Raw genomic sequence first — 144,179 nt, 5'->3', positions numbered from 1 at the left:
TTCTTTGTTGTATACCAAATATATTTGACATTTTCCCTCTCTTTTTTTTGAAAATTTTTCTGCTTCTTCAACAGGGACGTCAGAAAGAAACAATCAATTAAACAATCTACTTCAATGGGTAATACCCATCCTCACACTTCTACCAGTGAGCGTATCTTTTGTTTGGCTGCATTTCTCCATGTGGACTGCTTCCAAAAAATAAAACCAGATAATCTCCAGAAAACTTCAGCATGACATCTCAAAGTCCCCTTCTACAGGCATAGGCAGGAAGCCTGTAGCGGTCGTAGATCACTAGCGAACATCTTTGCCGCCCGTCCTCGCGAGTCTGCGACGGAGGCCATCTCAACATCGATGACTGTCGTCCCGTTTGGAGGTAACCAGCTAATTAAAGGAAACGCCACAAACAGCAAAATTACTTAATAATACTTACATTGCCTACATTTCTTCAGGTCTTTCACTTTTTGCTGGTTTTCTGCCATCCTCGGTATAATTGGAAATAAAAGAAAGTCATTATTATTCAGAATCTACACAAATCACAACATTTTTTATACATCATTTTTTTAAACATTTTCTTATTGTTGAAGGACTTGTCTGTAAACTTGATTATGAAGAACAGCAATAAATAAAAAGGTTTCTTTGTTGTATACCAAATATATTTGACATTTTCCCTCTCTCTTTTTTTTGAAAATTTTTCTGCTTCTTCAACAGGGACGTCAGAAAGAAACAATCAATTAAACAATCTACTTCAATGGGTAATACCCATCCTCACACTTCTACCAGTGAGCGTATCTTTTGTTTGGCTGCATTTCTCCATGTGGACTGCTTCCAAAAAAATAAAACCAGATAATCTCCAGAAAACTTCAGCATGACATCTCAAAGTCCCCTTCTACAGGCATAGGCAGGAAGCCTGTAGCGGTCGTAGATCACTAGCGAACATCTTTGCCGCCCGTCTTAGCGAGTCTGCGACGGAGGCCATCTCAACATCGATGACTGTCGTCCCGTTTGGAGGTAACCAGCTAATTAAAGGAAACGCCACAAACAGCAAAATTACTTAATAATACTTACATTGCCTACATTTCTTCAGGTCTTTCACTTTTTGCTGGTTTTCTGCCATCCTCGGTATAATTGGAAATAAAAGAAAGTCATTATTATTCAGAATCTACACAAATCACAACATTTTTTATACATCATTTTTTTAAACATTTTCTTATTGTTGAAGGACTTGTCTGTAAACTTGATTATGAAGAACAGCAATAAATAAAAAGGTTTCTTTGTTGTATACCAAATATATTTGACATTTTCCCTCTCTCTTTTTTTTGAAAATTTTTCTGCTTCTTCAACAGGGACGTCAGAAAGAAACAATCAATTAAACAATCTACTTCAATGGGTAATACCCATCCTCACACTTCTACCAGTGAGCGTATCTTTTGTTTGGCTGCATTTCTCCATGTGGACTGCTTCCAAAAAAATAAAACCAGATAATCTCCAGAAAACTTCAGCATGACATCTCAAAGTCCCCTTCTACAGGCATAGGCAGGAAGCCTGTAGCGGTCGTAGATCACTAGCGAACATCTTTGCCGCCCGTCCTCGCGAGTCTGCGACGGAGGCCATCTCAACATCGATGACTGTCGTCCCGTTTGGAGGTAACCAGCTAATTAAAGGAAACGCCACAAACAGCAAAATTACTTAATAATACTTACATTGCCTACATTTCTTCAGGTCTTTCACTTTTTGCTGGTTTTCTGCCATCCTCGGTATAATTGGAAATAAAAGAAAGTCATTATTATTCAGAATCTACACAAATCACAACATTTTTTATACATCATTTTTTTAAACATTTTCTTATTGTTGAAGGACTTGTCTGTAAACTTGATTATGAAGAACAGCAATAAATAAAAAGGTTTCTTTGTTGTATACCAAATATATTTGACATTTTCCCTCTCTCTTTTTTTTGAAAATTTTTCTGCTTCTTCAACAGGGACGTCAGAAAGAAACAATCAATTAAACAATCTACTTCAATGGGTAATACCCATCCTCACACTTCTACCAGTGAGCGTATCTTTTGTTTGGCTGCATTTCTCCATGTGGACTGCTTCCAAAAAATAAAACCAGATAATCTCCAGAAAACTTCAGCATGACATCTCAAAGTCCCCTTCTACAGGCATAGGCAGGAAGCCTGTAGCGGTCGTAGATCACTAGCGAACATCTTTGCCGCCGGTCCTCGCGAGTCTGCGACGGAGGCCATCTCAACATCGATGACTGTCGTCCCGTTTGGAGGTAACCAGCTAATTAAAGGAAACGCCACAAACAGCAAAATTACTTAATAATACTTACATTGCCTACATTTCTTCAGGTCTTTCACTTTTTGCTGGTTTTCTGCCATCCTCGGTATAATTGGAAATAAAAGAAAGTCATTATTATTCAGAATCTACACAAATCACAACATTTTTTATACATCATTTTTTTAAACATTTTCTTATTGTTGAAGGACTTGTCTGTAAACTTGATTATGAAGAACAGCAATAAATAAAAAGGTTTCTTTGTTGTATACCAAATATATTTGACATTTTCCCTCTCTCTTTTTTTTAAAAATTTTTCTGCTTCTTCAACAGGGACGTCAGAAAGAAACAATCAATTAAACAATCTACTTCAATGGGTAATACCCATCCTCACACTTCTACCAGTGAGCGTATCTTTTGTTTGGCTGCATTTCTCCATGTGGACTGCTTCCAAAAAAATAAAACCAGATAATCTCCAGAAAACTTCAGCATGACATCTCAAAGTCCCCTTCTACAGGCATAGGCAGGAAGCCTGTAGCGGTCGTAGATCACTAGCGAACATCTTTGCCGCCCGTCCTCGCGAGTCTGCGACGGAGGCCATCTCAACATCGATGACTGTCGTCCCGTTTGGAGGTAACCAGCTAATTAAAGGAAACGCCACAAACAGCAAAATTACTTAATAATACTTACATTGCCTACATTTCTTCAGGTCTTTCACTTTTTGCTGGTTTTCTGCCATCCTCGGTATAATTGGAAATAAAAGAAAGTCATTATTATTCAGAATCTACACAAATCACAACATTTTTTATACATCATTTTTTTAAACATTTTCTTATTGTTGAAGGACTTGTCTGTAAACTTGATTATGAAGAACAGCAATAAATAAAAAGGTTTCTTTGTTGTATACCAAATATATTTGACATTTTCCCTCTCTCTTTTTTTTGAAAATTTTTCTGCTTCTTCAACAGGGACGTCAGAAAGAAACAATCAATTAAACAATCTACTTCAATGGGTAATACCCATCCTCACACTTCTACCAGTGAGCGTATCTTTTGTTTGGCTGCATTTCTCCATGTGGACTGCTTCCAAAAAAATAAAACCAGATAATCTCCAGAAAACTTCAGCATGACATCTCAAAGTCCCCTTCTACAGGCATAGGCAGGAAGCCTGTAGCGGTCGTAGATCACTAGCGAACATCTTTGCCGCCCGTCCTCGCGAGTCTGCGACGGAGGCCATCTCAACATCGATGACTGTCGTCCCGTTTGGAGGTAACCAGCTAATTAAAGGAAACGCCACAAACAGCAAAATTACTTAATAATACTTACATTGCCTACATTTCTTCAGGTCTTTCACTTTTTGCTGGTTTTCTGCCATCCTCGGTATAATTGGAAATAAAAGAAAGTCATTATTATTCAGAATCTACACAAATCACAACATTTTTTATACATCATTTTTTTAAACATTTTCTTATTGTTGAAGGACTTGTCTGTAAACTTGATTATGAAGAACAGCAATAAATAAAAAGGTTTCTTTGTTGTATACCAAATATATTTGACATTTTCCCTCTCTCTTTTTTTTGAAAATTTTTCTGCTTCTTCAACAGGGACGTCAGAAAGAAACAATCAATTAAACAATCTACTTCAATGGGTAATACCCATCCTCACACTTCTACCAGTGAGCGTATCTTTTGTTTGGCTGCATTTCTCCATGTGGACTGCTTCCAAAAAAATAAAACCAGATAATCTCCAGAAAACTTCAGCATGACATCTCAAAGTCCCCTTCTACAGGCATAGGCAGGAAGCCTGTAGCGGTCGTAGATCACTAGCGAACATCTTTGCCGCCCGTCCTCGCGAGTCTGCGACGGAGGCCATCTCAACATCGATGACTGTCGTCCCGTTTGGAGGTAACCAGCTAATTAAAGGAAACGCCACAAACAGCAAAATTACTTAATAATACTTACATTGCCTACATTTCTTCAGGTCTTTCACTTTTTGCTGGTTTTCTGCCATCCTCGGTATAATTGGAAATAAAAGAAAGTCATTATTATTCAGAATCTACACAAATCACAACATTTTTTATACATCATTTTTTTAAACATTTTCTTATTGTTGAAGGACTTGTCTGTAAACTTGATTATGAAGAACAGCAATAAATAAAAAGGTTTCTTTGTTGTATACCAAATATATTTGACATTTTCCCTCTCTCTTTTTTTTGAAAATTTTTCTGCTTCTTCAACAGGGACGTCAGAAAGAAACAATCAATTAAACAATCTACTTCAATGGGTAATACCCATCCTCACACTTCTACCAGTGAGCGTATCTTTTGTTTGGCTGCATTTCTCCATGTGGACTGCTTCCAAAAAATAAAACCAGATAATCTCCAGAAAACTTCAGCATGACATCTCAAAGTCCCCTTCTACAGGCATAGGCAGGAAGCCTGTAGCGGTCGTAGATCACTAGCGAACATCTTTGCCGCCGGTCCTCGCGAGTCTGCGACGGAGGCCATCTCAACATCGATGACTGTCGTCCCGTTTGGAGGTAACCAGCTAATTAAAGGAAACGCCACAAACAGCAAAATTACTTAATAATACTTACATTGCCTACATTTCTTCAGGTCTTTCACTTTTTGCTGGTTTTCTGCCATCCTCGGTATAATTGGAAATAAAAGAAAGTCATTATTATTCAGAATCTACACAAATCACAACATTTTTTATACATCATTTTTTTAAACATTTTCTTATTGTTGAAGGACTTGTCTGTAAACTTGATTATGAAGAACAGCAATAAATAAAAAGGTTTCTTTGTTGTATACCAAATATATTTGACATTTTCCCTCTCTCTTTTTTTTAAAAATTTTTCTGCTTCTTCAACAGGGACGTCAGAAAGAAACAATCAATTAAACAATCTACTTCAATGGGTAATACCCATCCTCACACTTCTACCAGTGAGCGTATCTTTTGTTTGGCTGCATTTCTCCATGTGGACTGCTTCCAAAAAAATAAAACCAGATAATCTCCAGAAAACTTCAGCATGACATCTCAAAGTCCCCTTCTACAGGCATAGGCAGGAAGCCTGTAGCGGTCGTAGATCACTAGCGAACATCTTTGCCGCCCGTCCTCGCGAGTCTGCGACGGAGGCCATCTCAACATCGATGACTGTCGTCCCGTTTGGAGGTAACCAGCTAATTAAAGGAAACGCCACAAACAGCAAAATTACTTAATAATACTTACATTGCCTACATTTCTTCAGGTCTTTCACTTTTTGCTGGTTTTCTGCCATCCTCGGTATAATTGGAAATAAAAGAAAGTCATTATTATTCAGAATCTACACAAATCACAACATTTTTTATACATCATTTTTTTAAACATTTTCTTATTGTTGAAGGACTTGTCTGTAAACTTGATTATGAAGAACAGCAATAAATAAAAAGGTTTCTTTGTTGTATACCAAATATATTTGACATTTTCCCTCTCTCTTTTTTTTGAAAATTTTTCTGCTTCTTCAACAGGGACGTCAGAAAGAAACAATCAATTAAACAATCTACTTCAATGGGTAATACCCATCCTCACACTTCTACCAGTGAGCGTATCTTTTGTTTGGCTGCATTTCTCCATGTGGACTGCTTCCAAAAAAATAAAACCAGATAATCTCCAGAAAACTTCAGCATGACATCTCAAAGTCCCCTTCTACAGGCATAGGCAGGAAGCCTGTAGCGGTCGTAGATCACTAGCGAACATCTTTGCCGCCCGTCCTCGCGAGTCTGCGACGGAGGCCATCTCAACATCGATGACTGTCGTCCCGTTTGGAGGTAACCAGCTAATTAAAGGAAACGCCACAAACAGCAAAATTACTTAATAATACTTACATTGCCTACATTTCTTCAGGTCTTTCACTTTTTGCTGGTTTTCTGCCATCCTCGGTATAATTGGAAATAAAAGAAAGTCATTATTATTCAGAATCTACACAAATCACAACATTTTTTATACATCATTTTTTTAAACATTTTCTTATTGTTGAAGGACTTGTCTGTAAACTTGATTATGAAGAACAGCAATAAATAAAAAGGTTTCTTTGTTGTATACCAAATATATTTGACATTTTCCCTCTCTCTTTTTTTTGAAAATTTTTCTGCTTCTTCAACAGGGACGTCAGAAAGAAACAATCAATTAAACAATCTACTTCAATGGGTAATACCCATCCTCACACTTCTACCAGTGAGCGTATCTTTTGTTTGGCTGCATTTCTCCATGTGGACTGCTTCCAAAAAAATAAAACCAGATAATCTCCAGAAAACTTCAGCATGACATCTCAAAGTCCCCTTCTACAGGCATAGGCAGGAGGCCTGTAGCGGTCGTAGATCACTAGCGAACATCTTTGCCGCCTGTCCTCGCGAGTCTGCGACGGAGGCCATCTCAACATCGATGACTGTCGTCCCGTTTGGAGGTAACCAGCTAATTAAAGGAAACGCCACAAACAGCAAAATTACTTAATAATACTTACATTGCCTACATTTCTTCAGGTCTTTCACTTTTTGCTGGTGTTCTGCCATCCTCGGTATAATTGGAAATAAAAGAAAGTCATTATTATTCAGAATCTACACAAATCACAACATTTTTTATACATCATTTTTTTAAACATTTTCTTATTGTTGAAGGACTTGTCTGTAAACTTGATTATGAAGAACAGCAATAAATAAAAAGGTTTCTTTGTTGTATACCAAATATATTTGACATTTTCCCTCTCTTTTTTTTGAAAATTTTTCTGCTTCTTCAACAGGGACGTCAGAAAGAAACAATCAATTAAACAATCTACTTCAATGGGTAATACCCATCCTCACACTTCTACCAGTGAGCGTATCTTTTGTTTGGCTGCATTTCTCCATGTGGACTGCTTCCAAAAAATAAAACCAGATAATCTCCAGAAAACTTCAGCATGACATCTCAAAGTCCCCTTCTACAGGCATAGGCAGGAAGCCTGTAGCGGTCGTAGATCACTAGCGAACATCTTTGCCGCCGGTCCTCGCGAGTCTGCGACGGAGGCCATCTCAACATCGATGACTGTCGTCCCGTTTGGAGGTAACCAGCTAATTAAAGGAAACGCCACAAACAGCAAAATTACTTAATAATACTTACATTGCCTACATTTCTTCAGGTCTTTCACTTTTTGCTGGTGTTCTGCCATCCTCGGTATAATTGGAAATAAAAGAAAGTCATTATTATTCAGAATCTACACAAATCACAACATTTTTTATACATCATTTTTTAAAACATTTTCTTATTGTTGAAGGACTTGTCTGTAAACTTGATTATGAAGAACAGCAATAAATAAAAAGGTTTCTTTGTTGTATACCAAATATATTTGACATTTTCCCTCTCTTTTTTTTGAAAATTTTTCTGCTTCTTCAACAGGGACGTCAGAAAGAAACAATCAATTTAACAATCTACTTCAATGGGTAATACCCATCCTCACACTTCTACCAGTGAGCGTATCTTTTGTTTGGCTGCATTTCTCCATGTGGACTGCTTCCAAAAAATAAAACCAGATAATCTCCAGAAAACTTCAGCATGACATCTCAAAGTCCCCTTCTACAGGCATAGGCAGGAAGCCTGTAGCGGTCGTAGATCACTAGCGAACATCTTTGCCGCCCGTCCTCGCGAGTCTGCGACGGAGGCCATCTCAACATCGATGACTGTCGTCCCGTTTGGAGGTAACCAGCTAATTACAGGAAACGCCACAAACAGCAAAATTACTTAATAATACTTACATTGCCTACATTTCTTCAGGTCTTTCACTTTTTGCTGGTGTTCTGCCATCCTCGGTATAATTGGAAATAAAAGAAAGTCATTATTATTCAGAATCTACACAAATCACAACATTTTTTATACATCATTTTTTAAAACATTTTCTTATTGTTGAAGGACTTGTCTGTAAACTTGATTATGAAGAACAGCAATAAATAAAAAGGTTTCTTTGTTGTATACCAAATATATTTGACATTTTCCCTCTCTTTTTTTTGAAAATTTTTCTGCTTCTTCAACAGGGACGTCAGAAAGAAACAATCAATTAAACAATCTACTTCAATGGGTAATACCAATCCTCACACTTCTACCAGTGAGCGTATCTTTTGTTTGGCTGCATTTCTCCATGTGGACTGCTTCCAAAAAAATAAAACCAGATAATCTCCAGAAAACTTCAGCATGACATCTCAAAGTCCCCTTCTACAGGCATAGGCAGGAAGCCTGTAGCGGTCGTAGATCACTAGCGAACATCTTTGCCGCCCGTCCTCGCGAGTCTGCGATGGAGGCCATCTCAACATCGATGACTGTCGTCCCGTTTGGAGGTAACCAGCTAATTAAAGGAAACGCCACAAACAGCAAAATTACTTAATAATACTTACATTGCCTACATTTCTTCAGGTCTTTCACTTTTTGCTGGTGTTCTGCCATCCTCGGTATAATTGGAAATAAAAGAAAGTCATTATTATTCAGAATCTACACAAATCACAACATTTTTTATACATCATTTTTTAAAACATTTTCTTATTGTTGAAGGACTTGTCTGTAAACTTGATTATGAAGAACAGCAATAAATAAAAAGGTTTCTTTGTTGTATACCAAATATATTTGACATTTTCCCTCTCTTTTTTTTGAAAATTTTTCTGCTTCTTCAACAGGGACGTCAGAAAGAAACAATCAATTTAACAATCTACTTCAATGGGTAATACCCATCCTCACACTTCTACCAGTGAGCGTATCTTTTGTTTGGCTGCATTTCTCCATGTGGACTGCTTCCAAAAAATAAAACCAGATAATCTCCAGAAAACTTCAGCATGACATCTCAAAGTCCCCTTCTACAGGCATAGGCAGGAAGCCTGTAGCGGTCGTAGATCACTAGCGAACATCTTTGCCGCCCGTCCTCGCGAGTCTGCGACGGAGGCCATCTCAACATCGATGACTGTCGTCCCGTTTGGAGGTAACCAGCTAATTACAGGAAACGCCACAAACAGCAAAATTACTTAATAATACTTACATTGCCTACATTTCTTCAGGTCTTTCACTTTTTGCTGGTGTTCTGCCATCCTCGGTATAATTGGAAATAAAAGAAAGTCATTATTATTCAGAATCTACACAAATCACAACATTTTTTATACATCATTTTTTAAAACATTTTCTTATTGTTGAAGGACTTGTCTGTAAACTTGATTATGAAGAACAGCAATAAATAAAAAGGTTTCTTTGTTGTATACCAAATATATTTGACATTTTCCCTCTCTTTTTTTTGAAAATTTTTCTGCTTCTTCAACAGGGACGTCAGAAAGAAACAATCAATTAAACAATCTACTTCAATGGGTAATACCAATCCTCACACTTCTACCAGTGAGCGTATCTTTTGTTTGGCTGCATTTCTCCATGTGGACTGCTTCCAAAAAAATAAAACCAGATAATCTCCAGAAAACTTCAGCATGACATCTCAAAGTCCCCTTCTACAGGCATAGGCAGGAAGCCTGTAGCGGTCGTAGATCACTAGCGAACATCTTTGCCGCCCGTCCTCGCGAGTCTGTGATGGAGGCCATCTCAACATCGATGACTGTCGTCCCGTTTGGAGGTAACCAGCTAATTAAAGGAAACGCCACAAACAGCAAAATTACTTAATAATACTTACATTGCCTACATTTCTTCAGGTCTTTCACTTTTTGCTGGTGTTCTGCCATCCTCGGTATAATTGGAAATAAAAGAAAGTCATTATTATTCAGAATCTACACAAATCACAACATTTTTTATACATCATTTTTTTAAACATTTTCTTATTGTTGAAGGACTTGTCTGTAAACTTGATTATGAAGAACAGCAATAAATAAAAAGGTTTCTTTGTTGTATACCAAATATATTTGACATTTTCCCTCTCTCTTTTTTTTGAAAATTTTTCTGCTTCTTCAACAGGGACGTCAGAAAGAAACAATCAATTAAACAATCTACTTCAATGGGTAATACCCATCCTCACACTTCTACCAGTGAGCGTATCTTTTGTTTGGCTGCATTTCTCCATGTGGACTGCTTCCAAAAAATAAAACCAGATAATCTCCAGAAAACTTCAGCATGACATCTCAAAGTCCCCTTCTACAGGCATAGGCAGGAAGCCTGTAGCGGTCGTAGATCACTAGCGAACATCTTTGCCGCCCGTCCTCGCGAGTCTGCGACGGAGGCCATCTCAACATCGATGACTGTCATCCCGTTTGGAGGTAACCAGCTAATTAAAGGAAACGCCACAAACAGCAAAATTACTTAATAATACTTACATTGCCTACATTTCTTCAGGTCTTTCACTTTTTGCTGGTGTTCTGCCATCCTCGGTATAATTGGAAATAAAAGAAAGTCATTATTATTCAGAATCTACACAAATCACAACATTTTTTATACATCATTTTTTTAAACATTTTCTTATTGTTGAAGGACTTGTCTGTAAACTTGATTATGAAGAACAGCAATAAATAAAAAGGTTTCTTTGTTGTATACCAAATATATTTGACATTTTCCCTCTCTTTTTTTTGAAAATTTTTCTGCTTCTTCAACAGGGACGTCAGAAAGAAACAATCAATTAAACAATCTACTTCAATGGGTAATACCCATCCTCACACTTCTACCAGTGAGCGTATCTTTTGTTTGGCTGCATTTCTCCATGTGGACTGCTTCCAAAAAATAAAACCAGATAATCTCCAGAAAACTTCAGCATGACATCTCAAAGTCCCCTTCTACAGGCATAGGCAGGAAGCCTGTAGCGGTCAAAGATCACTAGCGAACATCTTTGCCGCCCGTCCTCGCGAGTCTGCGACGGAGGCCATCTCAACATCGATGACTGTCGTCCCGTTTGGAGGTAACCAGCTAATTAAAGGAAACGCCACAAACAGCAAAATTACTTAATAATACTTACATTGCCTACATTTCTTCAGGTCTTTCACTTTTTGCTGGTGTTCTGCCATCCTCGGTATAATTGGAAATAAAAGAAAGTCATTATTATTCAGAATCTACACAAATCACAACATTTTTTATACATCATTTTTTTAAACATTTTCTTATTGTTGAAGGACTTGTCTGTAAACTTGATTATGAAGAACAGCAATAAATAAAAAGGTTTCTTTGTTGTATACCAAATATATTTGACATTTTCCCTCTCTTTTTTTTGAAAATTTTTCTGCTTCTTCAACAGGGACGTCAGAAAGAAACAATCAATTAAACAATCTACTTCAATGGGTAATACCCATCCTCACACTTCTACCAGTGAGCGTATCTTTTGTTTGGCTGCATTTCTCCATGTGGACTGCTTCCAAAAAATAAAACCAGATAATCTCCAGAAAACTTCAGCATGACATCTCAAAGTCCCCTTCTACAGGCATAGGCAGGAAGCCTGTAGCGGTCGTAGATCACTAGCGAACATCTTTGCCGCCCGTCCTCGCGAGTCTGCGACGGAGGCCATCTCAACATCGATGACTGTCATCCCGTTTGGAGGTAACCAGCTAATTAAAGGAAACGCCACAAACAGCAAAATTACTTAATAATACTTACATTGCCTACATTTCTTCAGGTCTTTCACTTTTTGCTGGTGTTCTGCCATCCTCGGTATAATTGGAAATAAAAGAAAGTCATTATTATTCAGAATCTACACAAATCACAACATTTTTTATACATCATTTCTTAAAACATTTTCTTATTGTTGAAGGACTTGTCTGTAAACTTGATTATGAAGAACAGCAATAAATAAAAAGGTTTCTTTGTTGTATACCAAATATATTTGACATTTTCCCTCTCTTTTTTTTGAAAATTTTTCTGCTTCTTCAACAGGGACGTCAGAAAGAAACAATCAATTAAACAATCTACTTCAATGGGTAATACCCATCCTCACACTTCTACCAGTGAGCGTATCTTTTGTTTGGCTGCATTTCTCCATGTGGACTGCTTCCAAAAAATAAAACCAGATAATCTCCAGAAAACTTCAGCATGACATCTCAAAGTCCCCTTCTACAGGCATAGGCAGGAAGCCTGTAGCGGTCGTAGATCACTAGCGAACATCTTTGCCGCCCGTCCTCGCGAGTCTGCGACGGAGGCCATCTCAACATCGATGACTGTCGTCCCGTTTGGAGGTAACCAGCTAATTAAAGGAAACGCCACAAACAGCAAAATTACTTAATAATACTTACATTGCCTACATTTCTTCAGGTCTTTCACTTTTTGCTGGTGTTATTCCATCCTCGGTATAATTGGAAATAAAAGAAAGTCATTATTATTCAGAATCTACACAAATCACATTTTTTATACATCATTTTTTTAAACATTTTCTTATTGTTGAAGGACTTGTTTGTAAACTTGATTATGAAGAACAGCAATAAATAAAAAGGTTTCTTTGTTGTATACCAAATATATTTGACATTTTCCCTCTCTCTTTTTTCTAAAAATTTTTCTGCTTCTTCAACAGGGAGGTCAGAAAGAAACAATCAATTAAACAATCTACTTCAATGGGTAATACCCATCCTCACACTTCTACCAGTGAGCGTATCTTTTGTTTGGCTGCATTTCTCCATGTGGACTGCTTCCAAAAAATAAAACCAGATAATCTCCAGAAAACTTCAGCATGACATCTCAAAGTCCCCTTCTACAGGCATAGGCAGGAAGCCTGTAGCGGTCGTAGATCACTAGCGAACATCTTTGCCGCCCGTCCTCGCGAGTCTGCGACGGAGGCCATCTCAACATCGATGACTGTCGTCCCGTTTGGAGGTAACCAGCTAATTAAAGGAAACGCCACAAACAGCAAAATTACTTAATAATACTTACATTGCCTACATTTCTTCAGGTCTTTCACTTTTTGCTGGTGTTCTGCCATCCTCGGTATAATTGGAAATAAAAGAAAGTCATTATTATTCAGAATCTACACAAATCACAACATTTTTTATACATCATTTTTTTAAACATTTTCTTATTGTTGAAGGACTTGTCTGTAAACTTGATTATGAAGAACAGCAATAAATAAAAAGGTTTCTTTGTTGTATACCAAATATATTTGACATTTTCCCTCTCTTTTTTTTGAAAATTTTTCTGCTTCTTCAACAGGGACGTCAGAAAGAAACAATCAATTAAACAATCTACTTCAATGGGTAATACCCATCCTCACACTTCTACCAGTGAGCGTATCTTTTGTTTGGCTGCATTTCTCCATGTGGACTGCTTCCAAAAAATAAAACCAGATAATCTCCAGAAAACTTCAGCATGACATCTCAAAGTCCCCTTCTACAGGCATAGGCAGGAAGCCTGTAGCGGTCGTAGATCACTAGCGAACATCTTTGCCGCCCGTCCTCGCGAGTCTGCGACGGAGGCCATCTCAACATCGATGACTGTCGTCCCGTTTGGAGGTAACCAGCTAATTACAGGAAACGCCACAAACAGCAAAATTACTTAATAATACTTACATTGCCTACATTTCTTCAGGTCTTTCACTTTTTGCTGGTGTTCTGCCATCCTCGGTATAATTGGAAATAAAAGAAAGTCATTATTATTCAGAATCTACACAAATCACAACATTTTTTATACATCATTTTTTAAAACATTTTCTTATTGTTGAAGGACTTGTCTGTAAACTTGATTATGAAGAACAGCAATGAATAAAAAGGTTTCTTTGTTGTATACCAAATATATTTGACATTTTCCCTCTCTTTTTTTGGAAAATTTTTCTGCTTCTTCAACAGGGACGTCAGAAAGAAACAATCAATTAAACAATCTACTTCAATGGGTAATACCCATCCTCACACTTCTACCAGTGAGCGTATCTTTTGTTTGGCTGCATTTCTCCATGTGGACTGCTTCCAAAAAATAAAACCAGATAATCTCCAGAAAACTTCAGCATGACATCTCAAAGTCCCCTTCTACAGGCATAGGCAGGAAGCCTGTAGCGTTCGTAGATCACTAGCGAACATCTTTGCCACCCGTCCTCGCGAGTCTGCGACGGAGGCCATCTCAACATCGATGACTGTCGTCCCGTTTGGAGGTAACCAGCTAATTACAGGAAACGCCACAAACAGCAAAATTACTTAATAATACTTACATTGCCTACATTTCTTCAGGTCTTTCACTTTTTGCTGGTGTTCTGCCATCCTCGGTATAATTGGAAATAAAAGAAAGTCATTATTATTCAGAATCTACACAAATCACAACATTTTTTATACATCATTTTTTAAAACATTTTCTTATTGTTGAAGGACTTGTCTGTAAACTTGATTATGAAGAACAGCAATAAATAAAAAGGTTTCTTTGTTGTATACCAAATATATTTGACATTTTCCCTCTCTTTTTTTTGAAAATTTTTCTGCTTCTTCAACAGGGACGTCAGAAAGAAACAATCGATTAAACAATCTACTTCAATGGGTAATACCCATCCTCACACTTCTACCAGTGAGCGTATCTTTTGTTTGGCTGCATTTCTCCATGTGGACTGCTTCCAAAAAATAAAACCAGATAATCTCCAGAAAACTTCAGCATGACATCTCAAAGTCCCCTTCTACAGGCATAGGCAGGAAGCCTGTAGCGGTCGTAGATCACTAGCGAACATCTTTGCCGCCCGTCCTCGCGAGTCTGCGACGGAGGCCATCTCAACATCGATGACTGTCGTCCCGTTTGGAGGTAACCAGCTAATTAAAGGAAACGCCACAAACAGCAAAATTACTTAATAATACTTACATTGCCTACATTTCTTCAGGTCTTTCACTTTTTGCTGGTGTTCTACCATCCTCGGTATAATTGGAAATAAAAGAAAGTCATTATTATTCAGAATCTACACAAATCACAACATTTTTTATACATCATTTTTTTAAACATTTTCTTATTGTTGAAGGACTTGTCTGTAAACTTGATTATGAAGAACAGCAATAAATAAAAAGGTTTCTTTGTTGTATACCAAATATATTTGACATTTTCCCTCTCTTTTTTTTGAAAATTTTTCTGCTTCTTCAACAGGGACGTCAGAAAGAAACAATCAATTAAACAATCTACTTCAATGGGTAATACCCATCCTCACACTTCTACCAGTGAGCGTATCTTTTGTTTGGCTGCATTTCTCCATGTGGACTGCTTCCAAAAAATAAAACCAGATAATCTCCAGAAAACTTCAGCATGACATCTCAAAGTCCCCTTCTACAGGCATAGGCAGGAAGCCTGTAGCGGTCGTAGATCACTAGCGAACATCTTTGCCGCCCGTCCTCGCGAGTCTGCGAAGGAGGCCATCTCAACATCGATGACTGTCGTCCCGTTTGGAGGTAACCAGCTAATTAAAGGAAACGCCACAAACAGCAAAATTACTTAATAATACTTACATTGCCTACATTTCTTCAGGTCTTTCACTTTTTGCTGGTGTTCTGCCATCCTCGGTATAATTGGAAATAAAAGAAAGTCATTATTATTCAGAATCTACACAAATCACAACATTTTTTATACATCATTTTTTTAAACATTTTCTTATTGTTGAAGGACTTGTCTGTAAACTTGATTATGAAGAACAGCAATAAATAAAAAGGTTTCTTTGTTGTATACCAAATATATTTGACATTTTCCCTCTCTTTTTTTTGAAAATTTTTCTGCTTCTTCAACAGGGACGTCAGAAAGAAACAATCAATTAAACAATCTACTTCAATGGGTAATACCCATCCTCACACTTCTACCAGTGAGCTTATCTTTTGTTTGGCTGCATTTCTCCATGTGGACTGCTTCCAAAAAATAAAACCAGATAATCTCCAGAAAACTTCAGCATGACATTAATGGTATTGACATTTCTTATACATCTTTCAAATTGCACATTTTTGAACAAATTTATTTTTTTCAACATTTTGACAATGATTGCATGGTTCTATTTCAGTTGCTCTGGTACTTTTCAAATGATTACCAGTGAACAAACAGATAACTGATTCAATAAAAAGTTTTACTGAAAAAAAAATGTACTCTGCTTGCCTTTTCAAAAATGAAAATTTTAAAGGGACTAATGTTTTCCAACTTTTAAACATGAATAGAAGCTCTTTAAAATAAGACTGAAATGTACTCAGTATATTTTAAGTACTTTTAGTAACATTCCAAATATCTGAATTAAAAAAATATATCTCTCCTAAGCAAGTCTAACATTATCATCCTAAAGTTTGGCTATAAAAATTGTGTGGTTCCTTAATTTATGCAATGAAAATCTCTGAAAAAAAATCTGTTTAGTTGCACAAACCCTTGAAGCCTTGCTATCAATATTAAAAAAATTAATGAAACCTTTAATATTGAACTAAAATCTTGTTAACACTTAAAGTATAGTTTTGAAACAAACTCATTTATACTCAGGATGTCTACAGTGAAAGTCAGTCAAATGTTTTATTGAACAAAACAGTTCAATGCAACAAACAAACATCAAGTGATTTCATCCTGCAACCTCATTTAAGAGGTGCTACCACTGGTGGGCATTCTTATTGTGGTCATTAGTGACATATCATTTATATATTTTGTCAGAAGTCTTCGTGTATCAGTCAAGGTGCAGTTTTTGGTGTAGTAGTCTTCAAGAGAAGAAATGAGTATTATAAAAACTTTTAAAATAAAAGTCCTCCTTTGAAAGTACATTACATTATAAGCAAGAAGTTATATGATGTAGGATACACTTTGGACATGTTAGTGCTCTAATAGGGGGTCTCCATGCTGTTACTCATAATGACATCCTACATCATATACTTCGTGTTTTAGAAAAAATGCAAACAAAATCTTTCATTGATGTAAGCATGGCTAAGGATAATGCAATAATTTCAATTTCTGATTTTGTTTTAGTAAAATATTGAGAAGGAAATTAATGCCAAGGACTCGACACGTAAAAGAAACAATCTGAGAAAGCGAATAATAATGTCATGTAGATTTTTGTTTAAAAAATAAAGAATTAAAAAAGGTATTCACATGACATATGTGAGCCGTGTCGGATAGAAATTGACCTGCAAGTGCATGACTGTATACATGTACATGTATAAGACTGACTGATTTTGGAACATTCAAATACGAAATAAAAGATCACTTTTGGTCTATTGAAATAAGATTGGGAGAGGCAACAATAATTTGCTTTACTATAAGACATGTAAGATAAGCATTACTGTAAATTCAGAAATCATTGAGAGGTTTTTATTAATGCAAATAATGCGACTGGGTGACTATCGCAATAATAAGAACTCACATTCTGATATCTGATACATAAATCTGTATGCGGTTTTTCAAGGAATAGCAATAATTAATCTTGCATTTCTGTCCATTTTTCAAAAATCACAACAATAAATGCACACAATAATTTCTGAATTTACAGTATCTGGCTATACCAAAACTATCAATTGAAATAAAAGTTTACTAATTAATCTGGAAGAATCAATCTGACTGTTCATCACACTTAAATAAAAATAAACATCATCAGTTATCTCCCATCAATTAAATGTCAACTTGTAAAAAATTTAAAGTACCTTAGGAACTGAAAAAGATACAATCTGAAATATTATAGGCCAATGAGAAAGTTTCTAATTAGATGCATATTATAATAATGAGCTGCGCCATGACTGCATGATACTTCCATCGGTTTTTCAACAAATAAAGTTCCATTATGCCTCAATGTCATATCAGACTTTATAAAAAACTAAAGAAAGCTTATTTTAATAGACATAAACCAGTCACCAAAGTTTCATGAGATCTGCTCAAAGCATTTTTGAGTAAATGTCTTAAAACTGGAAAATCCCCCCTTTTTTATAAATAAAATCCTATAACTAGGAAATGTAACATCTAAAATTTTTAAAAATGGAAAGGGAGCTTACTTCTATAGATATTAACAATTCACCAAAGTTTCATGAGAATTGGTTAAAGCAATTTTGAGCTATTGTCCAACATGTTGACAACGGACGGATGGACAACAGGATATAAGATCACTTTATTTCTTGATAAATATTTGCCATTTTTGTATTTACTTGTAGTATCAATAATGCCTCAAAAAATTACTTACCATGTTCAATCATAATCATCATTCTTACCATACCTCTCAGAAACTGCAAGAGCTGTGTAACTCATGTACAAACATTGCTTGCTCTTTATGTCTTGTTTTCTACCACGTTGTTAGATTTCTCTAAAATATTGGTTTTATAGTTAATGTTTAAAACCTTGACAATTTTATTTTTTTTTTCAACTTAATTATTTTTTTCTATAACAAGAGTGCACATGCTGAAATGTCTCGCCTGCTTTACTGATCATTGATTTCATGTTGATAGTCCTAAATATAAAGCTTTACTACAAGTACCACATAAACTTAACATGATCCAAGAAAATGAGGTCAAGGTCAGATAAACCAAACCAAAAATACATGTACTATTACGATCATAAATCCACACAAAATATAGTTGACCTATTGCTTATAGTTTCTATTGAGTCAGAAACAAACTTAACCAGGGTTCCGTTCAATATCGTAGCGGCTACGTAGTGCTACGTAGATTTATGACTATTGAACGAGTAGCTAGCCTAGCTGCTATCAATATCTATGTAGCAGCTAGACTAGCTACACGTTCAATAGTCATAAATCTACGTAGCCCTATGTAGCAGCTACAATTTGGAACGCAACCCTTGAAAACTTAACATTGACCAATGAACCATGAAAATGAGGTCAAGGTCAGATGATACCTGCCAGACAGACACATACACCTTACAATCATTCTATACACCAAATATAGTTGACTTTTTGCTTATAATTTAAGAAAAATAGACCAAAACACAAAAACTTAACACTGAGCAATGAACCATGAAAATGAGATCAAGGTCAAATAAAACCTGCCAGACTGTCATGTACATTGTAAAATATTTCCACACACCAAATATAGTTGACCTATTGCATATAATAAGTATCAGAAAAAAAGACCAAAACATAAAATCTTAATTTTAACCACTGAACCATGAAAATGAGGTCAAGGTCAGATGACACCTGCCAGTTGGACATGTACACCTTACAATCATTCCATACACTAAATATAGTAGACCTATTCCTTATAGTATCTGATATATGGACGACTACAAAAACTTAACCTTGTTCACTGATCCATAAGATGAGGTCGAGGTCAGATGAAAAGTGTCTGACAGGCATAAGGACCTTGCAAGGTACACGCATACTAAATATAGTTATCCTATTACTCATAATAAGAGAGAAATTAACATTACAAAAAAATCTTAACTTTTTTTTCAAGTAGTCACTGAACCATGAAAATGAGGTCAAGGACAATGGACAAATTACAGATGGAAACTTCATAATTATAATTTTCTGCGTTTCGAAGTATAGAAGAAAATTATTGTACTAACGGTTCTTTCATATATATGTATGGACACGTGATATTAATTGTAGTATCACGTGAGTGGTCATTTTTCGCGGGTTAATTTCCCAATTAGACCATTCTCTCGCCAACTTCGAACTGGTCAAGTTCAGATATAATGTTGGTTCATTATTGTTTGATTCTTTCTTATTTTGTACTATATATAGGTATATTGCTTAACAGTATACATTTTGTTGTATTTTGTTTATGTAAACATAAGCCAATTTTCAGTACTGTCCAATGTACACCTCTCGAGACGATCTTCCGAGCATTAGGGTTTGGACACAGGTTTCCATATCGACTAAGGTAACTTGGTTGTTGGTTTTTCCTGGCCGGCGGGTTCGTTTATGACAGAGTAATTTTTTTTTCAATTCGTATTGAAAGCTTGAATATTGTTTATATGTATATAGATATTATTTGCATAAAATTAGTATGTGTATTAATGATAGATTATAATAAAATCCGGTGTCCTTCTAGTCTTGTGGGCGATCGGCAATTGTAAAATTGTGTTTGAGATATTTTTGCCATATATAAGTATAGTGTGTACCATAAGGTATATATATATAAAGTATGAAGCATCCAGGTCTTCCACCTTCTAAAATATAAAAGCTTTTCAGTAGTTGATAGTTAATACCTTTGTTGCCGCCCAATCACTATCCCTTTGACAAAAATAATAAGTTTATATGTTTTATTCAACTTTTTTTATAAGAATGTTATCCAATTTAACTAAAACACCATCACCACATCTGCACACAGTGTGCAAGAGGTTGTGGGTTCAATTCCAAACAAGGTCAAACGAGAATGTCAGTGATAAAAAAGTAGTTGTTTGGTGACCGAGGTCTTCCTTCAGACTGTCGACTAATGAACTTATCATGCTAAAAGTAAATTGTGAGCCTAGTAAATGTAGGCTCACTTGCATGTTCTCGTCCTGAATATGTAATATTTTCCACTGGACACAAACACCAATCCATATATATTTCACCTAATTTCTAATGATTGATTGAACATTAATATTTAAAGCCACTTTCAGCACTCTTGGCTATATCTCTGGTCAGTTTTTAATGGTAGAGAAATCCCATGTAATGCAGCCCCTTCTTTCTGATATTTTTATATCTCAAGAAAAAAAAATGGCAGACTATAATATAAAAATAAGATGATGTGGTATGTAATGATTGCCAATGAGACAACTCTCCACAAGAGACCAAATGACACAGACATTAACAACTATAGATCACTATAAGGCCTTCAACAATGAGTAAAACCCATGCAGCATTATACCTGTATTAACTGGAGCTACCATTGGGCAAGTTTCTATACAGTTTCTCAGCTATCCTTTTCACTAGGGCTACCATGGGGGAAGTTGTTACACAGTCACTCAGCTCTCCTATTTGCCAGGCTTCCAGGAGTGGGGAATTGATATACCATCACTCCGTACTCCCTAGATACATAAAAAAAATAATCTATTTTATTATTGTGTCACATATTGATTGACATACATATTAATCAATAACATTAAAACATACATAGAACAGTCAAAACCCAGCCATATCAAATTGGCTTATGAGACACATTGCACAAAATATATATACATATTCTTAAAAATCCAATATACTTTGAAATTCTATTTTTCAAAATAATAACTATGATTTAAGAGTATTTTCAATATGAATAAAACAAAAAAACAAATAAATAAAAAGTATTTACTTTACATAAATTTATTTAAATATTCAAACATATGTGAAAATATTTACGTTATGATATCACGATAAACTAACATGCATAATGTAAATAAGCAAAATTAATTAAAATAATTTATTCATGGTTAAAAATTTATGTAAACAATTTACGTCCCATAAAAACTTATAAATACTTTTACATAAAAATTCGTAAGGGTTCCGCGGAACCCAGTGTCTCGCCTACTTTTTCTGTTAAACGCAGGCTCAACAAAAATGAGGAAGTAAATCAATAAAAATATTCCTCTTGATACTATCTTTTGATTGTAAGAAGCTTCTGTCCAAGTTTGGTAAAAATCCAGGATAGTTTATGAATCTAATAAATGTTTAAAAACTTTAACTGCAGACTGAATGTAATGTTAACTGGAAGAAAACAAAATTTCCTTCTAGATACTAGCTTTTGATCATAAACAAGCGTCTGTCCAAGTTTGGTACAAATCCAAAATAGTATAAGAAAGTTATTAAAATTTTAAAAACTTTAACCACAGAGTGAATGTGTTGTTTCCTGGCAGAAAATCTTAGTCCATTTAAAAGTAAAATAAGGAAAAAATGGATTTATTTTTTTACAAAATTTACTTCTGGATACTATCTTATGATCATAAACAAGCTTTTGTCCAAGTTTGGTACAAACCCAGGATAGTTTTAGAAAGTTATTAAAATTTTAAAAACTTTAACCACAGAGTGAATGTAATATTTCCCGGCAGAAAAACTAAGTCCATTTATAAGTAAAATACGGAAAAAATGGAATTTTATTTTTACAAAATTTACTTCTGGATACTATCTTATGATCATAAACAAGCTTCTGTCCAAGTTTGGTAGAAATCAAGGATTGTTTAAGAAAGTTATTAAAATTTCAAAAACTTTAACCACAGAGTGAATATTTGTGGACGCCGCCGACGACAACGACGACGACGCCGACGGAATGTAGGATCGCTATGTCTCGCTTTTTCGACTAAAGTCGAAGGCTCGACAAAACCAGCTAAATCTTGGAGCAGTACATGATTTGTAAAGATTTTAAATCATTCAAAGAAACTATTAATATGTTGTGATATTATTCTGATTAAAGGTCAAATCTTAGGTCATTATATAAAGAACAGTTAAAAAAAAGTGTTTTTCAGTTTTAACACTATTTAATGTCAGAACAATAAATGCACAATCTATCTTGAACAGGTATTGGCAGCCTGGTGCATCTGCCACTCTCGATGGCTAACGGGAGCAAGCCTGCACGAAACAGGGCCATTACACGTCGGTATGACCATGGAATAATTTTTGAAACATATGGTTCCACGGAACAGTTACTTTTGTATTGCCTGTATGTTCTAAGTTTATTTCCATTATCTTTTCCGTGATCATTATAAAGTTCTCTCTGCCATTCTGTGTTATTTAGGAGGTTAACTTGTTCAACGACATTTTTCATGGCTAGGTTTGTACTTATTGTCACATCACTAACAATGTCCCCAATTTCCAATAAGTTGACCATCTTGTTCACCTCTGTATTCCAACCTTTTCGTTGACATCCAACTCTAGATATTAAACACAGTTCTATCCTTATCCATTCGCGTAAATTACACAGAAGCTGTACATAAGAAATGCACTGCTTATTTAAACATGAAGTCCATCATAGGTCGTCCACTGTATCTATAAGAATCTGTTATTGTTAAATCACAATTACTACATGTAAAATTTATGCCTGAAATATCAAACGATTGCGGTCTAAAGTGAAAAACTTTTAGTCTTTTCTGGGTTTATGGACAACTTCCAAGATGAGCACCATTCTGTCCGGACATTACATTAAGCATACTCTGTAAACTCTGTTCATCCGTAGTGATTAATTATGCAATGTCATCAGTATAGTGTTTTTTTTCATTTAAAGACACGCCACAGTCAAGACTGTTACTATGGTCTGCTAGGTCATTTATATAATTATACAGAGAATACAAAAAAAAACATAATATAATTAAGATGACCGCAAGTCTCATAAACTTAGAATCCAAAAACTGAAATGAGATGTAAATCATAAAAGTCTGTGAAGTTGAAAATCAAGTTAGAATGATCTGTTTGAGGAGGGAATATATTACTCACCTCACTGCATTTCAATAAATTACATTTAGGGGTGAAGTTACATGAACCTATGTCACAAGGTTTTCAATTGATTTAAATTGGGTAAAAACAACAAATGGGACAAAAATCCTCAAACAGTAAATTATTTCCTCAAATGGAAGATACTTTGAAAGTATCAACCTACTGTCTTATTGCAAATGGTACACATTGAATTTCATGCCTCATATCTTTTTATTTATTTTTATATAAAAATTTGCAGCAGTCTTTAGTAGTTTATGATCTAGTAATTGCCATTTGTCTTGATCAGTTGATTATAAAAAAAATAATTCAACTATGGAGTGGAGTGGTTGTAATTTCTGTTCTTTAATGTTTTACACTAATCGATTTACACTTTAAAATTACATCATTCATACCGGTCTACTCGATTCGCATATTCTCTCATTTAAATATGTTAACTTTTATTGGCAGGACGATTTTGAACTTAAATGAATATCCTGGGCTGGTATTTAAACAATAAAAGACATCATCTAGCCATACACAGGAGGGATATGAATATTCTGCCGAACAAAACACAGGCTAGTAAACAAAAGGCCCAGCAACAGGCGAAAATGAAGATTCCTTCCGAGAAAAATTCCCTCACCATAAAACCAAATGGTCGTCCCCTAAATATATTTAAAAGTGGTCGTGACATATATAGTTTACATGTGTTTTTAACTCTTTCTCGACATTCAAGCTTAACATTCATAATGTGTAAAAAATTACAGGGCCATTTTTGTAGTGTCCGTAAAGAAAGAATATAAGACTGACCTGACTGATAATAATATAAGGAATTTCCAACCACAAAGTCAATATATTAAATCGGTGTTAATTTTCAAACACCCAGTTCAGCGTTGGGTATTCATTGTCTTAACTTAAAAATCATGACTTCTCTCGTATCAAAAATTAGAACAATAGAATTTACCCGCCAAATACATTAACCAATTGGATAGCGGCTTAATGAACCGTGAATAGGGAAATAAAGACGTACGGTGAAAAAAAGCTTGAAGCCTTCACTAAAACTTTTAAATTGGGACTTAATGATCACATTGAGCCCTAGACTAAAACAAAAGACCAAATCAGTCCGTCAATAGTCTAGGTCCACGTCAATTCATTAATTGAGGGGGGAAATTACAGAGCTTCCGCATAGACAGGTGCGGGTCCAGGATTTGGAAAACGGGGCCCCTGGCAATCCAATATTGGGAGTGGTACAGTTACTTGTAAATAGTATACATTTAAGTATACGTATTAAAAAAAAACAAATCTTGAGGAACGTAGCTTGACTGCTGAATGCATGAAATCATATAATCACAGATACTTCTTTCCTCATGTGGCGTGAAATGCCAAAATAAGACAACTATCCAACACAGTCGCTAAATGAGGCGGATAGGTCACTGAAGTTAGAACGGCCTTCAATAATGAGCAAAAACAATATCGTGTAGTCAGTTATAAAAGGTCCCGACATTTCAAAATGTGAAACATATCAAACGAGGAAAAACAAGCGTTACTTAATGACAAAAGGGAAAACAGATGTAACAATTAAACAGCAAACAACGACAACCATCCAGACTTGCGACGAGCACATGAAGATTTGGCATGGTTAAACATGTTTGTGAGCGCTCAACCTCCCTCTAACATGGAAAATGGTGTATCCACCAGAGCGCTATCATGATCCGTTTTTCTACAGATTTTTTTTATATTTTCGTGATCCGTGATCATGGAAATTTATTTTCTGTGAATCGTGATTGACAAAAAAATGAACTCGTGAATCGTGATGAGACCCCCCCCCCAATCAGGCCCCTCTTTTATGGGATAAATAATTGTAAGGTTACTATCAGTCAATGCACATTTGAGGCATGATAACAAATAAATAAGCCTCAACGTCGGAACAGTACAAAACGAATATTGCTCCTTATTCTTATCCTGTGGCCTTTAATAGCTTACCATATAGTATGGGATTTGCCCATTGTTAAAGGTTGTAAGGTGATCTGTAGTTGCAGAAAACGTAATAAAAAGATGCGCGCATAGGTCAGTAGCGAATACCATGATATTTTGACCCTGCTGTCTTAATTATAAGCCGTCTTTAATTTATATCTTTGTTCAAGTTAGGGGTCATCCTGGTGATTCTCCAAGCTAACTAACATTCAATTTTCGGGAAATTTCCCAAAATATATTAAAGTTTCAAAATATTTGTGGTAAAGATGTATGTGACAACTTTTTATTCGGGAAATGTCCCGAAATCATTTTCAACATTATTATTTATAACATATATGTTGGCAATGCATTTTGACAAATAGATCTGAAACAATTTCGGGACTAAATAATTGATTAAAATCTAAATCTTTATTTGTCATGATCCATGTGAGGAGATTTTTATTCATGTTTCTCAGGTTTGGAAACTTTTGAAATAAATTTTGTAAGAGTTATAATCTTGGTGAATTATAAAGATTGCAATCTAGAACAAATTCTGTTTAGTTATGCGAAAAATGTTGACATATAGACATTCACATGTGGACAGCACTAAGCTAAGTTTTCCCCCAGACTCTATTTAGATTGCGTTTTTGTCTCCCAGTTATATTCTGTCACGTGTGCCAGTGGTTACTAAACCTAAATTAAGTACAAATTCTTCGTTTGTAAAAATTGATAATTTTTAAGTGACTCTCAAAATTGAATAAATTTTGGTTGGTAGATTGCCCCATAAACATGTTTAAACAGGTAGTAAACACTCACTAGCTACACAGTAGGTATGGTTTCCGGTTGAGATTGTGTTTTTTTGGAGAGAATCGGTCCACATTTTCGAGAGCAGACCTTGTTTTTTTTCGAGTGAAATTACATATGATAAAATCAATTTACTTTTATTCCGCAGATATATCACTTTTATTCAATATTCTCCAACTTATTTTTAATAATATTCAGGTTTTGAACATTAACTACGCATAAATGTCTTCATTTAAAAATAACGAAAATACTATTAAAGTGGTAAGAAAATTAAATCCTTGTCAATTACAAACAGATAAGAAGACACTTAATTGCTGTAAATTGTTAATTTTTCAAATCATAGTGCTGTTCGATAGTCCGACCTTAGCAACTTTTGAATAACTGCCATAAAAGCACTGTCTCTTTAATATATTGGTAATTCTCTAGTATTTGATGGTATTTTTGTCTTGTGAACTTCCTCTTATAAATGAATGAGATATTTAGAAAGATATCCAATGGTTGTGCAACAAAAAAATTACCGCTGGATAGCTTTCCAGTGGATATAAATAAGAAGATGTGGTATGAGTGCCAATGAGACAACTCTGCATCCAAGTCACAATGTATAAAAAGTTAACAATTTATAGGTCAAAGTACGGCTTTCAACACGGAGCCTTGGCTCACATCGAACAGCAAGCAATGGGCTGTTTATCCATTTGATAGGCAATCTAGTGGATAACTTTATCCAACGTTTTTGGCAACTATGTTAAGTATCATGGCATCTGCGAAAAACAACAAATATATCAAATATCCATTTAAGTTAAAGTAATCACTAGTTCTATTATCATTCATACGTAGATCATTAGCAATGTCATTATAAAAAAATGTGAAAAGCAGAGGAGATAAGGGTTCGCCCTGTTTTACGCTAATATTGTTGGGAAAAACATCCGATATTAATCCATCGCCTTTAACACTAATATTAACACTTGCATATACTGATTGTACTATGGAAACAAACTTGCTACTAATTCCACTTTTAAAAAGCTTATACCGTCGGTCAACATTGTCAAAAGCTTTACAAAAGTCTACGAATGCTGAATATAGTTTTTCCTTTTGTGACAGCCCGGGGTTGTTGATATTATTCCTGCATCGACAGTTGATTTTTGGCGGCGGAATCCAAACTGGTTTGACAAATGAATCTCGTTATCCTCGGCCCAATTTAGTAGCCGGTTATTCAAAATTGAGGTAGAAATCTTCGATAGTACACTAATTAATATATTTGGTCTATAGTTATTAGGGTTTGAAAGATCTCCTTTCTTTGGTACAGGTATGACAATTACTTCTATCCAATTATCGCGGTATATACTTAATTCGAAACGTTTATTAAACCAGAGACATATATGTATTATCTCACAAATAAACGTATTTTACCATAATCATAAAAGAGTTTAATTACTACGTTAATTATTTTATACCGTTTTAGTATGGATTTATAAGTCTCTGCTTATAGTTTGTATACTTTAGCAATATATTCATATAGTGGAAAGTTAAAGTTTAAGAAGAGATTGATTTGATAAATAAAATGTCCATCAGTATAAATACTTGACGTTTGTGTTTATTGATATTATATTCTAAATTTTAGGAAAAGATTCATTAGCAAACAGGAATGTATGTTAATAATTAAATTTCGATTCTTTTTTGTTTGTTTGTAATAGTTCCTTATAGCATCTAAATCGTCCAAAATTGTCAGATGACTCCTCGTTGGAGTTGTTGACGTTTAATGACGATTTTTACCAATTTTTTGCGTTTTTGCCTCATATCTTGAAAACTGTCTTAGATATATAGAAACTTTAAATATCAAAAATGATCAGCAAGAAAAGATCTACAAATAAGTCAACATGAATGAAATTGTTAGTCGACTCCATATTGAAGTTATTACCCTTTAATGACGATGTTCCCATTTTTGCCTATTACCTTGAAAACTGTAATATATAGATAGAAACTTTAAAAGCACCTATGATCAGCAAGACATGATCCACAAATAAGCTATCATGGCCAAAATCTTCAGTCGACTCGTTATTGAAGTTACTGCTCTTTAATGATAATGTTTAACACTTTTTTTTTGCATTTTTTGCCCATTATCTTGAAAACTATAATAGATAAATAAAAAAATTAAGAAGGAATAATTATCATCAGGATAAGATCTACAAATATGTGAACATGACTGAAATTATCAGTAAACTCTTTATAGAGTTATTTCCCTTTAACGATGATTTTTACCAAAAAAGTGGCCATTGTTGAAGATGCAGGAGAGCGACACATGCTCCACAGGCTCTCTAGAGCCTCTGGTTACTATTTCTAAAGTTTTGGATTTTTGTCCATTGATCGTTCTACCCCCACTTCTCCTTTTAAACATATTTCAGTAACTTACTTTCAGTCTATTTGGATTCCAAATCAACACAACAAACAAATTAATCAATGAACTAGAGGCTCCCAAGAGCCTGTGTCGCTCACCTGATTCTACTTTGGTTTTGGAAATCATGTAAAAATAGATAAAAATCATAACAGATACCCTTATAATGATTGAAGCCAAATTAGGAACATTCATGCCATGTTTGGTTTCATTCCATTCAGTGGTTCTCTTAAAGAAGACATTTGTATGTATTTCCCATAGGGTCCTATGTTAAACGAAGTCCCCCGCTGGTGGCTATCTTGGATGATGGATCTGCTTCAAAGTAACAACACTTGGTCAGCACCTCATTAGGAACATTCATGCCATGTTTGGTTTCATTCCATTCAGTGGTTCTCTGGAAGAAGTTCAAAATGTAAAAAGTTAACGACGACGACGACGGACGCCAAGTGATGAGAAAAGCTCACCTGGCCCGAAGAGGGCCAGGTCAGCTAAAAATTAACAAGTTAGACTCTAAATTACATGTATGTTGCTTTTGATGAGTTTTTAATGACAGAAATGGTATCACTTTCCCGATAACTTGTTAGTCTACGGTGGTTTCGCCCCTCAACCCATACCAGAAGGTCCTCGATCTGTCCTGGATCTGGTACGAGGTCTGGGCGTACACATAAAATGGCATAGCTACGCCACTGGAAGATCTTCAGATCGAATGTTGTCTATTGAAGTTTTAACTTTTACCTTTAAATAACCACGCACCAAGAAAGTTTTTAAAATGTTCCGAAGGCCAAAATGTCATTTACATCGGCCGCGCATCTCGATTGCCGTTTTATTTTTAGCCTTTAGGGAGCTACCATTTGATTTTTAAGGGGGTGGGGGTGCTAGGATGAAATTTGAAAAAAAAGCAGGACAGGAGTTTTGAGTAAAAAAAAAGGCAGGATATGCAACTTTGCAAACAAAAAGGCAGGATGACAATCTATGTAAAAAAGTCAGGATAAACTAATAAAAAATAAAAAAAAGTCAGGACCGAATAGAATGAAAAAATAAAAAGGCAGGACAGAGACAAAAAAATAAAATGCAGGACAAAATTTTTCATCCTAGCCCCCCCCCCCCCCCCCCCCCCCTATAAAAGTCAAATGGTAGCTCCCTTAGGTCTAACATTTGACGTCTTTGACTAAAATTCTCCAGGGTTCACTTTAGCCAACCGACTCCTAAATATGGATATGATCTAGGGGACTGGTCATTTTCTTTCATTGGGGCCCTTGGAGGAACATTGGAATTTCTCATATTTTTTCAAGACCCCCTCCCCCCAAACAGTTCTCCATACTTTTATTCTTTATCAGTGGCGGATCCAGAAAAAATTCTGACCCTGATTTTTGCCTGAAACAAAAATTCTGGCCGTATCCGGATTGAAAACAATAATCTTGTCCACTTTTTTGCTATTAGAACCAAAATTTCCAACAGAATTATTTAGCACTAAATGAACATGATGAATAAAAAAACGGGCGTATTTTTTTTGGGGGCCGGGGGTTTGCATGTAAATCCCATATCTGACCGGAATGTCTGTTTCGTCGAACTGATAAAATGAATACTTTTTCAAGGCCCGACTGCAACCTGCCTGCTGGGTGTGGCCTTTATGTCTCCATTTGTCGACCGTCATTCATATATTCGTTGTCATTTCAGACTCATTCGTAGCCTTTGGTTGATTTGAAACCCCTCACTTCCCTTGTTGGGTGAAACTGAGACTACTATAACTGTGTTATAGTTGTCTCAGGGTGAAACATTTCAACCAAACATTTGGATAAAAATTGCTTGTTTGTCTTTCTTAACTCGTGTCGGTCGTATTGTAAATTTCATTGAATAGCCCGGCGTATATCTTGTTTACAACAAGAAATCCGTGACGTTATGCTAACTAAACATACAACAAACGAGAATTTTCCATGTCAATTTTTTACTGACAAGTCCCACATCAAATATATTAATACATAGCTTTGAATCCATCCAATCATTTTATAATAGACAATTAATGGGGAGAATACGGCATCAAAAATGTCCAACCCTTACACTTTAACTATAAAATATACATGCCTTACGTCAGGCACCGTTAAAAAGTGCATTTTACACTTATTTTATGTTTTTTAGCCAAAAAAATGTCCAAATTTTTTTTAAATACTTCGCCCCCCCCCCTTTCCAAAATCCTGGATCCGCCTCTGTTTATCACAAAAATACATGTATACAATTTCTATTTATAGAGCTTCAAGTGTGACTGAGATATACTTATCAACTGAAAGGACATCAGTATATGACGGTCGTAATGGGGGATACTTTCATGGCGAAAACGGTAAAAAAAAATCTTGCTTTATGACGTCAACGGTAAAGGGCATTCCTACGCTCGTACATCTTCAAGCGAAAATAAAGGATTTTCCTAGATATGTTTTCTTTTCATTAAGAAATTTTCGTTTACATTCTGTTTCATTTGAGTAAAAGAAAAAGTCAACTGACTGGGGTGTGCATCCACCAAACTCAACTAATATGTTGTTGCTAATAAAAGTACTGCATTTTAATCATTTCAGGCTACTTGAGTATATTGGCACGGTGTGCTGAAAGAAGTGTGTGACCTATAAATGTTGGTTTTATATACTTTGGTAAAGTTTTCTTTCCAAGTTCATATATCTCAGTTATAAATCATAGGTACTTGGGGCCAAGATAATATTTTTTTAGCCCTCCCCCTTTTTTCCAAAATCCGTTATTTTTTGGTTTTCTATCAATTTCAATTATTTTCACGTTTTTCTGTATTATATGAACATAAATATACTAGAAATAACTTGTATTTGCTATTTACTATCAATTCCAAGTTTACTAATCACAGCAATCACAGATATATCTCTCTCTATAATATAAATAAATGTGGATAGTGTCCACATGTGGACACAGATGATGCCCCGCTTGCATATCATATAGTTATAAAGGGACATAACTGAAAAACAATAAAAGTGGCACTACCCAAATTTGAACTTGATCCGAGTTTTGTGGTAATAAGCATTGTGTGTAAGTCTCATAACATTTGGTTGTGTATATATGTCTCTGGTTGAGGCTAACTTAAGCAGAGAACAGAAACTAAAAATTCAGCAATTTTTCTATTTGTAAACACGCATAACTCTAGAACAGTTGTGTATAAGTTTTATAACATTTGGTTGAGACAAACTAAAGTAAGAGAACGGAAACGAAAAATTCAGCAATTTTTATGTTTATAAAGGGACATAACTCAAGAATGGTAAAAGTGTCGCCACCAAATTTCGTACTTAATCTGTATTATGTAGTAATAAGCATTGTGTATAAGTTTCATAATATTTGGTTGAGGCAAACTAAAGTTAGAAAACGGAAACAAAATATTTGTACTTGATCTTAGTTTTGTGGTAATGAATATTGTGTATAGGTTTCATAATGTTTGGTTTGGCCAAACTTAAGTTACAGAAGTGAAACTAAAAATTTTGCAATCTTTCGATTTATAAAGGGGCATAACTCAATAATGGTTAAAGTGACACTACACAAATTCAACTTGATCTGTGTTTTATCAGTGGAAGTCAAAATTAAACATTGCATTGTATAAAGCATTGATTGTAGTTGATTCAACTATAATCATGGACAAAGGAAGATAACTCCAATTTTAAAAATTAATTGATATTTAGAAGAAAATAAAAATTTTGCAATTTTTCCATTTATAAAGGGGCATAACTCAAGAACGGTTAAAGTGACACCACCAAAATTCATACTTGATCTGTGTTTTGTGGTAATAAGCATTGTGTATAAGTTTCATAACATTTGTTTGAGGCAAACTTAAGTTAGAGAACGGAAACTAAAAAATTTGCAATTTTTCCATTTATATAGGGGCATAACTCTAGAACAGTTAAAGTGATACCACCAAAATTCAAACTTGATCTGTGTTTTGTGGTAATAAGCATTGTGTACAAGTTTCATAACATTTAGTTGAGGCAAACTCAAGTAAGAGAACGGAAACCAATTTTGGGACATACGTACATAGGTACAGATGGACAAGGGTAAAACTTAATGCCCCCACCGCTACGGCTGGGGCATAAAAAATAAATGGGGAAGAAGATGCCCCCTCTTGCATATAAAGTTATAAAGGGACATAACTCTAGAACTGTTAAAGTGACGCTACCCAAATTTGTACTTGATCTGAGTTTTGTGGTAATAAGCATTGTTTACAAGTTTCATAACATTTAGTTGAGGCAAACTTAAGTTAGAGAACGGAAACAGAAATTCAGCAATTTTTCCATTTCTAAAGGGGCATAACTCTAGAACGGTAAAAGTGACGCCACCAAAATTCGAACTTGATCTGTGTTTTGTGGTTATTAGCATTGTGCATAAGTTTCATAACATTTGGGTGAGGCAAACTAAAGTTAGAGAACAGAAACGAATATTTCAGCAATTTTTCCATTTGTAAAGGGGCATAACTCTAGAACAAAAAAAGTGACGCCACCAAATTTCAAACTTGATCTGTGTTTTGTGGTAATAAGTATTGTGTATAAGTTTCATAACATTTGGTTGAGGCAAACTAAAGTTAGAGGATGGAACAAATATTTCAGCTATTTTTCCATTTGTAAAGGGGCATAACTCTAGAATGGTAAAATTGACGCCACCAAAATTCGAACTTGATCTGCGTTTTGTGGTAATAAGCATTTAGTATAAGTTTCATAACATTTGGTTGAGGCAAACTAAAGTTAGAGAATGGAAATGAAAAATTCAGCAATTTTTCCATTTACGGCGGGGGCATAAAAATTGTCCTGTCCCCAAGTACCTATGTTACAAATGTATCAAACATAGTAGAAACATTAAAACTAATGTATGAATGCATCCTTGAGTGTAGGTTAGCATCCAGATAAAAGTTAATTGTAACATGTTTCTCTTTCATTGGCATTGGTTAGGTTTTTACATCCAAATTCATATTCGGAAAAGGTGTATGGAAGTAGATGGATCCTGAAGTATAGGTCAATATACAGACAAAAGTATGTCACTGTTACCTACATATTCTACTTCATTGACTTTGGCTATATTCTATTATGCAGTGTATTTATCTCAGATACTATGCAAGTATTCAGAGATCATGTAAACTAGTGAGTTTTTCATGTTTTTTTTACTGATTTTGCAGAATGAGGTAGCTTAGTAATCATGGTATGTCTATGTTTATAACTTTCCCTAACCTTTTTCCTGAAAAACAATTTTTTTAAATTTATGTCATATTTGAATCCTTCTCTGCAACTGCAGGATAAGATACCAGATTTTTTGGGTAAAATTGCATTCATGCAATCAAAACCCTGATGGGGCTGGCTTGATACATGTTGCTTTTTCCAGATTTTATCACTACTTTTGATATACACAAAACATTTAGCACATCCACCTTTGAGAATTTCAAGAAATTTATCAGTAAAATATATACTCAGATACTCAAGTTACAAAATGATGTGCATGTGTATAACCATACTTGTCCAGTAAATTACCTTAATTATGCATGTTGCATGAATCTAGTATCTGCTCTAAAAAATATCAATAATCATTATAGGGGTAAATTCAGTAAAAAATCTCCGATTGACTTTAATGCTAATCTATGTCTTGAATTAAATTTATACCTGATTTACCTTTAGAAATTGGAAGCTTTCATATATCATTCATGAAAGTACAAATGTAGCCCTATCTTTTGAAACAATAAAAACATAGGGTCATGCGGTATTTTTGGGCATTCACTTGGCCTTGTTTACAAACACTGTAGATTCGCACTTAATTCCTTTACTGACCCCCATTACTTTTCAACCCTATAGTAAAAAAATTTAGTACATTCAGCATTCATTTTTTATTTTTTTTTAACTCTTAGTTTTGATCCATCTATCAAAAAATATTTATTACAAACATTATCTACCAATCAGAAGAGCACAGGACTTCAGTTTTGTACAGAAAGCTCTCACCCAAATGGGTGGTCCCTGATGACATATATTTATTTACTGAATTTACCCCTATAATGTCATTGTAAAAGTAATATTTAAAATTGGAGTTGTCTTCCTTTATACATAATTGTAGTTGAAAAACTAAAATTTTATCTCCAGTTCATAGTCTCAATACATTGCAATATTTAATAATTTTTAGTTTCCACTGCAAATTGAATGCAATGGTTACCCCTCACAAGCACTTTGATTTTAACATGCTAGTGAAAAGTTTCCTGCAGAAAATCCTGTTACCTCAAACTGACTATGTCATCCGACTTTTAGCAGGTAAGTTTTCTCTCTTACTAGATAATTAGTGCTTAGGCGAGAATCTGCAAATACCAGTTTTTAAGTCTTGGTTTAACCCAGCATGAATTAAACCCACCACCTCATTCAGACCACATCGATTTGATATTAGACATTGTATGTATTTTCATGGTCTCTTTGAAACAATATCTGCTCATAATTTAGTGCCACTGGTACTGGCAACTAATGCTCTCCAAACTGCCCATTTATTTAGGGTTCAAAATACTGTACTGGTATGCTTGGAGGGACTAATAAACATATACTATAATTATTATTAATAACTACTAATTTTTTACCTGATATGGCTGTATAATAGAAAAGAAAGGCTATGGGGTATTCATACATGGCACAAAATCAATACATGCTAAGCAAAACACAGGAAAAGCAAAGGAACAGCGCTTTTATTGCTGTCCTTCATCTCAGTGACAGCTAGACCTTTAACATGGAGCAAAAACTCTCCGTAAAAATGTGTCTTCAATCATCATGCGATAGATTCCATACTGAAACCCAACTTTTTAAAAACAATCTATTCAAACCTTGACCTGTTGAAAAGCAATGGTTGTTCTCACTCTCTATATCTCCATCTGTACAAGTTTAATTCCAATTCATCAAATTACCATCCAAAAACCATTTTTTTATTTTTTTTTATTTTAAGTAACAGTGATATTGACCTTTGACTTATTGAACCACCTTAGTGATCTCTTGGTATCATGTTCACCTCAAGTGTGGGGAGGTCGAGGATTTGAACCCCAGCTGTGTCAAACCAATGACTTTCAGATTGGTATTTGCTGCTACTCTGTTAAGCACATGGCATTTAGGAGTAAGAGCAAAGACTGGTCGGCCTCGGAGTCAGAATAATGTGTCCAGGTATGGTGACATGTCTTCCTGCGAACTGTTACCTTGTGAAATAGCACATGGACGTTAAACCGCTATCCATTATCATCTTTAACCTATTGATTCGAAAAAATCAATAGACTTTTTCCCCTTCCCTATAATTTCCATCTATGAGTTTCATTCCAAACAAGCAACGGATAGTCAAATTATTATCTAGTAACCATTTATTTTGGACACATGAATGGACAGAAGGACTAACAAAGCAATTTCTATATACTCCCTTAATTTTTACAGGGAGCAAACAAATGTGTGAGTCTTCCAAGGAATAAAAAAATAAATGGAAAATGTGTCTATGGGACACAGATGATGTCCTCACTTGCATATAACGTTATAAAGGGACATAACTAGAGAACTGTAAAAGTGACGCCACCCAAATTCAATTTTGATCTGTGTTTTATAGTTATAAGCATTGTGTATTAGTTTCATAACATTTGATTGAGGCAAACGAAAGTAAGAGAACGGAAACAAAAAATTCAGCAATTTTTTTATTTATAAAGGGGCATAACTCCAGAACGGTAAAAGTGATGTAACCCAAATTCGAACTTGATTCTAGTTTTGTTGTAATAAGCATTGTGTATAAGTTTCATAACATTTGGTTGAGGCAAACTCAAGTTAGAGAATGGAAACTAATTTTGGGATGTACATACAGACATAGACAAGGGTAGCACTAAAAGTTCATGTTTTGGTTTGGGACCCCCAGGTAGTAGGTGCACAAACTTCCTGTCCTGTAGGAGAATCTGTGCAAGTGTTAATAGAATTCAGTCTGGCATTTTTCAATGAGTTGCAGATTAACTAGCTGATATAGATAGAAATGGTAATGTCTAGACTATATAATGGTACATGTATGTGAAACCCCAAAAATTGACTTGAATTAAAATATGAAATAGAAGGTGTGCAACTTGTCCTTTGGAAGAATTCAAGTTTTGTTTATACAACAAAAATGTGTTCATAAAGCTTCATATTGTCTTTCGAGGCCTCGGTGGCCGAGTGGTGTAAGTAGTCGAACTACTGTATCACTAACCAGTCAACACTGAGGTTGTGAGTGCGAATCCCACATGGGGCAGGTGCACTCGACTCCAATCTTAATTGACTAGGATTGTCAGTTTTCCTACCAAAGGTCGTGGTTCTCTCCGGGCACACCAGCTTCCTCCACCAATAAAAACTGACTGTCACGAAATAGCACAATTAATCAATCAATCAATCATATTGACTTTCAGTAGTGATAAAAGACTGGGCCTCTTAAAAAGGCCTGAAATTGACATATAATGACCTCCAGGTTTTAATATGAGCACGACATTTAGCAATCATCAATCAATTAATATGTGCATATTCCTTATAACACCTCTTCATTTTGTCTGATGCAATGTGGTAGCTTTGATCAATAACTACTCAGTCGATTAAATTAGGTCAACTCATTTATTGGTCACTCATTCTTCTTACAAAATAAATTCAAATATGATAAATAAGATGTTAATGTCTATTTCATATCTTTGAATACAGGATCGTCTTTGTACATTGGATCTTTTGGTTTAACTCCAGCACCAACTGCAAGTTCAACCATAGCAGCTGTAAAGAAAAATATATTTGAAAATTTAATCAAGTGCTATCTAAGATAATTTTGTTATGAATATTTTGAATTTATTTCCACATGACACTTCATTGAAATTGTGCCAGATTCATTGTAGTAAATGAGTTCAAGTATTCTCATTCCATATGTGATGTAATTATTCAAAATCTTACAGATATATATTATCTAACAATTAAAACATGTTTCATAATTCTAAAATACGAACACAATACTAGTACATGTATAACATGTATAATGAATTGACTTATATCCATATATAAAAAGGTTTCACTCAGACCTGTAAAGGAATAACCCAACTGTGCAAGTGCAGTATCAGTAAAGTAAAATATTCTACACATGTAGCTGAACAACAATAAATTGCTTCGCTGAGCGCAGCTGGATACGACCGCAGAGGTCCAACCCTGAACAGTTGGGGCAAAAATGGACGCAATATTCGCGCTTGATACAGGTCTGAATTTGTAATTAAATATTTGACACATAAAAGGTTTCTGACACAGAATAACTGTAGTCAAAGAACTAAGAATTGGTTATATGATTTGAAATTATATTCAATTTTTTGCTTTTGTGCAATACACTTTGCTGTAACAAATTGACCCCCCCCCCCTCCCCCCACAAAAAAAAATAAAAAATTTACCCCCCCCCCTTTTTTTTTGCTTTTGTGCAATACACTATACTGTTGCGTATTAACTCCCCCCCCCCCCCCCCCCACACACACTTTTTTTTTAATTTCTGAAATCTGAAATGAGAAAAAATTGACCCCCCCCCCCTCTCTACAATTTCTTTTTAATTTTTTTATGTACATGTATTTGAATTACCTCCCTTACACTGCTTTAAATTATGTTTTGTATTAAAGTATTTGTCCATGAACTAGGACACCCTTGTCTTTCCCCATTTTTTGCCCCTAATTCCAAAACGGTTTGAGCCATAACCCCCCAAAGCAAATCCTAACCATCCCTTTGTGGTATGGAAACTTGTGGTATAATTTCAGAGAGATCCATACACCGTTCCACAAGTTATTATCTGGAAACTAGAAAAATGTTTATTTTTGGCCCCTTATTCCTTAACTGTTGGTACCATAACCCCAAAATCAATCCCAACCTTCCTTTTGTGGTATAGAACCTTATGGTAAAATTTCATAGAGATCCATTCACTTAAACTAAAGTTATTGTGCGAAAACCAATGTGTCTTCGGACGACGCCGACAACGCCAACGTCATACCAATATACGACCGCAAAATTTTTTTGCGGTCGTATAAAAATAATTGTGCAAAGTCTGCATTGTAGTTTCATTGAAACTTTATTTACAAATGACAAATTTAATTCCTAAATTTAATTTTAATGAAAGACTAACTGTACAATGTATGTGTAACTACTGACCTTATATGTTTAACAAAGTTATTAGCAACAGTTTGACATCAAAAAATTATTTTTCTCATTTGTTGCAAAAAAACATAAAATCTCTCATTAACTCCTATAACTTATTTATTTTTCAAAAATTTAATAAATTGACATAAAGTGCAAACTCATAGCTGATGCATGAATTTAACCCTCAAGTGAAAAGTTTATGCATTGAAATCGCGAAAATATCCAAGTTGATCCACATTGTATGTGAACTCTTATGATGGATACAGCATATGAAAATTATGCAAGGCCTGGGCTAGTACTTGTACTTGTACCAATTAGTGAAATATGAGTATCTATACAAAAAATCATTGTGCAAGAGAAGTTTGTTATAAAATATCAACCTCTGAATGGTTCCTCTAAGAATTCTAAAATATAGTGACCATTCAGTACTTCTTAAACTTAATATTTAGCACTCCAGAGTAAAGGGCACAATGAAATTACATACAGTAAAAGTAAATAAATAGAAGCTATTTACTATATTGCTAAAGACTTCATTAAGATGAAGAACAGCAATAAAAGATTATTTCTAGGTTTTTCACAGGACTAATCTAACATGTATATCCTCCACACTTTCCCCTCTATTACAAATGTATTCTTACCGTAATCTGCTTGTTTCTTCAATTCTGCAGCTCTGAGTGCTTTCCTTTCTCTAATTTTGTCTTCACGTTCTAAAATTACTGCTTCTTTTCGTTCTAATCTACCTAAAATATAAATATGACAGTTTTAAGTACAAAATTATAATAAAATGCTTCACTGAGTGCAGATGGATACGACCGCAGAGGTCCAACCCTGAACAGTTGGGGCGAAAATGGACACAACATTCGCGCTTGATACAGGTCTGAATTTGGATTGTAATTAAATATTTGACACATAATAGGTTTCTGACACCAAATAACTGTAGTCAAAGAACTTAGAATTGGTTATATGATATGAATTTATATTCAATTTTTTGCTTTTGTGAAATACACTCTGCTGTTGCGTATTGACCCCCACCCCCAAAAGAATTGTTTTATCCCCCCTTTGCCCCCCACAATTTCTCCCCCCTCTTACCAAAAAAAAAAATCTTTCTCCATTGTACAATTTTGTTTTTGGATTATCTCCCTTTCACTGCTTTTAAATTGACCATTAACCAGGAAACCCTTGTTTTTCCCCTTTTTTGCCCCTAATTCCTAAATGGTTTGAGCCATAACCCCCGAAGCCAATCCTAACCATTCCTTTGTGGTATGGAAACTTGTGGTATAATTTCAGAGAGATCCATACACTTAAGGGCATATGATACAGTTACAGGGGAGGTAATGACGTTGATAATGTAAATTGTTATTTTCGCGACGTCAAACAGTGACTTATCGGGAAAAGATGCAGTTTTTGACTGATTTTTATCATTCAAAAAGATTTAACTTGAAAACGAGTTCATGGACCCCTCTTTTTTAAAATGACATTTGGTTTGATTACGTATGAAGATTATGTGTACCAATTTTCATGAAAAAGTCAATAGTGCATTTTTTTTAAATTGATAAATTATATAGCAAAAAATGACGTTTTTTTCTACATTCATGAACATTTGATAAATATGAGTTATTTGTGGAAATAAAATGTACAAATTTATAGAACATTTGTATAAAACAGAAATTACAAATAATTTAACAAAAAACAGCTTGTATTTATCTTTTAAAACAAAAAAGTTATGTATTTCTGTCAAAAGGAAAAATACGTCCACAAATCTGAATTTTGAGGAAATATCTGAAATTTCAACCTCAATTTACTCAAAAAGTAGCACATGATGGTATATTTTTTATTACATATTTGATTTAATCAGGTAAAAAATAGCCTTTATGCAAATTTTCATCAAAATTTCATTACGGGATCTAAACTGTATCGTATGCCCTTAAACACAAGTTATTGTCTGGAAGTTACAAAAATGCTTATTTTTGGCCCCTTTTAGGCTCTAATTTCTTAACTGTTGGTACCATAACCCCCAAAATCAATACCAACCTTCCTTTTGTGGTATTGAACCTTATGGTAAAATTTCATAGAGAAACAGATCCATTCACTGAAACTAAAGTTATTGTGTGAAAACCAATGTGTCTTCAGACGACGACGCTGACGCCATACCAAAAATGTTTGCGGTCGTATAAAAACAATTCTTATATGACTTTCTTCAAACGCTTTGAGTACACACCCGTGGTAAAATATGAATATATTGTTTGGGCTGTTCTGATTATACTCCCACGTCATATGCTTTTTTTGAATGACCTACCCAACGTCACTGAACGGTGACGTAAAACTATAAGCATTTTACGGGAAAATGCACGATTGTGAAACCGAAAATCATCACAACAAGGAAACGTAAACAAACAATGATAAAATGTGTAATAAGCCATTTTTTAACATATAAGTAAAATTATCCTTTAAATTCATCCAAACCTATTTAAACACGTTATTGTAAATAGTTTTAGCATGTCACTAGTTCAGTTTGCTCCGTCTTTAACGTCAATGTAATAGTGCGTTTATTTACGGGAACGGCAAATATTTGCCTTCACCTAGAGCGCTTCCATCCAAAAGAATTGCCGTATTTGTCCTATTAGAATAGAAATAATTCATGGGGGCTTAAATTTATACTGATTTTACCACAGGTTTGCCCTTTATGCTAGGGATGTCAACGAGTACTCGAGTACTCGAGTATCGCTCGGTAGTACCGAGTATCGATTACCAAAATGATACTCGACTAATCGGTCTCCTGTTAGAGTGTTGTTGCTTTCTTAAGCTTAAACAAAAAAAAAAACATGTTTTTTAGAGCGCCGATTGGGAAATCAAATATTAATCAAAATTAATAAAAGTTAAAATACGATTCGAATGTTTGCATTTAAAATTCCTCCAAACAGAGGTAGGATATATAACCAAAAGCACTTTTCCGAGGCTTACACATTTAGCTAATCTTAGTCATTGCCCCACCTCTGTATCGCCAGAGCATATATTTTCATCAGCAGGACTTTTAGTTACCTAAAAAAGTTGAGAAATCGCCTCGTCCCAGAAAAAGTTGACAAGATAATATTTTTTAAATAAGAACAAATTCGTTGACTCTGTGACAGCCCTCAGAAAATGATTAAAGGGATTAGTAAGTTCTAATCATCACCCCTTTGTTGGTGATTAAACATTATTTTTTACGGTTCCCAAATACTGTTGTTTGAGTAATCATTTTCTAAAGATATTAATTCATTATATATAATTACTTGATTAGATTATTGACAGTTTACATTATAAGTACATCTAGTACGTAAATGAGCTATTAATTATGGTATAAAATTCCTTGGACTATTATCTAGTCCTAGGTAATAATATTGAGTGTTTAACATTCATAAGACAACGACCCACAATACATACAATGAGTATAGTTTTGTGTTTCCATTTGGAAAATGTTTTACCAAGCGAGTACTCGAGTATCGCTCGGTAAATACAACGAGTAATTGATTAGTAAATCTTCACCGAGTTGATATCCCTACTTTATGCTGATAATTTACCCCTCTCTGTCGCTTGTGGTAAAATATTTAGCATAAAGGGCCAACCCGTGGTAAAATCAGTATAAATTCAAGCCCCATTAATTATTTTTTAAATACAACTCATTATCATCAGTTGATGTATTCCTGATTTAATTTTCTGATAAATTTATGTTTTTAATTCAGAAATTTTTGAATGCATTCATTATTGCTATTGTTAAACAATGGACACAAATTGAAATGCATGTATATTAATTACGATTTCAGAAAAGGCTGCACAGAAATAATGCCATCAAAGTTAAAATGTGAGTTTTTATTTTTGTGAAACAAATGTGTGTCAAAATTTTCACAAAATTTTGTTGTCATGCCACCCCTATTATAGCTTACTCTACTGTATGGATTCCTCATTGTTGTAGGCATATACAGTGCGCTTTAGTTGTTTAGATCCTCACTCTTTGGTATCTAATGGATTGTTGTCTCATTGGCAATCATACTATATATATTTTCTAATTTCATAAATGGTCTCCAACATTAGACAAGCGTCTATACAGGTTTGTTGTCAGTTCACCATTACTTTAAGAAATGCAGTGAATTATTAATAGTTTTGAAAACCCACCTGTTTTTTGTCTCAGGATGGTATCTTCTGATAAAACTATATACAGATATATATATATCCAACGCAATCATAGGTTTGAACGTTGTTTTCAATTTAGACTTGTTTACAGATATATACATATATATTTCTACCACAAGCATGACAAGAATTCCAAGTTTGATAAAAGGGCATCATCAAAGTAGATATCAAAAAAAAAGTTATAAAATATTCCTTATACATAAAATTGAGAATGGAAATGGGGAATGTGTCAAAGAGACAACAACCCGACCATAGAACAGACAACAGTCAAAGGCCACCAATGGGTCTTCAATGCAGCGAGAAATTCCCACACCCAGAGGCGTCCTTCAGCTTGCCCCTAAACAAATATGTATACTAGTTCAGTGATAATGGACGTCATACTAAACTCCAAATTATACACAAGAAAGTAAAATTAAAAATGATACAAGACTAACAAAGGCCAGAGGCTCCTGACATGGGACAGGCGCAAAAATGTGGCTGGGTTAAACATGTTTTTTGAGATCTCAACCCTCCCCCTATACCTCTAGCCAATGTAGAAAAAACAAACGTACAACAGTACGCACAGTAAAACTCAGTTTAAGAGAAGTCCGAGTCCTATGTCAGAATAGGAAACAAAAGAAAATAAACAAAATGACAATAATACATAAATAACAACAGACTACTAGCAGTTACTGACATGCCAGCTCCAGACCTCAATTAAACTGATTGAAAGATTATGTCTTCATCATATGAATATCAGGCACAATCCATACAATATGTACATATGCTACACCATTTGTTCTTCAACAAAAAATTCTAAAAGAATTAATTACATTTGAACTTGACATATAGTAAAGAAAACCAGTATTGAAAATTAATTACATTTGAACTTGACATATAGTAAAGAAAACCAGTATTGAAGACTATGTTGACATCTAGACATTTTTCCTATCTCAATGTCCGTAAAGTTGTAAACCCCACATTTCATGTCATGTCTGTTATTTATATCTTCTTTTTTTCTTGACAAGACCAATAAAATACAATGTGTTTAAACAAATAAGATATAAAATTATATAAAATGTACCATTGGAAGATCATTATCTAATTCAAGATCAAAAGAAAATCTGCAAAAACCTGATTCCAAACTCTGAAAGAAGGTGCTAATAAGTGCATTTTCTATCTATACTTCTCCTTTGTTGATCATAAATAATTAAAAAGAGAAACACTTCAATTCATGCTATATTTATGTGGAAAACAAATATATATCTCAAATTTGAGTGGAAAACACATTTCTCTAATTTTTGTGCTATTTTCACATTTCTTGATTGGTGTGAGAAAAATATTTCTCCTCACTAGTGAAATATTTGTTCTCGGCAAATGATTGGTCGAAATTTAATTATGACGTCAGATTTTCTTGGGTTTCTTCTGAATTTCCTATTGTGACGTTATGAAAAAAGGCGACCATACATGATGACGTCACATATAAAGAACACTAATTTCTGCAAATCTTTGAAAAGGAAGGATAAAAACATTAGAGAAACAGATTCCACCACTATAACTAGTGTATTACGATATTTCTCCACTCTCAACAGTTAAATTTTAATTATTTAAAAAGCTCGGCAAGCCTCGCGCTTTAAATATTAAAATTTAACTGTCTCAAGTGGGGAAATATCGTAACACACTTGTTGCAGTAGTGAAATCTATATATCTCTTTGTGTACAGGACAGCCCCTTTATTTGATTATACATGTACTTACCTAATCTCCAACCTCCATAGACAAACCCACTAATTACAGCTGTGTATCTGGCCAACTAAAAAGAAAAGATCATAAAACTGTATTGTCTATGTCTGCATTACACTCGATTTTGTCTTATATTTGTCTCAAAGCAAAATAACTTTAGTTTAGAGGCAAAGGTCAACAATCAAGACCATATATAATACTTTAATACTCTTTGGCTTTAATTATTCAACAGACAAAGTCATATAGAACTATACATGAACAAAATCCATTCATGCACTTAACAAAACCCATATAAAAGAAACAGCCATTCCTCATCTTTAAGTCACAGTAAAGTAAACATTGAATCTACAAAATCAAGAATTTGTTTATATAATAAATCTGCCAAACTAGAAATATTCAAGGGGCAATATCTGAACATTCCTGTTATTCCTTTATACAATGTTATATGTATAATTGAAAGGAAAATTGGATTAATTTTAAAATGCAATTACACGACCTTATCTGTTGACAATGATGAGTTTTCCACTAATTTTCACCCACGAATCTTTAACGTAGTCAAAATGTTGTACATGTATCATAAAGACAATTTATTACTTAATGAATTAATGATTTTAATGTCAGAACATCAATTCATCAAAAAAATTGAATTTCTCGACTAGAAGCTTGCTGTTGAGTTTTTAAAAGTATAACATTAAATGTAATATTGACATAATGCAACTTGGAGCTCTGTATTTTCTTAGACAATTAGGAGTGAATTCTTTGCTTTCATTTATTAATAAATTTTACCATTTAGGAATATATTTAATTATACTTTATAAAATTGACATCTGCATAATTATCCTTCAGGGGAAATATTTCAAAAAACGATTTTGAAATCGCTTGTTTTAAGTACAGTTTTATCCAGAATTATTATAAATAGCTGTTAACAAATTTATGTACATGTATCTACCTTATTTCAAGTCTCAGATCATGATCACTTAAATGAGTATTAAATTAAGAAGTGATTTTGTTTTGTGTTACCTTTTCTCCAATTTTCTAAAGATTTTTCGTGGATTGAATATTTATTTTCACCTATTGCTATGCATGCTTATTTCTTGTTCTGCAGCTGTGCCGCTTGGAAATTTATCTTCACTTTGCAAAACATTTGTATCTTGCATGTCAAGCTCAATATACAATTTAAACCTGAATTGTGCAATATAATATATTTTCAGTTCTTACCAGGTCAGGTTATTATTTCAAAATTTTCCTCAAGAAAATCTAATAGTTGTTCCCTGATATTAAAAGTAAAATGGAAAACTTTAAAAGATATGGTTACTGTATACTTGGGCTAAACAGGTCATTGTTGTCCTGGGTACTATAAGAAAGAACTTTTACTTGATCAAATGGTACCCAGACTTAATTGTTTTTGTTTATAAAGTAGTACCTATGGCATGTTTGAATGTAAGACAAGTAGAATTGGTTTTGTACATGTATATATATGTATGGTTAGAGATAGAAAATGAACATCAGTTAACTACTGTTGCATATATTTTGCATCAACAACATTCCAAAAGATTCTGAATACAATGGGAGATATTTAATCTAGGTAGGCTCAGGGCCTAACCTAGGATTTTGGAGAGGGAGAAGTGATTCCTCCTTCCATGAGAGCGTAGGGAGAAGTGAAATTCCATTACTGTTTTCGTTGCATAGTGTTTTTGTGCTTATCATAAAGGAAATTGTTTTATATATGTATTAATAAATATACTTGCAGTGTTTTTAAATGATATTGTATATATTGAAAATTCTAAATAAAAAATGTTTAGACAATATAGTTGTTACTTATTTAGTCGTATCATTTGTAATGTCAACTTGATTAAATTTCAATAAAATTTGTTGCTAGTATATCATGTACATGTATTAATCTCATGTGCATCTGCCTCAATTTATTTTAAACAAGAATATGTCAATAGTACACGGATGCCCGACTCGCACTATCATTTTCTATTTTCAGTGGACCGTGAAATTGGTGTCAAAACTCTTAATTTGGCATTAAAATTAGAAAGATCATATCATAGGGAACATGTGTACTAAGTTTCAAGTTGATTGGACTTCAACTTCATCAAAAACTACCTTGACCAAAGTCTTGAACCTGAAAAACTTTAACCTGAAGCGGGACAGACGAACAACGCACAGACCGAAAAACATAATGCCCATAAATGGGGCATAAAAATCCAGAAAATATGACTCACAGTTTATCTGATGACTTGGCATCACCACTTCTTGTCATAGTTTTGTAAAACATTATTGAATGTCTAGTTGTAATTTGAGATTCTCATGAATAGTTTTAGACCTTTCAATGAAAATATCTGTTAATCACATATAAATTCACTGATAAAGAGCTAATTTAATATTCCTGCTATAAAAGATATCTCTCATATTAACGAGTTGGTCATGAAAAAAACACACTCTGATCACAAGCTGACCATGCATCGTACGTTTGCAATCAACTTATTCATTAGCTGTTTTTTTTTTACTTTTACCTTTCAATTTTTATCAATGAATAGCAAAAATTCACAGATTAATTCCCACCGCTTAACCTACCAAATAGTACAAATGGTCAACTTGTATTAAATAAAAAAAAACTGAAAACAAATCAGCTGAGTGATTATGCAACATCGTCATGATGAAAATCATAGTAAAATGATAACGTAAACGGTCGCCCCATTTCCCGTTTTTAATAGATTTGAATGTTAAATCCATGGATGTTCAAAGTCGCTGTTGTATTAATTTCATTTAATCGTCGACAGTATTAGTCTCGGTCGTTTTGAAAATCTTGATTTTCCATTTGACGGTGTCAGTCACCATTTTTGTTTACCTGTGCAACATGTAAATCACAAGTTGTCTCCCTTAAACCTATTTTGATAGCGACTTATCTTCGCTATGAAGTCAGTCGGCTGGTGAGTTTTAGGGATTTTAAAAAATTTTTGGCAACTTAAATCGTCATTGTTCCAGCAAGATTACGGCATGGGTAAGCTTTAAGATCTGGAGTTGACCTGTGTACCCTTAACTATTTTAATTTCAACATGGGAATTTTTCCTAACATAAAACATACGAATTCTAGTCACTTCAGCACCTGGTCAAATCCGCACCTAGTCATGCTAGTCAAATCAGTACCAGGTGAATTAGGCACCCATGGTGAACATGATGTTGAAAGTAAAATACTCAGTTTTTATCCATATCTTTTTTAAATACTTTCACTTGATGATAGTGCCATCAAGTCAGTTAAGCATTTTAAAACTTCTAATTTTCATATGATTAAACCCCAGGGACTCAGTGTAAGTAGCTTTTCTTTCATTTCTTATCTATTTGTATTAAATAATTTAAGTTGCCACCAATATTTTTATGTTTACTGGCAGAAAGCAGTATACTATTCATGTCGGAATCCGTATTCTGGGATTGTTCACTATACGGACCTGGATAGTTTATACTGCACATTGCTAGTAAACATACAAAGGTTTGTGCCAAAGTTATTCATTTTTGCAGAAACAAATGTACTGTACATGTCTCTGATTTATACAAGTGGTAAGGAAATGCAGACAACCAATTAATTTAAATTGCAATGATTAAATTTGTTGTTATTCTCATCTGTGGATTAAACAACAGCTTGGCAATTTGGGTACATTTCGTATACACTAACAAAAAAGTTAACATAAAATTAAGCGTTGAAATGACTTTAATTAAAATAGGTGCAGATTTGACCAGGTGTCAATATGACTTTTTCTATAGGTGCTGAATAGACCAGATGCCGATCTGACTTGTACCAAAACATACCCAGGGAATGTTTTTATAGGTATCGGGTCCCTTCGCTCCCTATAGATGTTCGCACCCTACACGTTCTCACCCCACACGTTTGCCCCCTGGGTCCGTTCGCACCCTATTTTTATTCAAATACTGATTGAATTATTAAATAATTTTTTAGACGTATAAATCAAAATATTTATATTTTTTATTAATAAAAATTCAGGATGAAATGAAATATTTTTTTTTTTGGGGAGGGGGGGGGGGATTTGATGAAGACTGTATATTGACCATCAGACAAACCAGTTGACGATTTCCACCACAGTAGACTTTGAACTTTGATTACTGTTACATGTTATTTGAATTTAATACATTGATTCTTAAATAAACTGTTTCTATTAGTGCATGTTATATAGGTGTGTTAATGGTGTATAATGTGGTGTTTCAGGGTTTTTTAAAAATATTTAAGTGCTCTGTTAAATTTTATAAAGTAGATACTCCAGGGACAGTCTATACTAACGGGAATAGACGGTCGACTGTCCCTGGGTACTCTAAACATTTTAGTGCTGTTTTTTAAATGATCGAAATATTTCATGATTTGAATGATTGTGTACGGTTAAAGTGGGGTCTCACTAATTAGCGACAAGAAGCGTCAAGAAGAATAATTTAGCGACAAGAAGACTATTTAGCAACAAGAAAACATTTTTTTTATTAAGATTACTTATTCCAAATAAATATTAAAAAATATGCATTTACTTTTTTTTAATATATGGGCAGAAATAAATTGATAATTTTTTTTTATTATATTGACAGAGACATATATACACATATATGTGTATATATGTCTCTGATATTGATAGATGAAGAAATTAAACATTTGTAAGGAAGAAAGGGATCGTGTAGCTTTTATTAAATATAAAGAATATGTTTAAGATAATGTATGTACTGTTTTCATCCTAGTCAGAGTATGAATAATCTTCAATCAACATTAAACTATGCATAAACATGATAAATATCGTTAAATGAGGCAATATACAAAAGAAAATGATGAAAAATATTCACATTTTAATTATGTTTTCCTCTTGTTTGATTTCAGTTCTTTGTATTTCACAATTTGTGTCTGTATTTTCTGGACAATGATGTACAAATAATGCATTTTGCAAGTTTATTATATATTGCACAAAGAGAGTTTTAAAATCAAATTATAAGATAAATATATTATTGTTCTAAAACACAAGTAAAATTAATATCATAATACGACAGGGTAAACGTAATACTTGCTGTAATACATAATAAATAATAAAATATCACAAATAAATGTAGCAATTAGATCTATGTTTAAAAAAATTTGTTATGCTTTATTACTATAAAAATGACTTTTTCTATCTATGTATTGATAGAATATTGACTTTCTTGTCGCTAAAATTGTTTTCTTTTGCATATTCTTTTAATATTTATTTGGAATAAGTAATCTTAATAAAAAAAAAATGTTTTCTTGTCGCAAAATAGTCTTCTTGTCGCTTCTTGACGCTAAATATATTCTTCTTGTCGCTTCTTGACGCTTCTTGTCGCTAATTAGTGAGACCGTTAAAGTGCATGTTTAATGTTTATGTTTTTAGAATGTCGCTTTATTTTAAAACAAACTTACCAAAACACGATTAAAAAAATATTCAACACAAAGCCAATAAAAAGGGTGCGAATGTGTGGGGTGCGAACTTGAAAGGGGTGAACGTGAATGGAGCGAACGTGATTTTGGGCGCACAGACCTGGATTCGTTTTTATATTGTACCTAAGACGACAATGACACATTCGGCTATACTTAGCGATAATCTGTGTTTTTTTTTTAATTATTTGGGTCCAGGAAAGGACGTATTTGTATTTGTCATTTTACTGTATTTCATTTGTATAGTTTGGGACTAATAATTTATCTTTTGGTCCTAGCAAGGACATATATTAAATAGTGTTAGTAATTAAACGTCCTTGGTCCCAGGTTTAGTCCTCTCATAATTTTCACAGAACCTTGAATGGCTTGACCCTATAATGCTATCTTACATTTCCTTAAGATTATAGATATAACTGCTCAAGTATTCAAATTTTACCCGTATTAACGGAGATATATTTCTAGCTGCAACTGGTGTGGCCAACATCGTGAAACAGCAATGTAGTGCTTGTGTGCAGTGCCGAGCCGGAGGTGACCTTCACTCTTTCTCAAAACGTTTGACCGTATCTGAATAATCATCATCACTGACAAGCTTGAAAAATGGAACAACTGCTGATAACAACGATCACTATTTTATTTTTTCCTGTTGCTTGTCTGTTATTATTGGTTGTACTTTTAGCATCTATTGGAAAATCTCTAGGTCTAAGAAGAAAATATGTGCAATTCTTATTGAAAGTGTTTGAGGTAAGTTACGCTGGGATTCTCAACAAGTAAACAAAAAATTTAGACTATTGCGTTTAAACTTTAAGTTTAACCCTATATATATATGCAGATATATGGAACTTCAAAAATCAATGACCATAAAATTTCAGAACTAAGTTTAATTAATTCGGAGGGGGGGCAATAAACTTACTCTGACCCATATCTTATCCTAACAGTAACACCAATCAAACTCCTAACCCAAGCAAATTAATGCCCGAGGGTAATCCCTTTTGGGAAATTTCTGAGTCAGGAACGATTTTTGATTTGGCCGCCCACAGAATCCTTTATCAAGCCCTTTCAAGTCTATTCCCGAAAATATTTGTTAACTACATATAGCTACCTCACCTCCAACCAGCGCCTTTTACACCTAAAGCACTATTCTATACGCCCGAAGCAGGTTAGAATCAATATAAGAAAACAGATCAGACTTTCAAAATCCGTTAAAATTTTGAAAATTTCAAAAGGGATTGGCCTGAGGAAAGCTATTAAAACAAACATACCTGCCAACTTTCACGATTCAGACATGAACTGACGGGCACTTTTTTCCATCCATGGGAAGGTCGACTATCTATATCTTATATAATATAAGAACTTCTATTATATATTTATAGTCAACCTTCCCATTGAAGCTTCTACTACATGTATATATGGATAGTCTACTTCCCATGGATAGAAACAAGTGCCTGTGCATGAACTACATGTACATGATTTTGACCCCTTGTCTCAATTGTGCGATCATGATCTTGAAAACAACACTAAAACTTTTCTTAAGGAGACAATTGTGATCATCGAGTATTAGTTAATCAAAATCTGTATTTTCTGGATTGTTTTTTACATCTCCTGATTAATGGGGCATTTTAATCAAACAAAAATACAAACTTGTATAGAACTTTTTAGTTGTATTCCTCAGTCTGTATGTCAGAATTTTAGAAATCATGATAATGGTGGACAAATTATCATTTGAAAGAAGGTTTTTACACAGTTGTCCCGAGTCAGGAGCCTGTAATTCAGTGGTTGTTGTTTGTTGCTGTATATCATATTTGTTTTTCAATCATTGTTTTGTACATGTACATAAATCAGGCCATTAGTTTTCTCATTTGATTTGTTTTACATGTGTCATTTCGGTCCCAGTGTTCTCCCCAGGATTTTTGGATAGCACCAGGGTAAAGCGTGTGAACAGCTTGGTGAAATGATTCATACAATCAGTTGTGTTGCGTTGCGTCGCTATATTTCTAGTTACTGCAGTTTTTTTTGTCTCTTGTTTAGTTTTAATTCTGTGGTACTGTGTTATAACAGAATATTATTGGTTAAAAAGATCAATAAACAGTTTGTATACTTTTAATATTTTTAAAAATAAATAAAACATGATTCATTACACAATATTCATCTAAATTTAAAGTAATTAAATTTTTTATAAAATCCATGATCAATAAAAATAAAATATCATTCAAACAGGAACATATAAATTGTTAGATATACTGTTCCCAGATTCAAAAGAGAACAAAAATGTTCAATTTAAAAAACTTTCTAGTTTCTAGAAAGAAAGTTGTTGTACATGTATGTGAAAGGATTCCTGTCATAAAGAGATTTAAAATTAACAAGAACAAAATTGTGTAATAATTTGAACCAGTTTCTATCTTAAATTTTAATAAAAAGAAATTTTTCATAAATTTTAAAACATTTTGCCATAGATTTCATGAACATGTAAATATTAACCTTTCTTGTCTTTGGTGATAATCAAACCTAGAAACAGACTTAATACTGCACTGAAATCTAAATCTTGATTTGTCATGATCCATTTAAAAAGAATTCCTAAATCTATAAATTTATCTTAGGTCTATAGATCTATAAGTAGCATATTCAATGTCAACAACAAAGTCTCCCTATTTTCCCGCCTAAATGACAGGAAGTAGATATAAATAGATTTAACATGTGCTTATGGATTAAAATTGCAAGATCACTTCTGTTATTCATTAATGATCATATGGATATATATATCCAGTTTGAAGGTACAGTCATGCATTTTATTTATAAAATAGAATAGATTGCAGTTAATTGTAAATAAACTTGAATATTCTAGGTGAACTAACTGGGTCATAAGATCCTTCCCCTTTGAACTACTTGTTGACAGTTTGAACCCGGAATATCATGCAATAACTATGTCATAATTAAAGATAATTTTGGCCATGGTTTAATCAGAGACATATAAAACTATAATATAAGTATTGAGCTAACTTTATAATTTACAAAATATGTACCGTCGTGTGTACAATTATCAGGTCAACACCGTTTGTTTACAAAGTATTTGCCGACTTGTCAGGTGGTGAGTGAAGCCTTAAAATAGTTATCTTTGATCATAAAGTTATGATCTCTAAATTAAAACACAAAAGAATCATGTAAAAAGTGTTAATTACATCGATTAAATCCAATCAACAAAGGTTAACCTCATAAAGGTAAATCGATCACGTGGTGTAAACAATCCGTGTTGAACTGGTTTGGACTGGTCAAATTTCACCTGGAATTTTTTTACCGCTCGGAAAAGATTTAACAAGTCGTTTAAAACTTTACCGATTTACGATTTTTTAACTGAAAATTTTAGCACCACGGAGAAAAATTATACATCGCGGTAAGAACGATACCACCACGGTGAAAAATTATACATCGCGGGCCCGCGGTTCTTTAAGGGCCTGGGGAGAACACTGGGTCCCTTTTATAGCGTACTATGCAGTATGAGTTTTGTTCATTGTTGAAGGAATACACAATTTATTTATTACAAAATGTAGTTGAAATTTACTTTGAACTAGCTTTCAGTGACTGAGAATACACTTAAATCAGTACTCAGTGCTTTTTTTACTTGGTGTTTGTGATCTGATGAGTCAAGTCATTTCAAACTGAATTCTAGTTTGTTAATATGTAATTGTTGTGCTGTTACACTACTGTCCCATGTTAGGTGGGGGGTTCACCGGGTTGACATCTCAAAATTTCACAAACATGCATTTGTTTTACCCTGACACATGTACCTGACCCAAGTCATGAGTCTGTAATTTAGTGGTTGTCTTTTGTTGCTCATGCTGTCTGTCATATTTGCTTCTCATTAATTGTTTTTAGCATAAATCTGGCTACTGTTTTTCCTTTGAATTATTTCAAATATTGTCTTGACGGGCCCTTTTATAGCTTTCTACTGTAAATTCAGAAATTATTGCTGGGTTTTTATTAATGTTAATATTACGACTGGGTGAGTATCGCAATAATAAGAACTCGCAATCTGATACATCCATGTATTTCTTAATTCAGATTTTCCTGAAATCGCAATAATTAATCTCGCATTATTGTCCATTATTCAAAAATCACAATAATAAGTGCATGAATTGATTTTTGAATTTTCAGTATATGGTATGCATAGTGACCTATAGCTGTTCACATCTTCGTCTTTTTTCAATGGTGGAATTGTGTCATTGACAGCTTCTTATCACACTTATTATTATGATGATCCACATTAGTCAATTATCAATGAATGGATGAGACTAGTTATTTAATGTGCACAGTAGTATTCCTTGCAACAATAAACAGTAGAAAGTGAAGACAGTCTGAATATCTTTAATCATAGGTGGTTAACAGATAAAACAACACTGAGGACTACCAGTTTAAATAGTCAACAGTACAACTGCTTAATAAAAATGGTAAATGGTAAAACACCAGACAAAAGCTAAAATGGTGTCTCAAAGTTTTGACCTAAAAGGTCTTTGTCAAAGCTTGCCTAAAAAAGGAAAAACAACCATCCAGATCATATAAGGGCAAAGTATCCACTATAATTTGTAATACGTGTACATGTAGGTAATATATATTCTTATTATAGTTTGGCCAACATAAGATAGAGAAAGCTCAACAGAGACAAGAAAATCCTGACGATGAAGAAGAAGAGGAAGGAGAAGAAATTGATGATGAAGGTAAAAATCTAATTGGGAGAAAATATACATGTATGTCTCAATCATATTTTTAATTCCAACAAACATAAGGTATGCATGCTTGATAAGACTGTTGAAAATGCAACATCGGTCTTATTTTGAAGAAAAATGTGGCACTCAGGGTAAAACATGTTTTGTAAGATCTCAACCCTCCCTTTTACATTTTGTACCTCTAGCTAATGTAGAATAAACAAACACACAGCAATATGCACAGTAAAACTCAGTTTAAAAGAAGTCTAAGTCTGATGTTAGAATAGGTAACAGAAGAAACTAAGCAAAATGACAATGATCAACATGAATTAACAAAGGAATACTTGCAGTTACTGTCATGCCAGCTCCAGACCTCAGTTAAACTGACCAAAAGATTATATCTTCATCATATGAAAATCAATCACAATTACTCCTGTCGTGCCATCATAAATTATAGAGAAGAATGTATGAATTCTTTAAATTCTTGAACACTTGTTTTTCTGTGTCTTTAGATGATTAAATTGTGATTATGTTTTTCTGTAGGGAAGAGAGTAATTAGAAGAGATATCTCTGTGTCTTTAGATGGTTTGAAATTTCATTCTGCAAGACAAGATTTAATGTTGGGAGAACTGAAAAAAGATTTTCATATTTCTGATGTTATGTATTTTGCAAAGTGTGGTATGGAGGTAAGAAATATTTAAACATTATGCATATCATTATTTAGTACAATTTGTCTTTATACGCCTGTTTATGGGACGTATTATGGTATACCGTTGTCCGTCCGTCATCAACATGTCCGACGATAACTCAAAAACTCTTTAATCAATTTGCATGAAACTTTGGTGAATTGTTTATATCTATTGACGTGAGCTCCCTTTTGATTTTTATAAATTTAAGTTATTATGTTGACGAGTTATGGGGTTTTATTCATTAAAAAAGGGGGATTTTCCAGTTTTCAGACAATAACTCAAAAATGCTTTGAGCAGTTTTCTTGAAACTTTTGTGAATTGTTTATATCTATTGACGTGATCTCCCATTCTATCTTTGTAAATTTTAGATTTTACATTTCCGAGTAATGGGGTTTTATTCATTAAAAAAGGGGGATTTTCCAGTTTTCAGACAATAACTCAAAAATGCTTTAAGCAGTTTTCTTGAAACTTTGGTGAATTGTTTATATCTATTGACGTGAGCTCCCTTTCGATTTTTATAAATTTTAGATTTTACATTGACGAGTTATAGGGTTTTATTCATTATAAAAGTGGGATTTTCCAGATTTCAGACAATAACTCAAAAATGCTTTGAGCAGTTTTCATGAAACTTTGATGAATTGTTTATATCTATTGACGTGAGCTCCCTTTTGATTTTTATAAATTTTAGATATTATGTTGACGAGTTATGGGGTTTTATTCATTAAAAAAGGGGGATTTTCCAGTTTTCAGACAATAACTCAAAAATGCTTTGAGCAGTTTTCTTGAAACTTTGGTGAATTGTTTATATCTATTGACGTGAGCTCCCTTTCGATTTTTATAAATTTTAGATTTTATGTTGATGAGTTATGGGGTTTTATTCATTATAAAAGTGGGATTTTCCAGATTTCAGACAATAACTCAAAAATGCTTTGAGCAGTTTTCATGAAACTTTGATGAATTGTTTATATCAATTGACGTGAGCTCCCATTTTATCTTTGTAAATTTTAGATTTTACATTTCCGAGTAATGGGGTTTTATTCATTAAAAAAGGGGGATTTTCCAGTTTTCAGACAATAACTCAAAAATGCTTTGAGTAGTTTTCATGAAACTTTGATGAATTGTGTATATCTATTGACGTGAGCTTCCTTTCGATTTTTATAAATTTTAGATTTTACATTGACGAGTTATGGGGTTTTATTCATTATAAAAGTGGGATTTTCCAGATTTCAGACAATAACTCAAAAATGCTTTGAGCAGTTTTCATGAAACTTTGATGAATTGTTTATATCTATTGACGTGAGCTCCCTTTTGATTTTTATAAATGTTAGATATTATGTTGACGAGTTATGGGGTTTTATTCATTAAAAAAGGGGGATTTTCCAGTTTTCAGACAATAACCCAAAAATGCTTTGAGCAGTTTTCTTGAAACTTTTGTGAATTGTTTATATCTATTGACGTGATCTCCCATTCTATCTTTGTAAATTTTAGATTTTACATTTCCGAGTAATGGGGTTTTATTCATTAAAAAAGGGGGATTTTCCAGTTTTCAGACAATAACTCAAAAATGCTTTGAGCAGTTTTCTTGAAACTTTGGTGAATTGTTTATATCTATTGACGTGAGCTCCCTTTCGATTTTTATAAATTTTAGATTTTAGGTTGATGAGTTATGGGGTTTTATTCATTATAAAAGTGGGATTTTCTAGATTTCAGACAATAACTCAAAAATGCTTTGAGCAGTTTTCATGAAACTTTGATGAATTGTTTATATCAATTGACGTGAGCTCCCATTCTATCTTTGTAAATTTTAGATTTTACATTTCCGAGTAATGGGGTTTTATTCATTAAAAAAGGGGGATTTTCCAGTTTTCAGACAATAACTCAAAAATGCTTTGAGTAGTTTTCATGAAACTTTGATGAATTGTGTATATCTATTGACGTGAGCTTCCTTTCGATTTTTATAAATTTTAGATTTTACATTGACGAGTTATGGGGTTTTATTCATTATAAAAGTGGGATTTTCCAGATTTCAGACAATAACTCAAAAATGCTTTGAGCAGTTTTCATGAAACTTTGATGAATTGTTTATATCTATTGACGTGAGCTCCCTTTTGATTTTTATAAATTTTAGATATTATGTTGACGAGTTATGGGGTTTTATTCATTAAAAAAGGGGGATTTTCCAGATTTCAGACAATAACTCAAAAATGCTTTGAGCAGTTTTCATGAAACTTTGATGAATTGTTTATATCTATTGACGTGAGCTCCCTTTCAATTTTATAAATTTTAGATTTTATGTCTACGAGTTATGGGGTTTTATTCATTAAAAAAGTGGGATTTTCCAGTTTTCGGACAATAACTCAAAAGTGCTTTGAGCAGTTTTCATGAAACTTTGGTGACTAGTTTATATCTATTAAAATAACCTCCCTTTAGTTTTTTTATAAATTTCAGATATGACATTGAGTAGTTATGGAACAAATTCTTTGAAAAAGCGGCGGGCGTATCATGCGCTCATGGTGCAGCTCTTTATTATAGGACCGCAAAAAATTTTGAGGTCATCTATTGGTATCACGTCATCGTCTTCCGAAGACTTTTGGTTTCCGGACAATAACTTTAGTATATGTAAATAGAATATGAAATTTAGACACAAGGTTTATAACCACAAAAGGAAGGTTGGGATTGGTTTTGGGGGTTATGGTCCTAACAGTTTAGGAATTAGGGGCCAAAAAGGGGCCCAAATAAGCATTTTTCTAGTTTCCAGACAATAACTTGTGGAAAGGTGTATGGATCTCTCGGAAATTAGACAACAAGTTTCCATACCACAAAGGGATGGTTAGGATTGGCTTTGGGGGGTTATGGCTCAAACCGTTTAGAAATAAGGGGCAAAAAAGGGGGAAAAACAAGGGTTTCCTGGTTAATGGACAATTACAAGTACAATGTTATGTTTGGATTACCTCCCTTACACTGCTCTTAAATTATGTATAAAGAAATGTTGTATTGTCTTGAGGTGATTAGCTGTCAATTTATTTTTAGAAGTTACTATTAAAAATGCTGATTAAGGAATATTAATTTTAGCCATGATTATGCATGTCATTTTCTATTTTAAGACTTTTATGATGTATTTAAATGGGTAATTATGGTTGCAAACTCCATTGGAAATTTGAATTGAGATTATGACCATATCTTGAGGGAAATATTTTTTTTTAAAAAGGGGGGGGGGGGGGGGGGGGGTAAAAATATATATCTATCTCTTAATTCAGATTTTCCTGAAATCACAATTATTAATCTCGCATTATTGTCCATTAATCGAAAATCACTATAATCACTATAATAAGTGCACAAATCAATTTTTGAATTTACAGTATATGGTCTTTTTTCAATGGTGGAATTGTGTCATTGACAGCTTCTTATCACTCTTATTATTATGATTATTTTCTGATGATCCACATTAGTCAATTATCTTGAGCTATCATAACTTTAGAACAAAAATTTCAGAAACCAAAAATATGACATTGTTTTAAGAATCAAAAAAGGAACATGAAATCACTGTTATCATAACTTTAGAACAAAAATTTCAGAAACTAAAAATATGACATAGATTTAAGAATCAAAAAGGGAACATGAAATCACTGTTATCATAACTTGAGAAAAAAAAATTCAGAAACCAAAAATATGGCATAGATTTACAGGGAACATGAAATCACTTTTATCATAACTTTAGAACAAAATTTTTCTGAAAACAAAAATATGACATTGTTTTATGAATCAAAAAAGGAACACCAAATCACTGTTATCAAAACTTTAGAACAAAAATTTCAGAAATCAAAAAGGGAATATGAAATCACTTTTATAACAAAATTTTCATACACCAAAAATATGACATTATTTTAAGAATCAAAAAGGAAACATGAAAGAAATCACTGTTAACATACTTTAGAACAAAAATTTCAGAAACCAAAAATGTGACATTGTTTTAAGAATCAAACAGGGAACATGAAATCACTGTTATCATATAACTTTAGAACAAAAATTTCATAAAATAACAAAACTTATTGAAAAGCTTGATCTGTTGTTTATTTGCAGGCTGTTATTGAAGATGATGTTACCAAGTGTTTCACAGCTGAAGGTATGACAATCAATAAGACGATTGATTGATTGATTGTTGGTTTCTTAACACCCAATAAGACAATTGAAGATGATAGAATACTCAGTTGTCAAGCTTTTTCTTTAGAAATTCTGGATAAGATTTTTAGACAGCTTGAAAGAATGAAATTTCCTTTATTATTATTATTGTAATATACTGTTTAAGTTATGAAAAATGGTACATATCTAGTATACTTCTTAAGTATTAGATGATATGGTTTGACAAATTGCTATATTGTATGTTATATTGGAGATTGCTTTAATATTGTAGATATAATTTTTAAAATGGTTTGAAGAAGAGTTTATCAGTTCTGAATTTCACGGTTTTGCTATTTGCTACTATCAGAGCTAATTTAAAGTTTCTTTTCTTCGAAAAGATTAATTCTTTTCAAGAAATTCGTGAAAATTGTACATAATTTTATACTTATAAATTCATATTATGAAGGTACAAATGTATATTCCTTTGATTAAAATAGATAAATGAAATTATTGTTCTCTATTAGTGTATCAACTCATTTGATTGGAATTTTTTTTGGTGGGAATTCTTCAAAAAATTGCATCATGTGAACTTCACCACAGAACAAAGTTTTAGATAAAACCATGTTGGGTCTAATATTACAGTAATTGTTGTCAGTTATTCATTTTTAAGACAGTCTTAGTAGTCTCTTTGAAGCATGCATGCCTCAAATATGTTTTCTATTAATGGATTTGTAAAACCAAAGACTTAAATTGGTGTTTGCTACTTCTCTATCAAGCTTGCGACATTAAGGATTAAGATCAAAGACTAGCTATATAGTAGTCATATTAATGATTTAAATTAACAAAATGTATTTTTACTGCAGAGTTGAAGTCCTGGAATTTTTTAACCAGAACTACACAAGGTCACCAGTTTATTAGGTTTGTATTCATAAAATTATACTATGTCAAAACAAAAATGGAAATTTATTGTTCTCATTACTACATGCGTAAAACTATTGTAAAATAAAAGATGATGACATTGAATATATTCAATAGTGTTGTGCACCTGTTATTAGGGAATTGTTTGAGGAATTCAAGCCCTTTTTCCAGGCATGGGAACTTAGTCATTTTTCAGCAAAATTTACGAGCAGTTGTACAGTTTTAAACGCAGATCATTGAATCCTTACAGAAAGATTATACACATTTTGAAGTGCTGCACCTAACATAATGGAGTTGTTTAAAGATTTTTTTTCAAATACATTTGATATTTCCATAAACATGTATTTAAACTACTATTATCAATTGTTTAAGAGACATGCTGTGCAACCCAGCCATTTGAGTATGTAATCCAATGTTCCACCTACAACAATTATTCAGCCCAATTAATACATGTTTTACATTATTTTTAATTAAAACATTCAAGTTTCTTTGAAAACCATTTAAAATGCAAGACAAATTTTCTGACAGATTTGTTGACACAGATGATAATTAGATTTTTTTTACATTAAAATATACAATAATTTCAAGTTCTCTTTCTTTCCAAGCAAAATTCTCCAAATAAAAAAAACTGAACATTTTCCTTATACAATGATTGTTTTTCCATCTTCAAATTGGCAAAACATATTCTGATAGGAAAAGTTAAATACATCTTCCTGAGTTACAGCTGATCAAAAACAAAAATGTATTATAATGTATATCTATCTTTATCTTTAAACAAAAGGGATTTAAGGTAATTGTTTTTTGTTGTATAGATAAGTTTGTTTTCTTTTAAGTTTTTATTTGGTATGAAGTTCTTGTAGTATATTTCTTCCAAAAATATTAAAGAAAAATTGCTCCTGAATTTCACCTTAAATCAAGAATACCTCTAAACTAATCAGTAGGTTAAAGAAATAAGTTGCAGTAATATATTTGTTGCCTGCCATTTGGTTTAATAAAAAAAAATTCTTCATCTTTTTGAATTTGTTATGCTCCCCTAATTTTTTTCTCAGAAATATGCAGTTGTCACTTTGTCTATCAATGTTTGGTTGGGATATAGGCGGTCTGTGCCAATTTTCTAACAGTTTGATATAATCTAAAGTGTTAAATCTGTATGTAAAGCGACCTTCATCCTTTTCAAAGATTTATTTATTGATTTTTTCATTTCTTTTGATGCATCCAGTTTTTGCAGTTTCCCATTTTCTTCGAAAATGAATATAGATTAATTATTTTAATACCTTGTTACTATTTTTTTAAAGCCGTAAAAAAGGCATAACAATCGAAATAAAAAGGATGAAGATATGTTACATACTTATTTGTACATGTTTCCTTAAAAGATTAAAGCTTTTGTTATGTCAAATATATCCTAATGTCCTAATGTCCTTTCAATCTTTAAATAGACTTAGGGGAAGTTCCATGATCATTTCAAATTTCAAGTATCATAATCACTATTGGCTATTAATTTATTTTAATCATGAAAAGCAAAACCAGTTTATATCTGTTGTAATCTGTTCCCTTACGAAATTTAATATTGAAGTGACTTTCTACTTTTCTTTTTTGCATTAAAGGTTTGAAATGTTGCATGCTTCCTATATTAAAGGTACATTTATTTCATAATAGGAGTAGCATCTACTTTTGGGTGTTGAAATATAAAGTAGAAGTTACTCAATCTTTTATGTGCATGATTTTGTTCCAATATTAATTTTCTTCCTTTAAATATATGTCCTATAGGATATATGTTGTAAATTAATATTTTACTGTAAATCTATTAAAGTTAAATTATCTGAGGTCTTGTGAGTAGAAGAATAACAAACAAACTTCCTGAACATGAATGTATGTTATAATATTTTACTTTCTGTTCGGTTATTTTTTTTACTTTTTCAGTCTGAAAAACATAAATACATAGAAAATAATTCAGACTTTTTTGCCATTAAATTTTTATTAGACCAAACAAAGCCTTTTTGATGTAACAGCTGCAATTATTGCATTAGAAAAATGGAAGAAAAATCCACCAAATCTGCAATTGTATCAATTAGAATAAGTTACATGTGATTTACATTGCTTCCCTACTTAAAAAAATTATAATCAATGAAATATTCTTGTAGTTTTATTAGAATTGGGATTATAACATTAACATCAATATTAAAACATTAAGAATAATTTGACAGTTGTAAAATTATCTAGTTTGCCATCTTAAAATGATTGGTGCTTGCAAGTAGTGTATTGTCTTATAATTAGTACATGTATATTCTAGTTATGCATTGTGATGAAATATTTGTGAATACATTTTTTTTTTAAATTTCAGTGTTCGATTAACTATCTTGTGGTGCTTAGGATTTCTATTTAGATATTGTTTTCTTGTGCCAGTGAGGTAAGTTAAAAATCTATGAACAACTTTTTTTCGTTTAAATTTTTAGATTAACAAATTGAATATTATTTCCATTATTAAGACTCATATGCAAATACTAATGTCATATGATAGCTTTATTTCCATTTACTCAAAATTTGCTGTTGTGTTTAAGGCGAATAATTGTACCTTTTTTTTTGAAGTAATAGTTAAATCACTTAAAGGGGCATTAGCTACGAGATATAAAAAAAAAATTAATTGTTCAATAATTAATGAAAGTGAAAAAGTGAAATAATAATCGCTTTTAGCAGCCAGTTTGGTTCAATTTCGTCAAAATAAGCTAAGAAACATTGCTGATGAATTATTCACTTGCAAGTGAATAATTCGACCTCATTGAATCCATATTCATGTGACCTTCAATTTAACCCCTTAGCTAGAGATGGGTTACGCATGAATTAGGCGTGTTCAGTTATTAAAAGGAAAAGAATGTCAACAGTGAAAGTGAAACAAGGGTAAACCAGTTGATTGACTGATTCGATCCACAAAAAATCATTCTCATGCAGGTAAAACGATGATTAACATATATATTTAACCTATGATATGAAATCAAACAAACCTAGAAAAATCCAATTGCACGAGTCCGCTATCTATTTATATCTATATGTTTATATCAGGTTAAATGACCATCAGCAGTCTTCAGAGGTCACCTGGATGGTTAATTAGATGACGTCTAGACTAAAATAAACATGAAATGCTGATACATATTATCGAGCCCGTGCATTGTAAATTGTTTTTTTTTAGACTTTTTTGTAATTTGGATATACGTTTTAGTATGTTATAAATCAAATATGAGAATTTGAGTCAAATTGGTGAGCATGAATTTGACAACTAATGCCCCTTTAAGAGATATTTGTTTGAATTAAAGTACATTTTTTGTACATCAGAAGGTAAGGCGTGTTTTAGATGCATTATCACAAAGACGTTTTCCATCTTTATTTCTTCTGTTATATTTTAATTTAATTAATACCTCTTAAGGTAATTTAACTGCTTTATAAAACAAACAGATTATATCAAAATTTTCAATAAAAGTAAGCTGTTTATATACTTCCAAAACTGCTACATGTATATGTTCAGATGAATGGATTTTTTCTGGTAGTTGGAGGAGAGACATGCAACATCAAGTCTCCTACTTGAGTATTGCTGCAGTTTGTATTTATAAATTGGTTTTGAAGTGAAGCTGATTTAATCAATTTTAATCATAGTATATATGTTATTCAAAATGTATCAAGTAAAACTCTTATTTTTAAACAGTTGATAAAAAATTATAACAGAGTAAATTATTTTATCAGTATTGTATGCTTGTGGAAGTTGGTTTCACACACTTTAAAAAGTAGGAAAATATTCAAGAATGATATAAACAAGAAACAAAAAGAAGATGCAATGTTCTACAAATTTTTAACTATTTAATTACATGTAAAGTTTATCTTTGTGTTGTATATATATTGGTTGAGTCAAATACAATATCTTGGTGTTAAATTATACATTGATTGTGTCGAATACAATGTCTTTGTGTTATTTTATAGATTGTTTGGGTTAAATACAATGTCTTTGTGTTATTTTATAGATTGGTTGAGTCAAATAAAATATCTTGGTGTTATTTTATAGATTGGTTGTATCAAATACAATGTCTTTGTGTTATTTTATCGATTGGTTGAGTCAAATACGATATCTTAGTGTTATTTTATACATTGATTTTGTCAAATACAATGTCTTTGTGTTATTTTATAGATTGGTTGAGTCAAATACACTGTCTTTGTGTTATTTATTTTAGGTTGGTTGTCCTGTCTATAGGTCTCTTGTGGTTAATAGTATCAACAGCATTTATAGGATACTTACCAAGAAGCAAGTAAGTGAGATCAAATATGAGACACAGGAGTATTTTTTGTATTTTTAAATTATGTGATTAGGATTAGGCCATTATCAAATGTAGATGACTTGTATATCATTCTCAAGAGAATTTAAGGTTTTCAGATCGACATTAAATGAGTTTAAAAGTTTTTCTTTTTGAAACAAGAAGATGCATTTGAGAAGTTCATCCACTTCCTGTTTGCCCATACTTTGAATTTTTCAATGTCTTGACTGGACTAAATATTTGCATCACACATTTCTTCAGTGCACATGTACTACTGAACAGAATGACTTTATATTAAGGTCAAAGAGTCTGATGGTGATGAGTGCTTTTCAGATCTGTCAGACACGTGATTCCTGTTTTCCAATACTTTGAATTTCTAGTTTAGGTATGCATAGCACTGCAAAATGTACAAATTCTTGTTTAAGATTTGTGTTCTTTTAAAGACCAGTGATCAGTTTCACAAAATATCATGACTAAAGTTGATTGTAAGTATATGGAATTGTACATGACTTATGATCAAATTTTGTCATAAGATTTTTTTTGTGAAACTGATCAATGATTTTTTGTTGTAGTGCTTAACTGCAAAAACAACTCCATGCAATGAAAGCAACTTTTTATCTCCTTAAATGACATTGAAGACAAATAATCTGTGTTAGTATCATGTTGATGTCAGGAAACAAAATTCAAATTGATATTTTATGACAACCTTTGATCTCCAATTCTTCATTATATATTTATTTACATTAAATGTTTTGGAGATGTTTCTGTAAACATTTTTGATAAATATTTTTAGGTCATTATTCCATGAATTAGATTAATAGTTTTGTTTTACAGGTTCAAAGGTAAACTAAATGAATATGTTAGTCTGATGTCCCATAGAATTCTTGCCAGAGGATGTTCTGCTTATGTAGTTTATCATAACAAGTAAGTCTATTAATGGATAATGTGGATTAATTATTATTTGTGGGATACCCTTTTTGTTGAGCCTGCGAAATTTATTTCCCGAAAGCGAGACATAGCGATCCTAGATTCAGTCGTTGGCCTTTGCGGCGTCAACGTTAAGGTTTAGTCTGTGGTAAAAAAATTTAGGACATTTCTGTATTTTACTGAAAAATGGACTTAGTTTTTGTACAGTAGAAACAGTCTGGGGTTAAAGTTTGTTACACATCAATAACTTTGCCAAACCTTCATAGAGTTTTATGAAACTTTGGCAGTAGCTTTTTATACCACCGCAAAAAATTTGCGTTTGTATAATGGTATCATGTCGTGGTCGACATCGTCCGAAGACACATTTTGTTTCCAGCAATAACTTTAGTTTAAGTGAATGGATCTCTATGAAATTTTACCCGAAGGTTCAATACCACAAAAGGAAGGTTGGGATTGATTTTGGGGGTAATTGCCCCAAACGTTCAGGAATTAGGGGCAAAAAAGGGACCAAAAACAAGCATTTTTCTAGTTTCCAGACAATAACTTGTGTTAAAGTTTATGGAACTCTCTGAAATTGTACATTTTTTGTGAAAAGAAAATAATTTTCAAAATTTCAAAAAAAAATTGGGGGAGGGGGGGGGGGGGGGGGGGTTCATATTTTTTTTTCTTTGAATTTTTTTTTGGAGGAGGGATTTTTTTGAAAATATTTTTGGGAGGGTTCATATTTTTTTCTTTAAGGAATGACTAATATTTTTTCTGTCTATGAAGAAATAACATCAAAAATGTGGTGCACACTGAATAATCTGCGTAGCGGGTTATTTAAAAGTGTGCACCACATATTTTATGTTATTTCAAAAAAAGACAGAAAAAATATTACAGTCATTCCTTATAATTTAATTCTAAAAAGGAGTAAATCACAATAAAAACGTTCAAATTTTTTGGGGGGATTTTTTTTTTCATAAATTTTTGGGGTTTTTTTTCCCAAAAATTTTCCATTTTTCCATTGATTATTTCTGATTGATATATAAAAGCAACAAATACTGATATGGCAGGAGATACACACCAAACAGGGTGTGTGAATTATTATATATAACAGATTAACTAAGTATTGTGCAACAGCACAGTATTGCGCAAGAGCACAATATTGTGCAATAGCAAGAAATCTTCAATTGGAAATATATACAAATCTTTTATTAACCAATTTCAATGGGATTTATTTAAAGTTTTTCATTTTTGGGGGTTCTAACCTTGTATTACTATTTTGGATATTTGGTCCCATTTTTGAATTGGTCTACATTGAGGTCCAAAGGGTCCAAAATTAAAATTTGTTTGATTACATCAAAAACTGAATTATTGCGGCTCTATGATATGCTGAATCTTATTGTGCATTTAGATTTTTTTATTTTGGGCCCTGTTTTCAAATTAGTCCATATTAAGGTTTGAAGGGTCCATAATTAAACTTTGTTTGATTTCAACTCAAATTAAATTTTTGGTGTTTTTTTATATGCTCAATCTAACCATGTTGTTAGATTTTGGATATAAGACCATTCTAGGTTAATTAAATGTCCCATTTCAAATTTTTAAGATCTTTGACCACATTTATTTTGTGTCAGAAACCTATATTATGTCAAAAATTTGATCACAATCCAAATTCAGACAGTATCAAGCTTGAATATTGTGTTCAAACTTGCCCCAACTGTTCAGGGTTCGACCTCTGCGATGTATCAGGCTGGGCTCGGCGAAGCATTTTATTAATGATTAGATAATGTCTGAAGCAAACCTTTGAAAATGTTTTTTTTTTCATTTTTAGTAATTTTCTGATAGATGGACTTCATTTTTTACAGTTAACATTTACAGACAGTCTGGGATTAAATTTTTTTTACATGATAAATTTGTAAACCCTCATGGATTGTTATGAAACTTGGACAGAAGCTTATCTTAAAGACCAAGAAATAGCATCTAAAGAAAAAGTTTAAATTTTTTTTTAAATTCTGTATTTTACTGATAAATGGACTCACTTTTTAAGTCAACATTACACTTTTACACTGACAGCAGTAATCGCAGGCGAGACACAGGGTTCCATGGAACCCCTTATTAATTTTCAGGGATTTCGTTGGTAAATGTAAACCACAAATTAAACTGTTCAACAAAGTGCAAATATTCTATAAGCTTGTATGTGGATTTTGCCAAAACCATGATACCAAATACCTATGAAAATACAATTTTCCCTCAATCTAAGAAAAATGGTACCCACGAAAATAAATCAATCAACTGTAATTTTGGATATATGGTTGCCAGTATTGACATTACTATAGGGATAAATTTATAGTTTATTTTATCTAATGAGAAGTTGAGAGTACCACAAGGAAATGGCTGCTTCTATTATTATAATTTGCTGTGATGTCCCCATTGAAGGAAACAGGTTATCAATGAGTGCAAAGATTACAGTCATAGACTCTTTTCTCCAATTCAGTATAGAAAAAATAATAGTTGGTTACTTATATCTCTCAATGTCTTCTGTTCATTTATATTCTTATGCCTCTGCTTCTCAAATTTACACACTTCGTAATCCTATATGGACAGCCCTTATATGTCTATAAGAGTTATGGGGAATTAATGCCTGTTATAAGAGCAACATAAAAGCAACCATTGGTAACTACTGTGACCATAATAACCCACAAACAGGGCATTCATGGTCAAAGTTTGTGGTGTAAATTTAATGTGCATTACACAGGTTCAGCTTCAAAGGAGACTAAAGTTGAGACATCATTTCCCATACATCAGCACATTTTAGAATTCATAAGATTAAAATTGTTGAAACTTTTATCATTTTTAAGTCCCCTACCGACAAAGTTGAGGGGGACTTTAGGTTTGCACTCTGTCCGTCTGTCTGTCCATCAGTCAGTCCGGCAACTCAGTTTTCCACACTTTTTTTCTTCGTTCTTGAAGATATTGATTTGATATTTGGTATATAGTTTTATCATGACAAGTTATAGATCAAGTTCGAATTTTATTCCGGTCTGATGATTTAGTCCAGAGTTATGGTCCATAAAAAAACTCCATAACTAATGTTAGAGTTCTATGTTAAACCATATATCTGTACAAAGGGAGATAACTCATTTGTTAAAAGACATTCTTTGGTAAATTGTTTGAGGAATTTTGTGGCAGGTTTATATGTTATTTTGTATAAACTAATGTTCTGAATGCTACATGTATATATATATATATATATATATATATATATATATATATATATATTTCATTAAGTGAAATCCTTTAATTAGATAATAATCTATTTTTATTAAGGTATATATTTCATTACATTACATTGTGTAGATTAAAGTTGTTGACATTTTATAGATAAGTTACAAATCTTTATAAGTATGTGACAAATGAAAGAAAAAATATTTGGAACTATTAATTATATTTGATTGTAATTTGAAAATAGATATACATTGTATTACATCATATCTAATTTTAGAGAACTATTAATCATATCAAATGTTAGAGTGTGTTATAGGGTTTCCTCACTTTTTTTCATCATGCTTGAAGATATTGATTGACAATTGGTATATAGTTTTATTATGACAAATTACAGATCAAGTTCAAATTTTTGTTTTGGTCTGATAATTTTGTGCAGAGTTATGGTCCTTGGACTTGAAAAAATTCACTCATATATTCAGTTTTTATACAACCGGTCGTATATTGGTATGATGTTGGCGTCGTCGTCGTCTTCATCGTCGTCGTCTTCGTCCGAAGACACATTGGTTTTCGCTCTCTAACTTTAGTTTAAGTGAATGGATCTATGAAATTTTACCATAAGGTTCAATACCACAAAAGGAAGGTTGGGATTGATTTTGGGGGTTATGGTACCAACAGTTAAGGAAATATGGACCAAAATGGGGCCAAAAATAAGCATTTTTGTAACTTCCAGACATAACTTGTGTGTTAGTGTATGGATCTCTCTGACATTGTACCACAAGGTTCCATATCACAAAGGGAATGCTGGGATTGATTTTGGGGGTAATTGCCTCAAAATTTTAGGAATTAGGGGCCAAAAAAGGGGCAAAAAACAAGCATTTTTCTAGTTTCATGACAATAACTTGTGTGTAAGTGTATGGATCTTTCTGAAATTGTACTACAAGGTTCCATATCACAAAGGGAAAGCTGGAATTGAGTTTGGGGGTAATTGCCCAAAAAGTTTAGGAATAAGGGGCCAAAAGGGGGCCAAAAATAAGCATTTTTCTAGTTTCCAGACAATAACTTGTGTTCAAGTGTATGGATCTCTCTGAAATTGTACTGCAAGGTACCATACCACAAATGGAAGGCTGGGATTGATTTTGGGGGTAATTGCCTCAAAATTTTAGGAATTAGGGGCCAAAAAGGGACAAAAAAACAAGCATTTTTCTAGTTTCAGGACAATAACTTGTGTGTAAGTGTATGGATCTTTATGAAATAGTACAACAAGGTTCCATATCACAAAGGGAAAGCTGGGTTTGAGTTTGGGGGTAATTGCCCTAAACGTTTAGGAATTTGGGGCCAAAAAGGGGCAAAAAAACAAGCATTTTTCTGGTTTCCAGACAATAACTTGTGTTCAAGTGTACGGATCTCTCTGAAATTGTACTGCAAGGCACCATACATTGTAACACAAAGGGAAGGCTGGGATTGAGTTTGGGGGTGATGAATCATTAGGGGGTTCAAAAAATTTAAGGGGGGATTTTTTTCCCCTTTTTTTCTTTAAAATTTTCCATTTTAAATTGGTTATTTCTGATTTATATATAAAAGCAAATAATAATGATATGGTTTGAATAGGTAAATTAAAAATTTTTAAGTTCTTAGACCACATTCATTCTGTGTCAGAAACCTATGCTGTGTCAAATATTTAATCACAATCCAAATTCAGTACTGTATCAAGCTTGAATGTTGTGTCCATACTTGCCCCAACTGTTCAGGGTTCGACCTCTGCGGTCGTATCAAGCTGCGCCCAGCGGAGCATTTTATTCTAGTTTCCAGACCATTACTTGTGTTCAAGTGTATGGATCTCTCTGAAATTGTACTGCAAGGTACCATATCACACAGGGAATGCTGGGATTGATTTTGGGGGTAATTGCCTCAAAATATTAGGAATAAGGGGCCAAAAAAAGGGGCAAAAAACCAAGCATTTTTCTAGTTTCCAGACAATTACTTGTGTGTAAGTGTATGGATCTCTCTGAAATTGTACTGCAAGGTACCATACCACAAAGGGAAGGCTGGGATTGAGTTTGGGGGTATTTGCCTCAAAATTTTAGGAGTTAGGGGGCAAAAAGGGGCAAAAAACAAGCATTTTTCTAGTTTCCAGACAATAACTTGTGTGTAAGTGTATGGATCTTTATGAAATTGTACTACAAGGTTCCATATCACAAAGGGAAAGCTGGGTTTGAGTTTGGGGGTAATTGCCTTAAACATTTAGGAATTTGGGGCCAAAAAGGGGCCAAAAAACAAGCATTTTTCTAATTTCCAGACAATAACTTGTGTTCAAGTGTACGGATCTCTCTGAAATTGTACTGCAAGGTACCATACCACAAAGGGAAGGCTGTTATTGAGTTTTGGGGTGATGAATCACTAGGGGGTTCAAAAAATTGGGGGGGGGGGGGGGGGATTTTTTTTTCTTTAGAATTTTCCATTTTAAATTGGTTATTTCTGATTTATATATAAAAGCAAATAATGATATGGTTTGAATAGGTAAATTAAAAATTTTTAAGTTCTTAGACCACATTCATTCTGTGTCAAATATTTAATCACAATCCAAATTCAGAGCTGTATCAAGCTTGAATGTTGTGTCCATACTTGCCCCAACTGTTCAGGGTTCGACCTCTGCGGTCGTATCAAGCTGCGCCCCAGCGGAGCATTTTATCTACACTGTTTTTAGTCATGTTTGAAGATATTGACTTGATATTTTCTTTTTGTTTACACCATGACAAGTTATAGAACAAGTTAGCATTTTGTTCCAGTATAATGAATTTTTACCCGGTGGGGGACTATGTATTGCCATGCAATATTCTCAGAATGCTTGTTCATGGCGGCTCATGCTACTGTTTATTGTAATGATTTTTTTTTTCTATACAGAGAAAACAAAACTTCAAACGGGATAGTTGTAGCAAACCATACTTCTCCTATAGATGTCATTATTTTATCATGTGACAATTGTTATGCTATGGTAAGTAGTATTAGTAAATCTCAATATAGGTATAAATAAAATGAGAGTTGGGGTATATGTCAATGAGAAAGTGGTATTAAATACCAAAATATAGTAAGTTACTACACACTATTTACTTTGACCAGCAGTGAATGCATTTGTTCTTTTAAGTAATTTTGTATATTTAATATATTTTTGTGAACAGTATGTGGTTTTCAGATGGTCATTGGTTAAAATTCAATTATGAAATAGGATTCCCTGCCGCTCTTTGATCTTGCTGATGTTATAAGATGAATAATGGCTTTATATTTTTTTCTGATCCTGATTAATTGATTAATGCTGATTTTTCCTGAAAAATACAAAATATCTTCAATTTATTTGAGAAATATATTCAACCCCTGTATCACATGGAACTGAATATTTCTTTACTATTGGATAAATAAATTTTCAAAAATTGAGGACACTTGGCAAACATCACATTGAAAAAAAAAAACAGTTTTATCCCTCTAAATGCAATCATAGAACATAGATCCATATTTATGATAATTCAAGTTTATATCCATTTTTCCGTGATATTTTAATACAATACCAGTAAATGTATTGTGAGACACAAATATTTAGAACTAATCTTTTGCATTGATTTACTAGCTCTTTCACTTCCTAATTTTTTTGATAAATAAAGGAAAAATTTAAATGTATGAATGAAATACTTTTTGTAGGTTGGACAAGCTCAAGGTGGATTTTTAGGTGTGATGCAGAGAGCTTTGTCAAGAGCTACATCACATATTTGGTTTGAAAGGTCAGAGGTTAAAGACAGGCATATAGTTGCAAAAAGGTATTGATAACTGATTAGTGATTAGCTGTTGTTTATAAAAAAAGTCTACATGAGTTTCTTGCATACATGTACAGAAAAATGTGTTGCTTGTAACTCTTGTAAAGGGGTCATTCAGCTTAGTTAATGAAAATATCCATATAAAGACAATTATTTCTTGTATAAAAGAATTATTTTTAACTTCTGGGTAAATAAACTTGTGAAACATATGTGGAAATTATCATGACATTCCTGTGATTTGTTTTACCCGGTAAGTGTAAAGAAGAAGCTTTGAAAATTAAAAAAAAATATGAGTGAAATAATTATTTATGTGAACAAGCACTCAAATACCTGAGTTTTTGATCGGTAGTATTGAGTATCAAAATGATACTTGACTAATACATTTTGGTAAGGACATTATCCTTCTCTTATCATAAAGTTTATTATCTTGTTAACAGACCTCAGATCGAAATCACTGATCAATCATAGTTTAAAAAAAACATTTTGTATGCTTGTTCTGAATTCTTGTTTAAAATATCTCTATAATCCTTCAGTTGGAAATACTAAGTCCTGATATATATCCTTTAAAGTGGTGGGCTACACACAAGAGCAGCTTTCCTAGAACTTCACTTGAGGCATAAAGGGGTCTTCCCAATTCCTACCACAATTACATCATCAGAGATCATCTGCAGGACCGTTAGTTACAAAGTTGTGAAACTGACTATTCCAAGAAATATTTGACAAGATGATATTTATTTATAAGAACACAAGTTGTCTCACCTCAGTGAATGTTTAAAGCATCACGCCTGTCTTTACTATCACAAAATGTAATCAGATATATGTTCAATACATGTTTATTTAATTATGATATAGTATTCTTTGGACTATGATAATGATGTAGAGTTTAACATCCATTAGACAACAACCCACACAATGTAAAATGTGCATATTTGTGTTCCCATTTTGAAGATATTTTTCCCGAGCTAGTAATAGAGTTTCAGTGGTGGATCCAGCCATTCTTAAAAGGGGGGTTCCCAACCCAGAATAAAGGGGGGTGGGGGTTTCAAGTATATGTCCCCATTCAAATGCATTGATTGTCCCAAAAAAAAGGGGGGTTCCAACCCCCGGAACCACCCTGGATCCGCCACTGAGTTTTGCTAAGAAAAAAAGCAATGAGTATTATTAATTCTTCACTAGATGATTTTATTGAAAAAAATTTGAATGTTTTTGATTAAAAGTCTTGGGAAATAAAACAGAAATTAGTAGCGTCATAGTCACAAATTACAACAAAACATTCTGTATTTCTCTTGATATAAATAATTTGTGAAACCTCTAATTAAATTCGTAGAAATTGCACTTGAAACATCATTATTTGATTATTTTTTTTATTTCTTTGTAACTATTTTGCAGATTAAGAGACCATGTAGAAGATAAAAGCAAATTACCAATATTGATTTTCCCAGAAGGTAAATACAAAGCTATATATATACTCCATAGAAAATTATATATCATTAACTAGATTCAATAAAATTTTATGAAAAAAAAACATGTAGGACATAGGAAACTAAAACTAAACAAACACACTTAAAATGTCTGAAGTAATGACATTTTATGATTTGACAGGGATTGAATTATTTGTTTGTTATTTTAGGTACCTGTATAAATAATACATCAGTTATGATGTTTAAAAAAGGCAGTTTTGAAAACAGTGATAGAATTCACCCAGTCGCTATTAAAGTAAGTACAGTTGTGTTCACTTAATTGTGAAGCTTAAGCTCTGTATTTAACAAACTTTTCATCCAGAACAGTTCGTAAGGGCTAGTCCATTTAAGTTTGAATATTTCCCAAGGAAGGGCCAAAAACAAGCATTTTTCTAGTTTCCAAACAATAACTTGTGTTTAAGTGTTAAAATTGTACTACAAGGTTCCATACCTCAAAGGAAAGGCTGGGATTGAGTTTGGGGGTAATTACTCCAAGGGGGGTCAAAAAGATTGGGAGGGGGATTTTTTTCCCAATTTTTTTTCTTCAAAATTTTTGAAAAGTTTCAAGAAGAAATCTTTAATTGAAAGTATTGTGCAATAGCACAGCAATAGATTTTTAAGATCTTTGACCACATTTATTTTGTGTCAGAAACCTATATTATGTCAAAAATTTAATCACAATCCAAATTCAGACAGTATCAAGCTTGAATATTGTGTCCAAACTTACCCCAACTGTTCAGGGATCGACCTCTGCGGTCTTATCAGGCTCAGAGAAGCATTTTATTTTAAGAAGGAAATATGCTTTAAAATTGCAGTTGAACCAGAAAAATGGCTAAAAACTAGGAAAAAAATCTCAAACCTTAGATGTTGTCAAACTTGACAAAAGACAAGAATAGACAGAAAAAACATTTATTTAAATATGCATATTTGATTAGCAGTACAATTGTATTGGTTTTGAGATATTATATTACAAATTTTGATATTTTTTAAGGGGGGGGGGGGGCAAATATAGGCCTTCATGGCCCTTCTTTTGATATGCTGAGAGAGGGAATTTTTTTCTTTTATACAATGTAAAGAAAAAAATTCTGTTGGTTAGAGGGTCATAGAATCAAATATGTTCCCACTCCTAAGATGTTTTTGAATTGAAAAAGCATTTGAGATATGTCATATTTTCATGTAGTTTATCTATTAACAATTTTGAATGTTTAAAAAAAAATTTTAATCTCTTCAGTTCTTGAAACTTAAAATTTTAAGTGTATTTATGGATTACTTTATGGTGCAGTTTTTCAGCCATATTTCATATTTGATAAAAGATGAATTTCAACAAATATAAATATTAAATTCATTGTGTTTTAGTACATTTTGTAGTACAATGTATGATAATTCCAAGAGTATTTTTCTATGGTTGTGTCGTCTGCTGAATCTATGTTATTTGCTACTTTAGTATGATTTACGGTTTGGTGATGCCTTTTGGAACAGCAGTAAAATGGGCATGTTGGGACATCTTTGGGAGATTTTAACAAGTTGGGCACTAGTAGCTGATGTTTGGTATTTACCACCCATGGATAAACAGGTAAGAAAATTATCTTTCACAATTTCATTTCTAAAGTATTATATTTTATTTTTGTTACAATTTTTAACTGCAATATTAATGTAATAGGTATTTGCCAGTTTGGAATCTGGAATATAAGAATAATCAAATAATTTTCTATCAGTTATTAAATCATTTTGATCTGTTCAAATAAACAGAAAAATAGTGTTATTCCTTTTCATGATATTATTTTGAATGAATATTTACTAATGATTAAAAAAAGACCATTCGTAAAGTGAAATTTTTTTTAATTGTATAATGGAAAATTGAACTGGTTTCAAACCATTTTTTGACCAAAACCAATTTTAAAATAAAGATGTGTTTAAGGACAGGGGTCAAAAGTTATGTTTGGATAAACAAGATATTACATATATTTCTCATAATACAGTGGAAGAAAAGACATTGTAGTTGTTGAATTTATTATAAGAATATATATTGCTTCCTTGCATTCAAAGTTTTCTGATTTTGATTCCATATAGTGAAAAGTAACTGTTTAAGTTTTATATGCTCTCTCTGAACATATGTTCTATCCTTGTCAGTAATTGTGGATACATATAAAGTTGTTCATGATTTTGTTTCCCTCCTGCAAATATTGAACTATTTTTTAGTATGCAGCTGTATAAAATGCACTTTTTACTATAATTACAAATCTCTCACTTTAAAGTTGACATTTTGTATCTGATGACATACTTTTCACTGAATCACAGACCTTATACTTACACAATTTCAATACCATTGCTTTGTTTGTAGTTTTTTCCATTATGCCTGTTATGTTTGGGCATCAAACAGAGGCATTTGTTTTCTTCCCGATATATCTTTTTTTTATGCCCCACCTAGGGGCATTATGTTTTACAGTCTGTGCGTTCGTTCGTTTGTCCGTCCGTCTGTCCCGCTTCAGGTTTAAGTTTTTGGTCAAGGTAGTTTTTGATGAAGTTGAAGTCCAATCAACTTGAAACTTAGTACACATGTTCCCTATGATATGATCTTTCTAATTTTAATGCCAAATTAGAGTTTTGACCCCAATTTTTTTTTGTTTTTTTTTATTACCTGTAGCTATGGAGCTATGTATTGTTGTTGCCTTTCATTGTGTTATTCGACTGTGTGCTTAATTTTTCGTTTATACATTTATAATTTGCAGTATTCATAATCCATCAACAAGGAAAGTTTTATGAAGTTGATAGCTGTGCACATATCCTTTGCATGCACTATTGGTTAATATTGCTTCATGATATACCAGGGCTTCCAAAAAATATTTGAGCCGGCCGGACATTTTACATCTTAACCCGATTTTAATCCCTTTAGACTTAGTAACAAAAGGCAATTATGGTAATCAGTTGGCCATCATATAACCAATGATTGACTTTCAAACGATATTTAACTTTACTTTGATATGAATTCGATGTTCTGACGTAAACTGTTAAATTGAAAGTGCAATCATTTGAAGTAAGCAACATCAGCGTTCTTATTCTGCCTTAGACTCTTTATTTGTGCAAAATAACGTTGTCAAAAACTTTACTTTCATTTTTAAAAAGCACATTTTCCTAATACCTTGACTTGACAATGGTAAATCACGGAACGGAGACGGATACGTAAAATCCATGTACGTTTACAAAGCATGATTGAGTTAAGTAGCTCTTTCCAAGTTATTTCTTCAAGAAAATACTCGAAATGAACGTTAGATAAAGGTATCAATAATAAGTTTAGCATTTTTGAAGAATTAAGATGCATAATTAAATTTCCCACCAGCGCACTTGTGCACACGTGTACTAGTTCAAACAACGTGGTTCTGGCGATTATTCGTTTAAAACCTTTTTAAATTTTTCATCAAATCATATTAATAACGTATTTCTTATAATTTCAATCTTTCAGACTAAGTTAATTAGATGCAAACTGCTGAAATGTAAGAAAATAACTTTGAATACCCTTTAGCGTACCCCAGTATTTAACATGATGTGCAGTGTTTAAATATAATAATGAATATCATACAAATTCATTTATAAATATTCTTATTTGAAGAATTATTTTAAAATCTCAGGATACTTTTTTTAAAACTGAATGCTCATTTAAAATAATATCTACAAAGCGTAATTAAATAGGATGTTGTTCCATACACCCTTACATGTTTGACCTCGTTTACCTTATCACCTTTATGTCCATTGTTATGCATCATTCTAACATGACGTTCTTCAAACGCTTTGAGTACACACCCGTGGTAAAATATGAATATATTGTTTGGGCTGTTCCGATCCTACTCCCGCGTCATATGCTTTTTTATGAATGAGCTACCCGACGTGATAGAACGCTGACGTAAGAATATAAGCATTTTACGGGAAAATACACGCTTGTGAAACCGAAAATTATCACAACAAGGAAACATAAACAAACGATGCTTAAATGTGTTATATAAGCCATTTTTTGTATACATATAAGACATATAAGTACAATTATCATATAGATTCATCCAAACCTATCTAAATATGTTATTGTAAATAGTTTTAGCATGTCATTTATTCAGTTTGCTCCGGTCTGTTACGTCAATTTAATAGTGTGTTTATTTATGGGAACGGCAAATAATGCCTTCATCTAGAGCGCTTCGATCCAAAACAATTGCCATATTTGTCCTATTAGAATCGAAATAATTCTATTGATTAATACAAGCTAAAGACACCTCATCAAAGGTAACAACCTGTAATCAGTGAATGATTTATGGCTTCAATATAACTTATTGAAGGGATAATTGTTTGACAGCTTGTTGTTATTTAAATAAAAGAAAACGTGTTTTTTTCTGCTTTGTATTGATGTACACAAGCTAAAAACCAAGCCGTACATTTATGTACCCAGAGGATTAGACTAACTGAGACACTTCAAAGTATCTGAAATATGCTGCATCTGTTTTATTAAACCCAATTATGACCGAAATATCTTTGTGAAATAGATTGCCACAATTATAAACTAAAATGCCCAAACGGACATTTTTATCCATCGATAGTTGGTAAAAATTGAAATGATGGTTCTATGAAAATACCTTGAATAACAAAAAGTGGCAAACCAATTCTATTTGACCGTTTGAGGCTGAGAGCAGCCAGACTTTTTATGAAAGTTTCGGTCAATTCTGGAATATATGACCGTTTTGGAAGCCCTGTGATATACCCTTTATAAAAATATTCATTTTTAATTACAATGAGAAAAAGAAAAAGAATGATCAAAAAGAAGTATGCCTATACATTGATATTATTATTTCTTATTCTTTCAATTTTTTTTTTTTTTTTTTATTATTTACCAGGAAGGTGAAGATGCCATTCATTTTGCAAGTCGTGTTAAAAAGGAAATAGTCAAACAAGGAGGATTTGCTGATTTAGATTGGTAATTTTTACTTTTCCTTTTTAAATGCTTTGTGCTATTAATAAAAATGTGCTTTCATAATGTTCCTGGTTTATCTAAAATCTTGAACTTTTAATCTATCTTAATAATTGGAAAGGTTTTCAGTTAACAATTATTTATAGAATACTAGTATTCATTGAGTTTTAAACACAAAATCATTCTACACAGGTTAGTGATTTACACTCTTATTTTAACTAAGAGTTTAATTCTGAGAAAGTAAATGGTAAAGTGATCTCAATCATTGACTCTCATTTTTATAGCAAGTCTTTTATTCATTCGTATTGTCCCTTACAATTTGTAGGTTGGAACATAGGTTTGAATTTCACTATTTGTTTTGAGTTCAAATTTGAGGACAGGTTAAACTGAAATAGACGTATGGTTAATGGTAGCACTTGTCTATATGAGATATAATTGTGAAAATGAACTTAATAGCTTCACTTTATTTCTGCTAATTAGGTTAAATTGTAATCTTTGAGTTGTTCAAAATTCCTGTAATAGAAATTATTTTAATAAAAGTGAATGAATGGTTTCTAAATCAATAATATTGTCATTCTAGGCATACCCCACTTGTAATTCGAAGTATCAGAAATCAGGAAATAGGTATCTGGCAGATCTGAAAAGTGCTCACATCTGACAAATGATCACTGCCAAGCTAAATATGAAGTAATTCTGTGATGTAGTACTTGTGAAATATGTGATGAAAATTTTCATTTCAGACAGCTTATTGAAAATCTTTCAAATATTTAAATGTTTCAAAAAAATTCAAATTACATGTATATGTATATGCAAACAGGAAGTAGATGACACTAAAAGGTATAGTACATTCCATACTTCCCAGGGGCGGATCCATCCATTTTTAAAAGGGGGGGTTCCAACCATATGTCCCCATTCAAAAGCATTGATCGTCAAAAAAAAGGGGGGGTCCAACCCCCGGAACCCCCCCTCCTCAATCCTCCACTGCTTCCATACAGTTTCAATTTAAAAACAACCATAATTGTTTTATAGGGATGGTATGCTGAAAAGAAACAAGGTTAAAGAAGAATGGATTTCAAAACCACAAGAAGAATACAGTAAATTACTTAAAGTAGAGTAAATCTTTTGTGATATGGACGGTACTTGTTGGTGCTTCAATTTGTTAATGTTTGTTTTTGTATTGTCAATTTATAATACATGCACATGTTAAATTAAAAATTTAACTTATAGTTTTTCATATTTATTATAAATTTGTAAGTTATGTTTATGTCATGTTAAGTGTTTCAAAAACATACTGGTGATGTTAGTTATATACCATAAAAAAGGGAAGAACTATAATAATTTACTTTGGCCAGAAGGTCAAGTAGGAAAAAAATATGTTTTGTATTGAACAATATAACCTTTTTTAATTTGAATGTATTCATATCTTTTTATTATTCGCTTTTAATTTTAAAATGTCTACCTTATAAAAATAGACATTGTATAATCAATGGTGTACTTAGATTGAAGCAAAGTGCTGGATATATTTTTTTTTAACTGTTGCTGGCATTGTCAATTTAAAATTTATAGTAAAGGTTATAAATTTTTTGGTTTTTGTTTTTTTGAGTAAAATTCCATAAATTTAATGTCAAATCATTTCTTATTTTGAAATTTTTTAACTTGACCCTGTTATTTTTTTTTTCAAAAGTAAAGGATATTTAATAAGATAAAGTATGTCAATATAGGACTGTTATCCAGTTTTCTACAATGATCAGTGCTTTATGTATGTGAACACTGTCACCAATTACTTTGTTATCATTTTGTTTTAAGGATGTCAATCATGTGAAATTTTAAATATAAAACTTTGCTCATTGTCAATCAATTTATTTAACAAGAAAGTTTCCTCAGTAGCATTTCTAAATGAATAATGTTACTGTATACAAGAAACATTTCACATACCGTGGATTCATTATTATTCGTGGGGTACCAATTTTCATGGATTTCGTGGGTACAAGTAAACCATGAAATTAAATGTTCAACGAATGACATATTTTATATAGGCTTGTATGCAGACTTCGGCAAAACCATGAAATTAAATAGCCATGAACATGCAAGTTTTTCTTATTCTACAAAATTGGTACCCACGAAAATAAATGAATCCACAGTACTAAACAATTTTCTTGTTAATGGTCAATCACATATTTGAATACGTTTGATCCATATCATTTCCATGTCCAGATGAATACTCTTTTATTTTATGCTGATTTCTAACATCATTTAAATGTACAATATAGATCCCTTCATCCTAGATGGGACAGGATCATTGATGGACGCTTGAAAAATAAGTCTGTATTTTTATGTAAATTATTCAACACTACCGACAGAAAAATATTAATTTGAACATTTATCACATTAAGCAGTTTCCGACCGTGCAAGACCCTTTTATGTAGTCAAGGTCGTTAAAAACCCCCTCTTCATCAACATTAAGCAAAGCCATTATAAGAAATTTTCCCACTAGTCTATTTGCCAATTCCACAATTGATTTTGTAAGTACAGATTCATTTGTATGAGATTTTTCTCTTAGGCAGGACATAAATTTCATTGACAATGAAGAGCTAGAGAAAAGAGCCAACTCGTCTGTGCATAATATGTAATCTTTTAAGTTTTTCAAGCTTAAAACTTTTGATATCAATAGTTATTTTTCATTCAAAATTGGTTAAAACTACTATATATCACTTTCAACTTATCAAGCTTTGAGCAGCCCATTTTGATATGCCCCTGCCGTAGCGGAGGGGCATTAAGTTTTACCCTTGTCCGTCTGTACGTACGTCCCAAAATTGGTTTTTCCGTTCTCTAACTTAAGTTTGCCTCAACCGAATATTATGAAACTTATACACAATGCTTATTACCACAAAACACAGATCAAGTTTGAATTTTGGTGGCGTCACTTTTTCCGTTCTAAAGTTATGCCCCTTTACAAATGGAAAAATTGCTGAATTTTTCGTTTCCGTTCTCTTACTTTAGTTAACCTCAACCAAATGTTATGAAACTTATACACAATGCTTATTACCACAAAACACAGATCAAGTATGAATTTTGGTGGGGTCACTTTTACCGTTCTAGAGTTATGCCCCTTTATAAATGGAAAAATTGCTGAAATATTGGTTTCTGTTCTCTAACTTTAGTTTGCCTCATCCAAATGTTATGAAACTTATGCACAATGTTAATTACCACAAAACACAGATCAAGTTCCAATTTTGGTGGTGTCACTTTTACCGTTATAGAGTTATGTCCCTTAACAAATGGAAAAATTGCTGAATTTTTCGTTTCCGTATTCTAACAAGTTTGCCTCAACTAAATGTTATAAACTTAAAAACAATGCTTATTACCACAAAACTCAGATCAAGTTCAAATTTGGGTATTGTCACTTTTACAGTTCTTGAGTTATGTCCCTTTTTAACATTATATGAAAGCGGGGGCATCATCTGTGTCCCATGGGCACATTCCCCATTTTTTTGGTTAAGAACCAGTCTACTCTTGGAAAAGGGAAACAACTTGTTTAAAAGTGTGTAATAACAGAATCAATTATGTAATTGGCAAAAAGACTATTAAGATATTCATCCCTTTGCTCAACCTTTCTACATAGATTTTATGCCCAACAAATGCACAATGATGTAATATAACTTTAAAACCAAATACTTTGAAGGAAAGATGGGGATTGTTATCAAGAGTTACATTGTAAATAAAATAATTTGTGTGTTGAAATGCAAATTGCTCATACAGAACTTAGGTAAATCACTGCTAAAGCTATCAGAATATATTGGTTTTTGGGTAAAGATTGCATTTCATCAAAACCCTATGGTACTGACTTGATATTTATGTAAGGATTATCACTACCTTTGATAGTTCATACAAAATAGTGCAGTGAAGTGATCATTATTTAGATACTATCCAGTCAATGTCATGCAATTTATTGATGATATGTTATACTTTGATATTTAAGTTACAACAAGATGTGTATTTGATTTACAATACTTGTCAAGAAAACATTTTTTATTAAAAATTACAAAAGTAATGCATTGTGTATGAATCTGTTATAAAATAAGAATAGGTTCAACAACAAGTGTACAATCATGAATAAAGGAAGATTACTCCTACTCAAATTTTTTAATTGGCCTAGCAAAATATAATTCAACATTTTATTTAAAAATTCAGAAAATTGCAAAATGAAAGCAATCTTTACCCTTCAGTGCTCACAAGCACTTTGATTACTAAGCCATATTGATTTTTTAAGAGTGACTAGTATGCATTAAACTAACTTTGATATATATTTATGTTTTATTATATTGATTATTTTGAAAATTATATAACAACCAAAACTGTAAATAGTTATACTGTGCAGCTATATGTTGATTTTAACACATGTGTAAAGCAATCTTCAAAGAGAAACATGTACCATGCATTTATACTGATCAAATGTACATGCTGACACATTTTTCGGTTAATTTTATTTAGGACAGGTAAAACAGAAGTTTTAAAAGCATTTTTTTAAATTTAATTTTTTTTAATTTTTTTTTTACAAATATATTAACTAACAACATATTTTAAAATGACAAGATATCATCAAAATGATATCAGATAATATGATATTAAAGGGTTTCAAAGTATAAATTTTGATTACATGCTTTAAAATTATACCCCTGCTTTAAAAAAGTGGGGGTATACTGTTTTACCTCTGTCTGTCCGTCTGTCCGTCCATCCGTCAGTCCTTCAGTCCGTCCTTCCGTCCCATGAATATATTTCGTCGCATCTTTCTCAGGAACTACATTACAAGGATATCTGAAATTTGGTTTCAGGGTTTATATAAGTCAGCTATACCTTGTGATGCGTTTTCAGATTCATCACTCAACAACTTCCTGTTTACCAAACACTTGTATCATTTTACACATGATAGCCAAGTTGAAAATTTTCGTCACATTTTTCTCAGGAACTACAATACAAGGATTTCTGAAATTTGGTTTCAGGGTTTATATAAGTTAGCTATACCGTGTGATGCGTTTTCAGATTCATCACTCAACAACTTCCTGTTTACCTTATACTTTTAGCGGGGCGGGGGTATCATTAGTGAGCAGTAGCTCGCAGATTCACTTGTTTGGTCTGTGTTTCATAAGGTTACAAAAATTATTGAATAATTGTTTGTGTGTCTCTTTAAATGAATGTGTTCCTTTGATGTGTATCTGTAGACTGCTTGGCATCACATGGAATTAATTATTGTATCTGTTAACCATAAACCATACAATAAATAATTCACAAAGTAACTTTATTAATAAATTTTTTTTACTTCAAAGCTTGTGAAATGAATTTGAGCCTCAGTGGAGGTTTTTATCATAATAAATTCAACAATTCTATAGCTTGCATTCACTGCTTACTGCATCATGATTTATTGTTAGAGAAATGGATGTTGTTTTTTCATTCGAAGGTATTAGAGGTTAAATACAAGACCGAACTATGTGGCTTTATCATCAGTATTGTTTATGGTGATGTTTTAGTAGTAATCACTGAATAAGACCATGAAAACTTTGATATAGAGTACAATTATATATCAACTAAAAATGTTTTGCTGTCTTCAGATGTGAAAAAGACAAATATTTTTACTTTGTTTGAGCTTTTGTTTATATTTATGCTGCCAGTGGAAATTAATAGATTTCATTTAACTTTTTATACGACCGCAAAAATTGAAAATTTTTTGGTCGTATATTGGTATGACGTTGGCGTCGTCGTCGTCGTCGTCGTCGTCGTCGTCGTCGTCTGGCGTCGTCCAAAGACACATTGGTTTTCACACTCTTACTTTAGTTTAAGTGAATGGATCTCCATGAAATTTTACCATAAGGTTCAATACCACGAAAGGAAGGTTGGGATTGATTTTGGGGGTTATGGTACCAACAGTTAAGGAATTAGGGGCCAAAAAGGGGCCAAAAATAAGCATTTTTGTAACTTCCAGACAATAACTTGTGTGTAAGTGTATGGATCTCTCTGACATTGTACCACAAGGTTCCATATCACAAAGGGAAGGCTGTAATTGATTTTGGGGGTAATTGCCTCAAAATTTTAGGAATTAGGGGCCAAAAAAGGGGCAAAAAACAAGCATTTTTCTAGTTTCATGACAATAACTTGTGTGTAAGTGTTTGGATGTTTCTGAAATTGTACTACAAGGTTCCATATCACAAAGGGAAAGCTGGAATTGAGTTTGGGGGTAATTGCCTGAAACGTTTAGGATTTGGGGGCCAAAAAGGGGCCAAAAATAAGCATTTTTCTAGTTTCCAGACAATAACTTGTGTTCAAGTGTATGGATCTCTCTGAAATTGTACTGCAAGGTACCATACCACAAAGGGAAGGCTGGGATTGAGTTTGGGGGTGATGAATCATAAGGGGGTTCAAAAAATTTGGGGGGGGGGGGATTTTTTTTTTTTCTTTTTTTTTCTTTTTTTCCTTTTTTTTTCTTTTTTTCCTTTTTTTTTCTTTTAAAATTTTCCATTTTAAGTTGGTTATTTCTGATTAATATTTAAAAGCAAATAATAATGATATGGTAGGAGATACACACCAAACAGGATGTGTAAATTATTATATAATAAGTATTGTGCAATAGCAAGAAATTTTCAATTGCACAGTATTGCACAATTGCAAGAAATCTTCAATTGCACAGTATTGCGCAATAGCAAGAAATCTTCAATTGCACAGTATTGCGCAATAGCAAGAAATATCCAATAGCACAATATTGCGCAATAGCAAGAAATTGTCAATTGTACAGTATTGCACAATAGCAAGAAATATTCAATTGCACAGTATTGTGCAAAAGAAGATACTTCGTATAAATTGCTTATTTCTTGATCAATTTCAATGGGGTTTTATTCTTGAATTCTTGGGGTTCTTTAATATGCTGAATCTAACCGTGTATTAAGTTTTTGGATTTTGGGCCCCGTTTCTAAATTGGTCCACATTGAGGTCCAAAGGGTCCAAAATTTAACTTTGTTTGATTTCATCAAAAATTGAATTATTGGGGTTCTTTGATATGCCGAATCTAACCGTGTATTTAGATTCTTAATTTTTGGTTCCGTTTTCAAATTGGTCTACATTAAGGTCAAAAGGGTCCAAAATTAAACTTAGTTTGATTTTAACAAAAATTGAATTTTTAGGGTTCTTTGATATGCTGAATCTTAACATGTATTTAGATTTTTGATTATGGGCCCAGTTTTCAAGTTGGTCCAAATCGGGGTCCAAAATTAAACTTTGTTTGATTTCAACAAAAATTGAATATATGGGGTTCTTTGATATGCTGAATCTAACCATGTATTTAGATTTTTGATTTTTGGGCCCCGTTATCAACTTTGTCCACATTGAGGTCAAAAGGGTCCAAAATTAAACTTTGTTTGATTTCATCAAAAATTGATTTCTTGGGGTTCTTTGATATGCTGAATCTAACCATGTATTTAGATTTTTTATTTGTGGACCCGCTATCAAATTGGTTCATATTGAGGTCAAAAGGGTCCAAAATTAAACTTTGTTTGATTTCATCAAAAATTGAATTATTGGGGTTCTTTGATATGCCAAATCTTACCGTGTATTTAGATTTTTAATTTTGGGTCCCGTTTTTTAAATTGGTCTACATTAAGGTCCAAAGGGTCCAAAATTAAACTTAGTTTGATTTTAACAAAAATTAAATTTTTGGGGTTCTTTGATATGCTGAATCTAAACATGTGTTTAGATTTTTGATTATGGGACCAGTTTTCAAGTTGGTCCAAGTTGGGGTCCAAAATTAAACTTTGTTTGATTTCAACAAAAATTGAATATATGGGGTTCTTTGATATGCTGAATCTTAACATGTATTTAGATTTTAGATTTTTGGCCCAGTTTCCAAGTTGGTCCAAATTGGGGTCCAAAATTAAACTTTGTTTGATTTCAACAAAAATTGAATATATGGGGTTCTTTGATATGCTGAATCTTACCATGTATTTAGATTTTTTATTTTGTGGGCCCGCTATCAAATTGGTTCATATTGAGGTCAAAAGGGTCCAAAATTAAACTTTGTTTGATTTCATCAAAAATTGAATTATTGGGGTTCTTTGATATGCCAAATCTAACCGTGTTTTTAGATTTTTAATTTTGGGTCCCGTTTTTTAAATTGGTCTACATTAAGGTCCAAAGGGTCCAAAATTAAACTTAGTTTGATTTTAACAAAAATTGAATTCTTGGGGTACTTTGATATGCTGAATCTAAACATGTGTTTAGATTTTTTATTATGGGACCAGTTTTCAAGTTTGTCCAAGTTGGGGTCCAAAATTAAACTTTGTTTGATTTCAACTAAAATTGAATATATGGGGTTCTTTGATATGCTGAATCTAACCATGTATTTTGATTTTGGACATTGGACCATAATAGGTAAATTAAAAAAATTGAAGTTCTTAGACCACATTCTTTCTGTGTCAGAAACCTATGCTGTGTCAAATATATAATCACAATCCAAATTCAGAGCTGTATCAAGCTTGAATGTTGTGTCCATACTTGCCCCAACTGTTCAGGGTTCGACCTCTGCGGTCGTATCAAGCTGCGCCCAGCGAAGCATTTTATTTAATTATTGTATTAACGGGCATTAGTTATGATTTAGACAAAACATAGCAATATTTTTTTTTAATTCAAAAATTTATAAAAGCGAAATAATGGAATAGCTGTGAGTTTGGTCCAATTTTGTCATAATTAGCTCAAAACATAGCTGATGTATTATTGGCTGGCAAGTCAATAATTAAAACTTATTTTAATCTGTATTCATGCATATCCAGTTATTGAAACGTATGTCAGCTGAAAATGTGAAACTAGGGAAGACAGATTTCATTGATTAATTCAACCAGAAAAAATCAGTCTGATACAAGTAATGAGTAAATGATTTAAATTTAATTTTTTTATTTATTTTAAACTGAGAAAAAATCTCTATGAGATAAAACAGAACTTAGAAAATCAGCCGTATACTATTGTAATATGTGCTTACCTGTCTATTTATATGATTTAAGTTTACCTATCTGTTTATATAAATTATGCCTTTGAAAGTTTTGGTGGGTCTAGTGACTCTAGTCAATAGTTAATTAGATTGTGTCAGGTCAGGAATACACGCAAAGTGTTGATATAACAGTTCTAGACATTGTGTGTTGTTTTCTATGGAACTCTTGTAGTTCTGAATTATGTTAAAGTAAATATCGAATCAAGTTTGAGAGTTGAATAAGTTCAGTTGGCATAAATTTCGCAACTTAGGCCATTTTGAATTTTTTTTCCTGCAAAATATGAGGTGATGTGTAGTAGAACTGCAATTGAATGATAGTTATCATAATTCACTCTGTAATGAGAACAACCATTATACTCTAAAATAAGCACGGTAATTGGTATTTGGTAGTACATATACTTTAATATTTTGTTTCAGAGTATACAATGAAAGCCAACTTATATAAATGAATATCCTTAACCAACCTTGTAACCTGCATTTGTTTTGTGTTTTTTTTTTTTTTTAGAGATCTCATAAAACGATACCTCGTATAAAAGTTGTGTATTTAAAAAATTGGTTTATTATCGATTATATCATATGACTTGCATAAGGAATGTATTGGATTATTTGGAAATCCTGAATGATTATAATTGACTTATAATAGTATTAGTACAATCACTGGCTAAGTTTCTGGTTTTTACATGTACTCATTTATCAGTCCTTGTATCCGAAAATATTATTCTGATGTTTCAGTTTATTAAACTGTCTTTAAAATTACTCTAACTTCACAATTAATTTTTATTACCCCTTAGAAGTCATGGTCCTAAAAATGTTGATTTCTTTCATAAAAATTATGATCGGAACCTATTAGCAGCAATTTGAACTTACAGGATAAAAACAAGATATTGTCTGAAAATATATGTTTTATTTGTAATGGCTAAAAAACAAAATTATGTATAAGAAATTTAATATTAATTTTCTGAAAATATGTTTATATTCAAACTTTATTGTATATGTATTATAGAAAGCTCTTTGAAATCTAGTAGTTTTACAATAAAAAAAATATATTAAAACCAGTTGAATCAACCATTAAAGTCTTATTCTGAACTAAAATGTCATCCGTAAACAATTTGTGGGATTTATGTGGAAATGTATATTGTGAATGCTAGGGAGGCTGTTAAGTTTTTAATAAAATATTTTTTGTAACATTGTTTGTTTTTAATTTTGTCCTCCTAATCATTTTGCACAAATGCAAGAAAAATATCAGCAAATATAGATAATTCAGACAATTCTTTATACTTTATGCTCCAAGAAATCTGAATCGCAACATGGTTAAGATATGCAACATTAAAACCATTGACAACAGTGGCAGTCATCTTTTTCATACACTTTGTAAGATCATGACCAGGTTTAATCTAGATCTAATCAGGAGATTTAAAATGAAAGCATTATCAGTGCTGTGATACAGCCAATTTTTTAATGGTTGTAAGGTGTACATGTCTGTCTGGTAGGGTTGATATATCATTGATCTCATTTTCATGGTTCATTAGTCAATGTTATGTTTTGATGGTTTTTCAGTTTATCAGATACTATGAGCATATAACATTGACCTCTTTACATGGTCCATCGGTCAATGTTAAACTTTTAACCGGATTTTCAAATGAAAAATCGGTAATTGGTTTGGGGATGTACGGCGGGCGGACGGGAAGGCAGGCAGCTGCCAGACAATGTCCGTTCATAAACATGCAAATGCTTTGACGAAAATTTTATGCTGAGTTGTCGATCTTTTAGTAGCCAAAAGTTATACTTATTATATGATTGAGTTATTTTCCTTTGAACAGAAATAGTGATTTGCATATATCATTTTCATTAGATAATAATCTATTTTTATTAAAGGATATATTTCATTACATTACGTTATATAGATACAATGGATAAGCGTGGATTCTTGAAAAAGAAACCATGAGCCCGGAGGGCGAATGGTTTGTTTTTCACGAATCTACGCTTATCCATTGTATCTATAACTTAAACTATTGTGTTAATTTCTTTTCAAAATTAAAGCCTTTTCTTAATCAGAAGGTATTGTAAGTGAGTTTAAATAACCATGTTATCGTGTCCAACGATGCATTGATAAATCTCAGATCACAATTAATTGGTTAACAAAATACAAATATAACACTTCTACCTTTAAAGATCTTTATATTACCATGCATATGAATATTATCTGTTTATACAAAATAAGACATATTCGAAATTATTTCTAATAAAATTGAAAATGGAAATGGGGAACGTGTCAAAGAGACAACAACCCGACCAAAAAGCATATATAAAGTATATATAATAAGTATGTTATCGAAATTTTTCTAGCACTCTAGGCACATCACGATTTTCTCGCATAGGAATTTTTGAACAAACCTTTGTAAAATTATGTAGTAAAACAGATGAAATCAAACTATATTTATAAAACAAAAACTGACAAATAGAATGTTATCATTTTTGTTTCAAACATGTGAAATAAACAATGATAATATAAAAAAAAAACCGGTAAAACTCGCTATTATTACAAAAATATCCACTATAACATGCAAATTTAGAAAAAAAAACAGGATAACTTAAGAATTGGAACAACAGAGAGAATACAGGGATTCGAACCTAAACCGTCAAATCCCTATCTTTAACTCATTGATTTAAACCATGCTAACGTCGCGGCTACCAACTCATACTATACGACTGCCTATTTTGTCTATATAAAGGTACAAGCCCTGTGTGTCCGATGAACTGTTGTATATCAGATGTTCATTTAAATATATAAAATAGACATCTATAGTGTAACCCATTGGTAGCCGAGAGGTTTCGTCGATGTGTTGATGTCAGTCACACATAACAGATTTCAAGGAAGGGTTCGATTCCCAGTGAAGGCATATAAAAATTAAAAAAATTAAAGGTAAGTTTTTAAATTAATTCCATTAGTGAACAGAAATCAGTAAATTAGCCAATTCAAACTTAATGAAATAAGGCACACAAAGGAAACAATTGAAAATAATTTGGTGAGTCAATTTCAGCGCCAGATTTAGGAAGCGTTGATTCTAGAAAAAGAATCCACGGTAAATGAATAGGCTGACGTCACCACAATGGTTTAAATTGTGTAGATAAAATTGTTGACATTGATAGATAAGTTGCAGATCTATATTAGTTTGTGACAAATGAAAGAAAAAATATTGGGAACTATAAATTATATATATAAAGTTTGATTACACTAAGTGTTTTTAAATAATTTTCACCTGTTATCAGATAACAAAGCATCTGGTAAATATCTTATCACACAATTATAATTAGAGTGACTGATTTATTTGAAAATTTTCTGTTTCCTAAGTGTTAATGATGATAAGATCTGTAGGACAGAATAAATAAAGTTTGAAATTTACTGTTCATTATTAGACATTTTTAAGATAATTACAGATAAGTTTTATAGATTTTTAATAGATATTGTATTAATGATAAATGACATTTTGGATTTTTTTTCTTTCTTTTCTTTGGTAAATTGAAGAATTTTGTGGTAGGTTTGTTTTGTTATTTTGTATAAACTTATTTTCTGAAGGCTATATATTTTTTTTGATGAAGCGAATTCCTTTTTATACGACCGCAAAAATTAAAAATTTTTTGGTCGTATATTGTTATGACGTTGGCGTGGTCGTCGTCGTCGTCCGGCGTCGTCCGAAGACACATTGGTTTTTCGCACTCTAACTTTAGTTTAAGTGAATGGATCTCCTTGAAATTTTACCATAAGGTTCAATACCACGAAAGGAAGGTTGGGATTGATTTTGGGGGTTATGGTACCAAGAGTTAAGGAATTAGGGGCCAAAAAGGGGCCAAAAATAAGCATTTTTGTAACTTCCAAGACAATATAATATTCTTTGACCACATTCATTTTGTGTCACAAACCTATGCTGTGTCAAATATTCAATCACAATCCAAATTCAGAGCTGTTTTAAGCTTAAATGTTGTATCCATACTTGCTCAACAGTTCAGGGTTCGACTTCTGCAGGAAAATCCGGTTTGCTGTCACTCCGACAGCCTCTTGTTATGGTTTGGTCTTATTTCTAAGGGGCTATAAGCAAAAGGACCACTATATTTGGTGTATGGAATGATTGTAAGGTGTACATGTCTGTTTCATATGTTTCATCTGACCTTGACCTCATTTTCATGAATCATTAATAATAAGTGTATGTGATACTTTCATATTACAAACTTTCAACATAAATTCACTCATGGAAAGTGAAGCAGGCAAGACATTTCAGCATGTACACACTTAATAAGATAACAGCCAAAAATGCAAAACATTCAAAGTCAATAGACCATGACAGTGGGGCTGAGCCACATAATCACAATGGAAATGCGATGTACCAATGGTAATAGATCTGCATACAGAATATCATAGCCATACCACTAGTGGTTCCACTTTAACTGATCTAATCACAAACTAATACATGTACACTAAGCAAAAGTTTTAAAGTCGATTGACCATGACTGAGGGAGTGGAAACAAATAATCTCTATGGAAATGAGATGTACCATTGCTAATTCAACTGTATACCAAATACCATCGACCTACCACTAGTGGTTGCCGATAAACTGGTTAATCACAAACTTATATTGTTAATGCCAGCAGAAACAGCTACCTAATTCACACTTGTTAGACTCAGCAAATTTGAGGCAAAAAATTATATTTCAGGGACAATAACTCAAAAAATAGGTCGTTGGATTTTTCTTAAATTTACAGTGTTAATAGAACTTGTGCTGAGTACTTTGACAATTAACACTGATCCTTGCTCCTTTATTTTTCATGATAGCAGCCAATCAAGAGGTTCACAGGGTTCAGTTTGATATGACTGCAGAGGTCAAACCCTGAACAGTTGGGGCAAGTATTAAGCTTGATACAGCGTTCTGAATTTGGATTGTGATTAAATATTTGACACAGAATGAATGTGGTCTAATACTTAAAATTTTGAAATTGGACATTTACGTATTATGGCCCAATATCCAAAATCTTATAATAATAGATTCAGCATATCAAAGAACCCCAAGAATTCAATTTTTTGTTGAAAAAACTGAGTTTAATTTTGTACCCTTTGGACCTCAATGTGAACCAATTTGATAACGGGGCCCAAAAATTCAAAATCTAAATACTCGGTTAGATTTGGCATATCATAGCATTTATTCAATTTTTGTTGAAATCAAACAAAGTTTAATTTTGGACCCCAATTTGGATTAACTTAAAAACTGAGCCCAAAATCAAAAATCTAAATACATGTTAAGATTCAGCATATCAAAGAACCTCAAGAATTCAATTTTTGTTAAAATGAAACTGACCCTTTGGACCTTAATGTGGACCAATTTGAAAATGAGGCCCAAAATTAATAAGCTAAATACACAGTTAGATGTAGCATATCAAAGAACCCAAATATTTAAAGTTTTGATGAAATCAAAAAAAGGTTAATTTTAGACCCTTTGAACCTCACTGTGGACCAATTTTAAAATGGGGCCCAAAATCTAAAAACATGGTTATTTCAGCATATAAAGGTACCCTGAGAATTCAAGACTTTGAATTAAAAGCCCCTTAAAAATTAGTCAAGAAATAAGCAATTTATACAAAGTATTAGACAATTAATTATTTTTGGCCCCTAATTCCTAAACGGTTAGGGCCATCACCCCCGAAATCAATCCGAAACCTTCTTTTTTGGAATGGAACTTTGTGGTACAATTTCATAGAGATCTATTGACTCATACTCAAGTTATTGTCCAGAAACCAGATAATCCATATTTTTTCGACCCTAATTTCTAAACAGTTTGGGCCATAATCCCCCTCAAATCAACCTCAACATCCCGTTTGAAGTATTGAACCTAATGGTACAATTTCATTGCAATTACACGTATACACAAGTTATTGTCCTGAAATAAGAATAAAATGCTTTGCTGAGCGCAGCTGGATATGACCGCAGAGGTCCAACCCTGAACAGTTGGGGCGAAAATGGACACAATATTTGCGCTTGATACAGGTCTAAATTTGGATTGTAATTAAATATTTGACACATAATAGGTTTCTGACACCGAATAACTGTAGTCAAAGAACTTAGAATTGGTTATATGATTTGAATTTATGTTCAATTTTTTGCTTTGTGAAATACACTATGCTGTTGCGTATTGACCTCCCCCCCTCCTTTTTTTTGCAAAAAAAAAATATTTGAAGAAATTTTCTTTTTAATATCTGAAATCTGAAATGAAAAAAAAATAATTGCCCCCACAATTTCTTTTTAACACCCCCCTTTTCCAAAAAAAAAAATTCTTTCCCTCAAGATATGGTCATAATCTCAATTCAAATTTCCAATGGAGTTTGCAACCATAATTACCAATTTAAATACATCATAAGTCTAAAATAGATAATTTAAAAGCAGTGTAAGGGTGGTAATCCAACACTGTACAACATTGTACAATTTTGTTTTTGGATTACCTTCCTTACACTGCTCTTAATTTGTCCATTAACCAGGAAACCCTTGCTTTTTCCCCTTTTTTGCCCCTAATTCCTAAACAGTTTGAGCCATAACCCCCCCAAAGCCAATCCTAACCATCCCTTTGTCGTATGGGAACTTGTGGTATAATTTCAGAGAGATCCATACACTTAAACGCAAGTTATTGTCTGGAAGTTACAAAATTGCTTATTTTTGGCCCCTTATTCCTTAACTGTTGGTACCATAACCCTCAAAATCAATCCCAACCTTCCTTTGTAGTATTGAACCTTATGGTAAAATTTCATATAGATCCATTCACTTAAACTAAAGTTATTGTGCAAAAACCAATGTGTCTTCGGATGACGACGACAACGTCATACCAATATATTCAATACAATTTTTTTGGGTCGTATAAAAATGCTTAATATTGGCCTTTAATTCCTAAACAGTAAGGACAAAAACCCCAAAATCAATCCCAACCTTCCTTTTGTGGTATGGAACCTTGTGGTACAATTTTATAGAGATCCATACACCTATACTCAAGTTATTGTCTGGAAACCAAATGTTTTTGGACAACGAAGACAATGACAGCGACATCGCCATACCATTTTATGGCCACAAAATTAATTTTTGCAGCCTTATAAAAACTGAAAAATATGGCTATCATAGAACCTTTGTGAGCACGCTCATATACCCCACACCCCCACATTGTCACTGAGCAAACAAAATCTAACCAGATTCCTAAGTTCAAAGACTCATAACTCCTACAAAAGGCAACTGTTAAAAATTTCTTGTGGATATGCACATCTACATAGAATGTCCTTATTATACAATAAAATGCTCCGCAGGGCGCAGCTTGATACGACCGCAGAGGTCGAACCCTGAACAGTTGGGGCAAGTATGGACACAACATTCAAGCTTGATACAGCTCTGAATTTGGATTGTGATTAAATATTTGACACAGCATAGGTTTCTGACACAGAATGAATGTGGTCTAAGAACTTAAAAATTTTAAATTGGACATTCACCTATTATGGTCCAATATCCAAAATCTTAATACATGGTTAGATTCAGCATATCAAAGAACCCCAAGAATTCAATTTTTGATGAAATCAAACAAAGTTTTATTTTAGACCCTTTTGACCTCAATGTGGACAAAGTTGATAAGGGGGCCCAAAAATCAAAAATCTAAATACATGGTTAGATTCAGCATATCAAAGAACCCCATATATTCAATTTTTGTTGAAATCAAACAAAGTTTAATTTTGGACCCCGATTTGGACCAACTTGAAAACTGGGCCCATAATCAAAAATCTATATACATGTTTAGATTCAGCATATCAAAGAACCCTAAAAATTCAATTTTTGTTAAAATCAAACTAAGTTTAATTTTGGACCCTTTGGACCTTAATGTAGACCAATTTGAAAACGGAACCAAAAATTAAGAATCTAAATACACGGTTAGATTCGGCATATCAAAGAACCCCAACAATTCAATTTTTGATGAAATCAAACAAAGTTAAATTTTGGACCCTTTGGACCTCAATGTGGACCAATTTAAAAACGGGGCCCAAAATCCAAAAACTTAATACACGGTTAGATTCAGCATATTAAAGAACCCCAAGAATTCAAGAATAAAACCCCATTGAAATTGATCAAGAAATAAGCAATTTATACGAAGTATCTTCTTTTGCATAATACTGTGCAATTGAATATTTCTTGCTATTGCGCAATACTGTACAATTGACAATTTCTTGCTATTGCGCAATATTGTGCTATTGGATATTTCTTGCTATTGCGCAATACTGTGCAATTGAAGATTTCTTGCTATTGCGCAATACTGTGCAATTGAAGATTTCTTGCTATTGTGCAATACTGTGGAATTGAAAATTTCTTGCTATTGCACAATACTTATTATATAATAAATTACACATCCTGTTTGGTGTGTATCTCCTACCATATCATTATTATTTGCTTTTAAATATAAATCAGAAATAACCAACTTAAAATGGAAAATTTTAAAAGAAAAAAAAAAGGAAAAAAAGAAAATAAAAGAAAAAAAAAAAATCCCCCCCCCAAATTTTTTGAACCCCCTTATGATTCATCACCCCCAAACTCAATCCCAGCCTTCCCTTTGTGGTATGGTACCTTGCAGTACAATTTCAGAGAGATCCATACACTTGAACACAAGTTATTGTCTGGAAACTAGAAAAATGCTTATTTTTGGCCCCTTTTTGGCCCCCAATTCCTAAACGTTTAGGGCAATTACCCCCAAACTCAATTCCAGCTTTCCCTTTGTGATATGGAACCTTATAGTACAATTTCAGAAATATCCAAACACTTACACACAAGTTATTGTCATGAAACTAGAAAAATGCTTGTTTTTTGCCCCTTTTTTGGCCCCTAATTCCTAAAATTTTGAGGCAATTACCCCCAAAATCAATTACAGCCTTCCCTTTGTGATATGGAACCTTGTGGTACAATGTCAGAGAGATCCATACACTTACACACAAGTTATTGTCTGGAAGTTACAAAAATGCTTATTTTTGGCCCCTTTTTGGCCCCTAATTCCATAACTGTTGGTACCATAACCCCCAAAATCAATCCCAACCTTCCTTTCGTGGTATTGAACCTTATGGTAAAATTTTATGGAGATCCATTCACTTAAACTAAAGTTAGAGTGCGAAAACCAATGTGTCTTCGGACGACGCCGGACGACGACGACGACGACGACGACGACGACAACGACGACGACGACGACGACGACGACGCCAACGTCATACCAATATACGACCAAAAAATTTTCAATTTTTGCGGTCGTATAAAAAGTTTCATGAAATACTGTTGGTGGTTTCAGAGGAGTTGCGATGACATGAACAGGACTGACGGATTGACGAAATGTTGACAGACAGAAGGACTATGCAAATTTGTGAAATACGTCATTATTATCTACAAAGTTTCCTGAAATTCTGTTGTGTGGTTTCAGAGGAGTTGCAATCACAAGAACAGGACTGAAGGACAGACAGAATGATGTATGAACAGACTGGTCAAAAACATTATACCGAACGGAACTTAGTTCTGTGGGGTATAGTAACTACATAACAAGTTGACTGATTTTTCTCTAATTTGAAGGGAAGATACATCTTGATGTGCTGATCCTTTTTGCCATGTACACTTTTGACCTAGCTCCTATAGTCCTACAATAACAGCCAACAACTGCTAAAATTTGGAAAACATCAATTTATTAGGGACAATAACTCCAAAATGAGTTGTTAGATTTTTCTTCAATTCGCAGAGTGGAGACATCTTGCTGATCATTTTTTCAATTCAAACTTTTGACCTAGCTCCTCTAGTTTTTGAAACGCTGGCAAGAAAATGCCAAAATAGTTAAAAATCAACATTTTAGGGGCAATAACTCCAAACCAGGAAGACATATTTTCCCTAAAAATTTTCAAGGTAAACAGAACTTGTTATGCTGATCATTTTAACCCCGTCATTATTTCTCTTAATGCTTTACTGGAAGTTCAGAAATAGTGTGCATTCATTTTTGCAATTTTGTCATTTAAGACCAAAATGCAATTATCATTTTTGCGATACTGAGAAAAATCCTGCATCATTCATATAAAAAATCCCAAATGCGAGTTTAAATTATTGCGATTACAACCCGGTTGCATTTTTCACAATGATAATAAAATGCTTCGCTGGGGCGCAGCTTGATACGACCGCAGAGGTCGAACCCTGAACAGTTGGGGCAAGTATGGACACAACATTCAAGCTTGATACAGCTCTGAATTTGGATTGTTATTAAATATTTGACACAGCATAGGTTTCTGACACAGAAAGAATGTGGTCTAAGAACTTGAATTTTTTTAATTTACCTATTATGGTCCAATGTCCAAGTTTAATTTTGGACCCTTTGGACCTTAATGTAGACCAATTTAAAAAACAGGACTTAAAATTAAAAATCTAAATACACGGTTAGATTTGGAATATCAAAGAACCCCAATAATTCAATTTTTGATGAAATCAAACAAAGTTTAATTTTGGACCCTTTTGACCTCAATATGAACCAATTTGATAGCGGGGCCCACAAATAAAAAATCTAAATTCATGGTTAGATTCAGCATATCAAAGAACCCCATATATTCAATTTTGTTGAAATCAAAAAAAAGTTTAATTTTGGACCCCAACTTGGACCAACTTGAAAACTGGGCCCATAATCAAAAATCTAAACACATGTTTAGATTTAGCATATCAAAGAACCCTAAGAATTCAATTTTTGTTAAAATCAAACTAAGTTTAATTTTGGACCCTTTGGACCTCAATGAAGACCAATTTTAAAAAATGGGACCCAAATTAAAAATCTAAAAACACGGTTAGATTTGGCATATCAAAGAACCCCAATAATTCAATTTTTGATGAAATCAAACAAAGTTTAATTTTAGACCCTTTTGACCTCAATATGAACCAATTTGATAGCGGGGCCCACAAATAAAAAATCTAAATACATGGTTAGATTCAGCATATCAAAGAACCTCATATATTCAATTTTTGTTGAAATCAAACAAAGTTTAATTTTGGACCCCAATTTGGACCAACTTGAAAACTGGGCCCATAATCAAAAATCTAAATACATGTTTAGATTCAGCATATCAAAGAACCCCATATATTCAATTTTTGTTGAAATCAAACAAAGTTTAAATACTGGACCCTATCTTGGACCAACTTGAAAACTGGGCCCATAATCAAAAATCTAAACACATGTTTAGATTTAGCATATCAAAGAACCCCAAGAATTCAATTTTTGTTAAAATCAAACTAAGTTTAATTTTGGACCCTTTGGACCTCAATGAAGACCAATTTTAAAAAATGGGACCCAAATTAAAAATCTAAAAACACGGTTAGATTTGGCATATCAAAGAACCCCAATAATTCAATTTTTGATGAAATCAAACAAAGTTTAATTTTAGACCCTTTTGACGTCAATATGAACCAATTTGATAGCGGGGCCCACAAATAAAAAATCTAAATACATCGTTAGATTCAGCATATCAAAGAACCTCATATATTCAATTTTTGTTGAAATCAAACAAAGTTTAATTTTGGACCCCAATTTGGACCAACATGAAAACTGGGCCCATAATGAAAAATCTAAATACATGTTTAGATTCAGCATATCAAAGAACCCCATATATTCAATTTTTGTTGAAATCAAACAAAGTTTAAATACTGGACCCTATCTTGGACCAACTTGAAAACTGGGCCCATAATCAAAAATCTAAATACATGTTTAGATTCAGCATATCAAAGAACCCCATATATTCAATTTTTGTTGAAATCAAACAAAGTTTAAATACTGGACCCTATCTTGGACCAACTTGAAAACTGGGCCCATAATCAAAAATCTAAACACATGTTTAGATTTAGCATATCAAAGAACCCCAAGAATTCAATTTTTGTTAAAATCAAACTAAGTTTAATTTTGGACCCTTTAGACCTCAATGAAGACCAATTTTAAAAAATGGGACCCAAATTAAAAATCTAAATACACGGTTAGATTTGGCATATCAAAGAACCCCAATAATTCAATTTTTGATGAAATCAAACAAAGTTTAATTTTAGACCCTTTTGACGTCAATATGAACCAATTTGATAGCGGGGCCCACAAATAAAAAATCTAAATACATGGTTAGATTCAGCATATCAAAGAACCTCATATATTCAATTTTTGTTGAAATCAAACAAAGTTTAATTTTGGACCCCAATTTGGACCAACATGAAAACTGGGCCCATAATGAAAAATCTAAATACATGTTTAGATTCAGCATATCAAAGAACCCCATATATTCAATTTTTGTTGAAATCAAACAAAGTTTAAATACTGGACCCTATCTTGGACCAACTTGAAAACTGGGCCCATAATCAAAAATCTAAACACATGTTTAGATTCAGCATATCAAAGAACCCCAAGAATTCAATTTTTGTTAAAATCAAACTCAGTTTAATTTTGGACCCTTTGGACCTTAATGTAGACCAATTTAAAAAACAGGACCCAAAATTAAAAATCTAAATATACGGTTAGATTTGGAATATCAAAGAACCCCAATAATTCAATTTTTGATGAAATCAAACAAAGTTTAATTTTGGACCCTTTTGACCTCAATATGAACCAATTTGATAACGGGGTCCACAAATAAAAAATCTATATACATGGTTAGATTCAGCATATCAAAGAACCCCATATATTCAATTTTTGTTGAAATCAAACAAAGTTTAATTTTGGACCCCAATTTGGACCAACTTGAAAACTGGGCCAAAAATCAAAAATCTAAATACATGTTTAGATTCAGCATATCAAAGAACCTCATATATTCAATTTTTGCTAAAATCAAACAAAGTTTAATTTTGGACCCTTTGGACCTTAATGTAGACCAATTTGAAAACTGGACCCAAAATTAAAAATCTAAATACACTGTTAGATTCGGCATAACAAATAAATAAATGTGATCAAAGATTTTACAAATCTAATGCGCCATACTGTGCAATTAAAGATTACTTCTTGAAATTTTTCAATATTTGAAATTTGAAAAAAAAATAATATTTGAAGAATAATTCTTTTTAATTTCTGAAATCTGAAATGAGAAAAAATTGACCCCCCACAATTTCTTTTTATCCCCCCCCCCCCTTTTTTCCCCAAAAAAATTCTTTCCCTCAAGATATGGTCATAATCTCAATTCAAATTTCCAATGGAGTTGGCAACCATAATTACCCATTTAAATTTACCATAGTGCTAACTTAATCTATTTTATAATAGAATTAAAAATATAGTGTCAAATCTTTCATATGGATTTTTTTGTAAAAAAAAAAGATGCAACATTTGCAGATATTTTTACTGGTCTTCCTTTATAAATATGTATTTCTTTAAACATAATTTAAAAGCAGTGTAAGGGAAGTAACCAAAACGTTGTATTTGGATTATCTCCCTTACACTGTTTTAAATTATCTTTATTGTTCATTAACCATTACTTTATACATAATTTAAAAGCAGTGTAAGGGAGATAATTTCAATGATGTATTTGATTTATCTCCCTTACACTGCTTTAAATTATGTTTTGTACTAAAGTATTTGTCCATTAACCAGGACAACCTTGTTTTTCCCCCTTTTTTGCCCCTAATTCCTAAACAGTTTGAGCCATAACCCCCCAAAGCAAATCCTAACCATCCCTTTGTGGTATGGAAACTTGTAGTATAATTTCAGAGAGATCCATACACCGTTCCACAGTTATTGTCTGGAAACTAGAAAATGCTTATTTTTGGCCCCTTTTTGGCCCCTTATTCCTTAACTGTTGGTACCATAACCCCCAAAATCAATCCCAACCTTCCTTTTGTTGTATTTAACCTTATGGTCAAATTTCAAAAAGATCCATTCACTTAAACTAAAGTTAGAGTGCGAAAACCAATGTGTATTCGGACGACGACGCCGGACGACGACGACGCCGGACGACGACGACGACGACGACGACGCCAACGTCATACCAATATACGACCACAAAATTTTTTTGCGGTCGTATAAAAACATAACAATAATTTCCAAATTTACAGTAATTTAAGCCAAAACTGTTATTTGACCCCTGTGTTCTATATTTAGATATGACAGCCATGTTAGATGACCTACAGATGAAGTAGACAAACTTTGGTTTCAATCAATTTAGCAGTTTCTTCAGATAAAATTTTTAAAGAAAATTCTAAGGATGACAGATTGACAAAGGACATGTGGTGGCAAAAGCTCACTTGAACCCTAAGGCCATCATAATGTTTGGATTGACTTTGTAAAAAGGGCTCTACTGTTCTTTTTGCAATGTTGACTTATTTGTAGATCTTGTCCTGCTCACCATTCTTCCATTTCACTATTGGCAATTCAGACAACAAACAAATAACTTTCCCATTTTTAATTGGTTGAGAAACATGTATAAAAATGAAAAAAATGAAAAAAAATAACATCTTCAACAATGAAATTAACAATGGTAAATCATATAAATGAAGCTACATGTATCTACATTTCTACATTTCAATACTGAGCTGAGTTACAAAACTGGATTTCTATATTTTATTTTATGTTATGAATGTTTTAATCTTCAGAATAAATATTCCAATCAGAATAGATCAAATCTTTATAAAAGAACAGCATTCCAATGTCCCCCACATTGCACAAATTTTACCAGTCCAAATGCAATAACTCAATCTTTTAAACTTTTAAATAAATACCATAAAAGAAATGTTGGCATGAGATTTTTCATATAATTTCTATTTCCAAGCATATTTTTAGGCATTACTCCTGTAAAAATAGTTGGTCTGCACTCTTCCAAAACTTTGCTAATAATATAAGCCTTTGATCTAAATTTCAAAAATTACATTTCAAAGAGACATAAATCCTGTCAAAATAATTATCACTGCATATATAAACCTACGATATAAATTTCATAATAATCCTGCAAGAAATGAAGGTTTGAGAATGCTCACAATGCAATTTTCTATATTATTTATATTTCAAAGAGCTATATCTCCTTTAAAAATAGTTGTTTGGCACTGAATTTCAAACTCGTCGGAGACATTGCACCTAAAATCCTTTAATATTAATCATAAAAATCAAGCATGATTTGTACAATTGAGAGTGCTTACAAGACTGGACGGACAGGCAGCATTTCTTTTTCCCTCCCACTGCGTCGAGCAGGGGACAAAAATATTTAATCAAGGTAGATAAAATCTTTAACAATAAATGCTCCAATAAATATTCAGTCTTGTTGTAACCAGCAAGCTTCATCTATTTTTAAACAAAAGACACTGACCCTTTCTTTTAAAATGACAATTTAATATTATGTTTAAAAATATTCACAATTGTTTTAACATTGATATAAGTCTTAGTACTACATTTGTATGTTAAAAGTTTATATGACAAGACTTTGTATAGTTTTTGTTCTGAAGAGCAATAAAACAAAGAACCTATAACTTTTTACCATTATTAAGGCTATTCCATTAAAATGTATGTGGGAGGGTAGGAAGGGAAGTTTAATTATTGAATGTGGGTCATGGGTCTTTTTTCAGTATGCTTCTATTACCATTATGCAAAATTATCTAAAAAATGGTTCTTGGTTGCAGGGATATTTTGAAAGTCCCTTCCTACCCTCCCACATACATTTTAATGGAATAGCCCTTATGTAGAACAGGTTAAACTTTCCAATGCATTAATCCTGTCATGAATACAAGTCTTTAGCTATTAGACTATATACTGGTCAACATACAATAAGTATACATATGTATATGGGTCCAACAATACAGACTTTAGTCTCTAAAGTGGATGAATAAAAAGGAATAAACAAGCTATCATCATTATCATCATTATTTGCAATATTTTTATTCTACAAAATAACAACTTGTAGCTTAAAAAGAATTCTCTTTATCTTTAAACAACTTTGTATTTCAAGTACAAATCATTAACTGAAGCTTTTAAAAAAAAATAATATAATATAAATAACAAAAAATGCACTGAAATTTGACAATCACTAAATGAGGGCAATAATTCTATGAAGAAGAAGAATCATAAACAATTATTTATTTCAATTTCCAGCATTATCAGGTCCTTCAGATTAAAGTTAATACGCTCATCCAGGATGCCATGATTGGCAAATTAAATTTGAGTTGTTATATAATATAATACATTTTACAAGTACCAAGTCATACATTTTTTGAACACTGGTTATGCCTTAGTCAAATGATAAAATTATGTCGTCTCGTTTTAATAATCCATCTTACAATTAATCCCTTTCCAAAGCTAACACACAAAAACATACATAGCACCAAGTCCAATTCCCCTTCTATTACATGAAACTGAAGCACACTTTGTTTAGCTCCCACTTCCAAGTACACAAACTTATTTACATGTATAGTAATGCACTTTTCCTATTATAACCATCTTCTGAATATATACAACTAAAATGTGTGTAAAACACAAGTAAAACTCTCAACTCTCAAACATCAATACCATCTATCTTACATAGCTAAAAATTACATGTCATATTATGTTGTCAATAAACAGAATTAAGTTTGAAGCAGATTTCTTACATACATGAATTCTGTTTGCCTGTATTAACTGCTTTGACAATTTTTACCATTCTATTTAAGAACCTTGCAAAATGTGATTCATGGGTGGAAAGCTTACGGATGGAATACTTTATATAATATATATGTTATGTTTTAAAACAAAAAAATTTAGGATAAAAAAGCCTGTAGAAATTCATTGAACTTTTTTCATATGGACCCTTATCAGGCAAGATATAAATTCTATAGAATGTATTACAAAACTCATCCAAAGGAAGATAACTCTTATAATATACTGCAGACTATATTGCAAAATACATGCAATTATGTCCTTGGAAGGTAGTAAAAGAAAAATACTATTTATTCCTATCATCAATATTGTAACTGATTGACATATGTAATCATTTGAAGCCATTCATGAGGTGTGTCGCAAAATTTCAATCTTGTATGGTTCTTTTACAATCGTTATTTTCAGAATATTGCAACAAAAAATAACCACAAAATGAGATTTTTTTGCAAAAGCTTTTCAATTAATTCATACATGGCACCCAGGGAAGGTACTTTGATAATTTGGTAACCATCTATTATAGAGGCACTTTTACAATTTCTCATACACTTTCACTGTACAAAATTGTCCATTTATACACAAGATTAAGGAATGCTTTCCCTGATTCCCATGTATACTTTTATGGAACATCCTTTATTGTAATTGATAACACATGGAATATGGAATACATTTTTTGTACTTTGAATTCACATGGAATGTATGCAAAGAATACATCAGAAATCATGTTAACATTTTCAATATCATAAACTGAGCTTCAATTCGAATTTGCTTTAAAAGAGCAAAGATTGATTGTTGCCAGCTAAACTTCCAGTGACAAACATTTCAAGATTTTCAGGACAAGTAAAAACATATGAATGAAATCTAACAGTTTGATTGTAAAAATATAGAAAAAAGAGCAGTGTGTATTAAGGAGTTATGTTAAAGTTATGCAAATAAGTAGTATCAATTACAAATCTTACAAATAAGATACAAGTTAGGACTATTTTCTGTTCATTAATACTGATTCAAAAACTAGGACTTCTGACACAATGAAATTTCCAAAAAATTACTACAAAAAAAAAGTCTTTGTCTAATTTTTAACAAAATAAAACCTATCAATTTGATGGAGTGTATAAAGCACATCTAAAAGGAGTAGGTCCGGTAAGGGCCGATTTTGGCCTCAAAATTCAGATTCATCTGATGAAAGATTTTGGACACTTGTTAAACACTTAAGTGTCTACTTCAGTTGATTCAATTAGTTTATGTGAAAGATTTGAACTTATTTAGTCATTAAAAACGCTCAAATTCAAGCTTAAATATGTAAAATCTATCAAATATGCCATAATATGTCACTTTTCAGATGGTTTATGTTAAAAATGAAAGTGGCCGCATCCGTGTTCATTCTCAACCTTTATATATGTTATGTATTACCATCAAATACAACTTACATTTAAATATTAAGAATGAACACAAATGCGGCCACTTCTATTTCAGACGGAAACCGTCTAAAAATTAACCAAAATGCTAAAATTTAGAAGATTTCAGTAATTTAGCATGACTTAATGATGCTAGTACCCGATACATGTGCATTGTATTGTCAAAAACAGCCTATATTTATGTAGCAGAAGTATTCATCTTTCCAATAAATAGCTAAAAATTTACATTTTAACAATTTTGTAAAACTGCTATATTTTGGGGCCAAAAAGAGGTCTTACTGGGCCTACTCCTTTAACACAGAACAATGTAAAAACGGGTTTGTCCACAACTCTTCTTTAAGATGACATGATTCACATGTTACCACACATGATACAAAATGTTTAATTACAATCTGATTTATTTTATAACGATCCAATATGTTTTATTACGATCCAATATGTTTTATAATGATTCAAAATGTTTAATAACGATCCAAAATGTTTTATTACATTCCAATATGTTTTATTATGATCCAATGTTTTATAACGATCCAAAATGTTTCATTACATTCCAATATGTTTTATTACGATCCAATATGTTTTATAACGATCCAAAATGTTTTATTACAATCCAAAATGTTTTATTACAATCCAAAATGATTTATTACAATTCAAAATGTTTTATCAAAGTCCATCTTTACAAACAACTCTTCATCATCAATCCAAAAACAGTACATCTTTAAACACAATGCAATGGAAATGTATTGATATTATTTGTAATAATAATCATGGTCAAAACTTAACAACTGAACAGTATACAAATTGTCATGTGACTGAAGAAGAAATGGCAACATTTACTGCTTGCAAATGAGATGCAACAGCATGCCAAATACCAATGGTCTATCAAAAAGACTTGTATCTTAAATGGATCTAAAAAGAAAACTAAATTTATTGTACTGATAGTGAGGTTAATAGCCTCCTGCAATATCTGATTAATGCATATGGGACCAATAAAAGCACATAAACAGTCTAAGATGTGTTTATAAACATAATGAATATGCCTGATATATACATATGCATATATGATAATTAAAAAAAAAAATAAACCGATTGTCTGTGATGATATTGTGAAAAATACATAATTTCATAAAAACATAAATAAATAAGGATTTTAAATTTATGAAGCACCCTTCATCACCAAACAAGCAAACTAAATGAGGGCTTCCACATTCAGGTTTATTAGTCTCTGCACAACATCTTTGTTGTTAAAATACAATAATTTCCTCCAGACTATTTTGTTTGTAAACTATTGCATAAAATTATGATACACATAAAAACTGAATAGTCCCAAAATAAATGGGGAATGTGTCCATGGAACACAGATGATGCCCCCGCTTGCATAGAACGTTATAAAGGGACACAACTCCAGAACAGTAAAAGTGACCCTACCCAAATTTGTACTTGATCTGAGTTTTGTGGAAATAAGCATTGTGTATAAATTTCATAAAATTTAGTTGAGGCAAACTAAAGTTAGAGAACAGAAACGAAAATTCAGCAATTTTTCCATTTGAAGATGGCATAACATGCATAACTCTAGAACGGTATAATTGACACCACCAAAATTTAAACTTGATCTGTGTTTTTTGGTAATAAGCATTGTGTATAAGTTTCATAACATTTGGTTGAGGCAAACTCAAGTTAGAGAACGGAAACCAATTTTGGGACGTACAGACGTACGTTCGTACGTACAGACGGACAAGGGTAAAACTTAATGCCCCCAACGCTACATCGGGGGCATAAAAAATATCAGAATACTGTATATAAATTGAAGATATACACAGATAATTCTTCTATCTAATTCTGAAATTAATCTCTATATTTAAATTTTTTCATTGGTAATGATATAGATAATTCATTATACCAATTCAGTTTCAAACGATCATAAAAAATTACAAAAAGAGTTCTAAAAAGCATCAGTGAAACAAGCATTCTGTGAGTATTGCATGGCAATACATAGTCCCCTACCGGTTGAAAATTCATTGTATTGGAACAAAATTCTAACTTGATCTATAACTTGTCATGGTGTAAACTATATAACAAATATCAAGTCAATATCTTCAAGCATGACAAAAAAAAGTGTTGAAAACTGATTATTTAAGTGAATTTTCACGGACCATAACTCTGCACAAAATCATCAGACCAGAACAAAATTCGAATTTGATCTGTAACTTGTCATCATAAAACTATATACCAATTTTCATATCAATATCTCCAAGCATGACGAAAAAAAGTGCGGAAAACTGATTATTTAAGTTAATTTCCTAAGTCCAAGGACCATAACTCTGCACAAAATCATCATTCTGGAACAAAATTCGAACTTGAACTGTAAGTTGTCATGATAAAACTATATACCAATTATCAAATCAATATCTTCAAGAATGACAAAAAAGGCCGGGAATCTGATTATTTTAGTGAATTTCTAAGTCAAAGGACCATAACTCTGCACAAAATTATCAGACCTGAACAAAATGCGAACTTGATCTGTAACTTGTCATGATAAAACAATACACCAAATATCAAGCATGAAGAAAAAGTGTGTGGAAAAATGATTTGCCAGACTGACGGACGGAGTGCAAACCTAAAGTCCCCTTCAACTTCGTCCGTAGGGGACTAAAAAATAAGACAATGGTCTGTTGTTGTCATCAATTAAGTATTGTGTACGGAAATGTATTAATATGTAATGACATGTAACATATATATAATTCTGCAGAGAAGTTTCAGCAAAGAATGTATCATTTCTGACATAGCACTATAAAAGTAGAAATATATACATTTGATGCACATAAGTATGTGTGTAAATATAAATTCACAGCTAGTAAAAACATCAAAGTTTGAGCAAAGTTAAGTGTACATGTTGAACACTGGTATCTTATTTCTGGGAAATTGGTGCATCTTTTTTAATTCATACATTTCTGCCAATCCACCACACATAGCATTAACTGTAAATATTTTTCTGACACTGGTGTCAAGTCTGGTGTCAGAGTCAATACACGTCCACGTAATTCTTCTATTCCCTGAAAAATCAGGTCTTTGTCTTTGTCTGTCAGCTGCATGGTAAAATCCTCTTTTTTCATATATGCACGTCTTCTAAGGGTGGCGATAGACTTGTCTGAAATATTGAAAAATCACTGTTATTAATTTGCTAGTTTTTTATCCAATAAGTATTTTTTAAGTTACCAATTACATCATTATATAAATAGGAAGATTTATCCCTGCAAATTCATTTGCTTGTCATTACACAGACATGTTTTTTTTTACATATTTTTAAGGGCCTTACAGTCATTTGGTTTAAGTAGTTCATCCTGTCAACAGACAATTGTTTAATTATTTCTGATTTGGTTTTTACTATGAAGCATAATTTTGTCTTTTCTATTGTTTTCAAAGATCTAAAATACTAATTACATGTACAATGTAAAATTGTTACATCTTTAATAGTTAAACCTTTAGCTTGTCTGGTATGAGGATATCTACTCTCAGTTTATGCATTATTGATTTTAAATAAGTTTTATTTTTGATGCATCATAAAAACATAGTAATTTTTTCTTATCTTTATTGAACAGTACACCAAACATGATGCAGAGTAATAAAATTACATAACATTAATATTTAATTTCCACTCATAGTGACTCAGTTCACTTTATCTGATATTTGTTTTAATAAATACAATCATGATAATCACATATGTTGCAAACAGAAGTAACATGTTGTGGTTACAAGAGTGAAATGTTATTGATTTTATATTAATAGTCCTTAACATAATGTTTACTAGGAGTATCACATTAACTTAAAATTATCAATGATCCATGAAAATGAGGCCATGGTCAGAATAACCAAGCCAGACAGACATGTACAACTTACTGTGGATTCATTATTATTCGTGGGGTACCAATTTTCGTTGATTTCGTGGGTATAGATGAACCACGAATTTTAAGGTTCGACGAAGTATAAACTTCTAAAGGCTTGTATGCAGACTTTGGCAAAAACCACGAAATCAAATGTTCACGAATATACTATATTTCCTCAATCCACGAAAATTGATACCCACGAAAATAAATGAATCCACAGTACAACCATTCCATATTCCAAATCTAGTCAACCTACAATGTTTGCTTATAGTATACAAGAAACAGACCAAACAATGAAAACTTAATATTGACCAATGAACAATGAATATGAGGTCAAGGTCAGGAGTACCTCAATCCTAAATGATGATACACCAAAAAAGTGTGTTAAAATAACCACTTGGCCAACAAAGCCAAGTAAGACCTGACAGAGTCAAATACTTCCAAAAGTCATGTGCCTAAATAAGACCTGACAGAGTCAAATACTTCCAAAAGTCGTGTGCCAAAGTAAGACCTGACAGAGTCAAATACTTCCAAAAGTCATGTGCCTAAGTAAGACCTGACAGAGTCAAATACTTCCAAAAGTCATGTGCCTTCTAGTTGTTTGATTATTGGACCATCTCATGTGATGCAAAACGTTCACATAGCAGATTTCCGATTGGTCATTGTATTTAATTCCTCTAATTGAACAAATGAAACCAATATTTCTGTTATAGTGGAACCTCCACATACATGTACAATAATGAAGGCTTACACTGAACTTTACTAATGGGTACATGCATGTAACTGAAACCCAAGAGCAATTTCCAGATCTATTTAGCGGTCAATCCCAATCCTGCGCCTAAACCAGTACTCTGTACATAGTACTGTGAGAAATTACTTGGAAAAACAGGGTACCAAATTAGGATTATAAGAAAACAACATGTTGTGGTATTTGCATAAACAAACATTTAAACTTTGACCTATATGGTTTACTTTTTACAAATTGTGACTTGGATGGAGAATTGTCTCATTGGCACTCATACCACATCTTCTTATATCTAGGTAAAGTCAAATGTGTCTTATAACATGTATAATTACTAAACATGCTCAAACGCTTTTTTCTTTCATTTTTTTTCAAAACAGAATAATTTAATTATAACCATCCCTATAGCTAGCTACAATGTACATGTACCTAAAAAAACATTTGTCATTTATCAGTGTTTGCAGAGGCCAATAAATAAAAGAGCATTTCCTGGTAACAAAATCTCAAATTGTTGATGAAAAATAAAAAATAGGAAATTATAACCAAATGTCAACTTAAATAATGGATAAAATCATATTTACAACATATTATCCAGTGAACAAGTATAAACATTAAACATACATGTAGGGACCCTTAGAACATGTAGTATATATGTACACTAACATCCAATGATTCTAAGGTAACTAACCATAGTTGAAATTGGAAAAAATCATATTGATGTACAAAATGTACATGTAGTAATTAAAAAAATTCGTAAGGGTTCCGCGGAACCCAGTGTCTCGCCTACTTTTGCTGTTAATCGCAGGCTCAACAAAAATGAGAAAAAAAATTAATAAAAATATTCCTCTCTATACTATCATTTGAATGTAAGTAGCTTCTGTCCAAGTTTGGTAAAAATCCAGGATAATTTATGAATCTAATAAATGTTTTAAAAACTTAAACTGCAGACTGTATGTAATGTTGACTGGAAGAAAAACTAAGTCCATTTATAAGTAAAATACGGAAAAAATGGAACAAAATTTTATCAAAATTTCCTTCTAGATACTAGCTTTTGATCATAAACAAGCTTCTGTCCAAGTGTGGTACAAATCCAGGATAGTTTAAGAAAGTTGTTAAAATTTTAAAAACTTTAACCACAGAGTGAATGAAATGTTAACTGGCAGAAAAACTAAGTCCATTTACAAGTAAAATACGGAAAAAATGGATTTTTTTTTTTACAAAATTTACTTCTGGATAATATCTTAAGATCATAAACAAGCTTCTTTCCAAGTTTGGTAGAAATCCAGGATAGTTTAAGAAAGTTATTAAAATTTCAAAAACTTTAACCACAGAGTGAATGTAATGTTTCCTGGCAGAAAAACTAAGTCCATTTATAAGTAAAATACGGAAAAAATGGATTTTTTTTTTTACAAAATTTACTTCTGGATAATATCTTAAGATCATAAACAAGCTTCTTTCCAAGTTTGGTAGAAATCCAGGATAGTTTAAGAAAGTTATTAAAATTTCAAAAACTTTAACCACAGAGTGAATATTTGTGGACGCCGCCGACGACGACGACGACGACGCCGACGCCGACGGAATGTAGGATCGCTATGTCTCGCTTTTTCGACAAAAGTCGAAGGCTCGACAAAAAGGAAAGAATTCAATTCCAGCTAACCAATGGATAATTCAGTTGAATGATATAAAACAATATAAATGTAACATCTGACCTTTTGTTTAATTTTAATATATAAACATGATAAAATGTTGTATTTACTATTTATGGTTTTTGTATAAATAATTAAGATCTCAGCAATCCTTATTTTTATCAAGTTAGAAAACAAACTGAACTACTTATTTTACTTTTTCTGAAATCTTTCAATTCCAATTTCATACGGCCATATTAAGAAATTGTTATTTTTCTCTTCCTCCAGTTCCTTGTAAGCAATCTTTGCTTTCATCACAATAGGGAAACATTTTTCACTTTTGTTTTAAAACTTCCTTTTTCATACTGTATCAATTACATCTAGACTAAATGTCTGAAGCAGAGTTCAGATCTTTCTAAGAAAATAAATTGGAGGATGCAGGGGGTCATTTGACTATTTATTTTAGAGACCTGTACAATGTACATGATGTAGGTCCATGAGATTAGAAATTTATCAAAATGCTTTTAGGAAATAGTGTTTTACCTGAGTACATGAATAAAATGTATATCATACCATTAATTTATTCAGACCATAACTAGGCGATTTTTTTCTCTCATGTGCTTATATGTTTTCATTTGTGTTTTATTTTGCAAATGTTATTAAATCTTCGGCTGTTGATCGTTAACTGACATGGGGTCAAAATGTCTGAAAAAAACTCACTAGCCAAGGTTCCAGGGTTTTTCATTTCTTATATTTCACTACCCGGATAAGAAAAGCACAAGAGGCAACAAGCCCAATTATTGCATAATCTAAATTCTTCATATGCCTTGTCCAGCATAAAGATTTCACATTCAAATGTGCATTTGTATATATCAAATACCGAGTCTCACAAGTTCGCAACGGTAAGGAACTTTGTTTATCTCTTAATCATCAAGATTTGACTTTCCTCAGGCATTACACTGATTCACTGATTGACTGTCACTTTAAATTGAGTATGCTCAATGTTTTTTTGACATGGAGTTTGTGAAAATTTCCAACAACAGATAATCATGATATAAAATTGAGAATTCATGCATTGCAAAGACATGATCATTGATTCGAAATTGGAATACTATTCTCAAAAGTATCTGACTTCTTAGAGTCATGAGAGTCATTAATATTGTTTTCATAACAAGTGAAACTTCGCAATGTTTTATTATTCCACTACATGAGCAAATTTCATTCTTCTCCCCTTCCAAGGGAGTATGAAGGGGAGAAGTAATGCTCTCCTGCAATGCACAATGAACATACATGTACCTATAGTTGTTAATTTCTGTGTCATTTGGTCTCTTGTAGAGAGTTGTCTCATTGGCAATCATACCACATCTTCTTATGTTTATTTGGACATGTTATTTGCAAAAAGACATTAAACATGAAATTCTGGAAAGCCTGGATTCATTTATCTTTGTGAATACAAATCTTCATGGATCATGTAAAAACTCTTATTTTCTTGGATGTTTGAATTAGCACTTATGCCAAAGATTGCATACAAGCCTATTAATATTGAAAATCATTACTTTGTCATGTTTGTGAAGCATTTCAATTCTTGGTTAATCTATCTAGATACACACAAAATCCACACAACCTGGTATCCCACAATTAATAATGAATCTTATGCTTATATTTATATGACTTCAGTGTGCACAACACCTTTTTACTAGTATTGTGCAGACTTTTTCTTGTGCCTTTTATTCTAAAGATAAACAAGTGATACACAAGTGTTTGAAATAGTAATACATGTAGATAAGCAAGGGGGAAGTTTGTGCATATGTTAATAGAATAAAATGCTTCGCAGAGCGCAGCCTGATACGACCGCAGAGGTCGAACCTTGAACAGTTGGGGCAAGTTTGGACACAATATTCAAGCTTGATACTGTCTGAATTTGGATTGTGATCAAATTTTTGACATAATATTGGTTTCTGACACAAAATAAATGTGGTCAAAGAGCTTAAAAATTTGAAATGGGACATTCATTTTACCTAGAATGGTCTGATATCCAAAATCTAACAACATGGTTAGATTGAGCATATAAAAACACACCAAAAATTTAATTTTAGTTGAAATCAATCAAAAGTTTAATTTTGCACCCTTCAAACCTTAATATGGACTAATTTGAAAACAGGGCCCAAAATAAAAAATCTAAATGCACAATAAGATTCAGCATATCATACAGCCGCAATCATTCAGTTTTTGATGAAATCAAACAAAGTTTAATTTTGGACCCTTTTGACCTCAATGTAGACCAATTTAAAAATGGGGCCCAATATCCAAAAAAGTAATACAAGGTAAGAACCCCCAAAAATTAGAGACTTTAAATTAATCCCATTGAAATTGGTAAAAGATTTGTATTTATTTTCAATTGAAGATTTCTTGCTATTACACAATACTGTGCAATTGAAGATTTCTTGCTATTGCGCAATACTGTGCAATTGAAGATTTCTTGCTATTGCACAATACTGTGTAATTGAAGATTTCTTGCTATTGCGCAATACTGTGCTATTGTGCAATACTGTGCTATTGCGCAATACTGTGTTGTTGCGCAATACTGTGCAATTAAAGATTTCTTGCTATTGCGCAATACTGTGCAATTGAAGATTTCTTGCTATTGCCCAATATTGTGCTATTGTACAATACTGTGAAATTGCGCAATACTGTGCAATTGAAGAATTCTTGCTATTGCGCAATACTGTGCAATTGAAGATTACAAAAACTTTGAAGAAAAAAAATATGAACTCCAAAAAATTGGAAAAAAAAATTCCCCCCCCCCCCAACTTTTCGCACCCCCCCCCCCCCCCCCCCACCCCAGTACAATTTTAGAGAGATCCATACACTTACACATAAGTTATTGTCTGGAAACTAGAAAAAATGCAATGAAGTTTATTAAACTAAGGCCGAGAAAAACAAAATCTGTGTTTCCGGTAACCCGACCGACCCTGTTTTTTTAGCCCTGACCCTAATTTTTTTAATTGAATCTTCAAAAAAAAAAAAAATAATTTAAAAGCAGTTTAGGTGAAATAAACAAAAAAGCTTCATCAGCAACATTTTATATTGGCAAATTTCCAATGAAGTTCATTTATTAATAATAAAGTTTTTGGCAAATTTCCAATATACATAATTTAAAAGCAGTTTAGGTGAGATGTTCAAATGAGTTTCAATTACCAACCTTACACTGCCTTTTAAATTATGTTTTGTACTTAAGTAATTGTCCATTAACCTGGAAACCCTTTTCCCCCCTTTTTTGCACATTATTCCTTAACGGTTTGAGCCATAACTCCCAAAGACAATTCTTACCATCCCTTTGTGGTATTCCAATATCCAAAATCTAAATACATGGTTAGATTCAGCATATCAAAGAACCCCAAGAATTCAATTTTTGATGAAATCAAATAAAGTTCAATTTTGGACCCTTTAAACCTCAATGTGGACCAATTTGATAACCGGGCCCAAATATCAAAAATCTCAATAATGGTTAGATTCAGCATATCGAAGAACCCCATATATTCAATTTTTGTTGAAATCAAACAAAGTTTAATTTTGGACCCCGATTTGGACCAACTTGAATACTGGGCCCATAATCAAAAAACTAAGTACAAGTTTAGATTCAGCATATCAAAGAACCCCAAGAATTCAATTTTTGTTAAAATCAAACTAAGTTTAATTTTGGACCCTTTGGACCTTAATGTAGAATTTTTGTTAAAATCAAACTAAGTTTAATTTTGGACCCTTTGGACCTTAATGTAGACCAATTTGAAAACGGGACCAAAAATTAAGAATCTAAATACACGGTTAGATTAGGCAATTACCCCCAAAATCAATCCCAGCCTTCCCTTTGTGGTATGGTACCTTGCAGTACAATTTCAGAGAGATCCATACACTTGAACACAAGTTATTGTCTGGAAACTAGAAAAATGGTAATTTTTTTACCCTTTTTGGCCCCTTATTCCTAAACGTTTTGGGCAATTACCCCCAAACTCAATTCCAGCTTTCCCTTTGTGATATGGAACCTTGTAGTACAATTTCAGAAAGATCACTACACTTACACACAAGTTATTGTCATGAAAGTAGAAAAATGCTTGTTTTTTTCCCCTTTTTTGGCCCCTAATTCCTAATATTTTGAGGCAATTACCCCCAATATCAATCCCAGCATTCCCTGTGTGATATGGAACCTTGTGGTACAATTTCAGAGATATCCATACACTTGAACACAAGTTATTGTCTGGAAACTAGAAAAATGCTTATTTTTGGCCCCTTATTCCTAAATGTTTTGGGCAATTACCCCCAAATTCAATTCCAGCTTTCCCTTTGTGATATGAAACCTTGTAGTACAATTTCAGAAAGATCCATACACTTACACACAAGTTATTGTCATGAAACTAGAAAAATGCTTGTTTTTTGCCCCTTTTTTGGCCCCTAATTCCTAATATTTTGAGGCAATTACCCCCAAAATCAATCCCAGCATTCCCTGTGTGATATGGAACCTTGTGGTACAATGTCAGAGAGATTCATACACTAACACACAAGTTATGTCTGGAAGTTACAAAAATGCTTATTTTTGGCCCCTTATTCCTTAACTGTTGGTACCATAACCCCCAAAATCAATCCCAACCTTCCTTTTGTGGTATTGAACCCTATGGTAAAATTTCATAGAGATTCATTCACTTAAACTTAAAAGTTAGAGTGCGAAAACCAATGTGTCTTCGGACGACGCCAATGTCATACCAATATACGACCGCAAAAATTTTTTGCGGTCGTATAAAAACAAAGGATATATGGGGTATCCATCCATGACACAAAATCAGTTCATATACAGCAAAAAAACACAAAAAACCAAGGAACAGTGCTTTTATTGCTGTTCTCCATCTAAAGTCACATTGACCCTACAACACGGAGCAAAAAAAAAACTCTCACCTCATTGCAAGTTTAAGACAGCCCCTAGCACCGGTTTGAGCTGAATTCTTTGCAAAAATAATTTGGATAGACTTTGTAAGATGTAAAACCAACTAATCGGGCCCGGTCAGAAAAGAACATACTGGATAGTAGTAAATATTTAAAACAAAATAGTTCCTAGGCATAAGGGTAAATCTTAAACTATGTAGCATATATTTTAGTAGTTAAGGTATCAGATGATAGGTGAAGGACTGGTGATCCTTGTAGAACACACAAGTCACCTGGTTTGACCCAATCGCATATGTGTTTGTAGTAACTTTGTACCAAGTCAGGTATATACATGTATCTAGATCATGAGTTGTTAGTTGTCTTTGTACACCTATTTTTTGGAAAGAGTCAAGTGTTGATGGTTGGTATGGTCTCTTGTATTGTCCAATATTTTTTGGTATATATCCTTTTTAAACAACCAACATCATGATCACCTGATCATATTTTACGCGTTTCATCAATAAACTTTGTAGATGAACAATATTTTTTTACCTTGGTCGCACTGCACATAGCACTGTAATACTTCAAATAACAACATCAGGAGTTCCTCCACATTTATTGCAGGATAACCAGCAGTACTATTAGGATAATTATCCATTGAATCATCTTCAGACTGTGGTGTAGTTGGTGGCGTTGATATGTTCGTTGGCGGGTATGCTTGAAAGAAACAGTTGAACACATCCTGAAATCGGCAAGGAAAATCATAACACGGTGCAGTGTTTTCACACTGTCTTTCTAAGACCACAGTCACCAAGTAATATCTTAACAAGGTTGATTCTAACGTCTGTATGTACAGTTTTTTATGATCAATAGTAGGTAAATAACAATATGGTTTGCTTAATTCAAGAGCAATAGCCTTCGCTGCAGCGTTACAATTTGAACTAACCTCTACACTTATATGTAACAGTTTTTGAAGAAGTGGTAGAATTTCTGGAATTTCATTCTGAAATGTTTGTTCGTGGTGTAGCAAAGGCACTATATAATTGACAATAAGTTCCTTAACATTGTTAAACCCACAATCATATGATAATGCTTTATAACTAGCTGTCTTCCTCATTGCTTTAGGATCACTAACATTCCTTGTTGTGAGTTCATATTCATAAAACAAAATAACAAGCCTAAGAAGGTATGCTGTCTTGCTAACCAATAAATGGCTCTGATCCGAAAAACTTTTTCCGAAGTTTAAACGTTCCAAAGAATCCTGTAAATGTTTAAAGTCAATATGTAACATTTCAGGATATTTATCAAACACAAACATTAAGCAATCAACTGACTCTTTTAATAGTTCCAGTGAATTGCTGCTTATTATTCCCTGTTCAATTACTCTCTCTATCAGTTCAAGAGGGGGACTATAGCTGTGTGAAAAGTTCTTTAAAAACTTCAATCCATGCCGCATGAAGCTGGGATTTTGCTCATCTTCCCAACATCCTTCAACCGTGTTTATGTGAAACTGGGAAAATGCACCAACTAAGGCATTTTCTAATTCACTGTCCAGCCTGGAATTTACAATGTTAGATTTATGTCTTTGCCAGAAGCACTTTTTGTGAATGTCTTTTTTCATGCTGAAATAACTTGTAATTTGTCCGCAATCAGAATCTTCCTTTTTAACAATTTTTCTCATTTTATTTTTGCGTCTCCTCTTCTTTACTTGAACATATTCAGTTTCTGAATCTTCAGAATCATCACACTTAAGTAAGTCTGTAAAGTGACGAGAACTAGTAGGAGAATTAGAAATCTCCCTCAATACTGATTTAGAATTTTCTGCTGTTTCTTTCAATTCTGATTCTTTCTGGTCTTGTAGCGCAGACTTATTTTTTAAATTCAATGTTGTTTTAACACCATTCAGTAAATTTGCAAGTTTTGTCTTATTTTCATCAGTCCATATCTTTTGAACAACTTCTGTTTTATCTTCTTTCTCAATTTCTTCACTAATTATTTCCAGGTCACAATCATCTTCTGTTTTATTTTCAGTATAATCAGCTAATGATCTGTCTGGCAGATAATTGGACATTTTTCGTCTCTTACATTTTGGTGAAGAATATGTTGTATCATCAGTGTCCTCTGAACAAGACACAATCTGGACCATAACAACTGTTGTTCCTTCTTCATCCTCATCTGTACTTATACAGTAACTTGATCTATCTATACTAGTTTTACTTTCATTGTCAGAATCTAACGAGGTACAGTTTAAGCTTAACACTGATTTTTTCCCTGACAATTCACCTGTTTCATCGTCAGATATATTAATGACTTCAGAATAATCATCTAAATCTGGAAGTTCCTCTTCTTCCTCCTCATTTTCTGATTCGCTGCTGATGTAGACTGGCTCTCTGTTTAGTCTAGGCATCTTTGGAGACATCACCATTTTTTCTTTCTCCTTTTCCGATTTTAATTGAGACCAGGTCTTTTGACGAAACTTTAATGGCTTAATTGGAGGTGGTGTTTTTGTACATCCCATACTTTTCCTCTGCAAGAAAAAGTAAATTAAATTATTTAATTAAATTTAAGGTTGTACCAGATCTCTTACAGAATTATTACAACATATTTAACTAAGAAATAGACGGGCAAGCTCTTGTCAAGCTCTTAGGAGGGAATTTTTATGACTGTTTTTCTGTATTTTTTTAAATCAAAAAATATCTAAGCCCAGCAGAAATTTATGAATACATATGTTATCATAAAATCCTTGTAATTTTTAATATGTCATAATTATGTCCAAAGTATGTGCGCTTCCATCTACCATACCTTTTTGTCCTAATATTAGATCCCTATATGCAATGTAATATGTAGTTCTAGATAACCAGGGGAACTTTATATACATGTAGACATCTCTATCAGTGATTGACCTTTTATGACGTAACTTACATGTATATACACATTCTTGTCACTGCAGGTGACATGTTTTCACAAGTAGTACCTCTGTTAATTTAATTAATGTCAGTAAATTACAGAAAGTGTCACATTCTATTGTGTTTGAAGAAATTATAAAATGCTGAAATTTTATTTACATTTTTTAATCTGTGTAAAATCAATGTATTCTACTAAGGGTGTTAAAATTATGTCAAAAGTTTTGTCAAAACAAATCACATATATATAAAATGTGATGACAATGATACCCATGTTTTAAGTAATTAACAAACATCTTATTTGTCAACAAATTTATTAATCTTATTTACTTCTTAATCCTTATACATGTTATAGGTAATTAAGTTGTTCTATTTCCAATAGCAACAAATAAATAAAAGTGTGCACTTAGATGGTGCTAGTCTGTAGATTGGCTATTTACATATACAGTATAGTAAACAACAATAAGTCAAGTACATCATTGAACATTAATAGACCTCACATATTTTTGGAGAGAATATATTCCTAAACAGGCCTTAACATGTAAATTTAAAGATGTCAGTAGAATACATGTACGTTTACAGGTTAGCTGTAAGTACAATAAGCTACACCCATGTTTTTGTATAAAAAGCCTGTTAAAGAAAAAAAATGGTCCTTTAGGCTTTACCATGTAATGATAAGTATATCTGCAAAGGAAGCTTCCACACATATACCTCAACTGGACTTCATTAACTCAATTGAGCTATAAAAATTAATTCCCAATAATATTTTTTACTAAAACTTCCTCAAAAAGAAATATATCAGACTAACTCTACTATGGTAACAAGAATTACAAATATGAACAAAAAATAATTTAAATATATTATCAAGAAGATCGATAAGAAGTCAATTGTGCTACTTAGTGCCAATATAAAAATAAGGAGATGTGGTGTGATTGCTAATGAGACAACTACATGTATCCACCAAAGTTCAAATGAAGTAGATCTATGTAAGTAATTGATGACAAAATCTTTACACTATGTGTCCTTAGCCCCTCAATAATGTGATATAAATATTATATACAACTTCTTCTCGGTTCATTTTTCAGATTCAGTAAACACTTTAATTGATACTTGCATAAAAAACTCAAAAGCTCATGAAAAATTAACTTTAGTATATTCAACAGTTTTGGTCTGCATCTTTATACACTTTGTATGCTCCTAAAGGGTACATTAATGGCAAAAGTCTATTTGGGTCTATACACAATAACACAGAAGACCTTCAACAGCACTCACATGACAGCAATCAAACTTTTTTCAGTTTTTATTCTTTATGTAAAACATCATGCAGGGACATTCAATTTCCTGGAATTTTTCATATCTGATTACCAAAAAATATTCTGATAAGAAAAAAATTTGTAAGGGTTCCGCGGAACCTGGTGTCTCGCCTACTTTTGCTGTTAATCGCAGGCTCAACAAAAATGAGGAAAAAAATCAATAAAAATATTCCTTTAGAGACTATCTTTTGATTGTAAGAAGCTTCTGTCAAAGTTTGGTATATATAAATCCAGGATAGTTTATGAATCTAATAAATGTTTTAAAAACTTTAACTACAGACTGTATTTAATGTTAACTGGAAGAAAAACTAAGTCCATTTATAAGTAAAACATGGATAAACAGGTACAAATTTTAACAAAATTTCTTTCTAGATACTATCTTTTGATCATAAACAAGCTTCTGTCCAAATTTGGTACAAATCCAGGATAGTTTAAGAAAGTTATTAAAATTTTAAAAACTTTAACCACAGAGTGAATGTATTGTTTCCTGGCAGAAAAACTAAGTCCATTTACAAGTAAAATACAGAAAAACAGGAATTTTATTTTTACAAAATTTACTTCTGAATACTATCTTATGATCATAAACAAGCTTCTGTCCAAGTTTGGTAGAAATCCAGGATAGTTTAAGAAAGTTATTAAAATTTCAAAAACTTTAACCACAGAGTGAATATTTGCGGACGCCACCAATGACGACGCCGACGGAATGTAGGATCGCTATGTCTCGCTTTTTCGACTAAAGTCGAAGGCTCGACAAAAACAAACGTGCATAACCTTCAGTAGGTCATCACCTAGCACCTGTCTCATATTACTCAATATAGTTTGTAAACAGGTAATGCACCATACAATTTTGTGCTCCTGGCAATTTCAGTGCTAGTCATCTTTTTCATTTCAATGTGTGCAGTAATTCATGTGCATTATCATTCATTTAATGGTTTTCTAAGTCCAGTTTCCTAAAAAAAGTCATTACAGGTACATAAACACACAGAAATGTCTCACATAATTTACTTATCATGACTGATTCACATAAACTGAACATTATTAATTATGGTCCTTGTAAATGAGACCGAGGGAAGATTACCCCATCAAGATGGATATGTGCACCTTACAATCAAACAATACACCAAATATAGTTAACTTAAAGCTTGAATTACAGGAGAAACAACCCGAATTAAGAAAACTTAATGATGACCAATGAGCCAATAAAAATTACGTCACAGTCAGATGAACCCTATGAGGAAGCATGTAATCCTTCCAATATTCCTATCAATTTTTATATTTCTAAATTTGTGTTTATATGCAAGTATATGATTGGTTTATAAAAATTTCGTGTCTAATGATTCATCAAAGAATGCGTCAACAACAGAATCATACTCTAATTGGCCAATATTTTTAAAATGTCTACGTTAGAAGGGAAAATCTTAAAGTATGTATGTTGGTGATATTATCAGGGCTGATTGTTCTGATTATTTTTGTAATAAACAGAATTAATTAAGACTTAGTTACAGTATTTTTCAACATTTTTAACTTTTAATTTTTACTTGCCTACCAGACAAGTCCATAGTCACAACAACTTTTACTTGACTGTAGATGACTTTCACTTATTCTGAGCAATACAGAGAGCCGTCAATGTGGAACATTGATAAATGTAACTTTTCTTCACGTACTAATCCCCTGTGGCGCAAACTATAGCTTTATTTCCCTCAACCCAATTTTTTCGAAACAAATGCTTCCACTTTTAACAAGAAATTGTGGCTTCCCATTATTTCCTTCGAGTACATGTACTTGTAATCATTGACACTAATTTTAGCAAGAGGTAGTTTGATTGATTGGTTGGTGTTTAACGCCACTTTCAACACTACTGTGCTATTAAGTGGCGGTCAGTTTTTAATGGTGGAGGAAGCTGGAGTGCCTGAAAGAACCACGACCTTTGGTAGGAAAACTGACAATCCTAGTCAATTAAGATTGGAGTCGAGTTCACTTGCCATGTGCGGGATTTTAACTCACAACCTCAGTGTTGACTGGCTAGTGATACAGTAGTTAGACTATTTAGACCATTCAGCCACTGAGGCCCCCAAATGGGTAGACATGTACTACCTTTAAATTTTGGAATGGATAAAGAGGCAAATCTTGTCAAGTTATATGCACAAAATGAAATTACGCTGTCACATGACAAATCATTCAAAGAGAAAATAGGGGATTGAAGGGAAGACACTAGACAGTACATGTATATTGTCAAAAAAAAAATTAAAAGGACCAAAACAGCTGCAGTTCCATAGCAAACAATCAATAAAAATTACCTGGTTACTTTTGGATCAAAATAGGTCATGTGTATATAAAAGTAAAGCATGTTTTGGAAGACATAAATTATAAAAGTCATAATTTCTCTTGTTTACAGTGTAAAGAAAACAAATTATATATGTAAATGATGCAACACTGTCGATTGTCACAAAAAAAGTGTTTGTTCATTGTCATATTTACCTCCTGTAATGTTTTTTGAAAAGCAAGCTTCAATGATTCAATATCTATTTCATTTTTTGAGGATAAGTTTCGACTTTGACTTTGGGGTGGACTTTCCGATTTTTCCAAGACTTCGATTTCCTCAACATCATCAAATCTTTCAGTATCGTAGACTTGATTCGCCTTTGCTTTTTTAACTTCATGATCATCGTCGCTTATGCAAATAATGTCTTCTTGTGTGCTCAAGTCGATTACTTCAGTGGACATTTTCAAGATAAACAGTGAACCTAAGTTATCGCCATGTTTTTTTTCTGTCTAAGGGGGTTTCCCGGGGAAATCACATTATCGGCCAATCAGATAGCGACAAATCGGGAAAGCCAATACAATATGCTACAACGGATCGAAATAGTTAACAATCTTGAAATCTTAATGTATTTTTGTATAGGACTATTGTTTGTCTTCGGTCGTTTGTCGTTTTTTGGCATGACATTGTCAGTTCGTTTTCGAGTTATGAGTTTGATTTATATCCCTTTGGTATCTCTCGCCTCTCTTTCCTAATCAAGGATTTGTTATTGCAAAATCCTAAGTCATTTAAAATAGAAAACGCATTCTTCGGACATCATTACCAAATATGAAAATAGTTTCATGTTGATTAACTTATAATTTGGATCTACGATATAACACTCATTTAGGCAAATACGAACACCTAAAGACAGTTATAAATATTCATTTTATCCACGTTCAATTATAGATTGGAATCATCTGCCACAACAAATAGTGTCATGCAGTACAGTACAGGGATTCAAGACTGAGTATGATCTCAGAATCTGCTCTCATCCCAATTTTCTATCCTTAACTATTATTGTTGTCAAATGTTTATAGTTTTATCTAAATGTTATTTTTCAAATATACATACATTATTTTTATTTTTTATTTAGTCAAGTTCTTTTTTTCTGGTTACCTTGTAAATTATAAGACCTTATAAAAAAAATATATAGTCGACACCCGGCGAATAATCTTCAATAATTGAAGGATCGCTAGAAACTGAAAGAAGTCTGACTATATTAATTTATGTTTCGGCTAAAATATGAAATTCCTCATTCGTTTTTCTTTCGAGACATATAACGCAATGTTACAATGTCTTTATTGTATAAAATATGGTTTATGCTAGTTTTTAAACCCATTTCAAGTGAAAAATATAAAAATTAGAATAGAAACTTATTGATCGTCAAATGTTGTCTGTTTTACGTATAAAGCTTCGGAGAGGATAGCTAACAATATATAAGATATAATGCCGTTCAAGTATAACGGAAAAGCTGCGTTCAACTAACCTTCTTCTTAGGTTTGAATAATTTTTCCTTTCCTTCTTCACACATTCTTTCACTCAAAATTAATATTTTTGTTTGTATGAACAGAAATCCACAATCGTCATTATCAATTGATATATCATTTCACCAGAGACATATAATACAATATATGTCTCTGATTTCACCAAACCAAGCTAGGATTCATAACTAACATATATACGTCCTTGGCCAAACATAGCAACACACTGTTAATAAACTACTATTTCACGGTTTATAAACACGATTTTGAAGCAAGACACAATCACATACCCGGCAGTGCATATACATGTCATGTCTATTTAAGACGATGGCGAATCAAACTTGATAATCAATGAAATTACAGAGATCTTCCGTCACATTTTCAATGCCATGTCAATTCATTCAAATCAAACCAGATAAATACACGTCAGCTTTAACATTACATCTAAATACAGACATCACAAGTCAACAAAAATAATTAGCAGAGGATTAATATATTGGAAAAATTAAAATGTTGTTAAACTAAATCCTTTCCTTTGTGTTGTCAACATCAATTGATATAAATTATGACAAAATGCATATTGAAATATAATGCATTTTTTTATTGAAATTAACTATTCTTCTGTACGAATGAACCTATAGCACTTAAGTATACATTTAATCGATAGCCTTCATTTAGTAGAATATAATGGACTTTTCAACTGTCCTACTACGGACTTTTAATTAAAAGCATTTATAAATGCTGTTCCGGACGGAGGTGAGCGACTGAAATGTTATTACGAGTATATCATATATAGTAACATGTATGTTGTAGTGGCTCTGGGACAAAATATACTGATATCAGTCATGATTTACTAATCACAGTGTGGCTTGATAAATAATGTTTCTGTGTAATTATCTGACGATTTACTACTTAGAAATCACTCGAATAAACTATTGCAAGAAAAAGAGACAGATCGAGATACCAAGGGGACAGTCCAAAATCTTAAATTGAAAAAAAACAAACGATGATGATCATGCTCTACTAGTGGCGACCTGGGAATCATGTTGCTCCTATATCAAGTAAAAAATCGGTGATAAATCGCATTCGGTGATGTCCCGTGATAATAGAGAAACAAATTACGGGGTTTGGGCAACAAGAATTGGAACGGCATATCCGCGGTCATATATATGACAGAGATATTCCATGCCGATCAACCAAATCGTGATAGTGTCTGTACATTTTCCAAGGTATGAAATCAACTTTACCATTTTAGATCTTTGATCCAAATGCTTTCGCCTTGTAAGCAGAAACCGCCTTGGTAGTCTCGGGCGTTGTAGCGCATTCGCCTCGAGTGCGTGGGTTCGATCATCGGCTGGGTTAAACCGTAGACTTGAAAATTGTGATTTGCAGCTTCTCCACCCAGCACACGGCATTTAGTAGTAAGAGTAAAGACTGGTCGGATCGGAGTCGGAATAATGTGTCCGTGTAGGGTGACATGTCTTCCTGCGGACTGCTGTATACCTTATGAGCTAGCACGTCAAAAATCCGACTCAGCCGGTGTCGGTCTAGTACACAAAAAAATAAAACAACAAAAATACCGAACTCCAAGGAAAATTCAAAACGGAAAGTCCCTTAACATCAAAAGTGATAACAACAGCGTTCATATTGTTATCACATCAAAATGTTCTTGTTCTGAAAATGCATTTAATTTGCTACTGGACGTTTAGCAGCCATCATCATCTTGTAAGCAGAAATAATCCACTACGCAGGAAATCATGACAGGAAACACAAGTTCTGGAATATCGTATCATCTGGGACATATATACATGTAATCCATATGCAGGGGCTGCAGGAATAATGCTACATAGAAATGGAACTCGAGTTCAGAATTGGAAAGCTGAATTCATCTATTTTGTCGTAAAGTTCAGAATCAGTGAACCGATCGTCATTGCCAATTTCAATTTCAATGTATAATGTGCAAATTATTCTATGTGCAGATTAGTTTTACGATCGATGATGGACAGATCCTTAAGATTTGTGCAGTGCTTTCGGATTTCAGCAAGTTTTTCTTTGCTAAAACTTTTACAGGGATGAAAATAGTGTTTTAAAGAGCTTTAGTAACATAATAATGTAACTTTGAATGCACAGTTTTATTATCATAGGAGAGGGGGTTGGAGGGGTCCTGATCCCGAAATCCCGGGCTTAAAAACATGGAATCCCGAGGTCCCGAATTTAAAAAAATTGAAATCCCGACATCCCGAAATTCGAAAAAAGAATTCCCGGATCCCGAAAGGATCAATCCCGAAATCCCGAGCTTAAAAACACCCGATCCCGGAGTCCCGATAAAGGTCCTACCCCTGATAGGACTGTTAATAGAGAATATAATATGGCTTTTTCAATATCACATCCGTATCAACCCGAGACACCAATATAATCCCGACACCAATATAATCCCAAAAGCTCTGCTCGAGGGATTATATTGATTGAGGGTTGATACGGTGTGTGATATTGAAAAAGCCATATCATATACACTTTATTATATACATATACCTCACGTAGATGTTTTTTATGTGACATGACGTCATACAGGTAAGGAGGTTTGAAATGACGTCATACAGATTATAGGTTTGACATGACGTCATACAGATTATAGGTTTGACATGACGTCATACAGATTAGGGGTTTGATAAAGCCTTTGCAACAGTGACTGCAATCGATGACGTGACGTCATACAGATTAAAGGTGTGATAAAGCCTTTGAAACCGTGCTGATATCGATATCATCACGGGTGGCTGATACAGCACGCTTGCCAATGATTGTATTACACATACAATTTATCTGTATTTACTACTAAGTATATAATAATGATTTTTATTGATCCTTACTTGTACGTTAACGGACATGCAGTGAATAATAAAGCTTTGTATCTGCATTTAGTAAAGGCAAAGTCTCTACCTTTTATGTGCCATCGGGACCTGTAAATTGTTAATGTCGGTGGGTTCAGGCACTACTTTATTACTTTTATACCAGTATCTGTGAAACTGGAATAATAATTGGCATAATTTGCAGACGCACACCATGCAGTTGCTTTGTGACTAGTTGTTAACCGTATTACACCACCAAATATACGAAGATAGATCATTCCGGAAAGATAAAAAAAAGCAATCCTGAATATAATTGTCGAAAAAAATGATAGTATTACATAACAATTAATAATATTATCCGGCTTACTTAGAGCACATCCAATAGCAGATAACCATTATTACAACAACAAAAAAAGAAGAAGTTAAGAGGGATTATAATAAGATATGTACTGCCTTAAATACGCAGAAGAACATCACGGCCAAACTAGATATATGTTTCAGTTATAGTGTCAATTCTTGATAAACACATGTTAACGAAATCAAGAGATCTATATCTTAAATAGATAACAATTAAATGCGATTAAAATTCAAATTTATCGTAAAATTGATCAACAAAATGATACTGAAATACAATGGCTTAGTGGTTATAAGAGACATATGATACAACCTGATTTTTATTCACTTATTTATAAAGATTAATTTTACATATAGAAGTCAAAAGGACTATATACCGGTACTTGCCAATAAAATTATTGGACAGCAAAAGGATGGCTGGCCAACCTGTTTGACCAAGTTGTTTCTATATTTACAGTGGCTATAGTAAAGAATTCATTGTTCATTAAACTAACTGAACTATACGTTCAAATAGATCAGCCGTGTAATAATACGTTCATTCCTATAGTATTAGAAATAACAGCCAAGTCCTTGGAAAGCGCTTTGTGTTCGTACCAGCCGATAAAGAGGTAGAGAGCAGTATGGTAGTGTTATGACGTAAATCGTAAATACTACACAAGAGGGCGAATGACTCGGTGCGAGCGGGATTCGTAGGGAAACGACGCGGACTCTAACAGATCACATGGCAATGTATCTGTTTGGGATGAATTTTACAGAGGAGAGGGGATTTTCATGTTTAATTCATAGAAAGCAGTTTCTTGTTGAAAACAATGTTTAATAAATTAAAATATGTGTTTACTTATTCATTGCAATTTTATACACAATTGGATACGTCTTTGCATCGAAGTACCTAGTATGAATATTTGTGATGTCACAGAATTTCAGAATATTCTATACTCGGTTAGGAGAATACCGTATTCAAAGGTGCAACCTGTGCAATATAAACTACATTTCTTGCAATCATGCAGTCATGTGTTTTAACGTCTTCCGACATTCATATATTTTCGACTTCTAATGCGCTAAAAGTATTTTTGTTGACATATTAACTTGTATAAACACATTTTTCCATTTCAAATGCGCTGACAGTATTTTTGTTGAAGATAATGGGTCTCTTTGGACCCGCCCGACGTGTGTAGAAAAAAATAAAAGACCACGCATAACACACCAATCAAAATTTCGTTTAGACTGCAACGGAAAGACACATAACAGTTACGAAACCAGAAACCAGCACACGCTACTCCACCGCTACTCAACTGTCGATACACTACATATATTACACGTCAATGTGACCTACGGTTTATTGTTTCATGATTATAGATATAAGAAGATGTGGTATGAGTGCCAATGAGACAACTCTCCATCCAAGTCAAAATTTATAAAAGTAAACCATTATAGGTCACAGTACGGTCTTCAACACGGAGCCTTGGCTCACACCGAACAGTAAGCTATAAAGGGCCCCAAAAAATTACTAGTGTAAAACCATTCAAACGGGAAAACCAACGGTTTAATCTATAAAAAAAACGAGAAACGAGAAACACTTATGAACCACATCAACAAACGACAACTACTGAACATCAGATTCCTGACTTAGGACAGGTGCAAACAAATGCAGCGGGTTTAAACGTTTTAATGGTACCAAACCTTCACCCTTTTTCCTAAAACAATAGTGTAACATCACAACATAGAAAGACACACTATAAAATATCAACTGAAATAGCTTAACTCAATCAAAGGACATATTAACACCATTGAACATACACTGAACAAATAAATTTGACCTATGACACAATGTTATGTTCATTTAGGAATTAAATGTCAGTTCTTCGGTTGTGTTTGTATAGAAGACTAGATATTTTATCCCATATATCATAAAACCACGTTTTCGTTCCTCTCGTGTCGATGTCCTAAAATTGCTATTTAAGTTTCCCCATAACCACTCTGAGATATCGAATTTCAGAGTGGTTATGCGGAACTAAAATAACTGAATTTCATAGGATTTACCAAAACTTATCCAGCGGAGGATTATCCTATGAGGTCAGACGAGTTTGTCAAATGTACTTACATACCTATACATACAAAATGTTTCAACTAATTTACGTACGGTTTCTAGTATATAGGTATAATCTGTACACTCAAATTAAGATATATATATAAATGGTATATTTGTAATTGTGTCAAGGGGTTGCTGTTTCATTGACGAATACCCTCCTTCATTTATTCGTACTGATAGATATGTTAAATTGATGTATATTCATACTTGAATAAACTCCCTGGTCCCTCCTTTCCCATCTGATCACCTCTATGGACAGCTCATGTGCTTAGCACCCAAAAGCAGACAGTTAAAAAGATATATTATTAGTTCTAACATTTCCAACTAAAGTGTATTACGGTTGTATATGATATACCTTAGTGACATAATATTTCACATGGGCGATAATGAAACAGATTAACTGGTTAAAAAAACAGTTTTCATGATTCGTTAATTTAGCAGTATAGAATACAAAAGTAAAATATAAATTGCATGTTTATTCCCACAAATTCTCAATGTACGGAATATGTTTTGGATTTGGAAATACATGTAATTATCCTGTCAAACTTAAAAACACATTCTAGCATTAGTTCTCTCCTATACGTGTCAAAACGCAACTTTATCTCCTTCTTTTATTTTTATCTTCTTTTCCATGTACCCGGGTACATGTTAGCCATTATTTTCTAAAATCACATGTAAATTTGTTTTCTGATACCTTGATTTTCTATACTATCCTTTGGTCAATGCCAATCCAACGCGCAGTTCTTGTTGAATATGCAACATAATAATCAATAAAACAATGTTAGCAAAGTCCATTCTCCTCTGCTGTTGAAGTATTCGAATGCTGCTACTCCTTATGCTGTTCGTTTAATGTCAAACTATTTACAATAACAGATGATTTTTCAATTCCAGACCTGTATGACTACTTCCATTGTAGTTACGCAGTTAAGGATAATGACTTTTTTCGTCTTCTATTCTTTTTAGGATGAGCAGCAACATTTGCTGAATTATTCTTTGTTTCTTAAACAAATATTTTTAATAATTGTACAAATAATATGAAAATATATGTAATATAATTCATAGAGTCTTCGCATCAAACAAAAATAATATGAAAATAAACTGCAGTTGAAAACTTATTAATCCTTAGTAAATAAAAAGTATAAAATAAAGAAACTATTGATACTTTCTCAAGTAATAATTAAGATTGATAAAATATCATGATGTTGTACTTTAATTTACCTGTAATTATATCTTGCGTGTTATTGCGCTCGCTATTTCGCCACCTATTGCGGATTATTGTCAGAAAACGAAATATCGTTTTTGTATTCCTCTACCAATGTTTGCAGGAAATCCTCATTTAGTTTGTCGACGTAACATGGCATAAAAAACCGAAGAAAATGAGTTTTTAATTTACTCTGGAAATCTAGTGTTCAGATACAACCTTCTTGCACAGATGTACTAGCAATACTAAAATGCTCTTCAATTATTTCTGCTCCATGTCTCTGTCGCCATGCATGATGTACGCGGTTTCGTCACGAGGATTTGATTTACTGCTGCAATGGGAGACGTCCTTTCGGATACACGATTAAAAGATCAAGTACGATTTTTCAGTGGAGTAGCTTGCCTTCTGTTTTTACCCCCCCCCCCCCCCCCCCCCCCCCCCCCCCCCTTCGAAGCTATCGAGGTTTTTACAATTTGAACAAGAAGAATCCTATTAAAAATAATAGTTGTTTAATTTTATTTCATCATAATAATGTTAATATGCCTTACACTAAGTTATACTACCGATTTATTAGTTGATTTCTGGTACCTGCATCATTTTCAATGTTCAGATGAATACATAAATCAAAAGCATTTACCATTTTTTCAAATCAAATCCTTTCAGTGAACTTCCCAGATTTAAAATTCTTTACGGATACAGGAGATTGATCTGTCAAGTTCAAAATTGTCCTGAGTCTATAGAAAGTTGTGTATGATTTAAACCGATACTATCTAATCTACGGTCAACTCAAAGTTATAAAAACAACAAAACACGTGAAGATATCACATAAGATAACCACTAACAAGTCAGTTTCCTGACTTGCTAGCAGTAACTGAAAGCCAGCGCAAAAGCCTAATCTCCCAATATATTTCCAAGCCGTCGTACACTCTAATATAGGTGGCTGTATCTCACTTTGACATATGATTTAACGTCATATCAAAAGAAATCATGACCTTGTTCGATGGACAGAAGAAACCTGTACAAAATTTTCAATACAGAAAAACAAACGCAACGATTAAGGTTTATTTGAAATAATTTTTGTGATGATCATTTACTCGCTTGGCCGTGGGTCATGAATCAACGAATTATAGATAATCATCCCTAAACGACGCACGGATCGAACAACAGAATTTCTTGATAAACTAGGAGATAAACACATGCTACATGTAAAGTGCACCACGGCACTTGTATTGGTTGTGTTTCGTCCTGGTATTCCTTGGAAGGTCTTCAAATTATTAAATGGTTTTGAACTTTTTTACATTCACGATGAAAATGACAACCGGCGAAGTACTAACATTTACGTTATTCTGAAGTATTCTGATATAAATGAAAACAGTATTTGGTTGAAATTTTAATATATAAACTGACATTATGTATTTACTAACAGACATATAATAAATATTTCTCTGGAATTAGTGACTCCTTTAAATATTTTAAATTCCCTGCTGGTGAAAACTATAAATTTAAAATAGCGAGAATAAAACTTGAGAACCGCAACATATACATTATTTTCTGTGCATGTTGATTGATGCATATTTTATTTTGATTGGTACCAAAGTCAATGAAACTCTGTGTATTTAAAGTTCTACACGTAGGGGGAAATGTCAACACACAACGATGTTCCAATTTTAGACGTCACGGTTATAAATGAGGGTTTGAAGTCTAAGAATGGGGTTTTCAAAAATGTATTTTTAATTATTTTCGCCCATAATTTGATTTTCCTTTCTTTTATATTTAATCACCATTTTAAATCTCTATTCTTATAAGTTTAAATTAATTTCAGGGCATTTTTCTGTTTCTATAAACCTCATCCAGACCCTCGTATACTAGAAATTATTCTCCCACAACATTAAATAATTTACCCGATTCAATAGTAAAGTAATTCGATCGGGGAAGACTCGTAAGTTGGATCATCATCTATTCTACTGATTTTGCTTGCAATGGGTTAGGACTAAATAAATCTATTGTCGAAAAGGGGATTTCCAAGTACAGGAGGGAAATGTTTCCATAAGTCTTGAATTCGCAAAGCCGGGTATGAATCAATAGCGGCAACAAGACAAAACAAGTCGGTATATTAGCGTTTAGAAGCTAGTCTAGTGCATTGGGTGGAAATCGTTTAAAAGGTTATAAAGGATTTTTTTTTTTTTTTTTTTTTACCGAGGCAACTGACTCGGTTGCCTCAACGTAAGCTACGCCAATTTTTTAATACGTCTCTCATATTGTATCCACCGGAAAGCCTAAATTGAATATAAACTTCTAACAAATCACAACTTTGGCAGTGCAATCGACACATTTTGTTATACCGGGGCCTTTGTACCTTATTGTTTTAAAGCTTACTGTTCTTCTTCTTTACTTTACAGAAAAAATATCAACTGGTTGATGAATACTTACTGGTGGATGCCTGGTTTCACAGGATTGTTAATAATTACAAAGTTATTTTTATATCATTTTTTTACATTTTTTCATATTTGTGTTTATATGTTTATAAGTACAATTTTTCAATTTTTACTTTTTATTTTCTAATTTGTATACGATAAATACAAGTTATGAATTATGCATGTAAGTATACGGTAAGTACCAAGGAGAAGTTATCTAGTGAGTTTCTCCTTGAAGCACCCAGTAGTGATGCTGCAGGCTATTGGTTCGTGTAATTTGTTCCACTCTTTTATAGTTTGACACAAAGAACATTTTTTTCACAGTCTTTGCTGCATCGTATTTGTCTAATGTTTGTTTGTGATTAGACCAGGCGTTTGCTTTGCTTTTTATAATATGTCATCATATGGTATGTCAATTTTGTTGTTTTTGATTCTATATGGAACATGTTCGATATCGAATTTGCTCATTGTTGAAGGCCACATGGTGGCCTATTGTTGTATCGGTCTATATTGTGGATAGTTGTCTCATTGGAAACTATACCACATCTGCTCATTTTCATAAAGGACCATAAGAGCTACTGTCCCGCGTCTAATAAAACACGTGATGATAGTTACAGAGAACATACCTGTGGTTTTGAAAGTTAAAAATCCAAAATTCACAATTAAAAGACATTGTTGTAAACAATATTTTCCTAGTAAAACACTTGAATACTGAGGATGAACTTCCGAGCTGTGCAGAGAGTGTTAACCGGAACATGTGTCAATTGTTTTAATGGTTTTCATTGATATGTAAATAAAAAATTAAAGGTTATAAATAAATCATCTCTTTACAAATAAAGTACTATAAAACCTCTTTGAACATTTAAGAGGAGCAAGTAAGAAACATGCAGATGATTTTTGATACCCATTTCAAATGTGTTAATTGTAATTTAGAGCATGATACAAGTTTGGTCAAATGTTGAACCCCATTATGAGGCATTATAGCCAAATGTTGTTAAAATCTAAATGTAAGGTTTGATACAAATTAGAAAAGGCATTAATGAAACTTTACAATACTTAAGACCATCACAGAGGTAATTATCAAGGCAGTGAAATTAACTGCATTCATTTCGAGGATTTCTTTTTGTCGAGTAGTAAGTATCGAGTTATAAAAAGTAAGTATCAAGTTTCAAAAAGTGAGTATCGAGTTATACAAGATGAGTATCGAGTAGCTAAAAGTGAGTATCAAGTTATATAAAGTGAGTATCGAGTAATTAAAAAAGTGAGTATCGACTAGCAAAAAGTGAGTATCGAGTTGTAAAAATGAGTATGCCGTTGCGCACGGTGTTGGTACTACTTAGCGTTACACGACATTCCTCATAATGAAGCGATTTCGACGATTTCAAAGAACGTTTCAAGCGTTCAAGCTTATAATTGATGAGGTCAATTTACTGTTGTGAATTTGGTAACCAATTTCGGTTTGTCTGAAAATGCATAGTTTAAAAAATAAAACTCAAAGTGGTAGTACACATATTTTTTGTTTAATGAATATTCATTTATAGGAATTGTCAGTCTTTCCAGGCCATAATTGATAATTTTACTTTTGGCAGCAGTTCGCATTAATGAATCATACATTAATTTCCAAATTTATACAGATTTCTTTTTAATATAAATTAGATTTTATTTTCCCATTTTATTGCATTTTTATACATACTCCTTTTGTTGCATTTCTTTCCGTTTCCGTTTCCTTTCTATATTTTATCATTTCCCGATGCTTTCTTTATCGCAAAATTTCTAGGTATTTAAACATTTTGGATTCATGTTTTTCTCATTTTCGTATTTTTGTGGCATTAGTTTTTCTTTAATTTATTTTATTAACAAAACAATAATGCATGTTGCTTTTGATGATTTAAAACTTGCAGATAGACAACGTTCCTTGAATAAAACACATGTCATGAATGTGCTGAAAAAAAATAAGATACCGATATTTTTTATATCAATCTCATTTGGTCAACATTTGCATTTAAACTTAAACTTTTCCTTTATCATACATTGGTTATATTATAACTTATATTTTTATTTTCATTCGAATAAAACTGGAAACAAATAATTATGATATAAAATTAAAAACCCGAACATGACATCAATTATACGTTTTGCGAACGTTGGGACAAAACGGCTATACTTTTTGAAACGATCTAAAAAATCTTGTTGCCTATCTAAAAAATGTTAAACACTATATTGTTTAAAAAGAAAAAGAAAAAAACTTTCACCGCCAAGTTTTATTTTCTATGATCTAACTATGCGTATTTAATATACAGCCGGTTAAAACCTCAATTGTAAAGAAAATACAGCGTTTTTTTTCGTTGGGACAAGATGGCTATACTTTTTGAAGTCCGCGTTGCAATAGAAACTATACACATGGTTTCCGGCAAAAAAATATCATGAACCAGGAGAAAAGTAAAAAAACTTTCAAAATATCATAAATATTTTTCCTCTCAGCTTTTCCAATTTCACGGTATAAATGCGCAAACCCGATATATGCTTACCTTGCATATGAGATACTGAATCAAGCAAAACTTTATACCAGTTTAAAATATTTATTATTGATATTTGTCATCCTATTGCTAATACAAACTCTATGAATTCAAGGGAAATTATTAGAATTCCTACAAAATTGAAAATAACTACTGGAAGTTACATTCTACAAGCAGTTAGAGCTAAGTATATAAATAATTCAGAACTGTCTATATGTAAATTGTGTAATGAAACAGAAGAATCTTTACCACATTTTTTATTAACGTGTAAAAGTCTAGAAGATATAAGAAAACCGATTTTGGAAGATTTAATTAATTCCTGTAGTGAAGAGTTGGCTATTTTTAATATGAGAGATGAACACTTTGACATTTTACAACTGATTATAGATCCATTTGCTTACTTGACAATGTTAAGAAATGAAAAAGCTTTTAAAGTGATACAGAAACTTATAGATCCAAAATGTAGACGATTATGTTGCAATCTCCATTGTGAAAGGTATAGACTGTTGCAATTAGATGATATAAAGAAAAAGAAGAAAAAGTAGATAATAACTTTATATAAACCCTTAAGTGATTAATGGTTGTCTACTCTTAAACAGTGATATCTTAAGATAGATATTTTAGATTTTAAAGTATTTAAAGTGTTGATGCAGTCTAAATTGACATTAAGCCCAATTTTATCGTCAAGAATGTAAATAATGTACAGTGATATTGGTGGAAGATATTTTTATTCATGTTGTAAAATGCACTACTCGGAAGAGGTGTGCCTACATTGGCAGAAGCTATATAACAGATACAGATGATCAGAAAAAAATACCGTAGAAAAGAAACGGAACTCCGATCTTTTGCACACAAAATGTAACGTAGGACATAACGTTTTTGCGTAAAAATGGGATAATTAAGTGTTATAATTCTTGATATTTTAAATTTCGGTTCCATTTTTTTCTTTATTTTCAAATCTAATGTAATAAATTCAACCAGAAATCACTATATTTTTATCGAACTGACCAGTCTACGTATTTATTTTCATGCTAATCTATGGCAAAATGGAATTCGTACCAACATCGTGCGCAACGTCTATCGATTAGCAAAAAGTGAGTATCGAGTTATAAAAAGTGAGTATCAAGTTGTAAAAAGTGAGTATCGAGTTATAAAATGTGAGCATATGCATGCAGAAGTATATTACCTCAGCGGAGTAGGAGCATCAAAACTATGTTTTTGCCCCCCCCCCCCCTCCTTTTAGACAAAAAGAAAATTATAAAAAAAAAAAGGAAAATGAAAAGTATATCAAGTTGTAAAAAGTGAGTATCGAGGTATAAAAAGTGAGTATCGAGTAGCAAAAAGTGAGTATCGAGTAGCAAAAAGTGAGTATCGAGTAGCAAAATTAATAACCATCGTTAAGGTTAGTAGTTTTTGGCAATATGATGTATCGAAGTAAAACCAAGGAAAAAACTAAAGGACCAATCACATTTAAGTATTTATTGATATGCAAATCATATAAGAATTTTAAGTGAATATTTCAAGTATTTGAAGAGACCCTTGTCCTCAGTCATGTAGCCTTGTTTAAAAGGGAACCAAGCTTATTTACCTGATTGGATGATTTATGGTTGTATATATGTCATTTTATCTATACTATAATGAAATCTATAAATTGTGTGTTTCATTGTGACTGTTAACTTAATGATATATAAAGAATATCATCTTAATTTTTTTGTATTTTTTTACATAATCTTACTTCTTTGAGAGTTTTAAGATATCTCTGTTTTTATACGACCGTCTTAGACGAGACTTTTCATGATTTACTGTAGTCAGTCAGTTAGTCAGTCAGACAATTGGTCCATATGTCCCTCCATCAATCAACATGTCGTACGATAATTGAAATTTTTCTTTCACATTCCTATGAAGTTAGGATTGACAGAAGAAAGTTCCCTTTTGATTTGTATGTTTGTTATTGTGTCTTTCCAGAGATGGACTTTTAACGGTCAGATTTAGGCAATTTTTCACAATTCGCGCAATAACTTATAAGTTTACACTACTGTATAGGATTTGAGAAAAGCTCACTTTGAATTTTGACAATTGACTGATTGTCATTTCAGAGTAAGTGGGCTTTAACCATCAGATAAAAGGACTTTTTTTTCAAGATTTGCTCAGTAACTCTTGTGTAAGCTGCCTATTGTTTGAAAAACATTCGGTCATTCCAGATCTAAAGTGACTCGACTTTTATTTTCAGATTTATTAAAACATTTGACATGCTGTACCATAACTTGATTATGCATGGAATGACTTACAAAAAACTTTGCATAATTATTGTGTTGGCATTGGTGAAAGTAAGATTACATTAAAAAAAATCGTACTAAAATTTGTCATACTAGAGTTATGGGCATTTGATTGTCAGATTAATATATAAATACAACCTATTGAAATTTCAGGGCTGCATCGTCTTAGAAAAAAAAATGGAAATATAAAGACATGCAGGACTAAAAATTTGGGGAAAAATTTACAGGATGATCATGCAAAAATAGTAAGACAAGGTGAAAATACAAATGCAAATGAATATAAAAAAAAAATCCGGAACCTGTTCAAGTAAGAAAAAAACTCAGTCTGATATTTAGTTGGATAAAAATGCAGGACGAAAGTTTTCTTCACCCCCCTCCCTTTCCTTCCCCCATAAAAATCAAATATTTACTCCGTAACAGACCACAACTGTAAAGATAATCAATTAAAGATTCGTCAAGAAAATATATTAAGATGTAGAAAATGAACGTAATAAATAAGCGTCGAAAATAGTTTATTTTGTATTTTTTTACAATTAGTAGAAAAGCTGTTCTATAATTTTCGTTTAAAATTGTATGTTGTTAATTGAAATGAATGTTTGTCTTTTAATGAGAAATATAAAATCGGGTCATTAGATTATTTTTTTTTTCAGTAGAGCAAATTGATTCTATTAAAGAATTAGTGAAATCAAAGATGCTTTTGGCGCCACATACTTTTTTATGTTTTTTTTTCTTCAGAATTTGATTTTCAAACTAAAATTATTTGGACAGCATAGGTAAGGGGACGAAGAGGGGGTGGGGTGGACAGGATTTTGAATATAAATGATATATGGCCTTGAAATTACTACAGGAAAGAACAGGATTTAGTCGTGAAAGGGGTTGCAAATAAATGAGACTGCCGCGAAAAAATAAGTAAACCGGGATACTAAAAAGTGAAAATAAATTATCCGTCCAAAAAAAACCTCCTGCCTTCTCCCCATTGAAAATAAAATGGTCGTCCCCTTAAACTTGTTATTTCAAAAATTTGAAAGGGAATTGTTAACAGGAAAAAGCATACCATTTTAAAGTGAAACAAGAGGCGATAGGAACCTGATATCGCTCACCCTGCTTTTATCGCATATTTATCAAAAAAAGAAGAGCAAAATACAATTTCATATTACATTGGGTTTCTATGTAAACTTTTACCTCACTGGTGGCCATTTTGAATTTTCCAATTGACACCAACGTGAACACTCGTATATATTGATATGATATGAACATATATGGTATGTTTGGATTAAATCTATAATGCTGTTCTCAAATAAATTACCATTGAAAATTAAACAAAATTATCCACTTGTGCAACGGATGCCATGTGATGGCAATAGCTCACACCATCCTTTGGTAAGGGTGAGCTAAAATGTGAAAAGATTTCCTCTTACAGTTTAAGGACACTTATTGTCCCCCGCGCAACGCGTTGCAGGGGGGGGGGGGCATGGAAATACCGGGCGTCCGTCCGTCCGGTCTTGTTAGCGCTCTCACGTGTACAATTCTTGTCAAATTTTTTAAAACAGTGCCGACCAATTTAGTTTTAAAAGAGTTATGCCCCTTAAAACATTAGTTATATGGAAAATTGCATCGTCAGCGCTCTCATTTGTACAATTCTTGCCAGATTTTTATGAAACTTATATCATAGGTTTATATTAGCAATGTCGTGGACGAATTTGAAAATCAGTGCCGATCAATAATTTTTAAAAAGAGTTATGCCCTTGGAAATATTAATTATATGGAAGATTGCATTGTTAGCGCTCTCATATGTTCAATTCTAGCCAGAATTTTATGAAATTTAAATCATAGGTTTATATGAGCAATGTCAATGACGAATTTGAAAATCAGTGCCGATCAATATTTTTTAAGAAGAGTTATGCCCCTTGGAAATATTAATTATATGGAAGATTGCCTTATGAGCGCTCTAATGTGTACAATTCTTGTCAGATTTTTATGAAAATTATATTAGAGATTTATATCATCAATGTTCTTGAAGAGTTCAAAAATCAATGCTGATCAATTATTTTTAAAGAGTTATGCTCCTTGAAAATATTGATTATATGGAAAATTGCAATGGTATCGCTCTCATGTGTTCCATTCTTGCTAAAATCTTATGAAACTTATATCATAGGTTTACTTATATCAGCAATGTCTTTGACACTTTCGAAAATAAGTTCTGATCAAATATTTTTAACGAGTTATGCCCTTGGAGATATAAATTATAACGGAAATCACATTGCATTTGCTCTGAAGCCTTCATTTCTCTATAAGATATTAATAAAAAGTTTCAAAGAACCAAACAAGTGCTTGTTTTAGTTATTTCCCTTGTACATTGGATAGATAAAATATGTGCAACGCGGGTGACATTGGAACTCTGTTCTTTTATTACGTGTAGTCTATACATTTATCAATATATTTTCTTTATTGAATTTCCTTGGAGTTCGGTATTTTTGTTATTCTGCTTATTAATTTTTTTTGTATTCATTATTTCTTTGGAAGTATGCTTTTTGGATATTTAGACTATACGATAGAGTTTCAACACTTCCGACGTGAAAAATGCCCCATTTAGCGGGTAGGTCGGCAGGTCTGTATGTCTGTACCTCGTATTTGTAAAATGCTTGTTATCTAGTAATTGGCAATAAACTTGTCTTAGCTATAAAGCACATTTTTATGATGAAATGAGTATAGCTTCCACAATCTTTCCCTTCTAAACAATAAATATCTGATTGAAAAATCAGAGTAAAAAGATTTTTTGTGTTTTTCGCTGCTAGAGTAAATGAAACATTACCTGCTCATATTTATATAAAACCTGTAATATATCAATTCAGTGTAATTCCTTATCTACATAATTTTAAGTTTTGTTTATATCAACTACATCACAGAAATGCAGTAGAACCAAATTTCTTACTTCATATTCCTTCGGAAGACGAGAAAATCTGTTACAGTTGACCAGTTGGTGTGAAGCAAGCAATGCGACAGAATCACACCTGCATCCCTATGATGTAAATTGTACAGTAATAAATTGGATAATTATTTGTTAAAACAATTGTATTTACAAATAATATTGTTTTGTTGGTTATTAATTTTGCTACTCGATACTACCCTTTTTATAACTCGATACTCACTTTTTGCTACTCGATACTCACTTTTTATAACTGGATACTCACTTTTTATACGACCGCAAAAAAATTTTTGTGGTCGTATATTGGTATGACGTTGGCGTCGACGTCGTCGACGTCCGGCGTCGTCGTCGTCGTCGTCGTCTGGCGTCGTCCGGCGTCGTCCGAAGACACATTGGTTTTCGCACTCTAACTTTAGTTTAAGTGAATGGATCTCTATGAAATTTTACCACAAGGTTCAATACCACAAAAGGAAGGTTGGGATTGATTTTGGGGGTTATGGTACTAACAGTAAAGGAATTAGGGGCCAAAAAGGGGCCAAAAATAAGCATTTTTGTAACTTCCAGACATAACTTGTGTGTTAGTGTATGGATCTCTCTGACATTGTACCACAAGGTTCCATATCACAAAAGGAATGCTGGGATTGATTTTGGGGTTAATTGCCTCAACATTTTAGGAATTAGGGGCCAAAAAAGGGGCAAAAAACAAGCATTTTTCTAGTTTCATGACAATAACTTGTGTGTAAGTATATGGATCTTTCTGAAATTGTACTACAAGGTTCCATATCACAAAAGGAAAGCTGGAATTGAGTTTGGGGGTAATTTCCGAAAAGTTTAGGAATTGGGGGCCAAAAAGGGGCCAAAAATAAGCATTTTTCTAGTTTCAGGACAATAACTTGTGCGTAAGTGTATGGATCTTTCTGAAATTGTACTACAAGGTTCCATATCACAAAGGGAAAGCTGGGTTTGAGTTTGGGGGTAATTGCCCTAAATGTTTAGGAATTTGGGGCCAAAAAGGGCCCAAAAAACACATTTTTCTAAATTCCAGACAATAACTTGTGTTCAAGTGTATGGATCTCTCTGAAATTGTACTGCAAGGTACCATACCACAAAGGGAAGGCTGGGATTGAGTTTGGGGGTGATGAATCATAAGGGGGTTCAAAAAATTTGGGGGGGGGATTTTTTTTTTCCCTTTTTTTTCTTTTCTTCCTTTTTTTTTTCTTTTAGAATTTTCCTTTAAAGTTGGTTATTTCTGATTTATATTTAAAAGCAAATAATAATAATATGGTAGGAGATACACACCAAACAGGATGTGTAAATTATTATATAGTAAGTATTGTGCAATAGCAAGAAATTTTCAATTGCACAGTATTGCACAATAGCAAGAAATCTTCAATTGCACAGTATTGCGCAATAGCAAGAAATTTTCAATTGCACAGTATTGCGCAATAGCAAGAAATATTCAATAGCACAATATTGCGCAATAGCAAGAAATTGTCAATTGTACAGTATTGCGCAATAGCAAGAAATATTTAATTGCACAGTATTGTGCAAAAGAACTTCGTATAATTGCTTATTTCTTGACCAATTTCAATGGGGTTTTATTCTTGAATTCTTGGGGTTCTATAATATGCTGAATCTAACCGTGTATTTAGTTTTTGGATTTTGGGCCCCGTTTTTAAATTGGTCCACATTGAGGTCCAAAGGGTCCAAAATTAAACTTTGTTTGATTTCATCAAAAATTGAATTATTGGGGTTCTTTGATATGCCGAATCTAACCGTGTATTTAGATTCTTAATTTTTGGTTCCATTTTCAAATTGGTCTACATTAAGGTCCAAAGGGTCCAAAATTAAACTTAGTTTGATTTTAACAAAAATTGAATTCTTAGGGTTCTTTGATATGCTGAATCTAAACATGTATTTAGATTTTTGATTATGGGCCCAGTTTTCAAGTTGGTCCAAATCGGGGTCCAAAATTAAACTTTGTTTGATTTCAACAAAAATTGAATATATGGGGTTGTTTGATATGCTGAATCTAACCATGTATTTAGATTTTTGATTTTTGGGCCCCGTTATCAACTTTGTCCACATTGAGGTCAAAAGGGTCCAAAATGAAACTTTGTTTGATTTCATCAAAAATTGAATTCTTGGGGTTCTTTGATATGCTGAATCTAACCATGTATTTAGATTTTGGA

At 32.6% G+C, this 144,179-nt stretch overlaps 2 protein-coding genes and 1 long non-coding RNA gene across 7 annotated transcripts; 2 read left to right on the top strand and 1 right to left on the bottom strand.

The window, feature by feature from the left end:
* Positions 1–50,646: 50,646 nt before the first annotated feature.
* On the top strand, positions 50,647–143,153 carry LOC127735401 (glycerol-3-phosphate acyltransferase 3-like). 4 transcript variants are annotated; one of them, XR_007998382.1, is made up of 16 exons: positions 50,647–50,799; positions 54,674–54,764; positions 55,296–55,438; positions 59,522–59,564; positions 60,424–60,478; positions 62,820–62,885; positions 64,693–64,767; positions 65,608–65,697; positions 71,806–71,896; positions 72,595–72,710; positions 74,097–74,152; positions 74,338–74,423; positions 75,612–75,740; positions 79,042–79,121; positions 80,145–84,981; positions 142,441–143,153. XR_007998382.1 is itself a non-coding variant. In XM_052245578.1 (15 exons), exons 1-15 carry the CDS (start codon positions 50,656–50,658, stop codon positions 80,230–80,232), a joined length of 1,353 nt encoding a protein of 450 aa, XP_052101538.1. In that variant the 5' UTR covers positions 50,647–50,655; the 3' UTR covers positions 80,233–89,325. The 4 variants fall into 4 exon arrangements, 1 of the variants encoding a protein (XP_052101538.1); XR_007998381.1 differs by lacking the exon at positions 142,441–143,153 and adding an exon at positions 87,150–89,325 and having other exon boundaries at positions 80,145–86,490; XR_007998380.1 differs by lacking the exon at positions 142,441–143,153 and adding an exon at positions 86,626–89,325 and having other exon boundaries at positions 80,145–86,490.
* LOC127735414 (uncharacterized) lies at positions 69,454–70,473 on the top strand. Its single transcript, XR_007998404.1, has 2 exons — positions 69,454–69,845; positions 70,169–70,473. It is a non-coding gene; the product is annotated as an uncharacterized LOC127735414 (long non-coding RNA).
* On the bottom strand, positions 102,559–125,765 carry LOC127735395 (uncharacterized). 2 transcript variants are annotated; one of them, XM_052245570.1, is made up of 3 exons: positions 125,371–125,765; positions 117,919–119,893; positions 102,559–109,349 (listed from the first exon to the last, which is right to left on the bottom strand). In XM_052245570.1, exons 1-3 carry the CDS (start codon positions 125,413–125,415, stop codon positions 109,138–109,140), a joined length of 2,232 nt encoding a protein of 743 aa, XP_052101530.1. In that variant the 5' UTR covers positions 125,416–125,765; the 3' UTR covers positions 102,559–109,137. The 2 variants fall into 2 exon arrangements, with proteins under 2 accessions (XP_052101530.1, XP_052101529.1); XM_052245569.1 differs by lacking the exon at positions 125,371–125,765 and adding an exon at positions 124,061–124,344.
* Positions 143,154–144,179: the final 1,026 nt, after the last annotated feature.

The sequence above is a fragment of the Mytilus californianus genome, unplaced genomic scaffold, assembly GCF_021869535.1.
Source record: "Mytilus californianus isolate M0D057914Y unplaced genomic scaffold, xbMytCali1.0.p SCAF_3, whole genome shotgun sequence".
Lineage (NCBI taxonomy): Eukaryota > Metazoa > Mollusca > Bivalvia > Mytilida > Mytilidae > Mytilus > Mytilus californianus.
This window is presented reverse-complemented; position numbering and strand designations above follow the sequence as displayed.

Bases quoted from the DNA above. Each gene is read 5' to 3' on its own strand.
- LOC127735401 (XM_052245578.1), top strand. From the start codon at position 50,656: ATGGAACAACTGCTGATAACAACGATCACTATTTTATTTTTTCCTGTT. The intron at 50,800-54,673 runs GTAAGTTACGCT...TTCTTATTATAG, and splicing joins TCTTATTGAAAGTGTTTGAG to TTTGGCCAACATAAGATAGA. The intron at 54,765-55,295 runs GTAAAAATCTAA...GTTTTTCTGTAG, and splicing joins AGAAGAAATTGATGATGAAG to GGAAGAGAGTAATTAGAAGA.
- LOC127735395 (XM_052245569.1), bottom strand. From the start codon at position 124,306: ATGTCCACTGAAGTAATCGACTTGAGCACACAAGAAGACATTATTTGC. The intron at 119,894-124,060 runs GTAAATATGACA...TTTTTCTTGCAG, and splicing joins TTCAAAAAACATTACAGGAG to AGGAAAAGTATGGGATGTAC. The intron at 109,350-117,918 runs GTAAAAAAATAT...TCAATATTTCAG, and splicing joins CTATGTGCAGTGCGACCAAG to ACAAGTCTATCGCCACCCTT.